At 41.4% G+C, this 141,794-nt stretch overlaps 3 protein-coding genes, 1 long non-coding RNA gene and 1 other non-coding gene across 6 annotated transcripts in view; 2 read left to right on the top strand and 3 right to left on the bottom strand.

Annotated features, from left to right (window-relative positions):
* Window positions 1-11,983: 11,983 nt before the first annotated feature.
* Window positions 11,984-55,455, bottom strand: LOC124249912 (zinc finger protein 234-like). The gene is made up of 6 exons (XM_046681467.1): window positions 55,307-55,455; window positions 51,568-51,662; window positions 48,259-48,385; window positions 40,251-42,035; window positions 13,624-13,767; window positions 11,984-13,539 (listed from the first exon to the last, which is right to left on the bottom strand). The coding sequence occupies exons 2-6, from the start codon at window positions 51,580-51,582 to the stop codon at window positions 12,173-12,175; spliced, it is 3,438 nt and encodes a 1,145-aa protein (XP_046537423.1). The 5' UTR covers window positions 51,583-51,662; window positions 55,307-55,455; the 3' UTR covers window positions 11,984-12,172.
* Window positions 18,597-24,338, bottom strand: LOC124249913 (uncharacterized). Of its 2 annotated transcripts, XR_006891492.1 has the most exons (5): window positions 24,202-24,338; window positions 23,620-23,695; window positions 23,049-23,227; window positions 20,573-20,618; window positions 18,597-18,844 (listed from the first exon to the last, which is right to left on the bottom strand). It is a non-coding gene; the product is annotated as an uncharacterized LOC124249913 (long non-coding RNA). The 2 variants fall into 2 exon arrangements; XR_006891491.1 differs by lacking the exon at window positions 23,049-23,227.
* LOC124251640 (U1 spliceosomal RNA) lies at window positions 33,812-33,975 on the top strand. Its single transcript, XR_006891832.1, has one exon. It is a non-coding gene; the product is annotated as a U1 spliceosomal RNA (small nuclear RNA).
* Window positions 55,456-71,030: 15,575 nt separating the features above from the next.
* On the bottom strand, window positions 71,031-119,814 carry LOC124250365 (zinc finger protein 45-like). Its single transcript, XM_046682167.1, has 16 exons — window positions 119,758-119,814; window positions 118,954-119,124; window positions 117,109-117,194; window positions 110,321-110,477; window positions 110,162-110,231; window positions 108,920-108,966; window positions 106,369-106,495; window positions 105,143-105,262; window positions 99,955-101,774; window positions 95,791-95,905; window positions 85,051-85,187; window positions 81,524-81,547; window positions 79,349-79,475; window positions 78,722-78,814; window positions 74,232-74,288; window positions 71,031-73,741 (listed from the first exon to the last, which is right to left on the bottom strand). Exons 6-16 carry the CDS (start codon window positions 108,932-108,934, stop codon window positions 72,351-72,353), a joined length of 4,026 nt encoding a protein of 1,341 aa, XP_046538123.1. The 5' UTR covers window positions 108,935-108,966; window positions 110,162-110,231; window positions 110,321-110,477; window positions 117,109-117,194; window positions 118,954-119,124; window positions 119,758-119,814; the 3' UTR covers window positions 71,031-72,350.
* A 21,758-nt stretch (window positions 119,815-141,572) lies between these two features.
* The window catches only part of ZNF404 (zinc finger protein 404), a 26,024-nt gene continuing 25,802 nt past the window's right edge, over window positions 141,573-141,794 (top strand). The window contains exon 1 of the mRNA XM_046681466.1: window positions 141,573-141,658. The gene's annotated coding sequence lies outside the window, so the exon portion shown is untranslated. The remainder of the gene's footprint in view (window positions 141,659-141,794) is intronic.

Below are 141,794 nucleotides of genomic sequence, written 5' to 3' on the forward strand. Positions count from 1 at the left end.
TCAAACCAGGCGACACGCGACCCAGGCCGCCCCCAACCCGGGGAAACATGAACAGTTCCAAACAGGAGGCTTAGCGGAGGGGACACAAACATCTCCCAACGCCATCCTCCGCAGCTGGCCGCTCTTCTCCTACTCCCCCGAGGACGAGGCCCCGGGCCCCGCTGGCTCCCCGCCCAGGCCGGCGCAGTCCCGGGCTTGGCGGAATCCCAGGATCGGGGACTCGCCCCTGGAAGGGAGGGTGGACAGCAGCCTCGCCCTCCTACAGCAAAAGCGCGTCCTTCCAACTAGAGGGAGCCCGTGGACCACTTCCCAGAATTCCCTAGCCCTGCCGTCCGGAAGCGGAAGTGCTGCGGGCTACACGGACCCCGGACTACACTTCCCACAATGCCCGAGAGAAACGACGGCCACAGTCCCGGCCCCCGAAGCGGAAATACTTCCGAGGACGCTGAGCGTCTGGGTATTAATTCCTAGAATGCCAGCGCGTATGTAGGCGGTGTTGCTGGTTTTGGGCTGCTGGTGTCTTTCCTGGCGGTTCCTACTGATTCTGTTATTGAAAACCGAGCAGCACGTTAGCCACGTTCAAAGGGCGCTGGGGGAGGTCGTGGTGGGGAGGAGGGGAGTCCTTGGTAAATCCTCAAAGAGCTGCCCTGTAGGAGTAAGAATAAAAGGGAAGCGGATGTCTTTGGTAGGGACTGAGGCCAAACTCCAGATCACTTCAGTGCTTGAAACTGGAGCGGAAACATGAAAATCCTCTCTAGAGAATGAGAACATCACCCTAGGCTCCGAGTTATTTCCATAATTTAAAAATATATTAATATTGGACAAAGTAGTCCTTGAAGGAGAAAGCACTATGAGGTATACAAAGAAACACTTCATAGTAAGCTTCAAGTTATTAAGAATAACAGCTTCGCATAATATAAAGCAGATTTTAAAAGGCAAAATGGGCAGAATCACAAGGAGAAAAATTGACAATCAGAAAGGGAAATTTTAATACATATGTAGGAAGAAATGTTGAGTCTTAATAGCATATACTAAGACAGAAAAGAAGCTGAAAATAAAAATGAAACTGTCCATCTCTGGAATTAATGAACAAATAACAAAAACTACAGTAAGTAGATGGAAGGAAATGAAGAGGATAAGAAATTCATTAAATAGAAAACAAACAAAATAGAGTGGATTTTTTTTTAAAGATTTTATTTTTTTCCTTTTTCTCCCCAAAGCCCCCCAGTACATAGTTGTATAATCTTCGTTGTGGGTCCTTCTAGTTGTAGCATGTGGGATGCTGCCTCAGCGTGGTCTGATGAGCAGTGCCATGTCCGCGCCCAGGATTGGAACCAACGAAACACTGGGCCGCCTGCAGCGGAGCGCGCGAACTTAACCACTCGGCCAAGGGGCCAGCCCCCTAGAGTGGATTTTTTAAAAGAGCCGAAAGACCATTCTGTGAATAAAACAATAAAATTGCAACATCTGGTAAGAGTGAAAAAAAGATAGAAATAACATTATTACCAATTTCAGAAATAAAAAAGGAAACATCGCTAAAGATATTAAAAGAACATTATGAAGAATGTTATAATGATAAATGTGAAAATATATGTGAAATGGTTATAAGTTCCTAGAAAAATCCCACTTAAAACTAAAATCAACTTACACAACAATTACACGTAGTTCTTACTATTAAAAAGTTGAGGGGCTGGCCCCGTGGCCGAGTGGTTAAGTTCGCGCGCTCCGCTGCAGGCGGCCGTGTTTCGTTGGTTCGAATCCTGGGCACGGACATGGCACTGCTCATCAAGCCACGCTGAGGCAGCGTCCCACATGCCACAACTAGAAGGACCCACAACGAAGAATATACAACTATGTACCGGGGGGCTTTGGGGAGAAAAAGGAAAAAATAAAAAAAAGAATAAAATCTTTCAAAAAAAAAAAGTTGAAAATTTTACCTCTGAGAGTGGGAATCAGAAGAGAATGCTGAATATCACCACTTCTAATCAAATTGTACTGGACTTTGTATCCAGAAACCTGGTCAAGTTTATTTGTCAATTCCAATAACTTATCTGTAAATTATTTTAGATTTCCTAAAAAAGTAATCATGTCATCAGTAAATGACAGTTTTGTTTCTTCTTTTTCAATCCTTATACCTTTTACTTATTTTTCTTTCTTTTGTGCATTGACAAAGATCTCTTGTTACTTTTAGCCCATTCACATTTTTTGAAAAAATTTTTGCTGGACTATTTTAAAGCAAATTGCAGAACTCGTTTTCAGTACAATTAAATTGAAATCCTGGATAAAATGTGATAAAATATGACGAAATAATTTTATATTTATTCCTTTCTTTTCCCTGTGGAACACTCTCATTGACTCCTCTACCCCATAGGATATTATTTTGTTTGATGTATTTCCTTTTGTAGCCACCAGGGCTGGTCTAGTGGTTAAGATTCCAGATCGCCACAGCCTGGGTTCATTTCACGGTCAGGGAACCACACCACCCATCTGTCAGTTGTCATACTGTGGCAGCTCCGTGTTGTTGTGATGCCGAAAGCTACGCCATTGGTATTTCAAATACCATCAGGGTCACCCATGGTGGACAGGTTTCAGCAGAGCTTCCAGACTAAGACAGACTAGGAAAAAGGACCTGGCCACTCACTTCCAGAAAAACTGGCCATGAAAACCCTATGAACAGCAGCAGAGCATTGTCTAATACAGCACAGGATGGTGCTAAAAAGACCCAGCAGGGTTCTGCTCTGCTGTGTTCTGGGTCGCCAGGAGTCAGAATCAACTCCACAGCACTGACAACAACAAATTTCTCTTTGTGTGTGTTCTTGTGAAAATATGTGTGGCGTGGCTTTGTGTGCGCATATTTTCAATTTATATAAGCGGTATCATATTGTAAAACTTCGTTACTGTCCTCATTCAGCAGTATGTTTTTAAGATTCATCCGTGTTTTTAGCGTACAGCTAATCTATTTTATAAAACTCATTGTGAACATCCACAGCATCATATCTGCTACTCTTCCATGAGAGACACCCAGTCTTCCATTGGCGATAACAATGCAAGGAACATCTGTATGAACCTCCATAATCCTATACAAATTCTGAGAATTTACTTAGGGCACATATCTTGGGGTGCATTTGTTGGTTCACAGCATACTTGTATACTTACATTTACAAAGAAAAGCTAGTTTACCCTTTTGAGAAAGTGCCAGGCTTTTTTCCAAAGCCTTTGCACCATTGTGCGTTCCCACCCACAGCATCTGCAGGTTCCGATTTCTCTGCCCCCAATCCTTTTATTATTTGGCTTTTTGATTATAACCAATCTGGTGGATGTGAAGTGATAGCTCATTATGGTTTTGATTTGAGTTTTCCTAACGACGAATGATGTTAACCATCTTTCCACGTGCTTTCTTTTTTTTAAAGATTTTATTTTTTTCCTTTTTCTCCCTATAGCCCCCTGGTACATAGTTGTGTATTCTTCGTTGTGGGTCTTTCTGGTTGTGGCATGTGGGACGCTGCCTCAGCGTGACTCGGTGAGCGGTGCTATGTCCACACCCAGGATTCGAACCGACGAAACACTGGGCCGCCTGCAGCGGAGCGGGCAAACTTAACCACTCGGCCACGGGGCCAGCCCCTTTTCACATGCTTATTGGCCATCTGTATATCTTCTTTAGAGCATGTCCATTTTGGCCCATTGTTTAATTGAGGTTTTTGTCTTCTTATTACTGAATTGTAGAAGTTGTTTACATATTTTAGTTACAAGTCCCTTGCCAGATATATGATTTTCAAATATATTCTCCCATTCTATGGACGTCTTTTCACTTTCTGGATTGTGTCCTTTGATATACAAAAGTTTCTAATTTTGATGAAGTCCAATCTATCTATTTTGTCTTGTTATTCCTTGTACTTTTGATGTCATATCTAAGAAACCATTGTTTAATCCAAGTCATGAAGATTTATGCGTATGCTTTCAGCTAAGAGTTTTACAGTTTTTAGCTCTTACGTTTAAGTCTCTGATCCATTTTGAGTTGGTTTTTGTATATCGTGTGAAGTGGGGGGGGGTCCAACTTCAGCTTTTGCATATGTGTATCCAGTCGTCTCAGTACCCACTGAAGAGACTATTCTTTTCCCACTAAATTGTCTTGGCACCTGAACTGGGTTTTTAAGTTCATTTATTATGTCCGTTGAATAAACATCCTTAATTAGGAGGAAGTTAATTTAATACAAATTTGCCTTAATTTCTGTGCTTTTGAAACTCCTAAGTTTCAAGAATATTCTCTTGCATTTTAAAAATTAACTTTCTAATTTTTCTTTCATAGTTAGGCCCTTTAATCCTTTTGGAGTCTACCTATGTATATGTTATTAGGTGAGGATCCACTTTATTTTTCTGCATGTACAAAAGAAATATTTAAAATAAATAGTGGTATTCATGGATATAAAATTCAATATTTTGTATGTCCACTATTGTAGTGATCTATAATTTCAATGAAAATCCAATAAAAATACTAGCTTGTCTTCTGGAAATTGATGCAATGTTTATAAAAATTTTGTGAAGAAGCAAAGGATTAAGAATAGTCAAGATAGGGGCTGGCCCCATGGCCGAGTGGTTAAGTTCACGCGCTCTGCTGCAGGCGGCCCAGTGTTTCGTTGGTTCAAATCCTGGGCACGGACATGGCACTGCTCATCAAACCACGCTGAGGCAGCGTCCCACATGCCACAACTAGAAGGATCCACAACGAAGAATATACAACTATGTACCAGGGAGCTTTGGGGAGAAAAAGGAAAAAATAAAATCTTAAAAAAAAAAGAATAGTCAAGATAATGTGAAAGAATAACAAAATGGAGGACTGACTTTATCAGATATTAAATCATATTATAAAGCTAGGATATCTCAGACAGTGTGGTGTTTGCTTAAAGACATACAGATAAATAAGGGAAGAGAATAGAGTCTAGATCAAAGCAGACACTGTCATTTGATTTGTGAAAAAGGAGACACTGCAGTAGAGGAAGAGAGAGCTCTTTTTAATATATGCTTCTCCATCAATTGGACATCCATATGGGAAAGAAGAGCTATGGGGATATGAGCCACTTGCTTGTGCAACTTACTTGTGACTTCTGTTTGAGCCCAGTCTCATATGTATCATGTCCACTTGACAATGAAGTGCTGCTAGGATGCGCAAATTTGTGACTTCATTGTGTTGTAACTTTCTGGCTCCTGGACAAGTATTTAGTTTTAACTTGGGACCAATAAAGCCAGAAGCTACTTTTTCAGAAGAAGTAATGCCATTTTCAGAGAAGGATATAACTTTGCTCCAAAATCCTAAATATCGGTTGTGAGCTCCATGCATCATCCCTGTCTGTCATAGACACTTCATACATCATCAGAGATATATCAGGGGTCCTAAAATTATTTCTGTAATGATCCAGGTAGTAAACTTTTTAGGCTTTGCAGACCACACGATCTTTGTCACAAACACTCAACTCTGCCATGTCAGCATGAAAGCATTCATAAGCAATATGTAAAGAGTGGTCATGGCTATGTTTCAATAAAACTGTATTTGCAAAAACAAGTGGCAGCCAGATTTGACCAAGGAGCGTAGTTTGCCAATCCCTGGACTGAACTCTGAAGGAAGATTGAAATGTTGATGTACCCCTGAGTTGGGGCCATAAAAGTGTATTGATGGCCCCACCAGATGAAACTAAACTTCTTGGGTAGGCATTTACTAATAGGTATAGAGAACAAAAGCACGTGTCAGCTCAAAGGCTGCATGTCAGGTGCCAGAAGATGTGTTGATTTGCTCCAGCAATAAAACCACATCTGGAGCTGCAACTGATGTCAACTCCTAATTAAATTTACAATAATCCTATGTCATTCTCCAAGATTCACCTGTCTTCTGCTCAGGTCAAAAGAGTGAATTGAATGGAGATATTTCAATTTTCCTGCAACTGTCAAGAGACTGCTGGTAGCACTCATCTCTGCGATCCCTCCAGGGACATGATTTTGTTTTTCGTTTTCTATTTTGGTACATACAATGCAGTTATGGCATTTACTTGTCCTTTCTTATCAAAATAGCCCTTGTTCCAGGTTCAGGGGACCAATGTGAGAATTCTGCCAGTTGATGGATATTTCTATTGCAACTCTTCATTCTGGGACTTGGGAAATAACCATAGGATGGGTTCCACCACATATGGACCTGAGCAAAAACATCCATGAATTATTCATCCTTTATAAGCCCTTCTACTAACTGGTGGACCATTTGAGGTTCCAGGAGTTAATGTCAGCTCTCGTGTCCAGTAATCCCTCCATATTCTGGTTGTTGCCACTTACCTAGTGACCAACCTCCATGAAATATGGTTGCAAGTCACTTTGAGAAGTCTAGGATGATACGTGGCATACAGCTTTGGCAGTATATCAGGGTCTTTTTTCGAGGGGACCCTCCCTGCCCTTCATTCAAGGTGCTCTGGAAATGGGAACTGACTTATGTTATGGAATTGGCTGAGGGGCCATAACTCTCATGTTGATTCAACTCAGACTTATGTTCACCAGACCTAAAGTGTTTCCACTTATTCAAATCAAGTAGGCTACTGGTAGGCTTCCCATCTATTTCAGCCCCAGGGACACCACAATCAATGAGCAAATGCAAAAATCTCTGTGTATCATTCTGATGATCCCATTGGCTTTGCTGTTCATTGTGACAAATATGCTCATTTTATCTCTTCCAGTGAAGTGCCTCCACTTGACCTCTGATGCCCCAGGATCCCATCATCCTGAATTCAGGGAGCCCATTTTTTTTAATAATAAATTTTAAAGATTTTGTTTTTCATTTTTCTCCCCAAAGCCCCCCGGTACACAGTTGTGTATTTTTAGTTGTGGGTCCTTATAGTTGTGGCACGTGGATGCCGCCCCAGCGTGGCTTGATGAGCGGTGCCATGTCTGTGCCCAGGATCCGAGCTGGCAAAACCCTGGGCTGTCGAAGTGGAGCACGAACTGAACCACTCGGCCACAGGGCCAGCCCCCAGGGAGCCCATTTTGATGCCATAATTTCTTTCTCATTCCTGACCTGCAGGGAAGAGTCATTACAGAGCTCTCCAAGATTGCCAATGCTCCCCTTGTCAAAGCGTCTCTTAAATCTTTGGCAAAGGGAGAGTCCTCCGAACCCTCCCAGGGCACAAAGGGAGCTGGGAGAGCAGGCCCTATGTGATAAATCCACTCCAGCAGCCTGGCATTCCTATGTCTTTTTATACTTCTTCTACAGCAGTGGTTCTCAGTTGGGACAATTCTGCCCCCCAGGGGACATTTGGCAGTGCCTTGAGACATTTTTGATTATTACAACTAGGGGGGAAGAGGATGTGCTGCTGGCCTTTAGTGGGTAGAGGCCAGGGATGCTTCTAAACATGTTACAATGCACAGGACAGCCCCCAAGAACAAAGAACTATTCAGTCCAAAATGTCACTTGTGCCAAGGTTAGGAAACTCTGTTTTACAACATACTTGGAAAGTTCTGGCATTTTGACTTTAGCATAAGTTAACTTTGGATCCAGGTTCCAATCATTCGACTGAGCAAGCTGTTGAAGGCATTCCCAGGTGCTCAAGCTAACACACACTTATCGACAAATCCAGCTTAATCCAACATGATATTACCTCCACCTGATTCAATACCCATAAGATCCACTACCATATATATTTCTCACATTTCTTTTCTTTGAGTAAGATTAGCCCTGAGCTAACATCTGCTGCCAATCCTCCTCTTTTCACTGAGGAAGACTGGCCCATCTTCCTCTACTTTATATGTGGGATGCCTGCCACGGCATGGCTTGACAAGTGGTGTGTAGGTCCGTACCCAGGATCTGAACTGGCGAACCCCAGGTCACCGTAGCAGAACCTGCTAACTTAACCACTGCACCACTGGACTGCCCCCCCCCCCACGTTTCTATTGATATAAATTATAAAAATCTGGGGCTGGCCCAGTGGTGTAGTGGTGCTCCACTCCACTTCAGTGGCCTGGGGTTCACGGGTACAGAGCCCAGGTGCGAACCTACACACTGCTCACCAGGCCATGCTGTGGTGGCGTCCTGCATACAAAATAGAGGAAGACTGGCACAGATGTTAGCTGAGCAACAATCTTCCTCAAGTAAAAATAAATAATGAAAACCCGTATTTTGGCAGGTATAGTATCTCCTCATGATTATACTTTACATATGATGGCTCTCCCCTCCACTCCTCTCCCCTGGCCTGTGAGGACTTAGAGTCTGATTCATAGGTCTAGGAAAATGAGAGGTGGTGGAGGCGGGTCTTGAGGATATACAGTCCTCTGCAGGGGAACTATCTCAGGGGAGATCATTACAGGTTCTTCAGGGAAGGGGGAATGAACTCAGAGAGGGGAGGAAGGCCTCCTCATGGTGAAAGAGGCTCAGCTAAACTTAGAGGTCAAAGGCCTCAGCTTTGTTGGAATCTGCCCACATGTTCCCACCTCAGCTTTTCAGGATTCTATTCCTCCCCATTGATGTCCTATGACGTAAGAGAATCTACAAGGTTGTGAATCAATGTATTGTCATTCAGCCATTGACTGAATTTGACTTTGGGTCTTTCTTTTTTCTTTAAGCAAAGAAATGCTGATTATATATGACGAGTCCCCCCACAAAGTGTTAATGTGTAGCCAAGCTCAAAGCTAAGACAGAAAAATCCTCCAGGGGCCAAAAATAAGAGTTTGAGCCTATGGTGTCAAGTGGGAGTTGAAACTGAATGGCTTACAAAGGCCAACGGAACTGGACACATGGCTGGGGTTTAATCTTTAGTGTAAATGGGAGTCAGGGTCAGAGGAGCTGACTCAGAGGAGGCATCAGGGAGTGAGCAGTCAACTACCCAACATTACAAATGAAAGATCAACTCTCTTTCCTTGACTTTGAAGAGAGAAACAGGTAGTCCCTAGGTGCTACCACCAACCTAGGACCAACCTTTGGACCAACCGAAAGAACAAGGTCAACCAGAAGGGCAGATATGAGAATCAAAAGGAAAGCATTCTGGAATCCTGACTGAACCAGGTCTAATTTCTGCTCTACCTGCGGTCTTTTCAGTTATGTGAGGCCAATCTTTTTCCTTTAACAGAGGGGTCAACAGACTTTTTCTGTAAAGGGCCAGAAAGTAAATATTTTAGATTTTGTGGGCCGAAGTGTTGTCACAACTACTAAATTCTCTCATTGCAATGAGAAACAGCCATAGATGATACTTAAATGAATGGGCATCGCTATATTCCAACGAAACTTTAAAGGCAGTGGGCCAGATTTGGCCCATGGGAAGTAGATTGCCAACCCTTGACTTAACCCACTAACCTACATATTACCTTTCGAGCTGGTGGGCCACACTGATATCTACTAAAATCAAAACATGGAAGGCACAGGATTTCTAAGGCAATTTGAAGTAGCATGGACTCTACATACTTAGCATGTACAAGTATGGCCTAAGAAATCAATTTTGGAAACCTGCCTCTCACATTATTTACATCCTTTACTGACTAAAGCCCCTTAACCAAAAAAGCATGAAATATCAGCAAAATGACTAAGTGGGAAACAGTATTCAAACCTGCTCCTTAACAGCTTGTTCCCGTCACACTAGGTACCTTCTCTCTGCACATCCTTTCCCCAGGGAAGCTTTGTTAAATTTTACCTCCAAAGCGTATGTGTTTCCACTCTATCTTCAGGATTTGCCCGTTCACTATTACTTTGTAAACAATTTTTTCATCATTCATTTTTTCCCACAGCTCAACATTCTCTGTACCACAGTGCCTGGAAGACCCAGCTGCTTCCTCAGACCAGGCCCTTGAAAGGGCAAGCCAGTACCTGGACTATCCATTCATCTGGTAGGGAAGACTGACAAGAACTACGATGTGTAAATTTCTACTGTTGGAATTACACTAGAATCTTCTAGGCCACGTGGATTTATGACTAAAATTCAAATGCATTAATTACAAATATATAGCTACACTCACTAACGTATCTGTATCTTTGAGCCATAGAACTTTTTTGTTTTTAAAATTGATTCCCAGAATTCTCTTCCTTAATGTTGGCCTTATACACCACATAATAGGATTTCTTACTGTAAGGGATTAGTATGTCCTTCCTAATTTTTTGAATTATATTTTACAGTCTTACTACCTGTGATACTACAAAGTAACAATACTGTAAAATTGATGCTTAATAAAAAATTAAAAATACAGAATTTAAATGCGGAAAAATCCCTGAAAATCTTGACACTGTTTACATAAAGGTGAATAGAATATCCTTTCACATATCATCCAATGCATTACTAACACACTCGGACCCACACAAGTTTAACGTATGTGACATCCCAGAACTACATTAAGCTGTTACATTCTTCTGCCATAAGGCTTAGGCATCATTTTAATGGATCTGTTGTTGCACATCAAGACATATTTAAATTCCTATTGATGAATATTTACCCCTTTACAAAATTTAGTAACATTGTTGCTATGCTACTCACCTTTTCTATTTGAATGTCCTAAATTCCTATTCTATGATTTCCAGATCAAAGGGATTCACATTCTATATTTTGATATATACTGACCAACTTCTCTTTCAAAAGCAGTTTTTCAACCCAACACTAAGAAAAAGTGTGAAAGTCAGTCATGCCCCAGTAATCAATCTGTTTTGTGAAATTGTATCAAATTCCAACAAATAGCTTTTTCCCTTTTTTCTCAGGCAGGGGAGAGGGAGTAATGGGGTAGAGAACTTGACAAAAGTAACCTACTTTACAGAGCTTCTCTACCCAAGACGTTTTGATGAAAGTAACGCTAAAACCCTTAGAAGGTAACCACATCAAAGCTTGGATGGAAATATTGGGGATCAGATTGGCCACCCCAAAATGCATCTCTTGGCTTATCTTCAAGAACAAAAGACTCTGAAAGAAAGCTTTGACCTTCCCCCTAACTGCCTAAAAGAATTGAAGGTAGATGGTCTGTCCCAGGAAGGAGCTATCACCATACACAAGGAAGGCATTTAGCAAAGGCCATTTTATCAAAAGACTTCTTTCGGTCTCATTGTCTAGATGGCCCAGCAAACACTTATCAAACATTTGCTTTTCCATCTTCACGTAAATTGCCTTCCTCCTCTTTGAAGACCCAAACCACGCCCCCCCCCCCCAAGTCCTCCGTTGTCTTTAGCTGGAGATGGTATTTAAGTTGGTGGCTCCCATTTTGGTGATTTACTGCGGTTTCCTGGGTCTCTCCCCCATGTACACGTTACTAAACTTTGACTTTCTCCTGTTATTCTGTCTCATGTCAATTTAATTCTGAGACCAGCCAGAAGGACCCAGAGGGCAGGGGAACTGTCTTCCTCCCCAACATAAATGTGGAGAGTAAGAAACCAACGATCAATTCAACATTTACTAAGAAATGTTTGTCATTAGTAACTCTTACTGACACTTAAACCCCTCCAGTGACATTGAGGAAAAAAATCAATAATGGATCTTATCACTGCAAGATTAACAATCCATTTTTCAGTCTATACTGTCACATAAGATAACTGAATTCATACTGTATAAAATCAATCAAAAAAAAACTTTAGTGATAAGATGCTAAGACTCAACTTGATGAAAGGCTGCAGGGAGGATACAAACTAATTACAACAGGGCAAAGCCAAATTAATGACAGATTGCAGTACTGACTGGTTTTCTAACATTTCAACTCTTGTCTCCCTGAATTAATTTTATTAAGGCCACATTTAGGTTATCTGTTCTGAATACAAATATGAAGCTTTGGAGGTGATCTCAACACAATTTTCAAATATACATTTGCCCCCATTTGTTAATTTAACAAATGTCGAACACCTACAAAGGACGTGGCAATGTTAAGACTATGCAGATTCAGAACAGAACTCTCTGCACTTATACGGAGCTCACATTTTAACAGGCATTAATTTTGGCACATCCATCATACTTTTGTACAAGGCCTGATACTTTCTAAGGCCTCTAACCTGAGCAATATTTAATAAACTTTGAAGTTCAAACTGAAGCCCTTATTACACCACTTACAAGAGTTCTCAGCTTTGTGACCTCCTGACTACTGGGATATGTTGAGCGATAACTGAAACAATGACTTTAATGACACAAATGAGCTTTTCTTTTGAACGTGATGATTGGAAGAATTCACATGACACAAGTTTTTTAAAAATTCATTTTATAGAACTTTTTTCCTGTGTGGACTCTCTGATGTTCTTACCACACCTATCACTTTTATAGGATTTATCACCAGCGTGGATTCTGTGATGAATCGTAAGATTTGATCTCCAGCTGAAGCTCTTACCACACATTTCACACTTGTACGGTTTCTCTCCTGTGTGAACTCTCTGATGAGACTGCAGTTGTGAAGACCGACTGAAGACTTTCCCACACACGTCACACTTGTATGGTTTCTCCCCAGTGTGGACACTCTGATGAAGCTGAAGACTTGAGGCCTGACTGAAGTGCTTCCCACACTCCCCACACTTATATGGCTTCTCCCCTGTGTGCACCCTCTGATGCATGTCAAGGTTCAAGATCCACTTGAAGCCCTTCCCACACTCCTCACATTTGTATGGCTTTTCTCCAGTGTGGACTTTCTGATGAGCTTGAAGGTGGGAACTCCGACCAAAACTCTTCCCGCACTCTTCACACTTGAATGGTTTCTCTCCACTGTGGACTCTCTGATGGGCCAGAAGATTTGAGGCCTGCCTGAACACCTTTCCACACTCCTCACAATTATATGGTTTCTCTCCTGTGTGGATTCGGCAATGAATTTTAAGATCTGCTCTCCGGCTGAACCCCTTCCCACACTCTTCACATTTGTAGGGCTTCTCTCCAGTGTGGATCAGCTGGTGAATCTGAAGTCGGGAACTCTGATTGAAGCCCTGCCCACACTCCTCACATTTATAAGGTTTCTCTACACTGTGGGCTTTCTGATGGATTTGAAGATATGAACTCTGACTGAAGCCCTTCCCACACACCTCACATTTATAGGGTTTCTCTCCTGTGTGGACCACCAGATGAACTTGATAATGAGAGTTCCTCCTGAAGCTTTTCCCACATTCCTCACATTTGTATGGTTTCTCTCCTGTGTGGACTCTCTGATGGGCCTGAAGATTTGAACTCAGAGTAAAGCCTTTACCACACACATTACATATGTACGATTTCTCACCAGTGTGGACTCCCTGATGGGCTTGAAGACTTGAAGGTCGACTAAAGCCTTTACCGCACTCCTCACACTTGTAGGGTTTTTCTCCTGTGTGGACTCTCTGATGAATGTATAGATTTGAGCTACAAATAAATCCCTTCCCACACTCCTCACATTTGTACGGTTTCTCCCCTGTATGGACTCTCTGATGGGACTGAAGATGTGAATTCCTACTGAAGCTCTTACCACATGCATCACATCTGAATGGTTTCTCTCCAGTGTGCACTCTCTGATGGTCCTGAAGATGAGAGGCCTGAGTGAAGGCCCTCCCACACTCCTCACAATTATAAGGTTTCTCTCCTGTGTGAACTTTGCAATGAACGGTAAGTGCTGATCTACGACTGAAGCCTTTCCCACAATGCTCACATGTGAAAGGTTTCGCTACAGTGTGGACTTTCTGATGAGTTTCCAGACGTGAGCTCTGAGTGAATTCCTTCCCACACTCATCACACTTATAGTGCTTCTCTCCCACGTGAATTCTCTGATGAATATGAAGAACTGAGCTATAACGAAAGCCTTTTCCACACTCATGACATGTATGAGACTTCTCTTTTGAGTGTAACTGCCTGTGAAGGTCAAAGATGGAGAGATCACTGAAGGTTTTTTCACATTCACTACACTGGTAAGAATTTGGTCCTGTGTGAATCATACTGTTCTGATCCAATGTTGAACTCTTCATGGTGTCTTTTCCAAAATCATTATGGCTATAAGATTTTTCATCTTTGTATACTCCATGATCATCAAGGCGATGTGAAATGCAACTGATGGTGTCAACATCCTGTTTAGACAGATGCAGTATATTTTTCATGGAAATTTGCTGATAATTCTGTGACTCGATCATGGAAGTTTTCTTCCAAGTTGGAAACTCTGGGTTTCCAGTACCACTGGGACCATCCACTTTATGATTTGGGATACAGTTCTCATCTTCGGCAATTTGAACAGATAGTCCTGCCCCAACCCTGCAGGGTGAATCACCCTGTCTGTGGAACTGAGAACTATTTATTGAGGAGTCTTGACGCCGAATTAAGTCATCTGCAATTTGTTGCCAAATGTGACAGCAGGAAAGCTCTTCATGTGGTCCTCTGTCATGAACAGTCCTCAACTCATTTTTATTGTTCTCTCCTATAAGGACAGAGAATTCAGAGATGTGGACAAGTGAAAGCTGTTCAAAGATTCAAGATTTCACACTTAGGGCACAGTAGGAGACTTTAAGGAACCACAGGATGGTCCAGCCTCTTTTCCACCACATATGAAGTTCTCTGGTTTATATACTAGTCTATTAAACTCACAACCACTTAGCATTAATAAAACCCAATTAAGACAAAATTACCGCCATCTGGCATTCTATTTCGATCATTATTCAGAAATTATGTCTTTCTGTCTACAACACAGTATCAATAAGGACAAGTATTTTGTAGTGCTCCCAGCTTTAACAGTGCCTGGCAGCTAGTAGATGCTAAAGAAATGCACACATAAACGAATCCCTGGCTTTTTTGGTGAGGAAGATTCACCCTAACATCTGTTGCCAATCCTCCTCTTTTTGCTTGAGGAGATTGTCCCTGAGCTAACATCTGTGCCAATCTTCCTCTATTTTTTGTATGTGGGGCGCCTCCACAGCACAGCCAACAAGCGGAGTAGGTGTGCCTGGGATCCAAACCCATGAAGCTGGGCCGCTGAAGCAGAGCATGCAGAACCTTAACCACTTGGCCACAGGGCCGGCCCCCCCAGTTTCATTTCTGGGATTCCCTATAATTCTAAATCCCAGTTTAAGTTTGACCAAGTCAGAAAAGCAAAAGAGCTTTCATAAGTAAGGTATCTGAAATAGGAAAAGGACTGGAAAGTACAGTTTGCTGAGAAATTGAAAGGCTGTACCAGAGGGAGCAGTACACCAAGGGGGTTAATAATAAGGACAAAATCTAAGGTGCTAAGAATCACTTGGGGTGAAAAAAAGCACGAAGATCTACACACTCGATCCTTCTGAGGCTTCCATACTGTCTTTGCAATATGTTTTTCCCCCAAGTAGGAGTCAAACTTCAGAGGCTAGGGAAGAAGGCTGTCTCTTTGAAAACAGTGTGGAAAATTTGGGGGATATAGAAACACTGGCCTTTAACAAGAATAATTTCCAAAGTGAAGAATGCAGTTTATTAGTGAGCTAGGAAGTAAATTCCATAGTTTGTGGTAGGTATTTAGAAGAAACCGACTAGAAACTATCAGAGAATCATCATAAGCAGTAAAGGCATCGTTACACGAAATGTGTTCTATAGTCATACATATAAATCTACAAACAATGCATTTTTAGAGTAATGATGTAAGAAGTATTTTTTATTGTGGATGTGGACTTTGGAAGAGGCAAATAGGATGCAGCTGGGCAAGTCTTTTGTGGGAAAGATTAACTCACAAGCTGGCTATTTTCTGAGATTTTTTTCTTCCTTGATGTAAGGGATAAGGAAATAGAATTTTTTTCCTTCTATCAGGGAGCTGCCTGAGAAGTGGACATAAGAATCTTCATTAAAAAATATTTCCTTCCCAGGGGCTGGCCCAGTGGCATGGTGCTTAAGTTCACATGCTCCACTTTGGTGGCCCAGGGTCTGCGGGTTCTGGAGACTACACTTCATCAAGGAGAGAGACGTGATAAACAAGTGAGTAAAAACAGACGTGAGATGATAATCAATGCTTAGATACAAAATAAGGCAGGGCACAGAGAGTAGAGAGAGAACTGTACTTTCAACAGGGTGGTCAGAGGAGAGCCTGCTCATGATAAACTGAGCGACCTGAAAGAAGCAAGGAAGGAGCCTGAAGGTTGTAGGTGGGAGAGTATTCCAGGCAGCCGGAAGAACCAGCACAGGGCTCCGAGGCAGAAGCATCCCCAGCAGGTCTGAGAAACAGCAGGGAGGACAACGTAGGTGGAGAAGACAGAGCAAGAGGGATGACAGGAGATGTACTCAGAGAGGCCATGTGGGAGAGTGATGTCAGCATGGTGGTGGAGTGAACTTCCCTGGGATTCTCTCCCCTCTAACATGCAACAAAAAGGGACACCCATACTTCAACAGAGGACATCCTAACACAACACAGAAATGTCACAGAGACACACTCAGCCATATGACGGAGGGAGGAGAGGCTGGAGGCCCCCTCAGAAGAGCTGGAACAGGGTAAGAGAAAACTTCACTCCCTCCCCTAACAGACTGAGATCCGCGACCACGGGAAGATCCGAGGGGAGGAATGGGGGAGGGGACATTTGTTTGCAGGAACATCAAGGACCCCCTGAGGGCCCATGTGGCGTAGAGGGAAGACCTCTACCAGGGCAAGAGCTTTCACAGGGGGTGACCTCATCAAGCCAACACCCCAGGAGAGCAGATATCGAGAGCAGAGTGAGAAGGTCCCCTGAGAACACAGGAGAAAGCACCCCTCCCGCTACCTGCCTGGTGCCACACCAGCTCCAGTGCCTGGGATCTCAGCTGAAGACAGAGGGCTCAGAATATGCGGCGCTTCACCCCCACCCAGTGGCAATAGGCAATAACTGCAAGCAAATATCAGGATGCGTACGACCAGAGCCACCCCCTCTAGCAATATCAAACATTAAATCAATATCCAGACCAGAGAGAAAACAACAAGTACCCAGAATTCAGTCCTGAGGACACAGAAATATATAATCTAAATGACGATGAATTCAAAATAGCTATCATCAAAAAATTCAACGAGGTAAAAGAGAATGTAGAGAAACAATTCAACAAGTTCAGGAGCTATTTCACAAAAGAGATTTAAACTATAAAGAAGAATCAATCAGACAGAGATGAAAGACACAATAGAAGACACAAAACAGAGAGGCCATGCGGGATGAAGAGCAGACCACAAAGGACTCTAGAAGCCACTTTAAGTGTTTTTTTTGTTTTGGTGAGGAAGATTGGCCCTGAGCTAACATCTCTTGCCAATCTTCCTCTATTTTGTATGTAGGACGCCACCACAGCATGGCTTGACGAGCACCGTGTAGGTCCGTGCCCAGGATCTGAACCAGTGAAACCCAGGCCGCCAAAACGGAGTACACAAACTTCAACCACTACACCACTAGACCAGCCCCTGTAACTGGCTTTTAACTGAAATAACCTATTAGAGAATTTTGAACAGAGGACTAATGTAATCTGACAAAGTTTCACTTCAACTGCCACTTAAGAGCAGTTGGCGGGAGAAGGGTGGGAACCAGTAGGAAGACTGTGGCGATAATCCAGGAAATTTGGCGATTTGGACCAGGTGACAGCACAGGAGTGGGGAGAAGCAAAACAGAGGGACAGTTAACTACGAGAACTCACAATTACTTGGTTCTTACCGAAATTTCTCTCTATCTGGCTTGCTGTCTTCATCATCCAAAGCTTTGCTTCTCTTTCTATATGCGATATATATGGTTTCAAGGGTTGATGTCCTGAGAACAGGTAAAGTCACAAGTTAAAATGAACACACTAGAGCTAAAATTTACTGGAAATTTGAGTTTCAACTGCTTATGCAAGATGTTGAAAGCAGTGTGTTTAAATCTTTTTTTTTCAATCATGACCCAGACACATATGTAGAAATACATATTACTAGAACAAACAATGAATGACCTATTTCTAATCAATGTCCATTTTCGTTAAATCTGCTCCCACTGGCTCTCATACCACTCACGCAATTGGCCAGAGTTTTTGCTGCTTCGTGTTCTGCTCTTCTGAAGGTGCTCTAAAATTTTCTACCCTACTTGGTTTCATTAAAAATTGTTTGTAGCACTCAATAAATTGGTTTTATAATTCACTAATGGGACAGGAGTGAAATTTGAAAAAGAATAGACAAGGTATAACAGTATACGGTCCATTAACAGTTTCTTTGTTTTTTTTTCAGATTTTATTTTTCCCTTCTCTTCATAGCCCCCAGTATATAGTTGTATATTCCAGTTGCAGGTCCTTCTGGTTGTGCTATGTGGGACACTGCCTCAGCATGGCCTGATGAGTGGTGCCATGTCTGCACCCAGGATCCAAACCGATGAAACCCTGGGCCACCGAAGCAGAGCGTGTGACCTTAACCACTCAGCCACGGGGCCCACCCCTACAGTTCTTTCACAAAACACAAATGTAAAAGACCTAAACAGCCTGCTTAGAAAGACCAGAAACATCCTCCTGTGTCCCACAGGCAATAGGAAAATCTGGTCCCCAAACTCAGGGAACTATTTCAAGAGCCCCAAAGCCTTAAATCACAAAGTCACAAAGACACTCCTGAGGGAGGCTGTCCTCACCCACTGAGAGCAGGTTCCGGAAGTTCTCCAGCATCACGTCCTGGTACAGCTGCCTCTGGGTGGAGTCCAGCAGCCCCAGCTCCTCCTCCGTGAAGGCCACAGCCACGTCCTTGAAAGTCACCGGCTCCTGCAACAAACACGTACAAACTCAACCTACGTTCAGTGTCCACTGGAGTGGAGTGAAGGGGGGTGGGGAGGAGGGCGGGAGGGTGCTTGGGCTCCTGAGCAATTTGGTGACTTCCCAGCCCTGCTTCCATCCCGCCAGGGCCAGACGCTGATGCTCCTCAGGCACCAAAGGGGCTGCTAGGAAAAGGCAAGCTTTGTACGTTCACCTGGTGAGCACCGTGATGAGTCAACTCCTAGAATTCGAACTGGTGCATCCTGAACGAAAAAGGTTCTGATTTTTACGTAATATTGCCAATTGCCCCTGCAATGTTCACCAATTTAGTCCCGTCAGTGTTGGATAGCACTGCCTTGCGACTGAGGTGCGAACCAGGGGAGGAGTAGCGTTGCATGTGGAAATATAGCAAAAGGGCAGGTAGGTCCCTGAAGGAAACACTGTCTTTCCCCATCTCCATCTTTCACTTGAATATGATACTCTGACTCCAGGTCCTTGGTTTTCTGTGTGACCGTGAGCAGTTTCTTCATTTTTTATAATGTTTTTTAAGCCTGGCACCTGAGCTAACATCTGTTGCCAATCTTCTTTTCTTCTTCTTCTTCTCCCCAAATCCCCCCATTACACAGTTGTCTATTTTAGCTGTAGTCCTTCTGGTTGTGCCATGTGGGATGCTGCCTAAGCATGCCCTGATGAGCGGCGCCATGTCCGCGTCCAGGATCCAAACCGGTGAAACCCTGGGCCACCGCAGCAGGGCACGTGAACTTAACCACTCGGCCACAGGGCGGGCCTCCTATAATGCTTTTTATTTATATTTAAGATGAAGATGGAACCAAGTACTTGCTCATACAATAGCTCTGAGGTGTAAACGCAGTGACAAGTCTTTAGTCCCACTGGATTTTTTAAACTAAGGTCATGCACACTTTGATTAAAAAAATAAATACATGAAGAAAATAACCCAGTAAATAAAATACACAAAGGGTGCGACTCAGTCAGAGGGAAGAGAGACTCTAGCTCCTGTGGCAAGAAAACTCCTAACAATACTTTTCCTGTGTGAAGCAGCAGTTTCATCCTGATGTGCTATGTCATATTTGAATATCCAAGAAACATCCAAAGCACCACACATAAATGAACACACCTTTTCAGTTTTGGACACCTAGCATGTTAAGGACAAAACAAGGCATTATTTTTCAGGATTGATTTTTTGAGAAAAAAGTTAAATCAGGAGAATGGTCAGCGGAGTGTTCCTCAAACAGTAGAAATCCTAAACTAAATGTCTGTAAATAGAGGATAGTTTTACAAAAAGGCATATACATTTGAGGGGAACATGATTAGCAATTAAAAGTGAATATTATATAGAATTAAACACAGAAAACAATTTAAAGTTGTATCTATGTTATGAATACAAATACATAGCTATGAATACGTTATGATGAAGAGACTACGGAAATATAAAAGCACTTAATCTGTAAACAAGGAAGTATTAAAGTGGGAGATGTTTTTTACTTCTAATTTTTCTACTTTTATTTTTGAAATGAAAAGCGAAAAAATAAAACAAAAACCAGGGGTGGGCCCCGTGGCCGAGTGGTTAAGCTCGCATGCTCTGCTTCGGCGGCCCAGGGTTTCGCCAGTTTTGGATCCTGGACGCAGACATGGCACCGCTCATCAGGCCACACTGAGGCAGCGTCCCACATGCCACAACTAGAAGGGCCCACAACTAAAATATACAACTATGTACTGGGGGCATTTGGGGAGAAAAAGCAGAAAGAGAAAAAAGAAGATTGGCAACAGTTGTTAGCTCAGGGCCAATCTTTAAAAAAAAAAAAACTAAATTAAAACCAAAACCAATTAAACTTAAAAATGATTAAAAGAAAAGCACCTGCCACACTCAACAGCTCCTCAAATGCCTTGACTTTCCTTGAAAGAAAAAATGGTGTCCATCTCTGAGTACTAAAATGGTGTTTTTAACAGCAACAAAGGGAACCCCTACTCACCTTGAACACACTCATTTTCTTTTTCTTTCTGGGGAAATGCAGAGTCCTAGGAAGACAGAATGGGAAAGGAGAAGGAAGTCAATGGAAACTGGTCAAGGATGTCACTAGCCCAGGCAGCTGCTCGCTGTGAATGAGCAAAGGTGCCCGTTCCTCAGGGTGGCTGCAGCTGCACGTGGCTTGAGGAGCAGAGCTTGGCAAGGATTCGAGACACCCTCCTTTACCCCTGTCGGTAGTTCTGGGACAACCTGTTGGACCACACTCAGCGGCCTCATCACCAGTATGCCCAAAGCTCGGACAGCAGCAATTCCTACTCTGGGTCTGGTGTAAAATGAGACAATGTACATAAGAGCGGGCACTGGAGTCAACAGGCATGGGTTGAAATCCTGGCTAGGCTCGTCACCTGCAGTGTCATCTTGGGGAAGCTATTAACACCTCTTTGCCTCGATTCTGTCATCTGCAAGTGGGGGACAATAATGGTATCACACTTACGGGATCGTTGTAAGGCTCTTAGAACACTGTCAGGGTTTCTCGTTTCTTTGCAACTGCAGTAAAGCAGATGATATTCTCTAGCTTGAAATTATCCTGATAAATATGATTTCTACCAACAGAATATTGTGAAATACGTGGAGTTGACAGGTTGCTGCTCTGTTGCGTGAGGGTCTTCTAACTTCTGAGAAATCTCTGGTTGTCTTCCTAATAAGCTGTTACCTCAACAATAATATCTAAACTAACACAGGGGCCCGCCCCATGGCCAAGTGGTTGAGTTCGTGTGCTCTGCTGCGGCGGCCCAGGGTTTCACCAGTTCGAATCCTGAGCTCGGACACGGCACTGCTCGTCAGGCCACGTTGAGGCGGCATCCCACGTGCCACAGCTAGAAGGACCTGCCACTAAGATATACAACTACATACCGGGGGGATTTGGGGAGATAAAGTAGGGGGGGAGAAAAAAAGACTGGCAATAGTTGTTAGCTCAGGTGCCAATCTTTAAAAAAAAAAAAAAATTGAACTAATATGGACAACTTCTTATAAAATGTATAAAAATGTGTAAAGTTTCTTTTAAAGCAGGAAGTACCCTTTGATGAGCATCATGGAAGTAAAGAAAAGTAGTAAAAGCCAAGATTCTGCAACAACAACAAAAAATAGGCTGATAGTCCACTCCTAAGTTAAAAAGACAGGAACGTGAGTTATAAATATATTGTTATAAAGGAATGGGTAAAAATAAACAGGTGAGAAGAGAAAGCTAGTCCTACAGTAGAACATAAACTAATAAATATAGAATGAAAAATACAAACTCATAGATGGATGCTAAAAATTAATGAAAGTTTGGTGAGGAATAAGATAGCCACATGGTCTCAAAGTATTAATTGCAGAAGGAAAAATAGTAACGTGGCAGAGAAATCAATGCATCAATGTAATTAATTTCATTTTGATCACTGTCTGTAGCTTGCTCTCAAATGGTTCAGCAAAAAAAGAAAAGTATGTAAGTATGATAAAGTCATGAAACAGAAAAAAAAAATAACTCTGACAGCTAATAGCTTCAATAGCTAGAACTTGGGGTTTTCAACTGAGCAAGGGGGCCACTCAGTGATCACGGGGAACAAGAAAAGGACGAGACACTCCATCACAGAGGCACAAAGACATTCTACAATGACAAAGAGAGCCAAGGAAGCGCCCCTCCCAGCTAACCTGAGTGACTGCTTTAACAGCGACAACTCCAGCCTCATTTTATCTCTCCAGTCTACCAGATAAAAGTTCTTACAATATTCAGTCATCAAATTGCTAGTGCTTCTGGACAGCATGCAATCCAGAACGAACCCTCACTGCCTAAAACTCTCCCAAATTCAGCGAAGACAAGCCAAAACCCTACAAGTGGCCCCCTTAACTACCTCTTACAGAGACGCGCCGTGATGCCCCATGTGTGTGGGCTTGCTTGCTGCAGCAAGCTAGAACAAACCTAACTCTCTGATTACAGGGATGTTCCTGGTGGCATCTGGCTGATGGTCATCGACAGAACAAACAGGCAAAACATAAACAATTGATGCATCCGGGTAAAGAATACACGAGAATTCCTTACATTATGTTTGCAACTTTTCTGTTAAGTATGAAATTACGTAATACTAAAAAGTGGAAGAAATTAGGAAACAGTCCTAGTAATAATAGTGATAATAATAATAGTTCTGATGATGATGAAAGCGGCAAAAACAGCTGTTATTAACTAACAGTGACTACTAGTTAATCTTCCCACGTCAGGTAGACATCCTCTAGTCCAAAAGCTGGCAATGAATCCCCTCCCCAAAGGCTGGGAGAAATAGATCTTCTCGACTTCTAATTCCCACCATTTTGACTCTACATTCGCCAGCTGCCTTCCGCTCATGTAAGGATTTTGCAAGGGGATCTGACAGTTGACAATAATTAGCAGGAAGAAAAAAAAAATCATTGGACTGAGTAGGGTTCTGGTGTACCCAGCTCAGTTTTACCCATGAAAGCCAGCAGGGTCAATTTTCTAGGCCTCCGTTTCCGGACCAGAACCTTTCCTGAGCTTCTCCAAGTTTCCTGTGCACAGGAATCGCCTCAGGGTCTTGTTGGAATTCAGATTCCTGTGTCCCACATGCAGAAATTCTAAATCAGAAGGTCTACCCAACTGATGCCGATGCCACTGCAACAGAGACCACAATTTGAGTAGCACAGCAGTGCACATCGGTCCCAAAGAAAAGAGCCTACACTAAAGAGAAATACACACAACGTGTCACCAGACAAAAAGGCACCAGAATGTTAACAATGCTTATCTTTACATCCTAAGGTTATGGGTAATTTAAGTTTTCCTTTATATACTCTGTACTTTCTGAATTCTCCATAACGATTATTTACTTCTATAAAATAAACATTATTTGAAATAAAGTGAAACAGTTGCAAAAACTATTCTAAAAACTCATAGAATACCCTAAACCTTGCTCTCAAGGTTCTCACGACAGAGTCCCAACCTTCTGTCATATAACTCTTACCCACGCCCACGGACCCGCCCCACACAGCTCCAACTGGTGCGAATACCTCGTAGAAAAATGCAGAAGAACCACGTGGGCGCTGCTGCCTCCTCATCCGTACCGTGCTTTCCGTGGAGTCAGGGCTAGGGAAGGAAAGGAGGCTGGGAAACGAACAGGATCGTGTTTCCATCCCCGATGGATCCCATGCCCCGGGGCCAGCTAGAAGCAACCCTCTCCTTCCAAAAACATGTCAGGAGCCCAGGGCAATTTATGGAAACGGGCGCTGCTCGGGGTCTCAAAGGAGTATTAACAGCAACAGACCATGTGCCAGGTAGTTTTAAAACCTTTCACTTGTACTATCTCCTTTTTTCTCAAAACACTGTACTAGGAAGGTTATTACTTTTATCTCCTTTACAGAACAGCAGACGAAAGCACAGCGCGGTTAAGTAACTCACCCAGTGTGACACCGTATGAGGTGGCAGGGCGGGCCCACGGGCAGGGGAGCTGGGTTCGGGGTGCAGAGGGTCCGAGAGACCCTCGAGCCAGGGAAAGCGCCACCCGAGCCCGCCCCATCCCGGGACGTCCCAAACGCAAGGAAGCTGCGCCCAGGGGAACGCAGATCACCACCCTCGGCCTTCCACCCTCAAACCTCCACTTTCAGCCGCTCGCTGTTGGCCCCAGGCGCGTCTGGAGGAAGTTCACAAGGCTCGTGAATAGCAGAGCCCAATCACCACCATCAGGGAAAAGATGGCTGCTACGTCGTCCTCCTGGGGCGGAAGTGCCTGCGACCACCCAAGGGCTCCTGGACTACATTTCCCAGAATTCCCCAGGACCGCCCTCCTTGAATGGCGTGCCAGAGATGCGAGGAGCTCTCGGACCTACACTTCCCAGAATTCCGCGGGGAAAAACTTCCGCAGCGCGGCCTTACCGTAGCTGGAGCTCTGGACTACATCTCCCAGAATGCTAGAGGTGGAAAATCGGCCGCCGGTACCGCCCTCCTGGACTACACTTCCCTGAATGTCCGAGCGGAAAACGGACAAAGTTATGCCCAGTGATGTGGAAGTGACCAGCTGCTCTGAGATCCTGGTTTTCACTTCGTGGAATCTCTGAGAAGGGCTTCGGCTAGGTCGTTGGCAAATGTCTTGCCACACCAGCATGTCAGCCTTAGAAGAGTATACATTCTGTTCATTGGAAGGCTAAGAAGCTGAGTAGCACTTTAGACATGTCTGGGGGGCTAAGCACATAAATCCATCGCCTACCACGGAGGTTTTCTGCTAAACCCCAAAGAGCTTTACCATAGGAATAAAAGCGAAGGGGAACTGGGCAGTCTTCGGGACTGAAGCCAAACGTCCAATCACCCAATCCCTGAAATTGCATAAAGGTGAACGTGTTTTGTTAGCATCGTTTTTCCCTTGCAGAAGCAAACGGAAGTTCTTTCCAGAGAAAGATATCATCATCCTAGGCTTCAAGTTATTTCTATAATTATAAAATTTGTTATATTACTGTTTGACCAAGTGAACTGTAAGAAAAAAAAAAAAGGCATTACTTGACATAGGGAGGGACCCTTCATAATGATAAAAGTTTCAAGTTACCAGAAACTAATAATTTCAGTCCATATTTTATAAAGCCAAAATATCCTTTATATGTTCTCTCCCCACCTGGCAACAGCCCAGCCAATGAGAAGCCATTACCGCCCTGAACTGTTACTTTCCTCCAATGGACTTTCCAATGGACTTTTGCTTTAGAACAGCCCCTCCCTTTGCTCTATAAAAGCAAGTTCCCCTCCTTTGTTGTCCAGATTTGCCTACTGTTTGCCATGACGTGCACGTCTTGAACTGCAATCCTTTTGGCCACTCCTGAATCAACTCATTTTGTGCATAAAATAACAGAGGAATTTGCTTTTTCTGTTGACGACTCATAATTGCAACTGAAGATATTAACATATACATAGAGGGAAATGTTGAGCCTTAAATGCATATATTAAAATAGAAAGGAAGCTGAAAATACATTCAGAAAGCAACTCAGGAAGATAATAAATAACAAAACCAAAGAAAGCAGATGGAAGAAAGTAGGAGCACGTTAATGAAATACAGGACAAACGCAAAAGGCCAAAAGATCACCATATGGATAAAACAATAAAATTGATAAAAGTCTGGTGAGAACGACCAAGAAAGAAGACAGATATGAAAATTGCCAAGGGTGGAACTGAAAAATGAGAATGTCACTAAACATTAGGAAGCTATTGTGAGCTTTATAAAAATATATTTGTAAATTTAAATGAAATTGGTATATTTCTAGAAAAAACAAATGAACAAAACTACAACAAGCTTACATAATAAACTCAATATTTGATGAAATGATGGAAACTTCACTTTTGAGATTGGGAATGAGAAGAGAATGCTGATTATAACCACTTCTAATGAAACTGTATTGGACCTTGTATCCAGTAAACTTGCGTAACTCACCTATCAATTTCAATGTTATCTCCACATTCATTTGGATTTCCCATACACTTAATCACGTTACTTGTAAATAATGACAATTTTATTTCTTCCTTTCCAATTTGGATACCTTCTATTTATTTTTTATTCCTTCTTGCGCTGGCTAGGATCATTTATTTCCTCTAACACATTCTCAATTTTTAGTTTTGCCTTGAATATTTTAAAGTAAATTCCAGATATGTCCTTTCACATGTAAGTATATTAGTATCTATCTTACAGATAATAACATCTTTAAAGCCTAAATATACCATGAAATTATCCATTTAAGCAAAGTAAAAATATTTGTTTGATAACAATTTATAGTCAAGCCCTGATAAAAATTCCTCACTTGTCTTAGATGTCTATTTAGACTAAATTTTTTTGACTCCAGATGAAAAAAACCCAAACATTTGATTTATTGGTTATCACTATTAAATGTTGTTAGTTCTACAACAGTGCTTTCTTCCTTTTTTTTTTTGTATGTGATTGAATTCATGGAAAATCACATTATTTTTCCTGCACTTGTGATTGTTTGAATTTGGCTGATTGCTCCTGCAACACTGAAAACTGTAAGTCAATGGAACAATAATTACAGGATTTTGGTGACTTTTTAATATTTTTATGTTCCAAATTCTTTTGGGAAATCATTCTCCAAGAAGTATTGCTTGGCTTAATGCAACAGGACACATAGAGCAGACACAGAATTTCTTCCCACTACAAGTAAATTGAAATCTTGGATATGGTATGAGAAAATATGACAACATCATTTAACATGTTATTTATTTAGTCACCTTCTTTTCCCCATAGCACCCTCCACTCCCTTCTCTACCCCATAAGCAATCATTCTAATTTGTTAAATGTGTTTCTTTTTGGGTGTGTTCTTGTGCGAAATGTGTGCAGTTTGTGTACATATATTTTTAATTTATATAAATTATATTGTATCATAAAATTCATTCTGATGTTTATTTTCTCCATTCAAGAGTATGTTTTTAAGATTTATCCAGTCACCTAGTTTATTTCATAGAACTTCATTTCTGCACCCACAATATGTTACCTGTTTACTCTTCCCATTCCCATTACCAATGGCAATGACATAAACATATTCATACATACCTTCCTTTAGATCTATGTGAGAATTTCTTTGGGATACATAACCAAGAGTGAAAATAAAATAACTATAATCACTCATTTTAACCACTAACTCCCAACACAAAACAGAATAAGTTGTGACAACAATAACTTAGACGGGGAAGAGGAAAGGGGTGGAAACTACTTACACTAAGAAGATAAGAGGCTATCAGAAAATGGACTATATCATCTACAAGATCTTTTATACAAACCTCACAGTAACCACTAAACAAAAAAGCAGAACAGAAACACAAACAACAAATAAAGAGAAAACTGAGAAAACCATCATAGAGAAATACCAAACTGAATTGTCAGTCAGAAATAAATGGGACAAGAAACAAAGGAAATACAGAACAGCTGGAAAACAAATGATAAAATGGTAGGATTACGGCTTTATATATCAATAATCACTCTAAATGTAAATGGTTTGAATTCTCCAATCAAAAGACACAGAGTGGCTGGATGGATTGAAAAACAAGACCCAACAATAGGCTGCCTCTAGGAAACACATCTCAGCTCTAAAGACAAACATAGACTCAGAGTGAAGGGATGGAAGATGATATGCCAAGCTAATGGCAAACAAAAGAAAGCAGATGTTGCCATACTTATATCAAACAAAGTAGACTTCAATATAAAAAAGGCAGTGAGAGACAAAGAGGGGCCATATATAATGATAAATGGGACACTCCACCAAGAAGACATAACACTTGTAAATATATATTCACCTAACACAGGAGCACCAAAGTACATAAAGCAACTATTAAGGGACCTAAAATGAGAAATTAACAGCAGCACAATAATAGTAGGGGACCTCAACACCCCGCTTACATCAATGGATAGATCATCCAAACAGAAAGTCAACAAGGAATTAGTGAAATTAAATGAAAAACTAGAGCAGATTGACTTAATAGATATGTATATCGACTATTCCATCCAAAAACAGCAGAATACACATTCTTCTCAAGTGCACATGGAACATTCTCAAGATAGACCATACAGTGGGAAAGAAGGCAAGCCTCAATAAATTTAAGAAGATTGAAATCATATCAAGCATCTTTTCTGATCACAATACTATGGAACTAGAAATCAAATAAAAGAAAAAAACTGGGAAAGTGACAAATAAGTGGAGACTAAACAACATGCTACTGAACAACCAATAGATCAGTGAAGAAATTAAAAGATAAATTTAAAAATATCTGGAGACAAACTAAAATGAAAATACATCATATCAACTCATATAGGATGCAGCAAAAGTGGTCCTAAGAGGGAAATTCATAAAAACACAGGCCCACCTTAAGAAAAAAGAAAAATTCAAATAAGTAATCTTAAGCTACACCTAACAGAACTAGAAAAAGAAGAACAAACCAAGCCCAAACTCAGCAGAAGGAGGGAAATAAGAAAAATTAGAGCAGAAATAAATGAAATTGAAACAAAAAAGACTATAGAAAGGATCAATGAAACCAAGAGCTGGTTTTTTGAGAAGATAAACAAAATTGACAAACCCTTAGCCAGACTCACTAAGAAAGACAGAGAGAAGGCTCAAATAAATAAACTTAGAAATGAAAGAGGAGAAATTACAATGGATACCACAGAAATAAAAAGAATTATAAGGTAATACTATGAAAAACAATATGCCAACAAATTGGACAATCTAGAAGAAATGGATAAATTCTTAGGACTCATACAACCTCCCAAAACTGAATCAAGAAGAAATAGAGAATCTGAATAGACCAATCACAAGTAAAGAGACTGAAACATTCATCAAAAACCTCCCCCAACATAAAAGTTCAGGACCAGATGGCTTCTCTGGAGAATTCTACCAAACAGTCAAAGAAGATTTAATACCTATCCATCTCAAACTATTCCAAAAAATTGAAGAAGATGGAGCACCTCCTAACTTATTCCACAAGGCTAACATGACCCTGATCCCAAAGCAGACAAGGACAACACAAAGAAGGAAAATTACAGGCCAATATCGCTGATGAACATAGATGCAAAACTCCTCAACAAAATATTGTCAAACCAAATACAGCAATACATTAAAAGGATCATACACCACGATCAAGTGGGATTTATACTAGGGATGCAGGGATAATTCGACATCCACAAATCAATCGACGTGATACACCACATTAACAAAATGGGGAATAAAAACCACATTATCATCTCAATAGATGCCAAGAAAGCATGTGACAAGATTCAACATCCATTTATGATAAAAAAAACTCTCAATAAGATTGATATAGAAGGAAAGTGCCTCAACATAATAAAGGCCATATATGACAAACCCACAGCCAACATCATACTTAACAGGGAAAAATTGAAAGCCATCCCTCTGAGAACAGGAACGAGACAAGGGTGTCCACTCCCACCACTCTTATTCAACACAGTACTGGAGGTTTTGGCCAGAGAAATTAGGCAAGAAAAAGAAGTAAAAGGGATCCCAATTGGAAAGGAAGAAGTGAAACTCTCACTATTTGCAGATGACATGATTCTGTATATAGAAAACCCTGAAGAATCCACCAGAAAACTATCAGAAATAATCAATAAGTACAGCAAAGTTGCAGGGTACAAAGTCAACTTACAAAAATCAGTTGCATTTCTATACTCTAATAAGGAACTAACAGAAAGAGAACTCAAGAATACAATTCCATTCACAATCACAACAAAAAGAATAAAATATCTAGGCATAAATTTAATCAAGGAGGTGAAAGACCTATGCAATGAAAATTATATGACGTTATTGAAAGAAATTGATGATGACATAAAGAAATGGAATGATATTCCATGCACATGGATTGGAAGAACAAACATGGTTAAAATGTCCATACTACCTAAAGCAATCTACAGATTCAACACAATCCCAATCAGAATCCCAATGACATTCTTCACAGAAATAGAGCAAAGAATCCTAAACTTCATGTGGGGCAACAAAAGATCCCAAATAGCTTAAGCAATCTTGAGAAAAAAGAACAAAGCTGGAGGCATCACAATCCCTGACTTAAAAATATACTACAGGGGCTGGCCCCATGGCCAAGTGGTTAAGTTCGCACGCTCCTCTGCAGGCGGCCCAGTGTTTCGTTGGTTCGAATCCTGGGCGCAGACATGGCACTGCTCGTCGGACCATGCTGGGGCGGCGTCCCACGTGCCACAACTAGAAGGACCCAAAACGAAGAATATACAACTATGTACCGGGGGGCTTTGGGGAGAAAAAGGAAAAAATAAAAAAAAATCTTTAAAAATAATATACTACAGTGTTACAGTAATCAAAATAGCATAGTACTAGTACCAAAACAGACACACGGATCAATGGAACCGCATTGAAAGCCCAGAAATAAAACCACACGTCTGTGGACAGTTAATCTTTGTCAAAGCCAAGAACATACAATGGAGAAAGGAAAGTCTCTTCAATAAACGGTGTTGGGAAAACTGGGCAGCCACATGCAAAAGAAAGTAGACCATTATCTTTTACCATATACAAAAATTAACTCAAAATGGATTAGACTTGAAGGTAAGACGTAAAACCATAAATCTCCTAGGAGAAAATATGGTCAGTACCCTGTTTGACACCAGTCTTAGAAGCATCTTTTTGAATACCACATCTACTCGGGCAAGGGAAGCAAGCAAACAAACAAAGCAAATGGGACTTTGTCACACTAAAGAGTTTCTGCGAGGCAAAGGAAAACGGGAACTAAACGAAAAGACAACCCACCAACTGGGAGAAAATATTTGGAATCATATATCCGACAAGGGGTTAATCTCCAAAATGTATAAAGAATTCATACAACTCAACAACAAAAAATGAACAACCCGATCAAAAAATGGGCAGAGGATATGAGCAGACATTTTTCCAGAGAAGATATACAGGTAGGCCAACAGGCACATGAAAAGATGTTCAACATCATGAATCATTAGGGAAATGCAAATCAAAACTACAATGAGAGATCACCTCACATCTGTTAGAATGGCTATAATCACCAAGACAAAAAAATAACAAATGGTGGAGAGCAGGTGGAGAAAAGGGAACCCTCATACACTGCCGCTGGGAACGCAAACTGGTGCAGCCACTATGGGAAACAGTATAGAGATTTCTCAAAACATTAAAAATGGAAATAACCTATGACCCAGATATCCTACCCTTGGGTATTTATCTAAAGAACTTGAAATCAACAATTCAAAGAGATTTATGCATCTCTATGTTCATTGCATAAGTGTTCACAATAGCCAAGATGTAGAAGCAACACAAGTGGCCAAAACCTGATGAATGGATAAAGAAGATGCAGTATATATATATACACAATGGAATACTACTCAGCCATAAAAAGGGCAAAATTGTCCCATTTGCAACAACATGGATAGACCTTGAATTATGTTAAGTGAAATAAGCCAGACAGAGAAAGAAAAACACCACATGATTTCACTCAGATGTGGAAGATAAACGAACACATGGACAAAGAGAACAGATTAGTGGTTCCCAGAGGGGAAAGGGGTTGGAGGAAGGGCATAAGGGGTAAAGGGGCACATATATATGGTGACTGACAAATAATAATGTATAACTGAAATTTCACAGTGTTATAAACTGTTATGACCTCAATTAAAAAAAAGACAGGCACCCCAAGACAAACATGGACAAAAGACTTAAGTAAACAATTCAGAAAAGGGGATGTCAAAGTACCCAATACTCATAAAAAGGTACTAAACTCCATCACTCATAAAAGGAATTCAAATTAAATTGTTATGAGATACCAGCACATTCCAATCAGAAAGGCTAAAATTTAAAAGATTGAAAAAAAAACAAAGGTTGGTAAAGACGCCAACACTTGCATATCACCAGTGGGAGTATAAATTGGTATAACCACTTCGGAATACTGTTTGGAAGTATCTACTAAAATTGAACATATACCCTATAACCCTTTGGTTCCACCCATAGAAATATTCCTCATAAATGTATCATACATACATTAATGTTTCAGATTGTTCATATCGGCACTAATTGTGATAGCCAAGAACTGAAAATTACCCAATACACATCAACAATAGAATGAACAAATAGATTGAGGTATGTTTATACACTGCAATAATGGAGGTGAATCAAAGTCATCCACTCCTAACAATATGGAGGAATGTCATGGACACAATGTTGAGGGAATGAAGCCAGACTAAATAGTACATAATTTATGACTCCATTTATACGAAGTACAAAACAGGCTAAATGAATCTATGCCATTATACGTAGCTACCATAGGGAAAGGGAGCTTACTAGAAGGAGCCAAGAGGGGTGTTTCTAGGGTGTTGGGTTTGTCCTGGTCCTCCAAGAAGTGGACACCAAGATGCTAAGACTTTAATGCACAAATATTTTATTAGGGGGAACATTTGAGAGAAAATGGCAGGGAGCTCTGGGGGGCTGGCAGAGCCATCGGATCATAGCACAAGTCCAACTCTGAGTACAGGAGATTTGGAACGAAGATTAGGTGAATCACCCTAGACTGCTTGTAATCTAAGTAAAATTCTCCAGAGCTGTCAGGGAGTCCTTTAAAAAATGTCATTGGACAGAGGCATCCTGGCCTCCAAGGACAGGCCTGCCTTGGGATGCCTGTTGTGTTGACTAGGAGCAATCGTGGCGAGATTGGCCTCCATGCGAACACGGTGATGGATTGTAGAGCCCAGCAGCTGGGGTCTTTGGTCAGTTATGCTCCCTGCAGTCAGATAATTGTGGAGCAGACAATTGCCTCTCAAGTTGGGTTTATCTGATGTTTCCTCATGACTAGATTTGGCTGTGTATTTCTGTAATGATACTTAAGCGACATTATGTCCTTCTCAGGACATCATATCAGGAGGCCTAAAATTTTGGTTTGTTCTCCTATCAATCATGTGAACCTCTTGGCTTAAGTGCTGTTCCCCAGATTTCTCCATGACACACCTACTATATTTCCTTTTGTCATTAATAATACTTTGTGAAGAGATATTTTGGGCTATGTAGCATCCATCCTTTTCCTCATTAACTTTCAACCAATATTTTTATAATTCATTTATATTCTTGACAGAATCAACTATTACTAAGATGCTTATAAATAGCGATTTTAAAATTACATCATTACTTCTATATTTATGGCTTGGCATTCTACTATAAGGGAGAGTCCCTTCCTTCCTCCCGCACTGCTTTGCACCCTCCCTCCTTCCTTCCTTCTCTCCTTCCCTCCCTCTCTCCCTTTCTCTTTTCTTTTCTATTCATATACCATTATGATAATTATTTACCTTTATGGCCAAATTGCTCAGATTTGCTGAGCGTGAGTCTCTTCAAGCTGGATCTTTTTACACGTCACCACTCTTTCCTACTTTCTGGCACAGCAGATTTTTTCTCGGATCAGTTTTTACTTTCCCTGCTCTAGCTCTGGAACCAGCCATTTCTTTAAGGAGCCATGATAACTTTGATTGTAGAATGGAATTTACAAACCAATATCTGGGTGCTAGGTGTGCTTACTGTTACTGGGGATCATTGGTTCTAGGCCCATTAAGAGGCCAGAGCTAGAAAGTAGATGATGAGGATATACATACTTATATACACCACATATGTGTGTCTGTGTGCATGTGTGTGTGTATCCATACACTTCTATATCTACTTCTGTAAATACCTGTCTATATGTATTTTTAAAATCCATGAGTTAGGAGAGGTACCATGTTAATGAAGGTGGTTTTCCTAGGGTGAGTCTCACCCTTGCCCCTCCTGATATGCTGACCCGTGCAATTTTCGCAAATCTGAGAAACTTGACTGCACAATTTGTGGTAATGGGGGACTGCATTCCCGCTATCCCCTGATTAAAAAAAAGAAAGAAAAATCATGGGGTCATCATGACATCTCCAATTCAAATCCACTTCCACAGGGTTTATTCCATCCTTCCTCATTTACATATTGGTAACTATTGCCTAGCAATGATAAATTTACTTATTTGCTCCATCTTAGAATATACAGAAGGTAGATTCAGAATTTATTTTTTTTTAAGATTTTATTTTTTTCCTTTTTCTTCCCAAAGCCCCCCAGTACTTAGTTGTATATTCTTCGTTGTGGGTCCTTCTAGTTGTGGCATGTGGGATGCTGTCTCAGCGTGGTTTGATGAGCAGTGCCATGTCTGCGCCCAGGATTCGAACCAATGAAACACTGGGCCACCTGCAGCAGAGCGCACGAACTTCACCCCTCGGCCATGGGGCCAGCCCCTCAGAATTTCTAACTTATACCTCCGGGAAAAAGGAAATCTACTCACTAATAGTTCATATTTATTTAGAGTTCTTTCTGTCTTTAACCTGAGAACATATAGTCCAAATGCCATGATCCAAAGTTTGTTAAGTAGTTCTTTTTGTTTCTCTGTCTTGTGTAATTATGCTATTCACTTGTTTGGCTTATTTGTTTCTGTTTTCAAGTTTTTTTCTTATGTTTTTTATTTATTCCTTTTTTGAGTTTGTGAAACATGAACATGATTCTAAAAGAACCATATAAAGGCAGGATCAGAGAAATATATCGGGGGCCATTTTAATCCCTGCAGATGGAGGAGGCAGCGCAGTCTGGCGATGGATCTTGTAGGATCTGACGTCCGTTGGGCACACCTGAGTTTAAGTCAAGCTCCGCCATTTGTTAGCTTTCTGATCTCAGGCAACTTACTTCATCTCTTGAAGCCTCCATTTAAAAAAGTCAAAATAGGGAGAAAAGTAGCATGACTTTAGAGAGATGAAGATTAATTGCATGTTGGAAACACAGCCCAATGCCTCTACATAATTATTACTTGATAAAATGTTCATAATATTAGCATCTAAAACATATTTTTAATCAAACTACAATAGGGAAGATGAAGGCTCAAGATGGAGCACACTACAAATGTACGAAGCAGAAACGTTAATAAAAACACTTTGATTTAAAGTGTGTTACCAAATTCACAGGCCCAAAGGTGGGGTGAGTAGATTGACTCTTTACCTTGTGTCCTATGTGAGTGTAAATCACCCACCATAAATGAGGCAGCACCATTCCGGCAGCCCAATATAATGTGATCCTGCCAAAGAAATATTGTGCCAGCACCAGGACATATCTGCTCACCAGGCTTCCCTCTTGGAGCTGACACTGGCCACAGGGCCTTGGGAAAACATGGGCATCATCCTGGAGTTTCTTGGGGCATTGGGTCAACCGAACACATTGGGTAGAAGTCAAAGACATCCCTAGATAAACAGGAATGGGGCACACAAGGGTCCAGGCACACTTGGGTGGGGCACACACCTGGACAGCATTGCTGATTGCAACCAGCCACAGGTACTGCAGGGGGATTTCAAAAACTTTGAGGAAGAAACTGCAAATTGTGGGGACCCTTGAGGCACAGGACCTGGAGCAGGGGCCCCACTTGCCTCGACCTAAGGGTAGTACTCCTCTCTCCTCCTCCCATTGCCAACTTCACCCCATCATCTTGCAAAGTGCCTGCAATGACCACCTTTGTTCATTTGTTATTGAGCCCTAGTCTTAGTGTTTCCATTCCCCGGATGGAGACTGCTAATATCAGGGCATGAACACCTCAGTGAGACTGACACCAGCAAAACTGCACTCCAAAAGCAGTGGGCATACGTCACAGCAATTCTACTGTTAAGAATATTCCCAAGAGAACTGGAAACACACGTCTACACAAAAACTTATACAAAAGAGTTCACAGCAGCACTATTCAAATAGTCAAAAGTGGAAACAACATGATGTTGATCAACTGATAAACATAATGTGGAATATCCATACACTGCCATATTTTTCAGTAATATGAAGGAATGAAGTCCTGATTCATGCTACAACACAGATGAATCCTGAAGACACTATGCCAAGTGAAAGAAGCCAGACATGAGATTACATGTGGGACAATTCCATTTATATGAGATGTGCAGAATACAATCCATAGGCAAATCCATAGGAGATAGAAAGTAGATTAATGGTTCCCAGGGGTTGGGGGTGGGAGGGTGGAGTTGGGAATGAGGAGTGACTGCTAATGTGTAGGGGGATTCTTTTCAGGCAAATGAAAGAGCTCTAGGGCTAAATAGTGATGATCATTGCACAACATTGTGAATCTTTTTCAAACATGAAGAAATGGTAATACGTGATACTCCCCCTATAAGTGTTAAAATGTAGCTGTATTAGATTAGTCAAGGTTCTTCTGAGACACAAAATCAGCAGAATACACAAACACACACAAAAAACCAGGAACTGGCTCATGCAATTACAGATGCTGAGATGTCCCATCATCTACTGTCTGCAAACTGGAGACCCAGGAAAGCTGGTGGCATAATTCAGACCAAGTCCCAAGTGAAAACTAGGGGAGCTGATGGTTTAAATTCCAGTATAAGGGCCAGAGAAGAAGAGATGGCCCCACTGAAGCAGGCTGGCAGGAAAAGAAAAGGGGCAAATGCCTCTTTCCTCTGTCTTTTTGTTCTATTCAGGTCCTCAACGGATCAGATGATGCCCACCCACATTAGGGAGGACAATCTACTCTAGAGTTCATTGATTCAAATGCTAACCTGATCTGGAAACACCCTCACAGGCACACCTAGAAATAAGGTTTAATATGGGCACCCCTTGGCAAGTCGACAGGTAAAATTAACCATCACATCAGCCAAGCTTAGGGCTAACAAAGGGAAATGGCCAGGGGCCAGGATGAACAGGAAAGTCAAGTCCATGGTGAAAAGTGCAAGCTGAAACAGAATGGCCCCACAAAGGCTTGGGGAACTAGATAGAGAGCTGGGGAATTAATCTTCACTATGGAGGAGATCCAAGCTTAGAGGCCCCAGGCACTTCGGGACAAGAACTACATACTACAAATAAGACAGCTCTTTTCTCTTGACTGTGAACAAAGAACAACAAACAAAAAACCACATAGCTCACAGGCGCCTTGGTTCTCCTGTGACCAACATGGAGCTCGGGTCCCCCAGGAGGGTGGATGTAAGCCACACCTGTCTTCTTATCAGGTTGTGAGGACAACAAATCATTTTGGTTTCACTTACTGAGTTTTCTGTTGCAAATTTCCTTGCTTTGAGGAAAGAGGACCTAATATGGTAAATTATGACAGCAAAATAAAAAGAAATAAAACGAAAATGGAGGCACTGGACTTCTGATGTCATGTGTAGAGGACTTTCACACAGACCTGAGACCACTCTCCTTAGAAAGGCCTGCTTGCAAGGCTGGCTCTTGATTGGCATCCAGGTACTTGGGTTGCAGGATTCCTAGCATTCCCTGGTAAGAGCAGCTCACGGTGACTAAGCTATGTGTACAACGTGGCTTATGCTCAATACCTATTTTCCTTCTGAGTTTCTAATTTTGGTACACACTAGGCAGAGAGTGCCTACGTGATGAGCCTCCAATAAAAACTTAGAGCACTGCGGCTGCAACAGGCCTTTCTGGTAGACTTTTCACATGTGTTATTACAGTTCAATGCCGAAGGAGTTTCATACATTGTGATTCCATAGGAAGAGGGCTCTTGGAAGCTTACACTGCATCTCCTCCAGACCTCATCCTAGGTTCATTTCCTCTTTGCTCATTTTACTTGCTATCCTTTCACTGTTAACAGATCAGTCATATGACTAGTGTCTTGTGAGTACTCCTAGCAAAGGACAGAATGTAGAGGTAGTTTTAGGGAATAATACACCACACAAATTGAGACAGCATGCACTTTAATAAGTACTTAGCACCCTGTGAAGATACGGCCCAGACAATCAGTTGTGGAACCCTGTCTTCCCAATTAGATATAATTTGCTGGGTAAAGTCCTTTAATGAACGACACTGAAAACATCACCATCATGTCTGATATGGAATGGCATCCAAACCTGCTCTTTATCCTACTGGTTCCACATCCAGAGGGCGCACTGCTATTACGCTGTTCTTTCCTCATGCATGCCTTTTCAACCTTTTTTGATACCTCCACAATGTATGGAGACCCATTTTGTTCCCAGCTCCAGGATTTGCCCTCCACGTGTTGTGGATTTATACTCAAAGCACAGCATGCATAAATTACAAAGATACAACCGTCCAAACTCATCGGTTTATGTGGGTATGCAAAACCATCAGAGAATTTTTTGTTTGTGAAATTGGCTTCCAGAGTTCATTCCTTCATTTGGAGCTTATATGTCATGTCACCATATAGAACACTCATTCATGAGGTCTTACCTGCAAGGGATAATTATTTAGTACTTTTTCAAATTCTATTGTAATAATTTACTGCTTTGGTAATATTCAATGTCCAATGACAAACTGAACATAACTTATGAAATTATAAAACGGAAAAATACCAAGAAATACTTCTTGCCAAGGAAAATCACTACGGAAGAGCATCCCTTCACATGTTGAGTGTACACATTCACACGAGTGCACACATACACACACACACAAAGATTTGTTTGTTTGTTTTTTGAGGAAGACTAGCCCTGATAAACATCTGCTGCCAATCCTCTTTTTGCTGAGGAAGACTGGCCCTGAGCTAACATCCATGCCCATCTTCCTCTACTTTATATGTGGGACGCCTACCACAGAACTGCTTTTGCCAAGTGGTGCCATGTCCGCACCCGGGATCCAAACCAGCAAACCCTGGGCTACTGAGAAGCGGAACGTGTATACTTAACTGCTCCACCACTGGGCCGGCCCCAGATTTATGTTTGATTACACTATGGAGACTACTACCTATGATCTCTCAAAGTCTGTATTATGTATTTCTCCTGTCATCACAGATATCTGCCATAATTTTAACGGCTTCAGGTTAATATAAGAACATATCAAAACTCACATTCCCACAGATATACACTTATGTCCACTTAAAAAAATTCAGTGACAACATCAATGTGGTCCTCATCTTTTTGGTATTTTAATCTAATAATCGCAACTTGCAATTATACGATTTCCACATCAAAGACATGTACAACCCATATTCTGATATATACTCCTTCCCCAAATCCATGCTTTACTGCTCCCAATAGGGAAAAGCATATAAATGTCAGAGTTGCCTCAATAATACATTTGACAAAATTATCAAATTCCCACAAGTTTTTTGAGTATTTGTTTTATGAGTGTGGGGGAAGAATACGGCATAGCCCCTACTGGAGAAGTTTTGTTAAAAGAAATGCTAAAAGTAATTAGGAGGCAAACATTTCAAAAGTCAGGATGGAAATGCAGAGAATTAGAAATCAATAATAAATTCAAAGTCCACTAAGAAAATTTTTGGCATTGGTACCTACTAGTGACACTTTCAAAGTGTTACAGTAAACTCAGCCTTAACAGTGATAAACAAAAAGTCAAATGTGTAATGTGCAAGGCATCTGTTGTTGTAAAGTTAATAAATTCTTTTCAGTCTGTACTGTCAGAAAAATCTTAAGATAGCTCAACTGATACTGTACACAACCCTAGGGGGACTAGACAGGGCCCCAAATAATAAGAACCCATCTTGAGAAGACAGGCTGTGGGGAGGACAGGAGCCAAGTGAAATAGGGTAATACCACATTAATATTGCACACCATAATATCGAGTGGTTTTCTGCATTTCAACAAATGTTCATTTCCCTGAATTAATTTTATTTTGCAAACTTCCTCCTCTGGATACAATTTACATATACTGTACCTTTGTCATTTTGGTTTATTGAACAAATGAGCAGAGCACACCAACAAGTGCTGGTCAACGTTGAGGGTGTGTAGATTCAGCAGCAAAGTCCTGCCCTCATGGAGCTTACATTCTAGTGGACGTCAATTCTGGCACACTCATCATTACACACTTGTTAAAGCCAGACCAAACTCTTTTCCTTCCTAAGTACTATCTCCTATGTGACCTGTGACAAATGCCAAAGTTCCAAATGAAACCTTCATGGCACCACTTACTAGGGATTTCCCGTGTGGTCTGGTGAAAACTGAGACATGCTCATTTACTGCTTAAACACCAACTACACCAGAACAAATCTTTTCTCTCCTATGAGACTTCATGATTGTAAGAATTCAGGCTGCACACTTTTTAAAACATATCATTTTGTAGAACTTCTTTCCTCTGACAATTCTTTAATGTTCTTACCACTCTTGTCACTTCCATAAAATCTATCTCCAGCATGAGTTTTGTGATGACTTACGAGATTTGATCTCCAACTGAAGCTCTTACCACACATTTCACACTTGTACGGTTTCTCCCCTGTGTGAACTCGCCTATGATACTGCAGTTGTGAAGACCGACTGAAGACTTTCCCACACACATCACACTTGTACGGTTTCTCTCCAGTGTGGACACTCTGGTGCAGCTGAAGACTTGAGGCCTGGCTGAAGTGCTTCCCACACTCCCCACACTTATATGGCTTCTCCCCTGTGTGCACCCTCTGATGCATGTCAAGGTTCAAGATCCACTTGAAGCCCTTCCCACACTCCTCACATTTGTACGGCTTTTCTCCAGTGTGGACTTTCTGATGAGCTTGAAGGTGGGAACTCCGACTGAAGCTCTTTCCACACTCTTCACACTTGAATGGTTTCTCTCCACTGTGGACTCTCTGATGGGTCAGAAGATGTGAGGCCTGACTGAACACCTTCCCACACTCCTCACAATTATATGGTTTCTCTCCTGTGTGGATTCGGCAATGAATTTTAAGATCTGCTCTCCGGCTGAACCCCTTCCCACACTCTTCACATTTGTAGGGCTTCTCTCCAGTGTGGATCAGCTGGTGAATCTGAAGTCGGGAACTCTGATTGAAGCCCTGTCCACACTCCTCACATTTATAAGGTTTCTCTACACTGTGGGCCTTCAGATGGATTTTAAGATACGAACTCTGACGGAAGCCCTTCCCACATACCTCACATTTATAGGGCTTCTCTCCTGTGTGGACCACCAGATGAACTTGATAATGGATTTTCATCCTGAAGCTTTTCCCACATTCCTCACATTTGTACGGTTTCTCTCCTGTGTGGACTCCCTGATGGGCTTGAAAACTTGAACTGTAAATGAAGCCCTTATCACACACTTTACATACATATGGTTTCTCTCCGGTGTGGATTCTCCGATGGGCCTGAAATTGTGAAGGCTGAATAAAGCACTTACCACATTCCTCGCATTTATAAGGTTTCTCTCCTGTGTGGACCCTCTGATGGATATGAAGATTTGAGCTACAAGTGAAACACTTCCCACAGTCTTCACATTTGTACGGTTTTTCTCCTGTGTGGACCATGCAATGACTATTAAGTGCTGATCTGCGACGGAAATTCTTACCACATATATCGCATTTGAATGGTTTCTCCCCAGTGTGGATTCTCTGATGTTCCTGAAGATGTGAAGCGTGAATGAAGGCCTTCCCACACTCCTCACAACTATAAGGTTTCTCTCCTGAGTGTAATTTGCAATGAACAGTAAGTGTTGGTCTGCGACTGAAGCCTTTCCCACATTGCTCACATTTGAATGGTTTCTCTATGGTGTGGACTTTCTGATGAGTTTGCAGACGTGAGCTCTGACTGAATTCCTTGCCACACTCACCACACTTATAGCGTTTCTCTCCCATGTGAACTCTCTGATGAATACGAAGCGCTGAGCTATAGCAGAAGCTTTTTCCACACTCACTACATGTATGAGACTTCTCTCCTGAGTGTATCTGTTGATGAAGATCAAAGTTGGAGACATCACTGAAGGTTTCTGCACATTCATTACACTGGTGAGGTTTCTGGCCTGTCTGAGTCATACATAGTCCTGCCCCAAGCTGGCCAGGTGAATAACCTTGTTTGGGGAACTGAGGACTCTTTACCATGGAGTCTTGACACTCAGTTAAGTCACTTGCAATTTGTTGCCCAATCTGCCAGCAGGAAAGCTCTTCATGTGGTCCTGCTTCTGAGACAGTCTCCACCTTACTTTGGATCTTGCCTCCTGTAAGGACAGAAAATGCAGAGATGTGAACAACTGAAGGTTTTGTTCAGTGTTTTCAAGATTTCACATTTAGGAGAGAGCATGGGACCTAAATGAAGCCAGTTTGCCTTTTCCATTGTGTACCACATTCTCTGGTTTGCATGCCCATGGAAACCAAGAGGTGGTCCAGTTGGCTCCTGTCCACTAAGCATGAGACCCATTAGTCCACTAAGCTCCTATGTGAGGTACAAGTTAGAAGTCAAAGACTTAATTTTAAAAATTGACAATATGATTCAAACTGTTAACATATGGACATGTCTACTCAATTTCAAAGTCAGTAGAGAATCCTGGATAGTAAGTTATGTAGATAATAAACGATACAGCTACAAAAATCATGTACGTAATAAAACATGAGTCAACTAGAATTTTAAGAAATAACATGATCGAAACTTTTTATTTTGGGTTCGTGTTACATATTCTAATAACAAATACCTTGAACTATTTATATCCATATATTTAAAGTCCTCCTGCACAATGGAAATTCCACACAACATGTACACCTAATCTTATTTTCTGTGTGGACAGACATTAAATGAGTTGGCAACTATTACAAACTTTTGATCACAATATAATTGAAGTTTAGAAATGTGTTTTCTAAAAGATTTACCATTAGGGATATTCCAAAATTTCTACATTTATATAAAGATAACTAAACATTTGGAGATTACTTTTTCAATAAAGTTTTCAACTAAAGTTTAAAAAATTCTTCTCTTAAAACTCATCAAGAAAACAAATAACCCAATTTAAAAATGGGCCAAAGACCTTAACAGATACCTCATCAAAGATATATAGATGGCAAATAAGCATATAAAAAGATGTTCCACATCATATATCATCAGGGAAATGCAAATTAAAACAACAATGAAATACCACAACACATCTATTAGAATGGCCAAAATCCAGAACACTGACAACAGCAAATGCTGGTGAGGATGTGGAGCAAGCGGAACTCTCATTTACTACTGGTGGGAATGCAAAATGGTACAGCCATTTTGGAAGACAGTTTGGTGGTTCTTACGAAACTGAACATATTCTTACCATTTGATCCATCAGTCACACTCTTTGGTGTTTCCTCAAATGAACTGAAAACTTCTGTTCACACAAAAATCTGCACACCGAAGTCTATAACAGTTTTATTCATACTTGCCAAAATTTGGAAGCATCCAAGAAGTCCTTCAGTGGGTGAACAGATAAGTAAACTGTGCACATCCAGAAAACAGAGTATTACTTGGTGCTAAAAAACAATGAGCTACCAGGCCATGAAAGACATGGAGGAACCTTAAATGCATGTTACTAAGTGAAAAAAGCCAATCTGAAAAGGCTACATACTATATGATTTCAACCATATGACATTTTGGAAAAGGCAAAACTACAGAGATGGCTAAAAGATCAGTGGTTGCCATGGGTTACGGGAGAGGGAGGAATAAATAGGTGGAACACAGAGGATTTTTAGGGCAGTGAAAATACTCTGTATGATACTGTAATGGGGGACACATGGCATTGTCCATTTGTTCAAACCCGTAGAATGTATACCACCAAGAGTGAACCCTAATGTGAACCACAGACTCCAGGTGACACCCACGTGTTAACACAGGTTCATCAACTGAATCAAATGGCACCAGTCTGGGGGGATGTTGATAATGTGAGAGGATGTGGGTGCGAGGTGGGGCAGGGGGTCTATGGGCTATCTCTGTACCTTCCTCTCAATTTTGCTGGAATCTAAAACTGCTCTAAAAAAACAGTCTCTTTTAAAAGAAGAAAACACTTCTGAAAAAGTTTTCCAAAGGAGAAATTCACTCCCCTCCCTGTAGGAACAGTCAATGAAAAGCTGCCTCCTCTTTTGATACAGTAGACATTATGATAACCCAAGTGTAATTCAGATCTCCAGAAGAAAAGGTGAAAAAGTGGAGGGTAATCTTTTACAATGGAGACAGAGTCTAGGAGAAGGAAAAGAGGAGGTCACGGTGTAAACTCTGAAAGCCTGCCCTAGAATGGGAGTCAGATTCTCCTGGAAGTCTTCCCAGACAGACACATGGGGGGCTCCCCATGTTTTTCAAGTCCCTGCTCAATGTCAGCCCACAGCAAGGCCTCTTTACCACCCAATGTAAAATAATAAATCTTGTCTCCACTCAATCTGCCTCTGGCAACGTCCACACTCCTTGTTTAGGTTCTTAGGTTTTTCCCATGCGACACACTAAATCTTCTGGTCTTTTGTTTGTTCGTTTTAAGTATGCTTTTTGGTGAGGAAGACTGGCCCTGAGCGAGCATCTGTTGCCAATCTTGCTCTTTTTTTTCTTTTCTTTTCTCCCCAAAACCCCAGTCCACAGTTGTATATCCTAGTTGTAGGTCATTCTAGTTCTATGTGGGACGCTGCCCCAGTGTGGCTTGATGAGCCATGTGTAGGGCCGTGCCCGGGACCCGAACTGGCCAACCCTGGGCCGCCGCAGCAGGGTGCGAGAACTTGACCACTCGGCTACTGGGCTGGCCCCTCATTTGTTGTTTAACGTCTGTCTTTCCCAGCACAATGCAGCATCAAAGAGGGAGGCATTTTACACTTAGTACGTCAAACACCTTTTCCGCTTTCCTGCTTTCTAACACCGTTCAGAACTGTGCCTGGAGCGTGGTGAGTACCCAACCCATGCACACTGAGTGAACAGATGAATCCCAGTTTGACTTTTTTGGAGAGAGTTTAAGCCAAGTCCTAGAAGGAAAATCTCTTTTCCGAGTAAGTTATGTGAAACAGGGAAGGGAGAGGAAACTGTCGTTTCACTGGGAAGCTGAGAAGCTGGACCAGGGAAAGGGGGACAGCCCGCATAACAGTAATGAGAAAACCAGAGATGGCGAGCATCCCAGCACTGGTTCCCTGGAGCTTCTGGACCGACTCTTTGACAAGACTGTGGGAAAACTGTGGATGGAGATGAAATAGCCCATCACGACAGTTTTTCAAATTGAAAACTCCAGCCCTCTAGTAAGCTGTGATATGAATTGAAAAGCTTGTAATAAGCATTCAGGAGAACAGGTTCTCCCAAATATGGTTATATCTACAAACCGGCCCTTAAAAATAGCTGTGTGAGGGGGAGAAGGTCTCTCTGAGGGTGAGACAATCTTGAGTGGGAAGTTTCCTAATTCTTTGCAGGTTACAATGTTCACTAGTTGAGAAACACCAAATCTTTATAGAAATCAAGAGAAAAATTGTATGAAATCTATATTCTTTAACACTTGCTCAAGGGCTAAATTTGGAGAAAACAAAAGCACAACCGATTTTTGAGACAGAGATACAGACAAACTTCGGGTGCGTGTCTCATGTCAGTCTCATCTTAAATCTTCCCCCTCAAGGACGGGGAAGGGGAAGTCTGGGGGCAGTGACATCGACGGGCCCTTTGAAAGAGGTGAGGGGGCTGCAGATGGCAAACCCTCCAGGGAAAGGTGGCTTGTCAACCTGGGTACTGGCTGACGCTGTAGGAAACAGAACTTTTCCCTTGTGTGGAGATCCTATCTGAGAGTTAGATATCAGAATCCTCATTCCAAAAGTTTTCTCCCCAGAAATGAACACGCTCCCCTAGAGAAGTCTCCAGAAGAGCCACAGGGAAGGCATGTTCCTCAGTGTGGTCTCAGCCACAATGCTTACGAGCTTCCCTGGGATTCAGGTCAAGTGCGCGCGCGCGCACGCACACACACACACACACACACACACACACACTCATGCCAAGGGCACCTAAGAAAGTAACTGAAATAGATGATAACCGGATAGACATTCATCAGAAGACAAAAAAGGTCTGCAGCATCCTTCATTCGCTCTGGTTTGCACATGACCTGTGGGTATCCCCATGACCAAGGAGACACTGAGGTCTCCCATCCATTAACACATCCACTAAGTCAACAAATAGTTACAGACACCTCCACAGGGCACATTATTCTGGGCACTGGGGACGAAGCAATAAGAGACAAAATTCCTCACTCCTGAGGATCCCACTCCAGTGCCGAGAGAGAGGCACTAAGCCAAACAAAAATATAGGAGAGGCCGGCCCCGTGGCCGAGTGGTTAAGTTCACGCGCTCCACTTCGGCAGCCCAGGGTTTTGCTGGTTCAGATCCTGGGCGCAGACATGGCACTGCTCATCAGGCCTCGTTGAGGCGGCGTCCCACATGCCACAACTAGAAGCACCCACAACTAAAATATATAACTATGTGCCAGGGGGCTTTGGGGAGAAAAAGGAAAAATAAAATCTAAGAAAAAAAAAAGAGACACAATAAAAGGCAGAATGAGGAGAGTAAAGAGTGGATGGTATTCTACAGAGGGTGGGCAAAGAAGGCCTTTCTCGGGAAAGTGAAACTGAGCAGAGACCTGAATGAAGTAGGGGAGGGAGCAGGAGGATTTCAGGTGAAAAAGTATGTCTGGCAGAGAGAGCAAGTAAGGGCTCCGAGGCAGAAGCATCTGTAGGAGGCAGAATAATGGTCCCCCAAGGAATGAACCTGTGGAGCCTAGACTGTGTTGGGTTACATGGCAAAGGGAATTAAGGTCGCATACGGAATTAGGGCCACTTATCAGCTGACCTTAAAACGGAAGACCAACCTCTACCATCCGGTGGGCTCAATGCAGTCACAAGGGTCCTTTGAAGGGGAAGCGGGGTGCAGGGGAAGAGGGGTGCAGACGACGAGCAGAAGAGGGAAAGGCGACCGTGGAAGGGGCAGACAGAAGGGATGTGGCTGGCTGTGAAGACGGAGGAAGGGGGCCACCAGCTAAGAAATCTGGGTAATCTCTAGAAGCTGAAAGGGCAAAGACAAAGATTGGAGCCCCCAAGAAGAAATGCAACTGGGCCGACACCTTGATGTTAGCCCAGTCAGAACCACGTCACACTCCTGACCTACAGACTGCAAGGGAATCAATGTGTTTTTTGTTTTTTTGAGGAAGATTAGCCCTGAGCTAACATCTGCCGCCAATCCTCCTCTTTTTGCTGAGGAAGACTGGCCCTGAGCTAACATCCGTGCCCTCTTCCTCTACTTTATGTGTGAGACGCCTGCCACGGCATGGCTTGACAAGTGGTGCATAGGTCCGTGCCCAGGATCCAAACCGGCGAACCCCAGGCTGCTGGGCTGGCCCCAATGTGTGTTGTTCTAAGCCATGAAGTCTGAGGTGATTTGTTATGGCAACAACAGGCAATACAGCGTCCCTGCGGGTGTGAGAAACAGTGGGGAGGACAACGTGAGCAGATGAGACAAAGCGAGAGGGAGGACAGGAGACGTGTTCAGAGAGGCTGCGGATGCAGAGCAGACCATGAAGGATCTAGGAGCCACTGGAAGAAGTTTTAAGAAAAGTAGGAAGGGGCCAGCCCAGTGGCGCAGCGGTTAAGTTCACACGTTCCACTTCTCGGTGGCCCCGGTTCGCCGGTTTGGATCCCAGGTGCGCACATGGCACCGCTTGGCAAGCCATGCTGTGGTAGGCGTCCCACATATAAAGTAGAGGAAGATGGGCACGGATGTTAGCTCAGGGCCAGTCTTACTCAGCAAAAAGAGGAGGATTGGCAGCATATGTCAGCTCAGGACTAACCTTCCTCAAAACAAAAAAAAAGAAAAAGAAGAAGCCTAAAAGGGTTTTGAGCAGAGGAATGGCGATCTGACTTATCTTCCTAAGGATCGCTCTGGTTGCTACGTGGAGAAGAGACCATAGGAGAGGAAGAGTGGGAGCAGCGCGACCAGTATGGGGGTGGAACATGTCATGTTTGAAGGGGTGATGCCCCGTGAAGATGCAAAGTCATATATTTAAAATAAACACACTAACAGTACAATTTACCAGAAATTTGGATTCCTCCTGCTCAAGGATCCATTAATCAAAAGGAGTGTTTTCCAAACATTGGTACACACATGACCTATCTGAAGAAATACCAATATTTCAAGACCCAGACACACATGCATAAATACGTAGTACAAAAACCTATTTCTAACCAATGTCTGTTTTCATTAAATCTCCTCCCGCTGGTTCTTACATCACGCACACAACTGGCCAGAGTTTTTGCTGCCACGTGTTCCATTCTTCCTAACAAACTGATATCTTCTATCTTATTTTATTTCATTAAAAGCTGTCAGGACAAAAGTCAGGTCCACAAACGCAGGTGACCATTCAAAGCCTTGAAACCCCACGGACAATCCAGGGAGCTGACACTGAGCACAGAGGGCGCCTGTCCTCACCCACAGACAGCAGGTTCTGGAAGTTCTCCAGCATCACGTCCCGGTACAGCTGCCTCTGGGTGTGGTCCAGCAGCCCCAGCTCCTCCTCCGAGAAGGTCACAGCCACATCCTTGAATGTCACCGGCTCCTGCAACACCAAGCACATCTTACAATCAATGGCCACTTGAAAAGGGCCAGCCCTGAGAGGGTGGAGAGGATGGGTGGGAAGTGGTTTCAGATTTTGAGGGACTTAATTTGTAGACTTCTCAGCCTTTCTCCTTCTATCCTGGCAAAACCACACACTCATGTTGCTCAGGCAATGACATCAGTCCTTGTATGTTTATTTTGGGCCCTCATTGAGTCTACTACAAGCAACCCCCAAGAACCCTACATATGCATCCTGGGCTACACCTGTTTTACTTTTCCATGAATACTGCCAATTGCTGTCAGAAGCATTTATCAGTTTAGCTGAGGGGCTGGCCCGGTGGTGTAGTGGTTAAGTTTGTGTGCTCTGCTTTAGTGGCCTGGGGTTCGCAAGATTGGATCCCAGGCATGGACCTACCTACCGCTCATCAAACCATGCTGTGGTGGCTTCCCACATACAAAATAGAGGAGCGGAAGACTGACACAGACGTTAGCTCAGGGCCAATCTTCCTCACCAAAAAAATTAGCAATTTAGTCGAAATGTATCTGATAGCACCCGCCTTCTCCTCACACACATGAACCCTGATGCTATCACCATTCTTTAATGTCTTCCAAACTAAGAAGCTTTGGATAAGCTGTGTGGGACAGCTGTGTCGTTCATCCTATGTAACCTCAAGGCACACACCACATCTCTTAGTTGCAGCATTAGGCGCCATGCTCTGGACCCCACCTGCCTCAGTGCCATTCCCGAGGGTCTGTCCCTTACTAGCCGTGTGACCTCAGACAAGTTCGCCTATGTGCCCGAGTCTCTCCTCTGTATAACGGTCCTTACATGACAGGGTTTTTTCAAGGATTAAACAAGGAAATATCTATAGCATCTGGAACAGTGTGTGGCACAGAATAAGCACCTAATAAACATCAGCTATTATTATTTCTTCACATTATTGTTATCAATATCTATTTCATCTCATTTCGCGGCTGCGTATTATTCCAGGGAACTGATTATCTATATTCATCTGTTCTAAAAAACACGTAATTTGACATATTTTCCTCATTATAATCCACTGTGCAAATGACATCATTTAATGTAGATCTTATTCCCTGATTATTTAAAAATAACCGCAAGTAAAAATTAAAATGTCAAAAATAAGCAGGCTTGAAATTATGATCATATAGCGGCAGCTTTTCTTTCTAATCTTCTCCCTACTTCCCCAATCTTTCAAGAGAAGCACATACCCCGATTCTCCATACGATGGCCAAGAGCAGGTCAGAAATTTTCCCATGGCTTTGGGACTCTGATTTGGAAGAATATTTCAGTCCTCCCACTTATTTGATTAAAAATTAACACAATTACCTTTTCTGATGTTTATTAACCACCTATATTTCTCCCTTTAGCATGCCTGTCCATGTCCTTATTCACACTCCGTTGAATTTTTTTCTTTCTCCTGTGCATAAGATTCCTCTTATGGATTGTCTTTTTGGCGGGCTGCTGTGTGGTAAATATTTTTGCCCCAGCTTGTTATTCTTTCTGCTGACACCGTGTGAGGTGTCTTTGGCCACAGAGAAATGTAAAGGTTTTATGCAACGACTGTGCTACCTGCTGTCTTGTGCGCCCAGAATGCTGGGCATCTCAGGGCACCCGAGGAGGCGCCATGACAGGAAGAGAAGAGATGCACCCTGGGAAGCGGGTCGGGGAGGAGGAGCACCATCTATGGCAATCATCCCTCAAAAGGGCTCTCCAGACACCACACCACAGGGCACAGTCTCAAAATGAACTCTTTTTGTCTTTCTTCCCGTCTCTCTCTCTCACTTGAGCAGAACGCCCAACAGTCCTGACCCTTGGCCTCCTGTGTGAACCGGAGCAGGTTTCTCATGGTTCATGTGTTTAAGATAAGATGAGACCAAAATTTCCTCATTCAGGGGCCAGCCCAGTGGCGTAGTGGTTAAGTTTGTGTGCTTTGCTTTGGCGGCCCACGGTTTGCAGGTTCAGATCCCTACACACTGCTTATCAAGCCATGCTGTGTTGGCGTCCCACATACCAAATGCAGGAAGACTTGCACAGATGTTAGCACAGTAATAATCTTCTTCAAGCAAAAAGAGGAAGGTTGGCAACAGGTGTTAGTTCAGGGCCAATCTTCGTCACCAAAAAAAAACCCCCAAAACTCCTCATTCAGCTGCTCTGAGGGGTAAATGCAGCAAGGAAAGGCAAGTTACTAGCAAATCGTCTAGTACCGCTGGACGTTTTAAACTAAGGCTACCTATTACGTCGGTCAAATTAGTTAAAACATAAAAGAACCAAAAAAGACCAATAAATAAAATACACACAAGCTGCGACTCTTTAGGTAGAGCCTACTTCCCTCTCTGATTATTTAAAAATAATAGCAAATGAAAATAAAAATGTCAAAAATAAGTAGGTTTAAAATTATGATTATATAACGGCAGACTTTCTTTCCATTATTTGGGAAGAAAGAATCTAGCTCTTTTTGTGTGGAAACCTCCAACAGTTCTTGTGAGCAGCAGCAGCGAGTGCCCACTGCGCTGTGCTTGGATTCGGGTTTCCTACCTAGGGCACAGCCAGCTTGACACATATCAAACGTTCTCTTTCACTACTGAGCTCACGGTCTGTTGAGGAAAACATATCAGCAGATTGTTTTCAGAACTGATTTTAGGGAAAAAGGTTTTATGTGGGAAAGCTGTCACTGTGGTGTGGCTTCAAACAGTAAAATTCCTAAACCACCTCAATGTCCGTGAGTGGGAAGTAGTTAAAAATAACAAGGCAGATCAATTCAATGGGAATGTTATGTAAACATAAAAAGCGAATGTTATATATGCACACACAAAAAAGGCACAAGTTAAAATTAGATGCATATCATGAGTAGAAACACAGTTATGCACGTGAGGAAAAGAGTATGAGGGGAAAAATGCAGCTAATTTGTCAGCAGGGAGGTAGTAAAGTGGGAGAATTGTTCGTTTCTAGTAATTTTTCTACTCCATAAAATAAATAATAACAAAATAAAACAAAAACTACAATCAAGGGCAAAGTAAACTCATATGGAACAAAGGAAGACCCTGGAGCCAAACAGGTCCTCGACTGCCTGTTGCTCTGCTGGAGTCGTCCCAAGAAGAACGTGTGACAATCTGAGGAGTGAGATGGGATTTTCAGAGAGAAAGGCGAGCCCTACTCACCGTGAATGTGCTCATTGTTCCTCCTGCTTCTGGGGACAGGCAGAGTCCTGAGTTATGCAGACCCCAGGAGGGCAGAACTGCGCCTGGCGGAGCGCCTAGAGGGCAGAAAAAAGACAGGCAAGTGTGGCCTGGGATGCTGCTCCCCTACACGGATGCTTACGGTAAATGCGTACGCGGATGTTCACAGCAGCATTACCCATAATAAACTGGAACCGGAAACAGATAAAGTGTCAACCTATGCAGGAACGAACAGACAAAACTGTGGCACATCCATACAATGGAATATTATTCAACAATTAAAAGGAATGAAGTACTGATTATGCCACAACATGGATGAACCTTGTAAACGTGTGGAAAGCAAAAAGACCAGTCACAAAAGACTACAGAGGGGAAGATTCCATTTACATGAACTGTCCAGAATGGGCAAATCTACGGAGACAGAACGTAGGTTAGTGGTTGCCTGGGTATCTGGGAGAGAATGGGGTTAACTGTAAATGGGCATGAGGAACCCAACCAGGGAAACGAAAATGTTCGAAAGTGAATTAAGGTAACACTTGCACCACTCAGTGAAGTTACTAAAAATCACTAATTTGTACACCTGGAACAGGTGAATTCTGTGATATGTTCAATATACCTCAAGATGGTAAAAATAAATGTTTGTTAATCTATGTGTCATTTAAATTAGCAAAACTAATTTATGGATTCTGAGTCCATGCTGATATAATATTTATATTTGAATGAATGAATAAGGGGAGAGAAGAGGAAGCTTGTCTTTACGGTAGAATGTCCCCTAGTAAATCTATCTCCCCATAAAAAACCTTATTAGTTAAAAAAAAAATACTAACTTTACAACAGAGAAATCTGACAGGCATCACCTTAGCCCAATGAATGAAACTGAGTTCAGCAATAGAGGGACAAACTGACAGCCCTGGACTCCTATTATGTTGCCATGACAAAGACACCTCACCACTTCTGTGGAATCTCTGCCAACAATGCTTAAGAAGGATTTAGGAGAGGCTGACTATAGAATTTTAGCACTACATACTTGCTAATATTAAACATTATGCTAATTAATAATTTTATCTATTAGATATTAGATATCTATTAAATTAATCCTAATTTTATTACTAATACATTAAGTTATTACTTATACGTATAACAGATTATATACTAATGTATTAAGTTATTATTAATATTATTACTAATTACTAAACATGGAGTGTATCAGATAAACCCAAAATGAAGGATTTTCTCCAAAATAACTTGCCTCTGTACTTTTCAAAAACATCAAGAACAGGGGCTGGCCCCGTGGCCGAGTGGTTAAGTTCGCGTGCTCCGCTGCAGGCAGCCCAGTGTTTCGTTGGTTCGAATCCTGGGCGCGGACATGGCACTGCTCATCAAGCCACGCTGAGGCAGCATCCCACATGCCACAACTAGAAGGACCCACAACGAAGAATATACAACTATGTACTGGAGGGCTTTGGGGACAAAAAGGAAAAAAATAAAACCTTTCAAAAAAGAAAAAATCAAGAACAAAAATGACAAAGGCTGTGGAATCATTTTGCATTAGAGAAGAACATTAAGACAAGTATGCTAAAAATTCCATAAAATGGTTATAAACAAGTATACAACTTAAGACAATGCATAAAATTGCACTTTGAACTGCGGGGGAAACCAATTGTAAGGACTTTAAATGAAAAACAGAACAAAATAAATACAGGATTATGGATTATATAATAGTATGTTACCTAATGATGTGTTACCTAGCATTATGTAAAAGGTAACACTATTAACTACTATTAGTAATAACTTAGTAGGTATCTACTACCTAATAGATAACATTATTATCTAGTATAACATCTAACATTAGCAAGTATGTAATGCTAAAATTCTATAATCAGCCTCTCCAAAATGCCTCCTAGCAAGACATCTCCTTATTATCCAGGGTACGTGGCTTCCTTCCTGCAGAAAGCTATAAAATAAGCTGCCACTGAACACAGTATATTCCTGGTCTTATTCGGCTGACGAATCCACAAAGCAGACAGCCAAAACATAAACCATTGGTGAATCTGGGTAAAGAGTATATGAGAATTCTTTATACTATTTTTGCAACTCTCCTGTACATCTAAAATTATATAAAATAAAAAGTTGTTAAAAATCAGGCAACAGTCATAGAAATGACAAGAAGAAAAATAAGGGGGCCGGGCCCATGGTCCAGTGGTTAAGTTTGTGTGCTCCGCTGCGGGAGCCCAGGGTTTCACCGGCTCGGATCCTGGGCGCGGACCTAGCACTGCTCATCAGGCCACACTGAGGTGGCGTCCCATATGCCACAACTAAAAGGACCTACAACTAAAATATACAACCATGTACTGGGGAGCTTTGGGGAGAAGAAGGAAAAAAAGAAAGAAAAGAAAAGAAAGGAGGGAGAGCAGTGTTTGCAAAGTTCCATAGTTAACACGCATCAGGGGAAAACCATTAAGAAAAGCATGATAAAAATTCTGTAAAATGTTCATAAGCAAATATACAGAAACAACCACTAAACAAAAATGCACGAGAAGCTTAACAGTTGCTATCCTTACATTTTGGATAAATGGGTAGAATTTTAAAAAGATTTTCTCTCATATTTCTGTAATTTCTGAATGCTCTGCAATGATATGCTTCTATAAGAATAAGAAATATTATTTGTAATAAGAGAAACAAAATAGTTGGCAACGTTTTAAAAAACTCATGGAAAAGTCCAAGCCCACGAGCCTTGCTTCTAAGGGTCCCCCGGCCAAGTCCTAACCGCCCGGCCCATTGCAAGCTGGCTCCCGCGCCTTAAGGAGGGAACACCGAGATGCTGAACTCCAGCTCTGCACTCAGACTGCCTAACTCCCACCGCCGATCAGCTCTTACTACGTGGGTGACAACGGGCAAATAACGTGCCCTCCTCGGGTCTTAATCTCAATTTACAGAAAAGAAAAAAATCAATACTTCTTCACAGAGCCACGGTGTGGCATGATGTATTTATTTGTTTAAAGCCCTCCCCCTTGAAGGTAGCAGTTAAGGACTAATTATTACCAAGACCCACGCTCGACTTCACATCCCACACATCTCTCTCACACCTGATGTGAACATCGCTGTAAAAGAAACACGCTGAGTCCCGCTCACACGGAGCTCTGGGAGAAGTCAGGCTGGGGAAGGAAAGGATGCTGTGAAAGGCCAGGACTGCGTCACGGTCCTCGACAAAAGTTAAGGCCTGGCCTCCCTCCGTGCAAGCTCACCCTCCTAAACACGAGGCGAGACGGGGTCCGGGATTTTCCAGCGTCCCGCAGGGATCAGAGAAAAGGGCAAGGGTCACCGCAGCTGGATCAGTGACCCTAACCCGGGGACGGACCGCCCCTCGGGAAATGAATCCCAACAAGGAGGGAACACCATTCACCACGTGCCAGGAACTGTATTAAAAACTTCTATTTGTATCACCTCTTCCAATTCCCAAAACAACTCTGTTAGGAAGGTCCTAATACCCTCACTTTAAAGAAAAGCAACGGGGGACACAGAGAAAGTGACTCCCCAATGCGAGGGGGGAGAGCCGCGTGCGGAATGCGCAGGGAAGCGGACGGGGCGAGCCGAGAGCCCCCGAAACGCTCAACCCAGGCGACACACTACCCGAGCCGGTCCCCGCCCGGGCATGCGAGCACCGCCCCGAACTCAGAGGCTCCGCCGAAGGAACGCGCCCCGCCGCCCGCGCCCTCCACACCTCGCTCTCCGCCCAGGATCGTTCTCCCCTAACTCGACGGCCGGGCGTTGCGGGTCCAAGCGCAGACCCAGGAAACTCGGAGTGGCCCGCGAGACGCGAAAACAACGCACAACCCTGCCGCAAACACAGCCGCGACCTCACACTCCGGGGCCGACACGCCGGCGAGCCCACGGAGCTTCCGGACTACACTTCCCAGAATTCACTAGAGCCGCCTTCCTGAGCGGAAGTGCAAGGGACCACACAGAGCGTCTGGACTACGCTTCCCAGAATGCCGAAGGAGAAGGCGGCCATGGTCTCACGCTCCGGGAAGAAGTGTGGCGGCTAAAGGAAGCTCTTTGACTACACTTCCCAAAATGCCTGAGCGGGAAGAATCCCACGGTCCCCACTTCCTGGGTGGGAACGTGGATTCCCACACTGGGGGTCTTGTTACTTTTCCCTGAGTCCTCCAGGAAGGTGATCTATAGACAGGACTCCCTGAAGTCGAGCTGCCTTCAATGATGACGGGAGTATTGTTGGAAAGGGACCAAGCGAGGAGACACAATCGTCAAGATATTAACAGGGAATGACTGCTTGGGGGACACTAGATGATTGAAAGGGGATAATGTTTACTATAATCCGACGATGTGAGGCTAAAACCGAGAGTTTAAAGAATGGACGAGGTAGAATGACTGGGAGGGACAATGAGGACCGAAAGGACCAGCCCCTGCCCCGGACCCTGTGGGACCAATGGTTTGACAGCTTGCGAGAGACAAAGGGGAAGCTTGTCCTCATGGAAAAGCGCTCGTCTCTCATTTAAACTTTTCACTGAAGTTATTATCATCCCTACTTTGGAAGTGAAAACACCAGGGTTCAGAGAAGTTGAATTTTCCACTATCTCAAAGCGAGCACAAGGGCCGAAGAGTTCGGCACCTGAGTCATTCCGACTCCCAGAGCCTAAGATTTAACGCCAGCACTGAGGAGGATTCGACAGGTGAGGAGGCATGTTTTAGTGTTAAGAGTTTTTTCTTTTATGTTTTCTGGTTAAAATATATTATAGTTAGCAATTTTTAAACATATGTTTCTGGAAACTAAGTAAAAATAGTATAAAGGAAAATAAGAGAAAAAAAGTGCACCTAGAATCCTTCCCCTTGAAGATAACCAGATTTTTTTCTCCCCATAAACAGACGTATACCTATCAACATACATATTTGTTTTTTAAAATGAGGGCTTATGTTCTGTGTCCATTTTTCCAAACTCAGTGTAAGCTAGACGTTTTCTAATATCAGCCACTGAAACTCTTGACTCTTTCCAAATAATGGCCGTATAATGTCGCATTGAATGGATTGAGAACTAAAAACAAAACAGCCCCTGACATCTGGGAGCTGGGTGGCACTCACAGGTGGGCCACGTTATTCTTTGGAACATAAACGAATCACAGAATGCTATCTTCAAAGGAGGTTTCTCTGGGACCATGGTAAAGTGAGACAAAACAAGGCCTTTCCTAATTTTGTTTAGACACAGATAAAAACAACAGGTCACTGTGCCTCCCACACAATGCCAAACATGCCCCTCTTGGCTTAATGAGTGCCTGCTCCTTCTTTACCCCTTGGAGTTTATCCTTGGTCTAGTTTGTCCTCCCAAAAGATAAAATTTATTGAGATGCTCAATCTTAGAATTGCTTCTGCTTTCTGACAGCATCCAATCTAGAGTGAACCCGGCTTCATTAGGCCCTCCCCCAAACCACCCATCCAAAGCCCAGATCCCATAATAGATTCTGACACCCCCTTACCCTTGTGACACCTCATGGTTCCCCATGGTGGGTGTACCCTCTCCCTGCAACAAACATAAAGCCAACTTGTCCACCCACTGGTGTGTTCCTGGCTGAATTAAATAAGCATATTGGCACATCTCATGATGAGTAGTAGGTTTGCTATCGTATACGAAGCTGCAATGAACGTTGCTTTATGTTCTTCTGGGACAGACACTGTTGGCTTGTGAACCAAGTGCCAACCACAAATCCCTCCTTTTTTACTTACCTCCACTGTAGAGAATAGAAAAGCGAAATGCTCACTTTCCCATCTTCCTTGCAGCCACACGTATCCATGTCAGCCCCATTGCCCGGGGTGGTGCCAGCACTCCAGGGAGAGAGATGCTGACTGAGGTGCTGGCTACCCTCTGGCCACATGGGGACAAATGGGATGTAGATAATCTCCCTGTTAACAGGGATGAGTTGGTGCAATGGATGAGGACAGCATGATGAGAGGCGGGTCCTAAGAAGAGCAGGGACGCTATAGCCAGTCTTTTGGCCACCCTTGCACTCCCGCGCCACCCATCAGCTCCCATGGTGTTCCAGGGGTTGCAGACAGTGACTGGGGGAAGTAGAAGGGCCGTGTGCAGGAAGCTCCACCTGGCCAGGTCACTTGCTAACCTCAAATAAGACCCATTTGCATGCAGCGCCAAACAACTGATGACATTGCTGAAAACAAAACTGTTGAAGTGAGGTCTTCTCTGAGGGAGAAATTAAAAAGTTGAAGCACGGACACGGACAGAAGCCTGGAAAATCCCATGCTACCTGGATGGGGCGTCTGTTTGATAAGGGCACATTGCAGATCCAAATGTCTCTGGCAAATGGCACAGTTAGGGATGTGGCCAAGGTTTCCGTGTCCCCTTTGGAGACCACTGGCTCTATTCTGTCGAGATAAAAGGGAAAAGGAAGGGAGTCCAGACTTTTCCAGGGCTCTTAGATACTAGGGCCCACATGACAGTTTTTCCAGGCCTTTGTAGGGCTAAAGATTAAACTGACGACATTGGGGGATTTGGGGGTGAGGATGATGATTCGTGGTGCTTATCTACTTGTGTTGTTTATGTGCCTGATGTGCCTGGGGTCCTTTGGGACATTTCAGGTGCTGGTCACCATGGTTGCCATAGCTGAGTGCATATGGGCATTGACTTTTGGCTGCTTGTGGCACAGAATGTCACCACCTCCTCAGGGGGTATGCCCCTCACAGCAAAGAATTTGAGCCATAAGTGTAGGAGTGTGACTCGTGCCTGCCACCTAAGTTACCCAAGCCCCAGTGGGTTTTTCAGCAATAGCAGTGCTGCATACCAGCTGGGAAAAAAGGACATTGCTTTGTTAATTCCGAACTTAGTGCAAGTCGGAGTGCTTCACACCACTTTGTCACAATTTAACAGCCTGCTTCGGTCAGTCAAAAAGGACTCTGGGGCATGGAGACGGACAGTGGACTATTGCAGGCTGAATGCTGAGGTTCCGCCCTTGGACCCCGTGGTGCCAGTTATCATCACCATCCCCGAGATAGATAGTGGCACCCCATACTTGAGGGTGGCATGCTGTTCTTGACTTGGCTAATGCCTTTTTCTCAATCCTCTTGCGGGATGAAGATCAAGACCAATTTGCACTCAAAGGGAATGGCCTACAGTATACTTGTACTGTACTTCCACAGGGATACCTCAGTTTCCCTGCCATATGCCACCAGTGGGTGGGGCTTGACCTTCAACCATCCCAAGGCCCCACAGAAATTTTGGTCATCCATTACATCGATGACATCCTGATGGTGGGGTCGACTGAAAAGCAGGTGGAAATGGCGCTGTGCCTAGTCATTGACACAATGACTAGTGCCAGCTGGGCTATAAACCCAGTAAGGTCCAAGGCCCAGCACAGCAGGTGCCATTCCTAGGGGCCACTTGGGCAGGAGCCAAAGAAGTATCCCAGATATAGTCATGCGAAAGTGGTTGGCCCTAGCAGCACCCACTAATAAAAAGGAGGCCCAAGAGCTGATAGGCTTTGTTGGGTACTGGAGACAGTATGTACCCCATCTGGGTGTTCTCTTGGCCCCCTTACTCGAGGTGACCTGCAGGGCCACCAGTTTTGAATGCGGCCCTTTGAGCAGCAGGCCTTGGAAGCTTTGGCTCAGGCATTGCCTTTGGGATCTTTGGAGCCTGCTAGCCTGGTGGTGTCCACAACCCCTATGCATGCTGATTGGAGTTTGTGGAAACAGGAAACTGCTACTGGGGTGCACCGGCCTCTCAGATTTTGGAGCAATATGGACACTAAACACTGCACTCCAGCACAAGGGAAACATGGCCCTACAATGCATGTTGGGAAATACAACTCAATAGCAAGAAATCAAACAGTCTGATTGAAAAATGGGCAGAGGACCTGAATAGACATTTTTCCAAAAGACATACAAATGCTCAATAGATACATGAGCAATCATCATCAGGGAAATCCAATCAAAACGCCAATGAGATATCACCTCACTCCTGTTAGAATGGCTATTATCAAAAAGACAAGAGGTAAGTGTTAGCTAGGACGTGGGGAAAAGGGAACCCTTGTGCAATGTTGGTGGGAATGTAATCATTCAGCCACTATGGAGAACAGTATAAAGTTTCCTTAAAAAATTAAAAATAGAACTACCGTATGATCCAGCAACTCTGCTTCTGGGCGTATATTTGAAGGAAATAAAATCATTATTTTGAAGATATATCTACAATCCCACGTTTACTGCAGCATTATTTACAACAGCCAAGGCATGGAAACAACCTAAGTGTCTATCTATGGATGATGGATAAAGAAAACATAGTATATGTATACAGTGGAATATTATTCAGCCATAAAGAAAGAAATTTTGCCATTTGTGACAACATGAATGGACAGATATGGAAAGACAAATACTGTAAGATATCACTTATATGTGGAATCCAAATAAAACCCAAACTTATAGAAAGAAGAGTAGAATGGTGGTTGCCACTGGCTGGAGGGTGGGGGAAATGGAGAACGTTGGTCAAAGTATACAGACTTCCCAGTTATGAGATGAATAAGCTCTGGGGATCTAATGCACAGCATGGTGACTATAGTTACCAATACTGTATTATATACTTGAAAGTTGTTTAAAGAGTATATCTTAAACGTTCTCACCACTCACATGTAAGGGTAATTATGTGAGGTGGTAGATGTCTCAACTAACCTTAATGTGGTAATCATTTCACAGTATATATGTTTATCAAATCATCATGTTGTACACCTTAAACTTATCCAATGTTATGTGTCAATTATATCTCAATAAAGCTGGAAAAAATTAAAATTTCATTTTTATATACTAGCAATGAACACAGGGAAACAAAAATAAGTGAATTGCCTAGGAATATTTCTAAGAAAACATGTGGGACTTATAAGCTGAAAACTACAACATGCTGATGAAAGAAATCAAAGAAAACTTAAACAAATGGAGAGAGACACTGTGTTCATGGATTCCATGATTCAGCTTAGTAAAGATGTCAGTTCTTCCCAAATTGATATGCACGTTTAATATAATTGCCGTCAAAATTTAAGCAATATTTTTTTGTAGATATAGATATAAGATTGTTCTAAAATTCCTGTGTAAGAACAAAGGAACAAGAGTAGCTAAAACAATTTTTAAAAAGTAGAATAAGGTGGGAGGAATCAGTCTATCAATGTCAAGAGTTATTATATATCTACAATAAGCAAGCTTACATGGAATGTGTGAGGGATAGATGCATAGATCAATGGAACAGGATAGATAACTGAGACAACTTGTATTACAAGCACGGCCAACTGATATTTAAAGAGATGCAAAGGTGATTTGGTTGAGATAGGATAGTCTTTTTGACAAACAGAAATTTTGAACTGATTGCAATTAAGTCTTATACCCAAATTTCTGTCACTGTGATTGTAATATTGTGCAGTTTTTCATATTCAAATTACGTTTGTGTCCTTGAATTAATTTTGTTAAAGCTACACTTACAGGATTCTTTACCTGAGTGCAACTTAACATAATTTTTGGTGAACTGAGTAAATGTTTCTCATAGTTTTTCCATTCCATAGGGATCTTTTCAACATCCCTGAGGTAATAATGGGGCTGTATTTTGCCCCTTGTAGTCCTCAGCACTGTTGTCTTCATGGAGCCCTTCACTCATAAAAAATTAATAATTATATTTTGTAATTGTATTGGTATAAAGATGAATATACTACAAGATGGAGTCCTTAAAGCACAGAATTACATACAGCCTCTCCCCTGTATTGTTTCTCTTGTTAAAATGAAGATTCTGAATTTGAAGATGACTCTAAACATACTCATTACTTGTGTAAGACTTACCACCAGCACGGATCCTTAATGAACTTGAAGACCTAAATCCAGCTGAGGTGCATCGCATCTGAGAGGCTGCTCTCCAAGGTTGACAACATTGATGGCCTTGAGGTTGGGAACTCTTCTGAATGGGAAGAATTGAGCTATTACTGAACACCGGTATATTTTATTACATTTTTGGGGATTCTCCCCAAAATCCAACTGCAAGTGAATGTCAAGTTTAGAGCCATCACTGAATCCTTGTCCACACTCATTTCAGTTACAGATTTTCTGAGAAGACTGCCTGGTGGTGAAGTGATGTCTTTTCCATTGCCATTGTGGCTTCACGAGCTTTCTCTCTTTTGTGTGCTCCTTGATTATCACGGTGATGGGAAATCCAAGCAGAGCAGAAAAGATGCTGATCACATCTATCAAAGTCATTTAAAAAATTATTTATTGAGGTCATATTGGCTTATAACACTATGTAAACTTCAGGTGTGCATTATTATACTTCCATTTCTGTATAGACTGCCTCGTGTTCACCATCAATAATCTAGATTTTATCTGTCACCATACACATGTGCCCTTTACCCCTTTCACTCTCCCCTCCCCTTCCCTGCTGGTAACCACCAGTCTATTCTCTTTATCCATGTGTTTGTTTCTCGAGATAATTTTTCATGGAAATTTGCTGACCTCTAATAACTTTATGACCCGCTTATATAGGTTTCTTACAAGCATCTTGCACTGTCCATGTTAGAAGCTCTTGATTTTCATTATTATTGGAACTCCCTCCTTGAAGATTTATGACATAGTCTTCAAATTCAGAAATGAACAACTACCTGCACCAGTATGACAGCAGAACCCCTTGTTTTAAGGACCACGCACTAATCCCTCCAAGGTTTACTGCAGAGTGTTACTCCTTGTTAACATACTCACACCTTGTTCCTAGATTGGCCAGCAATGGCCATGTGTAAAATAATGTTAAACTCTCGGCAAAATAAAAGAGTAACTGTGAAAACACTGGCAAGAAACCAAAATCAGACCCAAACTGGAGGATCATGTATTCTTGAGAGAAGGATTTAATATAAGATGAGATTCTCATGTTAGCTCTAATGAAAGATAGAGATTGTCAGGATAAATTTAAAAAATTAAGACCCGGGGCTGGCCCTGTGGCCGAGTGGTTAAGTTCGCGCGCTCCGCTGCAGGCGGCCCAGTGTCTCGTTGGTTCGAATCCTGGGCGCAGACATGGCACTGCTCATCAAGCCACGCTGGGGCAGCGTCCCACATGCCACAACGAGAAGGACCCACAACGAAGAATATACAACTATGTACCGGGGGGCTTTGGGGAGAAAAAGGAAAAAATAAAATCTTAAAAAAAAAATTAAGACCCAACTACATGCTGTGAACAAAAGACGCAATTTTAAAATAATCACGAGTACATTGAAAGTTAGTGAATGAAAAAATATATACCATGCAAACTTTAGCAAATGAAGGCTGGAGTGGCTATATTAATACAAAAAAAAAAAGCAGATTTCAAGACAAAGAGTATTAATGGAACTTAAGAGAGACATTTCATGATGACAAAAGTGTAACTCACCAAAAAGACATTACAGTGAAAAATGTGTCTGCACCAAATAACAGCGCTTCAAACTATGTGAAGCCAAAGTGACATAGATTTAGATGAGATTTTGGACTGTGAGCCGATGCTGTAATTGGCTTAGTCTTTTGGGGAATTTGAGATAAGGTGCATGTGGGATGGATGTGAATTTCAAGTGGCCACAGGCTGAGTAACTAGGTACTGTGGTCTAGCCAAGTGGACACATAATGCTGATCATCATAGTCCATTCTGTCCGACTGCTGCCTATATACATCTCCTTAAACCATACTTCATCTCCAAACAGATACAATAACAAAATTGTACTTCAATCTACCATGATACAAGTATCCTGCATACAATCAAAACACACTATATCTTTTTCTGGAAGAAGATACAAAGATTCTGGGTGACGGTCACTCTTCCCCTTTGCTATCCTGTATCTTCAATACTGTGATATAATGTTAACTAATATCATTACACCTTATGTTAGATGATGAAAGAATAAGAGAGGAAAGAACACAAAAGTACTTGAGTAATGGATATACAAACATATTTATAAAAAAATAAAGAAGAAACACTGATAATTATACAGTCCTCATTTCTGCATCTGGTCACATTGTCCTAACAGGTATTTATAACAGTTCTTCCACTACTCATTCCACGTTCCCTTTGTGCTCATCAAGCCCCTCAGCTGTTTGTGACTGTTTGCCTGTGAATGGCTCAGACCTTCACTCTTGAAGGCTCTGGAACATTAGCTGGCTGCCTGTATTGGGTTGTTATACTTTTCCATTTTTTCCACGAGGCATGGTGGTTGTAAGTGATATCCTAAGGGATTTCTCATATTCCAGATGTACACTTCCTTACCTCCATTGGATAGTAGCAACCTAGTTTTCCCGTGGTTAAGATAAGCACCAGAGTCAGTATAGTAAACCCCTTCTTTGCCTGTTGTTTCAAAGGCATGAGGATCCCAAAGTGGTCGGTGATAATCTCAATTTCCAATTCAATGGAAACATTGTTTTAACTCCTGATGGAAGCATTCTTCCCTTTGGAACTAACAACTCCACATCAACAGAGGTCATGTGGACAATACGCAAAAATTTTGCTAGTAGACTACTAGGGGTAATACAGTGAATGGAGCCACTCCCATTTCTGCCCCAATTCCTGGACCTGTGTGTATCCCAACGACAGGTGAAACAGTATCATACACTGGACACTTATTTAGAGCATGTACAGCATCTGGGAGGACAGTGTCCAGCTCCACAGGTTATTGCCACCTAGTTGGCATTATAACTGAGGCTTCAAATGGCATTTCACCATTCCATCTAGCTAACGGCTTCAGGGTGATGAGGAAAACGGAAAGGCTGGTGGATTCCATGGGCACGGGTCTTCTGCTGCACTTATTTGCAGTGAAGTGTTTTCTTTGGTCATGGCGAATTATGACAGTGGAACAGGCATTCTGTCAGTTACTTTTAGCAGAAGCATTGCATGCAGAGAAGGCAAATCCATATCCAGAACAAGTGTCTGTTCCAGTAGGGATAAGCACCTCCCCTTCCACAGTGGAAGCAGTCCAATATAACCAACAGCCACCAGATAGCTGAATGACCACCCCAGGGAATGGTGCCTCACAGGGGACTCAGTGCTGGTTACAGCCAGGTCATCCTTGATGAGTGGAAGTCCATGTTGATGAGCTCAGCCATAACCTCCATCTCTGCCACCACGGCCCCTTCCCACAAGCCCACTGGGAAGTGATATGACTGGCTGGGGAGACAGGTTGACTGGTATTCACAAAAAGAGTCATCCTATCCATTTCAATATTAAAATCCTTCTCGGTTCAAGTCACTGTCTGGTGAGCATTCACGAGGGATACAAATATCTTCCCATTCTTTGTCCATTCAGAGAGATGCCCCCCACCCCCCAGGCCTTTCCCAGGCATCATCTGACTGGGAAATTGTAACCAATTTTCCAACTATGTTCTAAGTCCTGACCATCCAGCCAAACCATTACCCACAGCCAATGAAACATTATAGACTCTAGCCTCTGGCCCTTTCCCCATCATGATAAAAAGAAACACGAGGTGCTCTGCTAGACTCTCTGCCCAAATAGAGGATTTCCCTTCATTAATGTTCTTCAGGGATGTCTCAGAAAGGCCTGTAGTGCTGCAGCTGTCTACTTTCAGGTGTTATCTGTGCATCATGCAGAACCATCTGTAAACCGGCATCAAGTTTCCCCTTCCTGAGTCAACTGGTGGTGGGGAACTCTCCAGGAACCATAGGTGCAGACGAGGAGAGTGAAGGTAACGTAGCAGGAGAAGGGGCCATGGGCATTTGGGCCACTTATCTGTAGCATCAGGGTCTGTTCAAACCCAACCTCCTATCTACCACATCCCAATGGAATGCTGATGTGCACACCCAACTAAAAATACGGAGGGGCTGACAATACCCAGTCCATGATAGGAAGCTCAGGTCACGTGGTAATTTGATGATCCATGACAAGTGCTCTGTCTCTACTAAGTCCACTAGCAAACCCAAAAGCTGTTTCTCCAAAGGATGGTAGGTATCTGCAGAGGATGGCAGGCAAGGCTTTGCTCCAAATCCTAGGATTCTTTGCTTGGATTCACCTATCAGGGCCAGCCAAAGGCTCCACATACCATCTCCATCTGCCACTGACATTTCAAGCACTTAGGGATCTGCTGAATCATATGGCCCAAGTGGCAGAGCAGCGTACACAGCAGCCAGGGTCAATGCAGAGCCTTCTCTTGTTCTGGGTCAGGTCAGAGAGTTTTCAGGTCACTCAAAGAAGGCAGAGTAGCACACCCCAATGAGGAATACATTACCTCCCAAATCCAAGGAGGCCAATAGGTATTGTGACTCGTTTTTGTAAGAAAGGCCAGATGCAACGTGCCCTTCACCTGGAAGAGATATCTCAACACACCCACACCACTGAATGCCTGGAAACTCTACTGAGGTCAAGGTCACTGGGTGTTTCTGGGACTTATTCCCGCCCTCTGACTTGCGTGTGTCTTACCAACATATCTAAAGTAGTTCCCACCTCCTGCTCACCAGGTCCAATCAGCACAGTGTCATCAATGTGCCAATTCAGACCAAGGATGCAGCCGCTGCAAAAGAAGTCTGATTATTTCCCTTCTTGGTGCACAGGCACACTGGTACAGAGCCATAGGCCCCTTTGGGGAACTCTGGGGAGAAGATTAACAGCACACATTTTCACAGTATAGAAGGTTCCATCCTCAAGAGGACCTGGCCTCACCTTTATCCAAGGGATTCTGGGTTTGTAAACTGGCCACATCTGGGAATTGATTTAGGAGCTGTGACCCTGTTTTGGTGATTCAAGTTAGACTTCTGTTCACTTGAACTATAACTCTGCTGCCTATTTAGATCAAATAATAATTTCGTAGACTTCCCGTCTACTTATTTACTAGGGACACCAAGGTCAACAAGAAAAGGTCAAAAAGCCACTTGAGGCTTTCAGGTTATTATGCTTGAGCTGGAAGTTGAGGCCATGAGCTCATCTTTTTCTTTCCCATTTTCTCCTGCCCTTAGTTTGACCAATATATTCTAAGGTAACAATTCATGGTAATCCAGAACCTTACCTCAACATTTATTTCATTAGGAGCATCAAATGTGATATTTGGCATATTTTGCCACATCCTACCACTGACTATCAATGCCCTATTTTCCATGGGAAGTAGAGTCATTAGTGACTTTAAATCTGCTAAGACTAGAGAACCAATTCCAGAAAACACAGAATCAATTCAGAAAACTCATCCTTAACATTCTGCTCCTCTAGGATGCTCAGAAGAAAAATCTTTTTTGGTAAAAGTTCAACCAAAGAAATGATGATAAGGAGATAATACAAGAGATTTATTGCAAGAAACTAGCTTACTCGATTGTGGGGCTGGCTTGGCAAGTCGTAATCCTGGGGCCGGTCATCAGGAAGGCCAAAGTGGACCTCTCAGCCATCAACTCAAGATGCTACCAACAGGTGGAATGTTTTCTTTCAGGGAAGAGTTAGCTCTGCTCTTAAGGACTTTCAATTGATTGAAGCAGGGCAACCCAGGTGATCCAGGATAATACCCTCACACCAAGTCAATTGACTACGGACTTTAATCACATCTACAAAATACCTCCACAGCGCCTAGGTTCCTGTATGACTGAATAACTGGGGATGGTAGTCTAGGGAAGTTGGCCACATAAAGTTGACCATCACACCCATCTTCATCAATAGGAAACTGGTGAAGGAAATGATACTGACTACACCAGAATACCGTGCAGGCATTAGAAATGAGGCTGTAGCTCACTTTCTTGAAATGACCTTCAACAACTGTTTCAATGAGCCAAACGCTCCAGTTAGAAAATAGTATGCATTGCGTTCCTAGTTTTGCACAATTCTAAACAACGGTTACTTATATGCATAAATACACTGAAGCATGCTCACCAAAATATGAATAGTGGTGAGCTCCTACTATCTTCCACCTTCTCCTTTGGATTTTCCTGTACTAATGTTTCCAATGTCCAGGCATTATTCTTCTAAGTAAAAGAATACCAAATTTATACTTTGAAAATTTTTAAAAACTCTCAAGAATTAAATATTTGTACTAAGACACGACATATGTAACAAAATGTCAAATCTCTAGATGAGTAAGACAGAGTTTCTGAGACTGATTACTTTAGAATCAGTGTGTCAAAAAAAGGAGACAATGTGGTATTGAACTCAAATCTTTACACAGATATCCTATCAACATGGTTAGACTTTAATAACTTGGGAAGACTCTCTCCTTTTGCAGAGAAAGGACGATGGTCTTTAACAGTCCCCACCATATGTAGCCAAGTTCAAAACTAAGATAGGGAAATCCCCAGGGTCCACAAAAGAAAAGGAAGTGAAGTTGATGGCGACAAGCGGGAGCTGAACCTGAAAGGCCCCACAAAGGCTTAGGGAACTGGATCCAGAGCTCGAGCTTTAATATTGAGGGTGGTTGGGAGTCTAGGCCTTGTGCACACTGGGAGACATAATCGTGAACACAAGCCAGCTCATCCCAAGTGTTACCATTATCTTGGGACCACCTTGAGGACCCACGCCATGCACGTTAGGTGTAAGCCACACTTGTGGTCTTTTCAATGTTAGGAGACAAGTACTTTTGGTTTAATCTGCTGAGGTTTGTTACAGTTACCTTGGAGATGACTTAATCCAGTCTTTGGTGACAGTTTAAAAGAAAAAAAAAAAAAAAACGACAAGTCCTAGATTTCTGATACTAAGTGTGCAGAAAAGTTAATATAGCAGTCCTGAGACCACGATCCTCAGAATGGTCTGCTTGCAAGGCTGGACTTTGGTGGGTGTCAAGCAACATGAATTTGGGAAGAGTTTCCACCATTCCCTGTTTAAGAGCTGTTCACTGTGCCTAAACTGCACAACGTGACTTATTCTGAACACCTGCTCTCCTTATTGAAGACTGGAATTTCCTTACGTGCTAAGCAGGTGGTACCTACATGACCAGCCCCCAGCAAGAACCTTAGGTACTGGTCTCTAACAAGGTTCTATCATAGACACTTTGCACGTGTGGTCATAATCCAATGCTTGTGGAGTTTAATGGGTCCTATGGAACACCACGGGGAGAGGACTCTCGGAAGCTCGTGCCTGGTTTCCCCTTCACTGGTTTTGCTTTGTTTCCTTTCCCTGTAATACAGTCCTCAATCCAATTATATTCTGAGTCCTCCAAGCAAATCACAGAGCGTGAAGGTGGTCTTAGGGACCCCCAAACCACTATGCAAACTGAGACGGCATGGATCTTAGTAAGCACCCAGTATCGTGTGAAGATATAGCCCAGAAAGCAATTATGAAAATGAATCTATTAGATATACTTTGCTAAGTCCTTTAACCAAATACACTTAAGATATCACCTTGTGGCTTTTTAATTTGATGCAGTCTGATTTATTTTTTCTTTTGTTCCCCTTGCCTGAGTAGAAAAGGTATTCCAAAAGATGCTGCTAAGACTGATGTCAAAGAGGGTACTGCCAATATTTTCCTCTAAGAGTTTTATGGTTTCAAGTCTTACATTCAAGTCTTTAATTCATTTTGAGTTAATTTTTGTATATGGTGTAAGATATGGTCTACTTTCATTCTTTTGCACATGGCAGTCCAGTCTCCCCAGCAGAACTTATTAAAGAGAATTTCCTTTCTCCATTCTAGGTTCCTGGCTCCTTTGTCAGAGATTAGCTGTCCAGAATGTGTGGTTTTACTTCTTGGCTTTCAATTCTGACCATTGATCTATGTGTCTGTTTTTGTGCTAGTACCATGCTCTTTTGATTATTATAGCTTTGTAGTGTATTTTGAAGTCATGGATTGTGATACCTCCAGCTTTGTTCTTTTTTTCTCAGGACTGCTTTGGCTATTTGGAGTCTTTTGTTTTTCCATATAAATTTTAGGATATTTTGTTCTATTTCTGTGAAGAATGTCATTGGGATTCTGATTGGGATTGCAATGAATCTGTTGATTGTTTTAGGTAACACGGACAAAATGAAAAGACAACCCATCACCTGGGGAGAAAATATTTGCAAATCATATATCCGAAAAGGGGTTCATTTACAAAATAAAGAACTCATACAACTCAACAACAAAAAACAAACAACCCAATCAAAAAATGGGCAGAGGACATGAACAGACATTTTTCCAAAGATACACAGATGGCCAACAGGCACATGAAAAAATGTTCAGCATCACTCATTATTAGGGAAATACAAATCAAAACTATGAGATATCACCTTACACCTGTCAGAATGGCTATAATTAACAAGATAAAAAAAACACAAATGTTGAAAAGGGAACCCCAGACTCTCATGCTGGCGGGAATGCAAATTAGTGCAGCCACTATGGAAAATAGTACAGAGATTTCTCAAAAAATTAAAAATAGACATACCATATGATTCAGCTAAGCCACTATTGGGTATTTATCCAAACAACTTGAAATCAACAATTCAAAGAGACTTATGCACCCCTATGTTCACTGCAGCATTATTCACAATAGTCAAGATGTGGAAGCAACCCAAGTGCCCATCAATGGATGAATAGATAAAGAAGATTTGGTATATATACACAATGGAATACTACTCAGCCATAAAAAAGACAAAAATCATGTCATTTGCAACAACGTGGATAAACCTTGAGGGTATTATGCTAAGAGAAATAAACCAAAGACAAACACAGTATGATTTCACTCATATGTGGAAGATAAACAAACACATGGATAAGCAGATCAGTGGTTACCAGAGGGTAAGAGGGATGGGGGAGGGCAAAAGGGGTAAAGGGGCACATATGTATGCCGACGGATAAAAACTAAACTATTGGTAGCAAACGTGACGCAGTCTATACAGAAACTGATACATAACAATGTACACCTGAAATTACAGTGTTATAATCCAATATGACCTCAATAAAACAAAAACTTTTTTAAAATAAATAATTTTTTTAAAAAGATACCACCACAGTGTCCAAGAAGTGTGGAATGGCATCCAAAGCTGCTTTCTCCTTAGAGGCACTGCTGCTACCATGCTATGTTCCCTACCCACACACACGTTTTCTTCAGTCTTTTTGATAACTCCATGACATATGTATACCCACTTTATTTCTATCTCCAGTATTTGCCTCTCCTCGGCTGACGCCTAAAGATGCATCAGAGGCACTAACAGCAAAGATAGCTGATCACACTCATTAATTTATCTGTGATTCAAACAGAGAATTTTTTGTTTTTGAATATTGTTGAGTCCTATTTCTTGACTTTGATCTTATATGTCATACGATAATGTAGTGCAACCTTACTAGGAGCCCTTAACTGTAAAGGATTCATATTAATTAACAATTTTTCAAGTTCTATTGTATATAATTTACCAGTTTGATCAAATTGATGCTCACTGGGAAATTAAAACACATAATTAATGGAATTACAAAATGGAAAATGCCACCAAATACTCCTTGCCAGAGATCCTTAATAAGACTATCTCCTTCCACACTATGTATGTGTACACACAAAACATACACACACACGGAGATGTATGAATTTGATTATACTACGAAGGCCACAGTCTGATTTCACAAACCCCAAATTATGTTCTTCTGTTATTACATATCCTTGTCATCACTTTAATGGTCCCACGTTACTATGGGAATATATAAAATTTAAACAAATTCCTATTGATGAACACTTGTTATTTCCATTTTAAAAGTTACGTGGCGTTATTGAGGTAGTATTCACCTTTTCTTTGTCTGAATCTCAAAATCCTACATTCCTATACCATGATTTCCAGACCAGAGTTGCACCTTACATATTCTGCTATATATTGCTTTTCAAAAGATGTTTTTACCAAAAAAGAAAAGCATGTAAATGTCATTCCCACACCAGTATAATGAATACATTTGATGAAATTATCAAATCCCAACAAGTATTCCTGGTATTTATTTCATGGGGATAAGGGACGAATATAGAAGTTGACAAACTAAATGCCCTTCAAATTTGGCATAGCCTCTACCAGAGACGTTAGATAAAAAGAAACACTACAACAATTAGAAGGCAGTCATATCAAAGCCTACATGGAAACTTAAAAATCAATAATGAATTCAAGATTAACTAAGAAAATTTTCATCACTGGTAACAAAACCTGACACCTTGAATGTGTTACTCTGAACCCTTGCCTTAAGTGTTGAAAAATTCCAATTTTGATATGTGCAGACCCGGTTAGTGCAAAGTCAAAACTGTTTCGGTCTGTACTGTGAGAAAAATGACAAAAGAGAGTTGAAATTATACTGTATACATCAATGGAACCTTGATAGAGACCCAAATAATAAGAACCCAACCTCAGAACAGATGCTGGGGTAGGCCAGGAGCCAACGGCAGTACAATACTACCAAAATAATGCTGTAGAATGCAGTGCCCAGTGTCTTTTTGCATTTCAACTCATGTTTATTTCTCTGAATTAAGTTTATTTTTTGCAGGTTTCCTCTTCCAGATACAATTTTTAAATATTGTACATTTTCTCCCTTTGGTTCACTTAACAAACAAGTACTAAGCACACACATAAAGTGCTGATCAATGTTAATGTGTAACAATGTGTAAATTCAGCAGCAAATTCCTTGCCCTCATGGAGCTTACATTCTAGTGGACATCAAATTTAATGCCCATCATTAGTTTTCTAAGTACCTGCACAAATTATTCTTTCTAAAGCCTGCGTCTTGAGTGATGACTATAATTGTGAAGGTTCTGATGAAACCCTTACTGCTCCACTTGCGTCGTCTTGGGATCACCAGGATATGCTGAGCTACAGTCCAAACACTCACTTTAATGAAACCAACATTTTCCCTCCTATGAGGCTGGATGAAATTTATCACCAACATGGATTCTGTGATGAATTTTAAGATATGAACTTGAACTGAAGTGCTTACCACATATCTCACACTTGTACGGTTTCTCTCCTGTGTGAACTCTCTGATGAGACTGTAGATGTGCACACTGACTGAAGACCTTGCCACACACCTCACATTTGTATGGTTTCTCTCCGGTGTGGACTCTCTGATGCAGTTTAAGATTTGAGGCCTTACTGAGGTGCTTACCACACTCCCTACATGTATATGGTTTCTCTCCTGTGTGGACAGTCTGGTGTATGTCAAGATCCAAGCTCGTCTTGTAGCCCATCCCACACTCCTCACATTTGTATGGTTTTTCTCCAATATGGACTTTTTGATGAGCTTGCAGGTGTGCTTTCTGACCAAATTTCTTCCCACACTCCTCACATTTGAATGGCTTTTCTCCACTGTGGACTCGCTCATGTGTCAAAAGATGTGAAACCCATCTGAAGCTCTTGCCACATTCCTTACAATTATAGGGTTTCTCTTCTGTGTGAATCCTCTGATGGCAATAAAGATTTGCCCTAGAAAAGAAGCTCTTTCCACACTCCTCACATTTGTATAGCTTCTGTCCCATGTGGACCTTCTTATGGATATGAAGACGTGAGCTCCAAGTGAAGCACTTCCCACACTCGTCACATTTGTATGGTTTTTCGCCTGTGTGGACCACGCAATGACTATTAAGTGCTGATCTACGACGGAAGTTCTTACCACATATATCGCATTTGAATGGTTTCTCCCCAGTGTGGACTCTCTGATGGTCCTGAAGATGGTAAGCGTGAATGAAGGCCTTCCCACATTCCTCACACTTATAAGGTTTCTCTCCTGAGTGTAACTTGCAATGAACAGTAAGTGTTGGTCTGCGACTGAAGCCTTTCCCACATTGCTCACATTTGAATGGCTTCTCTATGGTGTGGACTTTCTGATGAGTTTGCAGACGTGAGCTCTGACTGAATTCCTTACCACACTCACCACACTTATAGCGTTTCTCTCCCATATGAACTCTCTGATGAATACGAAGTGCTGAGTTATGAAAGAAGCTTTTTCCACACTCACTACATGTATGAGACTTCTCTCCTGAGGTTAACAGTTGATGAAAATCAAAGTTGGAGACATCACTGAAGAATTTTTTAGACTCATTTCCCTGGTAAGTTTTCTGGCCTGTGTGAGTTATAGATAGTCCTGCCCCAAGCTGGCCGGGTGAATCTTTTTTGGGGCACCGAGAACTCTTTATCATGGAATCTTGACACCTGGTTAAGTCACTTGCAATTTGTTGCCAGATTTTCCAGCAGGAAAGTTCTTCGTGTGGTCCTGCTTCTGGAACAGTCTCCACCTCATGTTGGATCTTGCCTACAAGAACAGAGAATGCAGAGACGTGGACAAGTAAAGATTTTGTTCAGTGTCTTCAAGATTTCACATTTAGGAAAGGGCATGACACTTTAATGAATCCAGGGAATGGCCACTATGTCCTTTAGGTACATCATGACCTCTGGTTTACACGCCTACAGAAACCAAGAGGTAGTCCAGTAGGCTCCTATCCACTAAGCATCAATGAAACCAATTTAGAACCACACCAAGTCTCATATGTGAGGCACATGTTAGAAATCAAAGACTTAAGAATAAAAATGATAATATGATACATAATGTTAATCTGTTGCTATTTCTACTGAAGTTCATAATCAGTGTAAACTCTTGGGTGGTAAATTATGCACCAAAAAAATTATATACACAATGAAGTATGAATCAACACAAACTTTAAGAAAAAGCAGTAACACAATCAATACTTTGTATATTTGGGTTTATGCTAGATATCCTTAGGGAGTAAAGAGTTTAATCTTACCAAACAAGGGGGCTGGCTTGGCCTTTGCTCTTGACATCTGAGAGATAAGTTCCAAGCCTGTAGAATGTCATGTGTGAACAGAGCACATGAGGGTCTTGGGTCACACTGGATATGTAATAACAATATGGTTTAGGGAGGAGACTGACCACATTCGAAAGACCGAGACTATGATTCCAAGTGGGGTTTTCAGTTACCCAATGGTGTAGACCAGAAGACTGAGAATAACCATATGAAACTATTCAATCTACACTGGCCATGTGATGGAGCTCCGGTAATTACTCTGGACACAGAGGCTCAGGTGAGCTTCCCTGACTGGCAATACCCTGTGTACAATTTTACATCTTCACGTTGTAAAGTAACACAGTAACACGTCCTTGATTCCATGGAGAGAAGACAATGGAAGCTCTGCGTCTGGTTCTTCCCTAGACTCCCTCTTGTGTGCTTTTTCTCTTGGTGATGTGAGGTGTATCCTTCCCTGTAATAAACACTAACCCTGAGTATAACAGCACTCAGTGAGTTCCATCAGTCCTTCCAGAGAATTATTCAAACCAAAGGTAGTTTTGGGAAGTCCCCAAACTTGCAGTTGGTGCCAAGTGCGGGAGGTCTGTATAAACTGTCCATCTAAACTTTGTAGTTGGCTAATCTCCTTGTAATCTTATATATCAAGCACCTAGAATTGTTTATATCTATATATTCAAAGTATTCCTGCAAATTCTACACGATACATGTAGTTCATCTTATTTTTCTATGTTGATACACACAGTAACTTAGAAGATATCTGAAACAGAAAAGGGACTGGAAACTGCAGTTTTGCTGTGAAGCTGAAAGTCTGTACCCCACAGGAGTACACAAAGGGTGATACTCCTGACGAGAAAATTAAAGAAGGAAAGACTCACTAGGGGTGGAAAAAACATACAAGGGCCTCGGTAATGGTTTCTTCTGAGGGTTCTGGACTGTCTCTGTTAAAACAGAGTGTGGGAAAACTTTGGATGGAAATAAATTGGGCTTTCACATCAGTTTTTCAGATTGAAAACCGCAGCCTTTTAGTTAGCTATAAAATAAATTTAAAATCATGCAATAAGCATTCGGAAAAAAGAGTCTAGATAGAAACTCTCAGAGCATCATCACTAACAGGAATGAGGTCATTGCATGAATTGTCCTGCAAAGTCATACATATAAATCTACACACGTGAAATATTTCTTTTGGTTACACTGAAAGATGCATCTCTTAGTATGGCTTGTGCTCTAAAACGTTTGAAAACTCAGTTCAGGAACTTAGCAAGTCCTTAATTAAATAAATTGCTCAAATGAAAAATAAGTTCCAAGGCTGGAACCTTGAAAAAATACTACTAGGTGAGTATGCATTTCTTGGTAGGTACTGTAGTTTATGGTTATATTTAATAAATTATCACCTTTTTTTTAAAGGTTGGCACCTGAGCTAACATCTGTTGCCAATCTTCTTTTTTCTTCTTCTTCTTCTCCCCAAAGACCCCCAGTACACAGTTGTATATCCTAGTTGTGGGTCCTTCTGGTTGTGCTATGTGGGACGCCGCCTCAGCATGGCCTGATGAGTGGTGCTAGGTCAGCACCCAGGATCCAAAACAGTGAAACCCTGGGCCGCCAAAGTGGAGCACGCAAACTTAACCACTTGGCCGGCCCCAAAGTGTCACTTTTTAAAATGTTTTTTTTTCTGGGAGGACAGAGAAGTCTCTCTGAGGATGTGACAATCTTGAGTTGGCAGTTTTCCAGGTTATAATTTTCACCAATTGAAAATGGAACAATAAGTCTCTATAAAAATAAAAGGAAATTATGTGAATCATTATTCTTTAACATTTGTTTAATGGCCAAATCTGTAGAAAATAAAGGCACAGAAATATACACCATATTTTCGACCAAAGATGATCAGGAAGAGACAACATTCAGCTGTGGGACTGGTGTTACTTTCATCCTCATTCTCCCACTTCTAGCACGTGAAGGGGAAACCTGGCAACAATGATGTGGGTGTAGACTCTGTAAGGAGCAAATGGGCTGCAAAACGAAAGGCAACTTGCAAAGTGATTACTGTCTGAGAGCTCAGGAAATACAGATTTTTTTTCCATTTGTAGGGGAGCTGTTTAGGAGTAGACATCAGAATCCCCATTAAAAGAAGGTATTTCTTTAGAAATACCAGATGATCCAGCTATTCTACTTCTGGGTATTCATCCAAAGAACATGAAATCAATAATTCAAAAAGATTTATGCACCCCTATGTTTACTGAGCATTATTCACAATAACCATGACGTGGAAGCAACCCAAGTGCCCATTAACAGAACAGATAAAGAGAAGATGAGGTATATATACACATACAACATAATACTACTCAGCCATAAGAAAACCCACAAAATTGTGCCATTTACAACAACGTGGATGGACCTGGACGGTATTATGCTAAGTGAAATGAGTCAGAGGGAGAAAGACAAATACCATATGATTTCACTCATATGTGGAAGATAAACAAACAAGCATGGAGATAAGGAGAACAGATTGGTGGTTACCAGAGGGAAAGGGAGTCGGGGGGAAGGTGAAAGGGGTAAAGGGCACATATGTATGGTGATGGGTTAAAATTAGGTGGTGAACACGATGCAGTCTATACAGAAATATATTAAGGTACATCTGAAATTTACACGACGTTCTAAGCCAATATGACCTCAATAAAATAATTTTTAAAAAACCAAGTACTTCTCCCCAAAAACGAATATGCTGCCAATGGACAGCTCCAGGAGAACCACAGGGAAGGCATGTTCCTTAGTGTGGTCACAGCCACAATACTTAGAAGTTTCCCTGGGATATGGGTCAAGTGCACACAAACACACAATCACACTAAGAGCATCTAAGCAAGTAGAAACTGGATAGGCAGCCATTTGAAGACAAAAAGATTGTGCACTATCTTTAATTCACTCTGGTTTATGTATCACTTACTAGCCGTCTCCATGAGTCATGGAGTGACCTGGGGTAAAAAGAAGCTTGAAGGCCTATGCACTGGTTTCTTAAGAGAGTTCTGGATCATCTCTTTGAAGACTTTCTTTTTGAAAAGTGTGGAAAAGCTGTGGATTTAGACAAATTGATCTTTCACATCAGTTTTTCAAATTGAAAACTACACGCCTTTTGTGAGCCGTGAAATAAATTTAAAAGCTTGTAATAAACACTTAGAAAAATAAACAAGATAGAAACTATCAAAGCATCACCACCAGCAGGAAAGACAGTAAGATCTGCCTAGCCATTAACTCAGTAAATATTTACAGATATCTGCCATGTCCCAGGCCTATTCTGGGCACTGAGGATACAGCAATAAACAAAACAATTAAAATTCTTCTGCAGATTATATTTCACTGGGGGGAGAGAAGTGATGGACAAACAAAAATAAATGAGATACGATATAAGGAAAGTAGAGTAAAAATAGAATGGTATTTTAAATAGGGTGATCAGAAGGCCTGTCATGATGTTAAAAGTGAGCAGAGAAGGAATGAAGGGTAGGGCCAGTAGGATCTTAGGTGAAAGAGTATTCCAGGCAGAGAGGAGAAGTAAAGGACCCTGAGGGAGCAGCTTCCCTAGTAAACTTGATCGTGGTTCCCGAAAGATGCCCAGGTCCAATCCCCAGCACCTGTGAACATGTATATTACACAGCAAAGGAACTGGGTTGCCAGTGCAATTAAGGTTGCTAATCAGCTGATTCTAAAAACAGGAAGATCGTCCTGTATGGTCTGAGAGGGACAAATGGCATCAGAAGGGTCCTGAAAATTGGCAGACAGAGGCAGAAGAGCAGTACAGGAAGAGTGTGGAAGAATGGTCAGAGAGCGCACCACTGCTGGCTTCGAAGATGGAAGAGGGGGAACAAGCGCCAAGGAACTGGACAGGCCCTAGACACTGGGAACCCCAGGAAAAGGATGCTCCCCTAGAGCATCAGAAGGAACACAGCCCTGCAGACACCTTGATTTAGCCCAGTGAGATATGTCCAACTTCACGCCTAAAGAACTGAAATCTAATAACATTTTGTTGTTGAACCTGCTATGTTTACAGTAATTTGCTACAGCAGCAATAGGCAGTATACAGTATCGTTGGCAGGTCTGAGGGAGAGCAGGGAGGACAATGTGGCTGGAAAAATGGACCGAGAGGGAGAGGAAAGGAGATGTACTCAGAGAGAGGGGGGATGCCGAGCAGACCACAGGGGACTCCAGGAGCCACTTTAAGTGGTTTTAACTTTAGGGGAAAAAGAAGCCATAAAAGATTCTGAGCGGAGGAGTGGCAATCACACTCCCTAAGGATCGCTTTGGCTGCTGTGCGGTGAACAGAGGTAGGATGGGAAGGGTGGAAGCAGGGCAACCAGCATGAGGTAGCTGTAACAATAGAGGAAAGAGGTCTGGCAAGCTAGAACGAGGCGATGGGACTAAGCACGGAGAGAAGTAAAGCAGGTGGGGGAGCGGCTCCAGGACTCGCAGCTGCCTGTTCTTACCTGAAGTCTCTTTTCTTTGCATTGCTATCTTCATCACACACAGCCTTTCTTCCATGACTAAGTGGACCACATCGTGTTTGAATGGTTGATGCCCTGTGAACAGGCAAAGTCACATACTTAAAACCAAGACATTCTAGGTAAAACTTACCGGAAGATTAGGTTCCCACTGCATACTTTTCAAGTAATCAGAAGCAGCATTTTTCAGACTTTTTTTTCATGACCCATTTAAAGAAATAGCCTTCATCAAGACCCATACGTATATGTAAAATCAGGTAGGCAATATTTTCTCCTCAGTTTTTTGGAGTGTGAGAAGGACTGATGTTATCTAATACATTTTATTTCATTAAAAATTGATAGTAAGGTTCAATAAATTGGTTTTATAACTCATGACTGGGTCAAAAAGAGCTAAGTTATAACAGCATACTCTCCATTTACAGTTCTTTAACAAAACACAAACTTGCCTGTTGAAAAAACCCAAAATAACTCCCACTCTGTGTCCCCCATCTATTGGGAAAGTCAGATCCCCAAAGTCAGGGAACCATTTCAAGGGCCCCAAAGCCTTGAAAACCCCAAGATACAAAGCCACTCCTGGGGGCTGATGTTCACGCACAGAGCGGCTGTCCTCACCCACAGACAGCAGGTTCCTGAAGTTCTCCAGCATCACGTCCCGGTACAGCTGCCTCTGGGTGGAGTCCAGCAGCCCCAGCTCCTCCTCATTGAAGGTCACAGCCACATCCCTGAATGTCACCGCCTCCTACAACACCAAACACATGTAACCTCAATCTTACAACCAGCCTCCTCTGGGAGAGCCACAGCGCTGAGCAGGCTCTACCTTCTCGTCTGTCACTTTCACTCAAACAGAATGGCTAACGTTCCTGAGCCTTGCTTGATTTCCTGTGTGAACCTGAGCAGGCTTCTTCTACTTTACATATTTACGTGGAAAATGAAATCAAGAACATCCTTTTCTAGCAGCTCTAAGGAGTAAAGGCAGAGACAGAACTGACTGCTGGCAAATCCAGAAAGATTGGACATTTTAAACTAACGTTAGACCTCAGTGAATAACTGGAGGCAACCAAGGGGTCCTTCAGGTGGTGAATGGATAGACTGCGGCCCATCCAGATTGGAGCATAATGTGGTGCTAGAAAGAAATGAGCTATCAAGTCATGAAAAGGCATGGAGGTATTCTAAATGCAGATTAGTAAGTAGAAGCCAGTCTGAAAAGCTACACATGGTACGATTCCAACTGTAGGACGCTCTGGAAAAGGTAAAATGACGGAGACTGTAAAAACCTCAGTAGTTGCCAGGGGCTGGGGGAAGGGAGGGATACACAGGTGGAGCACAGAGGATGTCTGGAGCAGTGAAACTACTGTGTATGATACTATAATGCCGGGGACATGTCACTATACATTTGTCCAAACCCACAAAATGTACATCATCAAGAGTGAACCTAATGTAAACTATGGACGCTGGGTGATAATGTGATGAGAGAGGTTCCTTGATTTTAACAAATGTCCCACTCTGGTGGGGATGTTGATAATGGGGGCGGCAATGCATGTGTGGGGGCAGAGGGGATATGAGAACTCTCTGTACCTTCTGCTGAATGCAAAACTGCCCTAAAAAAGACAGTCTACTATTAAAATAGACACACAAACCTAAGGTTATATATTACTCTAAAAAAACCTAGTTAATGCACGAAGGAATAAAAGCAGATCAGTAAAAGACATGTAGGGTATGACTCAGACACAGGAAAGACAGAATCTAGCTCTTCCTGTGTGAAAATCTCCAATAATATTTGTGTAAAGCAGCATTTAACAGTCAACTGTGCTGTGCTGTATTTAAATATTCTACCCACAAAACTCCAGTGTGCCACGTATCAAATCTACTTTTCCAGTATTGAGCCTCTAGTACATTGAGGACAAAAACTAGGCAGATTGTTTGGAGAAGCGATTTTTTGGGAGAAAAAGGCCGCAGGTAAGAAAACTGTCACTGCATTATTGATTAAAACAACAGAACTCCTAAACCACCTTCAAGTCTGTGAGTGGCAAGTAGTTAAAAATAAAAAAGCATATCAATTTAATAAGAGTATGATGTAACTATAAACAAAAACTGTTACATAATATTAAATGAAAAAACCCAATTTAATATTAGATGTATATCATAAATATTAATAAAGCTATACATGCACAAGAGAAAAAGAGTATGAGAAAATAAAAACAGTTAATGTAGGCGCTGGCCCAGTGGTGTAGTGGTTAAGTTCACACACTCTGCTTCAGTGGCCCAGGGTTTGCCGGTTCGGATCCTGGGTGCAGATCTATGCACCGCTTATCAAGCCATGCTGTGGCAGGCGTCCCACATATAAAATAGAGGAAGATGGGCACAGATGTTAGCCCAGGGCCAATCTTCCTCAGCAAAAAAGAGGAATGGCAGCAGATGTTAGCTCAGGGCCAATCTTCCTCAAAAAAAAAAGAAAGAAAGAAAGAAAAAAAGAGAAAGGGTTCCCATTGACCTGAGTTGGGTAATTGGAGCATCAAACAAATAAATTAATTAATTAAATAATTAATGTGTCAGCAATGAAGTAATAAAGTGGGGGATTGGTCATGGTCATTCCTATTAATTTGTCCACACTTATTTTTGAAATAAAATAAATAATGACAATAAAACAAACACTAAAAACAAATACAAGGTAAACAGGTCTTTAAATGCCTCGTGTTCTCTTTGAGTCACCCCAAGAAAGAAAAAAAACACATGGCATTCTGAGCAGTGAGATGGATTTTATCAGCAAGAAAGGCAAGCCGTATGCACCTTGAATGTGGTCATTTTTTCTTCCTACTTCTGGAGACGTACAGGCTCCTGAGACACGGAGTCCTGCAGGGCAGAACTGTGCCTGGTAGTATCTGGAAAGGCAGAAAAAGGACATGAAAGGGCGACCACGGATGCTGCTTACCTACATGAACGCTTACGTGAATTAGCCAAGGAGCCCTTCCTTGCGGTGGCTGCTGCTGTACCAGCCTGAACAGCAGATCGTGACATGGGTCCTGGACTCCTGCACAACACACGCTGGCACCATCTCCAGGGCTGCCCTGTGGCTCCCAAGGTGGCAATTCAGATTCGGAGGTGATGGAAATTGAGACAACAGAACGTGCCCAGCATCTCTGGGGCACCGATGTCTGGGTTCAAATCCTAGCTTGGCTTCTCACTGGCTTGTCATCTTGGGGCAAATTAATGTCTTCTCCTCAATGTCATCTCCACATGAGATATAATACTTTCAACTCATGGCACTGCTGAGGGCTGGACAGCACTCTGACTACCATCTGGGTCTCTCATTTTTGTACTGTAGTAACAAAGATGACACTCTCTAACATGAAACTGCTCTTAGAAATGTGATTTCTACCAAGACATTGCATGACAGCGGGACTTCTGATGTGACTGCTCTGTTGTGTGAAGGCCCCTCATAATCTCTGAAAAATCTGTTAACTCTGTCTCATTGTCTTCCCTAATAATGTGTTACCTTAGCAAGGACTTTCAAATCACTGTGGACAACTGTTTCCTTTTAAAAAATATCAGTTTCTAGGTTTTTTAGGAAACACAAGATTCTGGAAAAAGAAATTTGGAAAACGGTTTGGGCAGTTTCTCAGAAAGTTAAACCTAAAGTGACCAATCAACAAAGCAATTCCACTCCCGGGTATGTATGCAAGGGAACAAAAAGCGCTCCACACCAAAAACTGCACCTAAGTGTCCATGAAACTGTTACTCATTAGAACCTCAAACGGGAAACCACTGACATGGCCACCTCTGGGTGAATGGATAGAGAAAGTGTGGTATGGCCACAATGAAATATTAACAGGCAACAGGAATGAAATTATAATATATACTACAACACGGATGAAGCTTGAAAACAATTGTAAGTGAAAGAAGTGAGTCAAAAAAGACCACATCTTGTATGATCCCATATAAATAAAAGATTCACAACATAGAGACAGAAAGTAAGTCAGTGGTTACCTGGGTAGGGGGTGAGAACAGGGATTAACTATAAATGGGAAGGAGGGGCGGGGTCTCATTGTAGGGATAAAAATGTTCTCAACTGAGTTACGGTGATAGCTGCAACACTCAATAATGTTACAAAAATCATTGAACTGTGCACATGCAAAGAGAAAATTCTGATCTGTAAAATATATGCCAATTACGTTGTTTATAAGAATCGTTTGATAAGATCTATCTCATTTAAACTTACCAGACTGGATTCTGAGTCCCTGTTGCATGTATATTTGAGTGCATGAATAAACAAGTGGGAGAAAAGGGAAGCTCATCTTTAGAGTAGAAAGCCCACTAATAAGTCTGTCTCCCCGTAGGAAGCTTTAATTACAAAAAGAAAACTAGTACCTTCATTAGAGAAATGGACAGACAGCTCCTTCGGCAAGTGAACAAAGCCGTCATCACCAATACAAAGCCAAAACATCCTTTGGCTCCTTTATGGTGAGTGACAGGGCAGCTCACCACTCCTGTGGATCCCTGCCAAGGATGCACAATCGGGATCCAATCGTGAAATGTATCAGTAAACTCAAATGATGGACTTTCTCCAAATTAACTTGCCTACACTCTTCAAAAACATCATGTGTGAACAAATAATGAAGGCTGAGAAATCATTCTGGGTTGAAGGAGACTATGGATTAAAGGAGAAACATGACAGCAGAAGGCAATCCACAAAATTGGCCTTAATTGGGGGGAAAAACAGTTACAAGGATTTTAAATGAAAAACAGAACAAATTTATTATGGTCTGTGGACTAGGAACAATGTATTAACGATACGATTAATTTTCCTGTTTTGATCATGAAATTGTGATTATGGAAAAGAATGCCCTTGTTCTTAAAAAACATACACAAATATTTAGGGGCAAAGAGGTACCGTGTCTACAGCACAATTCAAATTCTTCAGGAAAAAAGAGAGATGATAAAAGTGTGAAGAAAAAAATGACAGCTGATAGCTGACCAACAGCTAGGAACTGGTGTTTTCGACTCATCATAATAATTTTGAGAATATCAACAGATCTCAGATACAACCACTCAGTGACAAGGATGCAACGAGAAATGCAGTTCTTTTTGAGAAGACCAGAGAAGGAAAAGAGGCTCTGAAATACCAAATTATGTCTCTGCTAAAAAACCAAATTCAACTGAGTAAATTTTAAAGATCTCATGCTTTATTCAACAATTCATGAATCGGGAACCACCCAATCCAGCAGGTAGAAAGGAGTTCCCAGCAGCTGTACAAAATGAAAGATTTCTATAGACAAAGGGGAGCAGGAACAAGGAAGCTGTACCGGCCAAAAAAGCAGCCTGGTCACCGCAAGGTCATTTTCCCTTATGGGATGGCAGCGTCCATCGGACAGATTACTGAACTAGTGCTGTTCAGACCATTCCTGACTGACGGGTGTAAGATTCCATTTCTGGCGGAGCCAAAGTTGTCTTTGTGGTAAACCCCAGTTTGGTGACGTGGGGCTTAGGATAAGTGCCCCCACTATGAGCCTGTAGTCTTGGTTTTAACATCTCTGTCCCTGAGAAATCAGAAATATTCAGTTCTCCCCCGCCCCCGTCCCTTCCAGCCAGAAATGGTTTGGGAGCAAGCCTAGCTTCCTACAGAGATCAAAGAGAAGTGCGGGCAGCGCGGCTGGAGCTCTTCCCCCATCCGGATTCCCGGCTTTCAGGGAACCGAGCACTTCCCCAAACTAAACAGAACTCGTAACGAGAGGCACCCTTCGCCACGTGGCAGCAGCTGTCTTGAGACTTTTCTTTACGCTATCTCATCTATTCTCAAACCACCGTGCTAGAACGGTAGCAATGCCACCTCGATTCTACAGAAAAACACCGGAGGGAGAGAAATGCAGCGAGCTTGTCCGGCGTCCCACTGCGGGAAACGGCAGAGCCGGCGGGAGGCGCGCGGCGCGGGGAGCGCGGGAGACTCCAGCCAGGCGATAAGGGACCCACCGCCCTAACGCCAAGAGGCTCCGCCCAGGGGAACGCCGCCCGCCGCCCCCGCCCTCAAACCGCCGACTCGGACGCAGCTTCTGTCCCCTATGTCGATGTCCGGGTCCTCCGGGACCTAGGGACGTTCGGGAAGGGCAGCGAAACGCAGTACCTACTCACCTCAGCGAGGGGAAAGATGCCGGCGACCTGGCCACCGAGAGCGGAAGTGCATGAAACCCCAGGCTACTCTGGGACTGCATTTCCCAGAATTCCCCTGTCCCAGCTGCCTGTGCGGAAGTGTGCGCAGCTCTAGGGGGCTAGTGGACTACACTTCCCAGAAAGCCAGAGGAGAGCACCGTCCAAGTTCTCACCCACCTCAGGCGGAAGTGGTGGACTCCTCGGAGATGCTGGACCACAGTTCCCACAATACCCGTGGGGGCAAAGTTCACGCTGTTGGCTTCATGGCCGTAATATGGATATCTACACGGAGGGCTAGCGTTACTCTCTCCTGAATCCGTGAGCGGAAAATTTTCGGTAGACACAGACTTCCTGAAATCTAAGTGTCTGCAGTTATTACAGTATTGTTGGAAGAGTAAACAATGAGCCACGAGATAGAAAGTTAAAGCAAGGAACTGGGAAATAATTTAGGGGCAATAGGGGAGCTGAAAGACGGAGGGTAATGTTTAGTATAAGCAGACTGTATGAGAATTAAAGCTGGGAATTTTAAGAAAGAGCGAGGTAGAATGGTTTTGGACAGGCAATGATGTGCAAAGAAGGTGTTAACCTCTACTCTTGACGTACTGGTCTCCAGAAATGGACCAGCTTAGGATCCCTATTGCATTAGCTGGGAGCATCCAATGGGAGATTGGCCTCTGAACAATGTTGTTTTAGAGCAAAGCGGCTGGGACTTTTGGTCGATGGTGCTGCCTGTAATTGGATATTTGTCAAGCAGAAGCCTCTCTCTCGACTTGAGTTTACCTGATGTTTCCTTATGAGTACAGTTAGGTTGTGTATTTTGGGCAGGAATAATACAGAAGTGACATTGTGTCATTCTCAGTGATCATATCTGGAGGCCTGTAATGTTGGTTGTTCTATTGCTTGTAATGTTAACTTTGATCTCTTAGCTAATGTGATGATCATCAAATTTCTCCACTGTAAAATTACTATACTCTGCTTTGTAATTAATAGAGAGATATTTTGGACTGTGTACTATTCTGTTCCTCCTCAAACTTTCACCTAATATATTCAGCAACCCTTATGATCCTTGCTTGGACTAGTTATTGCCATGATGATTGCCAGAAGTTGATTTCCAATTCCATCGTTCCTTCTACATTTATGAATTAGAATTCTACCATGAATTTATACTTTTCTTATCTTCCTTAACATCTTTCTTCATATTGCATTATAAACATTATTTATTTTGATGTTCAAATTTGAGAAATTTGAACATTGTGTAAATTTACCATAATCCATTTTTTTATAGATGATCACTGAGTAGTTTCCAGTGTTGGCTCTTAAAAGTAATACTGGTATAAGCATACTGGAAAACATCTTTGGCTGAATGTATGGATATATTAATTTTAGGAATGTGTGTATGGGTTGAACCAAAGGGCTCTGGGGTATGAATATCTTTAGTTTTAGTAGATACTTCCAAAAAATGTTCCAAAGTGGTTGTACTATTTTATACTACCAGGAGCAGTATGATAGTTGGCATTTTGCCAAGTTTCCCTTGTCTTTTAATTTCAGCTTTTGTGGTCAGAATGTAGTGATACCTCATACTAATTTAATTTGCACTTTCATTACAACTAATGGTATTTAGTAATTTTACATATTATCTTGATTGTATCCTCATATCCTACCAAACCAGGTACCAGGTACCATGGAGGCTCTCAGCACCAAGCTTGTCTTTGCAAGATTAAGAAAGGGCATAAAATTTATAAATTTTGCCTAAAGAGAACAAAAAGTGTGGCGTGGGTGCATCCATATAACAGTTTTGAGAAGGCCTCAGAACCCCTAGCCAGCTGATTAGTAAAGGTATTTCTCTCCCAAAGTCGGTCTGCAAAGACTGGAGTAGGTGACTTCTTCAGATGTGAAGACAGCAATGCAAGACTTCAAGGAACATGAAAAATCAAGGAAACATGATACCACCATAGGAACACATAATTTTCCAGTAACCAACCTCAAAGAAATGGAGATCTAAGTATTGTCTGACAAAGAATTCAAAATAGTTGTTTTAAGGAAGTTCAGCAAGCTACAGGAGAACACTGATAGACAACCCAAGAAAATCAGGAAAAGAATACATGAACAACACAAGAAGTTCAACAAAGAGATAGAAATTCTAATAAAGAAACAAATTCTGGAGCTGAAAAATACAATGAATGAAAAGAAAAATTCAATAGAGAGCATGAGTAGCAGACTTCATCAAGGAGAATAAAGAATCTGTTAATGCAAAGATAGGTGTTTAGAAATTATTCACAGGAGAAAGAAGAATGAAAAAGAGTGAAGAAAGTTTATGTGAATTATGGGACATAATCTAGGAAACAATATGCACTTTATGGGAGTCCCAGGAAGGTAAGAGAGAGAGCAAGGAGAGGAAATCCTAGTTTAAAAAAATAATGGCTGAAAATTTCCCAAATCTGGGGAGAGATATCCACACCGAGGTATATAAAGCTCTTAGGTCCTGAAACTTTATCAGTCCAAAGAGGACATCATTGATACACACATTATAACAAAGTAAAAAGTAAAAGACTAAAAGAGAATTTTGAAAGGGAAAAAAACTCATCATATAAAAGGGAACTACCCCTTAAGACATCAGCAGATTTCTCAGCAGAAACCTTTTCACCCCCACTTTTAAAAAAGTGTGTAATGATAATGCCACATATCATTTTTTCCCAAAGATTGGCACCTGAGCTAACAACTGTTGCCAATCTTTCTTTCTTTTTCTTCTTCTTCTCCACAAAGCCCACCTAATACATAGTTGTATATTCTAGTTGTGAGTGCCTCTGGTTGTGCTATATGGGATGCTGCCTCAGCATGGCCTGGCAAGCAGTGCCATGTCCACACCCAGGATCCAAACCAGCAAAACCCTGGGCTGCCGAAGTGGAGCATGCGAACTTAACCACTCCGTCATGGGGCCAGCCCCTCAGCAGAAACCTTGTAAGCCAGGAGAGAGTGGGATGATATATTCAAAGTGCTGAAAAAAGAACACCTGCTTACCAAGAATTCTTCTGAATGAAGTTCCTTTCATTCAGAAACGAAGAGGAGATAAAAACTTTCCCAGACAAACAAAAGCTGAGGGAGTTCATTACCACTGGACCTGCCTTACAAAAAAATGCTAAAGGGAGTTCTCTTCAAGCTGAAATAAAAAATGATAATTAGTAAAAATGAAAATATGGAAGTATAAAACTAACTGGCAAAGAAAGGTAAGTATATAGTCAAGTTCAGAATATTCTAATACAGTAATGGTGATGTATCAATCCCTTAACTCTAGTATTAAGATTAAAATGCTAAAGTATTAAAAATAACTATAGTACAATAATTTGTTAACAGATACAAAATATAAAAAGATGTAAACTGTGAAATCAAAAACATTAAAAATAAATGAATTAAAAAGGTAAAGTTTTACATGTGAACAAAGTTATAATGGTTATAACTATACGATGTTTTATATAAACCTCATGGTAGCCACAAAGCAAAAACCTAGAGTAGATACACAAAAAATAGAAAGGAATCAAAGCATACCACTATGTAAAACCATCAATTCACAAAGGTAGACAGCAAGAGAGGAAGAATAAAGGAACTACAAAACAGCCAGAAAATAATTAACAAGATGGCATTAGTAAGTCATTACCTATCAATATTACTTTAAATGTAAATGGATTGAATTCTCCAACCAAAAGACAGAGAGTGGTGGAATGGATAAAAAAGACCCAACTATATGTTTTCTACAAGAGACTCACTTAGGCTTTAAGGACCCATATAAACTGAAAATGAAGAGATGGAAAAAAATAATCCATGCAAATAGAAACAAAAAGAGAGCAGAGGCAGATATACTTACATCAGACAAAATATACTTTAAATCAAAAACTGTAACAAGAGACAGAGAAGGTCATTATATAGTGATAAAGGAGTCAATTCATCAAAAAAAAATAACAATTGTAAATATATGTGCACCCAACATTGAAGCACCTAAATATGTAAAGCAAATATTAACAGATCTGACGAGAGACATAGAGAGCTAAGCAATATTAATAGGGGACTTCAATAATGCACTTTCAACAATGGATAGATCATCCAGATAGAAAATCAACAAGGAAACATTGAGCTTGAACTATACTTTAGACCAAATGCACCTAAAAGACACAAACGGAACACTCCAACCAACAGCAGTAGAATATACCTTCTTCTCAAGCATGCACAGAACATTCTTAAGGATAGATCATATGCTCTGTCACAAAACAAATCTAAAATAATTTTAAGAAGATTGAAATCACATCCAGTATTTTTTCTGATCACAATGGGATGAAACTAGAAATTGATAATAAGATGACAACTAAATAATTCATAAACGTGTGGAAATTAAACAACACATTCCAGAACCAATGGGTCAAAGAAGAAATAAAAAAATAACTTGAGACAAATGAAAATGGAAACACAACAAACCAAAACTTATGAGGTGCAGTATAGCAGTTCTAAGAGGGATGTTTATAATGATAAATGACTCCATTAAGAAAAAGAAAGATCTAAAATAACCTAGCTTTACCCCTCAAGGAATTAGAAAAAGGAGAAATAAATCCAAGTTAGCAGAAAGAAGGAAATAACAAAGATCAGAGATGAAATAAATGAAATAGAGACTTTAAAAACCAACAGAAAAGATCAACAAAACTAAGAGCTGGCTTTTCTGAAAACATAAACTTGACAAAACTAACTTGACTAAAAAGGAGAATTCTCAAAATCAGAAATGAAAGAGGAGACATTACAACTGATACTACAGAAATACAAAGGATCATAAGAGTCTACTATGAACAACTATATGCCAAAAATTTAGATAACCTAGAAGAAATGGATCAATTCTTAGAAACATACAACATATAATGACGGAATCAGGAAGAAATAGAAAATATAAACTGGTCAATAGCGAGTAAGGAGATTGAATCAGTAAGCAAAAATCTCCAACAGGGGCTGGCCCGGTGGTGCAGTGGTTAAGTGCGCAGTTTGCACTTTGGTGGCTTGGGGTTCCCCGGTTCGGATCCAGGTGCAGACATGGCATTGCTTGGCAAGCTGTGCTGTGGCAGGCGTCCCACATATAAAGTAGAGGAAGATGGGCATGGATGTTAGCTCGGCGCCAGTCTTCCTCAGCAAAAAGAGGAGTGGCAGCAGATGTTAGCTCAGGGCTAATCTTCCTCAAAAAAAAAAAAAATCTCCAACAAAGAGACACCCAGAACGAGATCATTTTACTGATGAATTCTACCAAACATTTAAAGAATTCATACAAACTCTTCAAAAAAGATGAAGAAGAGAGAACGTAGAGAACGTTTCCAAATTCATTTTACAAGGCCAGAATTATCCTCATACCAAAGCCGGATAGGGATACTACAAGAAAATAAAAATATAGGTCAATATCTCTGATGAATATAGTTGCAAAAATAATCAACAAAATTCCAGCAAACAGAATTCAACAGCACATTCAAAGGATCGTATACCATGATCAGGTTGAATTTATTCCTGGGATGCAAGATGGTTCAACATATGAAAATCAATAAATGTGATACACCACATTAACACAATGAAGGATAAAAATCATAGGATCATCTTAATAGACAAGAAGAAAGCATTTGACAAAATCCAATACCCTTTTATGATGAAAATTCACAACAAACTAGTTGTAGAAGGGATGTACCTCAAGATCATAAAGGCCATATATGGCAATACCACAGCTAACATCATACTTAGTGGTTAAAAGCTGTATGTTTTTTCTTTATGATCAGGAATAAAACAAGGATTCCCACTCTTACCACTTCAATTCAACATAGTACTGGAAGTCCTAACCTGAGCAATGAGGCAAGAAAAAGAAATACAATCCAAATCAGAACAGAAGTAAACTTGTCCTCTGTTTACAGATTACATGATCTTATATATAGAAAAACCTAATGATTCCACCAAAAACTGTTAGAACAGTTAATAGACGAATTCAGTAAAGTTAGGATACAAAATCAACATACAAAACTCAGTTGCATTTCCATACACTAATGACAAACTATCAGAAAGAGAAATTAAGAAAACAATCCCATGCAGAGTAGCATCAAAAACAATAAAATATTTAGTAATAAATTTAAACAAGGAGGTGAAAGGCCTATACACTGAAAGCTATAAGACATTGATGAAAGAAATTTAAAAAGACAAAGAAATGGAAAGATATCCCATGTTCATGTATCAGAAGAGCTAGCATTGCTAAAATGTCCATACTACCCAAAGCCATCCATAAATTCAATGCAATTCCTATCAAAATTTCAATGGCATTTTCACAGAAATAGAAAAAATAATGCTAAAATTTGTATGGAACCAAAAAAGACCCCAAATAGCCAAAGCAATCTTGAGAAATAAGAAGAAAGCTGGAGACATCACACTTCTTGATTTCAAACTATTTTACAAAGCTATAGTAATCAAAACAGCATGGTACTGGCATAAAAACAGACACATAGACCAACAGAATAGAACAGAGAGCCCAGATATAATCCCACACATATATGGTCAACTACTCTTTAACAAGGGCACCAAGGTCACATAATAGGGAAAGGATAGTCTCTTCAACAAACGGTGGGAGGAAAACTGAATATCTACATTAAATTGGACTCTTATTTTATGCTATACACAAAAATCAACTCAAAATGGGTTAAAGACTTAAATCTAAAGCCTGAAACTGTAAAATTCCTAGAAGAAAACAGAAGAAAAGCTCCTTGATGTTGTTCTTGGCAATGATTTCATGGATATAACACCAAAAGCACAGGCAACAAAAACAAAAATAAGCAAGTGGGATTATATCAAACTAAAAAGCTTCTGTACAGCAAAGGAAGCAATCAACAGAGTGAAAAGACAACCTATGGAGTGGAAGAAAACATCCGCAAACCATATATCTGATAAAGGTTTAATCTCCACAATATATAAGGAACTCCTACAACTAAATAGTTAAAAAAAAAAAAAGTAAAAACAATTTACAGATGGGCTAAGTACTTCAATAGACACTTCTCCAAAGAAGAAAAATGGCCAAAAGATATATTTAAAAATGTTCAGTGTCACTAATTACCAGGGAAATGCTAATTAAAACCACAATGAAATATCACCTCACACTTGTCAGGATAGCAATTATCAAAAAAAGAAGACAAGAGTGTTGGGGGAGGATATGGAGAAATTGGAACCTTTGCACATTGTTGGTGAGAATACAAAATGGTGCAGCCACTATGGAAAACAGCATGGAGCTTCCTCAAAAAATTGAAAGTAAAACTACCATATGATCATAGCAATCCCACTTCTGGGTATATATCCAAAGGAATTTAAAGGAGGGTCTTAAGGAGAGATTTGCATACCCATGTTCATGGCAGCACTATCTGCAATAGCCAAGAGGTAGAAGGAACCCAAATGTCCATTGACAGAGAATGGATAAACAGAATGTGGCATATACATACCATTATTCCACCTTAAAAAAGAAGGAAATCCTGCTACATGCTACAACATAAGTGAGCCTTGAGGACATTATGCTAAGTGAAATAAGCCAGTCACAAAAAGCAAATACTATATGAGTCCATTTATATGAGGTGTCTACAGTAGTCAAATTCATAGAAACACAAAGTAGAAAGGTGGTTGCTAGGGGCTGGGGAGAGGGGAAAATGGGAAGTTAATAATCTACGGGCATAAAGTTTCAGTTAGGAAAGATGAATAAGCTCTGGAGATCTGCTGTACAACATTGTAGCTATAGTCAACTATGTATTGTCTACTTAAAATTTTGTTAAGAGGGTAGATCTCAAGTTACACGTTCTTATAATAACAAAATAAAATTTTTTTAAATTAGTAACATGGAACTTAACTTTATCATTGTATTTGCTGAGTAATTTTAATGTAATTTATAGATCTATAGGAATGTATGAAATCACATATGAAAATCAGCAATGTGTATAAATACAAAGTAATAATAATGTAATAAACTTGTAAAAGTCATTCAAAATTATTTTCTCAAGCAAAATTAAAACAACTTAAAATTTTTTTCAAAGAAAGCAGAAAGAGAAAACAGAGGACCAAAAATTAGAGGAGATAAACAAAATAGAGGAGAAAAACAAAATGATAAAACAAAAGAAGTAAATTTAACCATATCAATAATTACATTAAATGTAAATGGTTAAAATACACCAAAAAAGATACATAGTTAGAGTGGATGAAAAAAATCCTAACTATTGGTTGTCCACAAGAAATCTACTTTAAATATTAAGATCAAGATAAGTTAACATTTAAAAAAAATGATATGCCATGTAAACACTAATCATAAAATAGGAATGACTATATAAAGGTCAATATCAGACAGTATAGACTTCAAAAGAAGGAATAGTACCAGGAACATTATAAAATGATAAAGAGGTCATTTCATCAAGAATTTAATAATCTTAAAAATTCATAGATTTAAAAACAGAGCTTCCAAAGTACTCAAAGCAAAAATTGAAAGAATTGAAAAGAAGAATAGACAAATCCACAATTATATCTGGTAACTTAAACACTCCTCTGTCAGCAATGGCTAGAGCAAGTAGACCAAAAATTAATAAGGTTATAGAAGACCTGAATAACATTATCAATAAAGTTGACCTAATTGATCTAACTGACATTTACAGGCTACTCTACACAACAATAGCAGAATACACATTCTTTTCAAGTGTACATGGAATATTTGCTAAAAGAGACAATATTTCTGAGCCATATGACAAAACTTAACAAATTGAAAAGAACTGACTCATACAAAATATGTGCTCTGAAGTTAAAAATAGAAATCAGGAACAGATATCTAGATAACCCCCAAATATATGGTAATTTAAAAATTCAATTATAAATAATCCATGGGTCAAAGAGGAAGCCACAAGGAAAACTAGCAAATACTTTGAATTGAATCGAAATGAAAGCACAACATAAAATTTGTGTCATACAGCTAACGCAGTACTTAGAGAGAAATAAATACAATTAAATGATTATATTACAAAAGGTCTCAAATCGATGATCTAAGCTTCCACCTTAAAGTAGAAGAACAAAGTAAAAGGCAAGCAGAAGAACGTAATAAAGAAAAATTTATAAGATAAGAAAAAATTAATAAAATTTAAACAGAAAAGTCGAGAAAATCAATAAAACCAAGAACTGGTTCTTTGAAAAGATCAATAAATTGATAAACCTCAGGGCACAATAACCAGTAAAAAAAAAAAAAGAGAGAGAGAGAAAGAGAGAAGCACCCTGGCTGAGGCTCTATTAAATGCCATAGCTGTCCACCTTGTTCCCATTTTTCAAATAAACTTAAGTATTACCCTCATCATGGGCCCCAGGCCTCCATACTGTGGGCCAAAATGTATGATAACATGCCACTGGCCCTAACACCAACCCTACCCTCTCAATGTGGCAACTGATGTCATGGCCAATGAAGGTCTGTACCAAGAGGTAAATGACCCTTCTCTGTCAAATTAATTTTACTGGGTCATTGTGCCAATGTGCTGACACAAATAATTTTGCCTTCACAATGACTGATATTTATACCTGTCTACTCTTGGCTTATCCACAGAAAGGACAGAAGACAAAATGTGGACTTGCATGGGCAGAGCTCTTAAGGCTACTTATATCCAACATATCATGCATATGTGGCCACCCAAAATATAGCCAAATGTGCCCCAGGGCATCCATCAGTCTTCAGTCACTCTCAAAATAATCCTCCAATGTAGAACTTTGCCTTGAGGTCTTGGAGTTAGCTCATGACTCAAATTAGGAGTCTCCATCCTCCACTATACAAAGGCCCTTACAGGTATCGTCCACGGGCTACCATAGATGACAGAACAATCATCAGCTCAGGAATAAGGATCTCAGCCCAGGAGAACAAAGGACCCCCCCCAAAAGATGACTTCAGCAGAGCCAACAGTTCCAACCTTGATCCTGACACCCTAAGATGTCCTCTCACCACACTTTCATGCCAGAGCCCATCGAATAAAGATTCTGACACCCCCTCTGCTCCAAGCCCAACACCTGGTTCTTCCACTCAACTCATATCCCCTCCTACATCCCTTATGACTTCTCCAACTGCCCTTTCTTCTCACTCATCTTCTGGCTTATCCCCAAAGTTTCAATCTATGCAGCTTTGTTTACACTTTGCTCCCAACCTAGCCAATATCAACATGACTGTAGACTGCTTAACTGAAGCTCCAACCCTCCCTGCTTATGTAAGTCTCTGCAACCTCCATATTCCCTGCTCCTACACAATGTAAACACACTCTGCAAGAAGCTAGAGCTTGTTTGCAGACCTTTACTTACCTAAACTTAACCAAGCCCTGGTGAATGACAGCACACAGGAACCTACCGTTGCCTGTTACCCATTCCACTGCATCAAAGAACACCCAGCAGGTTTAGATTTCTGCTTGACCCTTTCCATTCCCTCCTCTTGTGTTGTCCTTTTGGTGCAAGCTAATACCCTGCAAATTAGCCAACTTATACCCTAACCACCACTTAATTTCACCCAAAGGTGAAATTATACCTGAACAAAGGTCTAAAACCCCAACTCCTTCCATGACTAACAGTTGGGACCTGGACATAATTGCCTCTTTAGCTGCCTCCACACCAATTTTCACCATGACCCCCACAACCACATCAGCTCCAATCCCCTTGTCCAACAATCTCTGCTTCACTCTCCACCATTCCCTCATCACTACACCACTTCCTCCTTTCCTCAACTTGCCAGATAAGAACTATAAAACAGTAACAGAAACGTCACCCAAAAGATAAACCAATGCTGGGCCTGAGACCAGGAACCCCAGCCTGGGAACCACTTATCCAATTAATCCCCACATCCTTGGAGGTCTTTGCTATCCATATTAACTACTTACCATCCTCTCTGGTCACCTTCCAGCTCCTTAACTTCCCCTGGCACTTCCTCAACCTCACCAGGTTCTTCCTCATTAACTTTCCCTTCACAATTTCCATGCCCTTCCTGGCTTCTACCTACAATTGACATTATATAGAACTATTGAAACTAAATGGCCCCAACATATATGCACTGATGTATGCCTTTCCCATAAAAGGGTACACACAGGCTATCTTTTTATTTATTATAAATTGGGCCTCATCACAATCTTTGGTATAACAGGTACAATTCTAAGTCTTTTCAATTCTACAACACATACTTGGCACTTAGAAGCCAGCCAAACAATGTCACAACTCCTGGAAGACCACATATACCAAACACCCCAAGATTTAGAAGCCCTTAATGAGAGAAAACTCTGTAGATGCTATGGTAGCTGATAACATATGCATTAGACTACCTACTGGCATCCCAAGGTGGACCTTAAAGGGAACCTCTGGCTGTATGTAGGTCACTAATAGAGGAAAGGTCTCCAGAATAGTTCAACAGATAAAACAAACCAAAGTAGTCAATGATTTTACTAATTACTAAAATACTCCAAGAGATTTCCTGAACCCCCATTGATGTCTTCTGGCTCCTTCTGCCCAGATTAACGTTATCTGGCCCCACATTATATTTCAGGGAGCTAGCACAATAATTGCTGACCTAATTATTTTGGGTCAACTTTGCAAGTGTGGCCTCTCTCAAATACATGTTTATTTACAGGAAAACCTGGGAGGTGGCCAAACTAGCCCAAATGTCATGGGTGAATTGTGAAGACCACAGGAAAGAAACGTGGACACTTAGTGCCAGCAGCCTGAGCCTCATCTCCTGCTCCTGTCTACCACCGTCTTCACAATCCTGATGGGTCTACACACCATCTCTTTTAAACTTTGTGCAGGCAAGACTTCCCCTCTAGAAAGTGCCTGAACACTATTCTCTCTCTCTGTTCTGGACCTTCTCCTAGAAAGTCTCCCCCCCACCTCTGATGATACCAAAGGACTACTGTCTTGACTTTTTGTCATCGAAACCTAACGTTAGGGGTGGCTTCCTTGTGTCACACTGGAGTTGCTGTACCATGCACATCAATTGGCAGGGAGAAATAAAACTTTTTCTAGATGACATGACTGTCTACACAGAAAACTCCAAGAAATCTACAGAACAATGTGAACTAATAGGCAAGTTTGGCAATGTTGTAGGATACAAGGTCAATGTAAAACAATATGTTGTATATACTACCAATGAACAATTGGAAATTGAAATTTGAAAAATAGTACGATTTAAGTTAGCACCAAAAAGCACAGATTACTTAGGTATAAGTCTAATAAAATATGTGCAGGACCTATATGCTGAAAATTACAAATAACTGATGAAAGAAATAAAAGGAGTCCTAATAAGCAGATATACCATTGTCAATGGTTGAGAATAGTCAACAATGGTAAGCTGTCAATTCTCCCCAAACTCGTCCACATATATTCAATGCAATCCCAACAAAAGTCTGAGCAAGTGTTTATTTTTAAAAACCACAAAGTTGATTTGAAAAATTATGGAAAAGCAAACAAATTAGAATAGCCAAAATAATTTTGAAAAAGAAGAATGGAGTCAGAAGACTCATACTATCTGATTTCAAGACTTATTATATAAAGCTACATACCGGAAAGATGATAAAACACACAGACCAATGGAAACAAACAGAGGCCATAAAAAGACCCACACAGATATTTGCAAAGAGCTTTTCACAAAGGGGCAACAGAAATTCAACGTTGAACAGAGTTAATTGGATATTCATATGCAAAAAAATGGACCTTAACCTCACACTTTATAAAGATTAACTCACGTGGATCATAGACCTAAATATAAAACCGGAAACCATAAAATTTTTACATTAAAAAAGAGGAGGAAAATCTTTGTGACCTTGGTTTAGGCAGAGTTCTTACATCTGAAACCAAAAACACAATCCATGGAAGACCCAAAGTGAACTTCATCAAAAATAAAAAAAGCCCCATCTGTGAAAAACACCGTTAATGGAATAAAAACACAAACCACACACAGGGATAAAATATTTGCAAAACACATGACTGACAAAGGACATGTATCCAGAACACATAAAGAACTCTAAAAACTCAAGAACAAGGAAACACTTTACCCAAAAACAATAGGTACATGGATAGCAAACATTTATAAAGACGCTCAACACAGTCATTATAGAAATATAAATTAAAGCCAAAATGAGACACCACTATAAACCTATTGAAATGCTAAAAACAAAACAAAACCCTGATAAGCATTGATGGTGGGAATGCAAAATGGCATATCCATTTTAGAGAAGTTTTTGTTTTTCATGAAGCATAGTCTTACCATACAAGCCAGCAATCCCAGTCCTAAATATTTACTAAAACATGTTGACATACAAACCTGTATGTGAATGTTCATAGCTGCTTTCTTCATAATTGCTAAAAACTGGAAACCCAAATATCCCTCAAATCATAAATGGATAAATGAAGTTTGGTACATCCATCCAACAGAATGCCACTCAGCAATAAAAGGAATGACTGCTGATACATACATCAAGATGGATGAAGTCTCAAAAGCATTAAGTGCAAGAAGTCAGACTCCAAAGATTACATACTCTATGATTCCATATACATGACATTCTGGAAAAGGTAAACTATACAGAGAGGAAACAGGTCGGTGGTGGCCAAGGCAGGGGGGAGGAGGTGCGATGGGTTCGCTACAAAAGGGTAGAGGACTTTCAGGGCAAGGGTGCTGGAACCATTAAGTTTCTTGATTGTGGTGGTGGTAATAACGACAGCATTTGCCAAAACACAGAATGGTACCAAAAAGTAGATTTTACTGTATATAAATTATTCCCAAATAACTTTTTTTTTTAGGAAGATTAGCCCTGAGCTAACATCTGCTGCCAATCCTCCTCTTGTTGCTGAGGAAGACTGGCCCTGAGCTAACATTCATGCCCATCTTCCTCTACTTTATACATGGGATGCCTACCACAGCATGGCTTGCCAAGCGGTGCCATGTCCATGCCTGGGATCCGAACCAGCAAACCCCGGGTCACCGAAGCAGAATGTGCAAACTTAATCACTGCACCACCGGGCCAGCCCCTATTCCCTAAGCATTTAAAAAGAAAGGTTAGCTTGTTGGCTTTTCACAGATGCCTTTTATCTCACTGAAGAATTTTTATCATGAATGGATGTTGAATCCTGTCCTGTGTTTTCTTTGCATCTATTGAGATGATGATATATTTGATCAAAAGAATCCAGACACAAGAGTATACACTGAACCCGTATGAAACTCCAGAAGACACCTAACTATCTGTGGTGTAGAAATCATGGTACTTATTGCCACTAGAGGTGGACTGACTAGAAACAGGCACAAGGAAACATTCTGCTTTAATAGAAATATTGTACACATTGATCTTGGTGATGACTACACAGGTGTGTGCATTTGTCAAAATTCATGAAGCTGTAAACTTGAGATTTATGCATGTTACTGCATGCAAATTATACCTCAATTTTTAGCATAGAAAAGTCCTGGTCACAACTTGCTGAATTATTTCTGGACCCAGTAATGGGCTACAAATTTGAGTTTGATAATCACTAGTTCACAGAAACTGCATGGTTGGGAAAATGAGCCCATGTGGTCTAACAGAAATGCCTTCCAAGGCTGGTAGAATTCCTCTTCTAAGTACAATTTTATACAATTTTCAGAGATGAACTGAATAAAAATTCCTATGATGACTGTTCTCCCTTGTATTCATTTGACAATTACTGAAGACCTACACTGTGTTAGGCACTGAAAAGGCAGAGTAGATTTGACAGTCAAGAAAGTCCCCATGCTCTTGGAGCTGAGACGCTGGTGGAATCAATTTGGGCATTCCCATCTTAGTACTTTTGGTTAACTCCAGATCAGATGCATCCTTCTTCTGTGTAACATCTGCTAAATGTCAAGGCTCTCAATGAACTCCTCAGCTCCACTCTCATGAGGCTTCTCTGCTGTGTGGTCAACCAACCACCATGACATGTCAAGCTCTGGGTGACTCTTATGGAACAGATATTTTGTTTGCTATGATAGCTCTGATAATTGGACTATTTCAGCACCCATTGAGGTATGAAAACACACAGTTTTATAGAGCTTCTTTCCTGTATGAATTCTCTGATGAGGCTAAGTCCTTGTCACCCTCATCATCAACATGGACTCTCTGATGAATTATAAGACTTGAGCTCCAACTGAAGCCCTTCCCACACTCCTCACATTTGTAGGGTTTTTCTCCAGTGTGGACTCTCTGATGGGCTTGCAGGTATGAGCTCCAACTGAAGACCTTCCCACACTCTTCACATTTATATGGCTTCTCTCCAGTGTGGACCCTCTGGTGGGCTTGAAGGTATGATCTCTGCCTGAAGCGCTTACCACACACATCACATCGGTATGGCTTCTCTCCTGTGTGGACTCCACGATGCGCCAGAAAATTTGAGGCCCGACAGAAGCCCTTCCCACATTCCTCACACTGGTACGGCTTCTCTCCAGTATGGCACCTCTGATGGGCCTGAAGCTGTGAACCCACGCTGAAGCCTTTCCCACACTCTGCACACTGATATGGTTTCTCTCCAGTGTGGACTCTCTGATGCACCTGAAGACTTGAGAACTGGCTGAAGGCCTTCCCACACTTCTCACATTTATAGGGTTTCTCTCCTGTGTGGATCCTACAATGAACGTTAAGGTCTGAACTCCGACTGAAGCCCTTCCCACAGGTACCGCATTTATATGGTTTTTCTCCAGTGTGACCTCTTTGATGGGCCAGGAGATTGGAGGCCTGACTGAAGCCCTTCCCACACTCCTCACATTTATAGGGTTTCTCTCCCGTGTGGACTCGAAAATGGATGTTAAAATCTGAGCTACGACTGAAGCCCTTCCCACATGCATCACACTGATATGGTTTCTCACCAGTGTGGCCTCTCTGATGGTCCAGAAGATTTGAGGCTCGACAGAAGCCCTTCCCACACTCCTCACATTTGTACGGTTTCTCTCCAGTGTGGCTTATCTGATGGGCTTGAAGGTGGGAACCCACACTGAAGCCTTTCCCACACTCCTCACATTTATAAGGTTTCTCTCCTGTGTGGATTCTACAGTGAATGTTAAGATGTGAGCTGTAACTGAAACCCTTGCCGCATGCATCGCACTTGTAGGGTTTCTCTCCGGTGTGGATCCGCTGATGAGCCTGAAGTCGTGAACGCCAACTGAAGCCCTTCCCACACTCTTCACACTGATAAGGTTTCTTTCCTGTGTGGACTCTCTGATGGACTTGAAGATACGAGCGCTGACTGAAGCCCAGCCCACACTCCCCACATTTATAGGGTTTCTCTAATGAGTGGACTATCACAGGAGCCTGACAATGAGAGTTTTTCCAGACATTCCTCCCACACTCCTCAAATTCGTGTGGATCCTCTCCAGTGGGGACTCTCTGATGACGACGAAGAAATGACTTCTGACTGAAACCCTTCCATGACATATCACATGTGGACGATCTCTCTCTACTGTGGACTCTCTGATGGGCTTGAAGACTCGAAAACCGACGGAAGGCGTTTTCACATTTGTCACATTTATAGGGTTTTTCTCCTGCATGGGCTGTCGGGTTAATTTGAAGAGGAGAGCCCCAAATGAAACCTTTCTCGCACTCCTCTTGTTTGTAGGGTTTTTCTCCAGTTTGGACTCTGCAGTGAACTTGAAGATGTGAACTCCGATTGAAGCCTTTACCAAATTTCTCATATTTAGAGGGTGCACCATGTTGTTTTTCCAAGTGAGACCCAGTTCCTTGAATATTTACTATGGAGTCTCGACATCTGGTTAACTCTTTCATAACCTGGTGCCAGATCTGTGAGTGGAAAAGCTCTTCATGGGGCAGGCTCCTCGATCCAACTTCTTGAAGGGTCTCCATGTCATTCAGATTCTTGTCTCCTAAAAGAATAAGAGAATTTGGAGATAGGGCACGTGAATGCTTTGTTCAGAAATGTCAAGGTTATAAACTTAGGTGCAGAGGCTTTATTTAACCAGGAAGAGGTTCCATTATTCTTTATCATCATGTATCATGTTCTCTGGTTGACTTGCCTCCAGAAACCAAGAAGCAGACCACCGGGCTCTCATTTACTACACATTACCGAGATCCATTCAGAACCACACTAAACTTCATAAGTGAGCTGCCAGTTAGAAATTTGGTGGCTGCAGAGCAAGAAAAATACTTCCTAGGGAAGCTTTACAAAGACAAAGCTGTACTTTACCAAAAGCCCTTCTTCTTTGGCTGCAGCAGGCGTCTCACAAATAGTTCTACATCCTTCTGCCCGCTGCACGCACATCTCACCAAAATGCTCAAAACGTCTAGTAAAACCCTTACAGAGAGATTATCAGAAGACATCCCCAGGCAATGCTGCAAATCTTCACTTTGAATTATTTCACTGGAGGTTTACTCCAATGTCAGGAGCCCTTGTGGCATTAGACTGGTTGGAAAGACACATGTTTGGGAGAAAACACCTTATCACCTAAATTCCTAAAGCTCACAGTGTGAGCAGAGTGGTCCTTCACACCCTGCTGGAAAATATCCTTCAGGAGGACAACTGGGGGAAGAGGTTTAGGGTAAGAACACACATTACTCTAAAACCCCACAGCAAGTAAAGTCCCTATAACCTCCAGGGGAAACAAGTAAAAAATCAGAAGCTCACCTTTTATAACAGAGCGAGAACTTGTGAGGAGGAAACGAATAGGGCATAGCATTGATTCTCAAAGTCAACGCTGGACAGGAAGAATTATGTTCTCCTTGGAACTCTGTCCCACCAATTAGCCACAGAACTTGTGACTTAGTTCTTTTCAGGGCTCTCTTCAACTAACACCTTATCAGTGAGGCCTTTTATCACCCAATATCACACAGCAAATTCTCCCTATCCACTCTACAGCTCTGGCCATCTCCACTCACCTTACCCTGTGTTGTTTTCACCTAGCACATACTACCGTCTGACATACTGTATATGTCCTTCATCTTTTTTATGTCTCTTCCCACATGAAAGCAGTATCTACAAGGACAGGCATTTTATATTGTTCACTGCTTTATCACCACTCCCAGAATGCCTGCCACATCAGTGTTCAATAAATATATGTTGACTGGGGGCCGGCCCTGTGGCCGAGTGGTTAAGTTTGCAGGCTCTGCTTCGGTAGTCTGGGGTTCACTGGTTCAGATCCTGGGTGCAGACCTACACACTATCAAGCCACGCTGTGGTGGCATCCCACCTGGAGGAACTAGAATGACTTGCAACAAGGATATACAACTATGTCCTGGGGTTTCAGGGAGAGAAAAAAAAAAAAAAGAGGAAGATTGGCAACAGATGTTGGCTCAGTGCCAATCTTCCTCAACACCCTCCCCCCACCCCCCCAAAAAAACCAAATAAACATATGTTGAATGGATATATGAATCCTAGTTTCACTTCTTTGTGAGAGTTTGAGCCATGTCACACAAGTAAGAGAGCTTTTGCAAGTAAGTTACCCCTAATAGGAAAGGGAGTGGAAACAGCAACTTTGCTAGGAAGTTGAAAGGCTACACCAGACACAGGGCTAAACTAAGCAGATGCTGCTGATGCGAAAATCACGCTGATCATAAAATGATGGCAAAAATCATTTGCGGGGGGGGGGGAAGATAAGGCCTAAAAGTGGCCATAGGGTCTAGGCATCAACTGCTTCTTCAATTTTTGTACTTCCTTTCTGTGTGTGTCAACTTTTGCTTTTTCAAGTAGGACTCAATATTTAAAACCTCAGGAATAACGCTGTCTGGGAGAACAGACTCAAATTGCTGGATTTTCCTATGTGGACCACACCACTGTCTTTCAAGCCGAAGACAGGGATTCAGTGAGTTTGAAATACATTTAGTAGCTTGTGACAGGCATTAACAGGAACAAAAAATTTTACAGGTGCTTTTAAGCAGTAAAGGTATATGCGTACAACATGACTATTAGAATCTTCATTCTAAAAAGTAGCTCTTTACCAAAACACTATGATTCACTATTAAAGGCTGCAGGAAAGCCATGGGGAAAATGATAATCAATTTGGTTGCAAGTGCAAAGCTAAGCTGTCATTAGATGAGGTTTAATGGACAAATATCTACATACATTCACAAGCATCTGATAAATTAAAATTGGACACTTGTTGGGGGGAAAACACTATTCTAGACTATGCCTCCATCAAACTCTTTTTTTTCAAGGTATACTTTTGTGGTGAGGAAGACTGGCCCTGAGCTAACATCTCTTGCCAATCTTCCTCTTTCTTTTGTTCTCCCCAAAGCCCCAGTCCATACGTGTATATCCTAGTTGTAGGTCATTCTAGTTCCTCTATGTGGGAGACCACCACAGCACGGTTTCATAAGCGGGGTATAGGTCTGTACCCAGGATCCGAACCTGCGAACCCTGGGCCACTGAAGAAGAACATGCAAACTTAACCACTCAGCCATGGGGCCAGCCCTAACATCACACATTTTTGATTACCACCCTTTAAGTATGTCCACGACTGATGGAAAAAAGTCCACAGAACCATTATTAACTCATTCATTCATTCATTCAACAAATGTTTATAGCACACCTGCCCTCTGCCAAGTCTTTTCTATACACTGAGGATACACCAATAAAGAGAACAGAATTTCTCCTCTGTAGAGATTATATTCCAAGGGGAATACAGTGAGATAAACAAAAATATACGTTAATCTGGTAAGTGGGGGTCACTGCTTAGACACCACGTAAGACAAGGAAGGGAAAGAAAGTGGAGGAAGAAGGCGGCATTAGGAACAGAGTGGTCATGGGAGGCCCTCTTACGGTGCTACGTTTGAGAAGAGGCCTACATTAAGTAAGGGAGGGCCAAGAGGATGACAGAGCAAAGAGCACTGACAGAAAGAACCGGCAGACGGTGACGAGCGGGAGCACGCTTGGCACAGCAAAGAGGCAAAATTGGGTGGAACAGACTGACGGGGGGGAGAGTGGAAGGTCGCGTTCACAGACGGATGGGGGACAAAGGAGCAGCAGCCATGTGGACATTAGAAGCTACTTTAAGTACTTGCATTTTACTCTGAATGAGAAAAGAAGCGACTAGAGGTTTTGAGCAGAGGAGCGACAAGACCTGACAAACACTCCAAAGAACCATTTCGAGTGGAGAAGGGACTGGAAAAGAGCAAAGGCGAAGACGGGGAGGAGCCAGGGGCTGCTGCGGCATCCGCAGACGAGGCCCCGAGGTGGACCAGAGTCACCACTGTGGAGGGGACAGGAGGCTGGACAGACTCGGAGTCACACGGCTCTCACCTGAGGAGCTCCGGCTCTGGGCTGCTGTCTTTACCAGCCAAAGCTTTTCTTCTCTCTCTAACCGGGGTATTCCATCTGGTGTGACGGACTGATGCCCTGTGAAAAGCCGGGGACCAACATCTAAAATGAATACATAAGGGGAAAAATGACTAACGACTGTAGCTCTCTGCATCATCCTCAGGACATCAAAATGGGTGTTTTCCAAACTGTTAATTATGAGCCATCAGAGGAAACACATTGTATGCAAAAATCCAGGATATGCAGGCATAAGCATAAATTACTGGGAAAAAAACGTTTATTTTCATCCCATCCTCTCCACCACTTCTCACACTATCCTTTGGCAACAGGCCATAGTCTTGCTGCAATGTGCCATTACTGCCAAGGCCTCTGAAATTTTCTACCCTATTTTATTTTTTTATTTATTTCTTTTTTAAAGATTGGCACCTGAGCTGACACTAGTTGTTAATCTCTCTTTTCTTCTCCCCAAAGCCCCCAGTACATAGTCATATATTCTAGTTGTAGGTCCTTCGGGTTCTGCTACGTGGGACGCCGCCTCAGCATGGCTTGATGAGCAGTGTCACGTCCACGCCCAGGATCCGAACCTGCAAAATCCTGGGCCACCAAAGTGGAGCAGGTGAACTCAGCCACTCGGCCATGGGGCTGGCCCCTCTACACTATCTTATTTCATTAAAAAATGCTGGCACGGAGCTGACCTGGTGGCACACTGGTTAAGTTCATGCACTCCACTTTGGTTGCCTGGGGTTTGCAGGTTCAGATCTCGGGCGTGGACCTAGCACCGCTCATTAAGCCATTCTTTGGCGGTGTCCCACATAAAATAGAGGAAGATTGGCACAGATGCTAGCTCAGTGACAATCTTCCTCAAGCTAAAAGGGGAACATCTGCAACAAATGTTAGCTCAGGGCCAATCTTCCTTGCCAAAAAAAAAAAAGTGCTGGCACAATTCCCTAAATGTAGGTCATGACCCACTAATTGGAGACAACAACAATTTGAGAAAGGCCAAAAACATATAGCAGCCATGCAGTCAATCAACAGCTCATTTACAAAACACACTTCAGGTTGGGAGGCAAAGACCAGAAAAATGCCATCTGTGTTCCATGCTGATTAGAAAACTGGAAACCAGGTCAAGAGCTCCAAAGCCCCGCGCACCCAAGGACACACACACCCCGCAGGGGGCCGACGTCCAGTCACACGGCGCCTGTCCTCACCCACTGAGAGCAGGTTCCTGAAGTTCTCCAGCATCACGTCCCGGTACAGCTGCCTCTGGGCGGCGTCCAGCAGCTCCAGCTCCTCCTCCGTGAAGACCACAGCCACGTCCTCGAAGGTCACCGGCTCCTGCAACACCAAGCACACATAACCTCAATCTTCCAACAAAGGTCCCCTGGAAGAAGGGAAGCACTGAGAAACGGGGACAGGAGGTGTACCAAGTGGCTCCAGATTCTAAGAGACTGGAGCCAATTTTACTACAACACAGTTAAACATCCCAAATAATGTATATTATGTTTTAGATTTCTTTCATAATAAATGCTGAAAAAAACGACTTTTTTACATAGATATTAGCTCCCTAACTGTTTTCTTAGGATAAGTCGTAAGATGTGAAGATTACAATGTCAAAGAATGCGCAACTGCAAAATTATTAGGTACAGTGGCAGATCTTCTTCTCAAGTTTTTCACCAGTTTAGCCCTCCCCCAGGAGAATATAAGCATTCTCGACTCTCCATACCACACACAACACTGAATATAACCAATGTTTTTAAATCTCAGGTCATCTGATCAGTAAAAAAACAACTTATTTTGATCATTTCTACTTATTTGATAATAAGCTCATCATATTTGCAAATATTTACTGGCCATCTTTATTTTTTCTTCAGTACCTTCTCCGTTAATGTTCTTTGCTCATACTCTAACCAGGGTTTTATATAAGGACTGGAAAATTTCTATTAGAGATTTTTAGCTTTTGTTTTTTAGCATATACATGATAAATATTTTCACCCATATTTTGCTTTTGCTCTCGTATAGCTTCATGTACAGCATGGTTTCTCATCCTTGGCACTACTGACACTTTGGGCGAGATCCTTATCTGCTGCGGGGGCTGTCCTGTGCACTGCAGGATGCTGAGCAGCAGCCCTGGCTTCCACACGCTAGATATCAGTAGCATCCCTCAAGGTGTGACACCAAAGAAGTTTCCAGACATTACCTGGGGCCAAAATCGCCCATGACTAAGGATCAGTGGTGTAGAGTATTGTCTCAACTTCCCATATGAAGACTGTGTTCATCACTGGAGCCCTGCACCTCCCAGGGCCCTAAATGAGCAACCGAGTCCACAGAGAGGAAGGGGCCACTGAAGACTCACCAGGCAGAGGTGGTATCATCTGTGGTGTCTACTACCGAGCAGGACAACTAGGCACCACAGACGATGGACGAGGTCCCCGACAGGAGAACTCTGTTCCCTTCCCTCGCTCTCTTTATCTAAGCCAACATCCTAGGAGTCTTTTTGGATCAGCTGAATCTTTCATTTCCTGCATGAACTTAGACAGTTTTCTGAAATTCTAGAATCTCTTACTCTGTAATTAAAACGCAGAGAAGACTAAAGACTGCCTCATAAGGTTGGTCTGAGACTAAAAGCAGTAAGAAAAGAAAAGTATCTGGCAAGTCCTCTTGTACTGCTGGACTTTTTAAATTAAGTACATGATTACTCTGATAAAATAAATTAACACATGAGTGACAAATATAAATCAGTAAATAAAACACAGACATGATACGACGCACATACGGGTAAGAAACAGTCTAGCTTTCTAATGTGAAAATATCTAATAATATTTCATCCATGTGAAGCAGCCGCTAGACCCGGGCACCATGCCATATCTGAATATTCTATATATAAAACACCCAGGGGGCCGCAGAGCAAATGGACTTTGTCAATTTCAAGTTCCGAAAACGTTAACAACAAAGAATGGCGAACTCTTCCAATTCCCTTTTGAAGAAAACGGTTACATTAGGAAAACTGTTATTACAATGTTCTTTCAGACAGTAAAAATTCTGCACTACCTAAATATCCAGGAATGGGGAAAAGTTTGAGACACATACACAAGCGTGATGTTGCCATTAAAAATATAGGGGATATACATTCGCAGCAACGTGGATGGACCTCGAGGGTATTATGTTAAGCGAAATAAGCCAGTCAGAGAAAGACGAACTCTATATGACTCCACTCATAGGTGGAAGTTAACATATTGACAAGGAGATCTGATCGGTGGTTACCAGGGAAAAGGGGGGGTGGGGGGAGGGCACAGAGGGGGAAGAGGTGTACCCACAACATGACTAACAATAATGTACAACTGAAATCTCACAAGGTTGTAATCTATCATAACATTAATAAAAAAATAAATAAAAAAATATAGGGGATATATTAATTAGAAAAGACACAATTTGAGAATTTTAACTAAACAATGATTACAAACATACAGTTACGAATGCATATGAGGAAAAGAACGTAGGAAAATGAAAAGCTGTTTTGCAAGGAAAATAGTGGTAAAGTGGGAGTTGTTTTTTTCACCGCTATTGACTTTTTCTAATTTGTGGAATTATAAAAGGTGATAAAATAACAAAAATGAAACTACACTAAAATGAAAAGTAGAGATCATCTGGCGCCTAAAAGGTTTCTGAATGCCTACTGTTCTCTATAATCCGAGAAACAGGACGTCTAATCATTGAAAATGAGAGGACAATTTAAAATGCAGAAAGGCAAGCCCCACTCACCTTGAACTTGGTCATTTTGTCCTCCTCCTTCTGGGGAAGGGCTGAGCCTAGGGAAGGCACAACAGGGGACGAAGAAAAGAGCCGTCAGAGTCTGGCCAAGGGTGTTGCTAACCTATATGGCTGCTTTACGTGAAACAGCATCCGTGCCCCTTCCTCGGGGTGGCCTGACGAGCACGGCAGGGGCTGGATTCCAGAGAGCACTGGCCCCTCCAGCCGACAGGCCCCGCGCAACCACACACAGTGGCCTGAAACAAGTTCACGTAGCGCTTGGTATGATTCTGATTCTAGGGAGGGCAGAAATTGAGAGCAAAGGAGCCGGCTTGAGAGAGTAATCTCTGGGGCCAAATGCCTAGGCCCATGGCACTGCTACTCACTGGCTGTGAAATCCTGGACAAATGATTAATATCTCTGTGCCTCGATTCTCTCATGTGTAAAATGGAGGGATTAACAATGCCCATCTCACAGGCCTGTTGTGAGGATTAAAGGAATATGCAGAAAGACCAAAGAACACTTTCAGAGTGTGTTACATCTCAGCAGCAGTAGAAAAGCAGGTAATATTCAGCACCATAAAACACGTCCTCATAAATGGTTTCTATCAATGGAAACTTCAGACGCTGTTGCTCTGTCATATGAAAATCACCCTTAACCTCTGAAATATCTCTTATTCTCTCTTGGTTTGTCATTCTTAATTTGATGCCTTTACATTTAAGATTACAAGGATAACTGGTTTTTTTCTGTGTAAAATATACATAACAGAATTTACCATTTTAACCCTTTTTAGGTGTATAGTTCATTCAGTGCATTCATATTGTTGTGCAGCCATCACCACTACCCCTCTCCAGAACTTTTTCACCATCCCAAACTGAAACCCTGTCTCCATTAAACACCTCTCCAGTGCCCCTCCCCTCAGCTCCTCATAACTATTATTCCTTCCCTCTCTATGAATTTGACTATATGGATGACTGTTTCTTAAAAGATATAAAATCTTTCCAAATTTACTTGTTCACAGTAGGGCCTCAAAAAGACTCTATCATGGAGACGAAGAGAAATTAATAAAAACCTGTGACTCTGCAAGATTTATTTAACCATAAGCTAGGTAATCGGTATGTCATTTAAATTAACAAGTATAGTCATCATAGTAATGATAAAAACAACAAAAATGGCAATGTTTAACATTAAATAAGCACTTAGAACATTCTAGGGACCTTGTGAAGCACTTGGTATTCATTAACTCCTACGTACCTTTAAAGACGCTACTGTTGCACCAGTCGTGTGACCCTGGTCCGGTCTACACCTCTGTGCCTATCCTCAGCTATAACAAGGAGACAAAAACAGAATGCTAGTCAGAGGATGATTGTGGGGAAGGAATGCGCTAATTTATGCGATGCCCTTGGCACGTACCTGGCATTTTAGGAACTTCTCAATAACTCATGATGATGACGATGCTGTTCCCATTTAACAGATGAGCAAGCTGAAGCTTGGTGAGCTCAAGAGGCAGGAACCTGAAGGCAGCCCTCAAGTCAGAGCCAGTATTCTAGATCTTGTCTCTCTACTGCTTCTAAAGACAAAAACAAGCAGATGGGAGTCAGGTCTCATGGACAGAGAAATGGGAGCTTAGGAGCTGAGATTAAAGACACAGAGAAACCGGGAGAAGACGCCGAAGGATCTGCTTGAGGGAGAAGAGAACAGAATTATGAGGGTACACGCTCTGAAATCAGACCACCGGTATTCAAATGCTGGCGTCTCCAACTTGGTGGTACTTTGTGCCTCAATGTCCAATCTATAAATTGGGGATAATAAGAACAACAACAATAATAGTAACCTCATAAAAGCTCACTGGAAGGTGAGTCACTCTAGGTGACTAAAAACATCCAGAACAGTGCTGGGCCGCTTAAGCATTCAATACAAGTTACGCATCCGGCCGCCATACCTGAGATAGTCAAGGAGCCCCTTCCTTGGGGTGGCCTGATAAGCAGAGCACAGGCTGGATTCCAGAAACCACTGACCCCTCCAGCCAAGAGCCCCTGCGCAGTGAAGGACCTGCCCCCCACCACACAGTGGCCTACTACAAGTTCCCCTGTGGCTCTCAGGGTATGATTCTGATCGTGGGGAGGGTGAAATCGAGAGTAAAACACCCAAGTTAAGAGATTATAATGAGCTGGTTAATTATTGTTTCACTGATTTACTAGTTCATTATTATTAGTCATCTGATTTCAGACAGAAGAACCCTAGGATGGAAAAGGGCAATGCAGAAGGTCCCAATCTTAGAAGAAATGCCCCTGGAATTTGTCATTCGCTTTGTTCTGACTCTGTATTTGCCCAGCGACGTCCGCTCAGTAAGAGAGCTTTGCAGGGAGATCTTTCCATCACCTCCGGGAACCGGACGATTAGTAAGTTGGCTGTCTTGTGATTGATACCCCTACACCTTTATATGCCAAGCACCTAAAGCAGTGCCTGTAAGCCAGTAACTACTCTGCAGACTCCCGGCAGCCAGTGTCAGCAGCCGGAGGAACGAGGCCACCCTCCGGCAGAAGCACGCGGGCAGCCGAGATGTGTGGGTCTAAGGTCTCTCTGGGTTGTAAAATTCTGAGGCGGACCCCAGTTGGGAGGATTTGGGAGGAGAGCAAGGGTTTTATTTCCAAGTTTTCCCTCTAGGTCTTTCACAATATTTGCTGTCCTTGGGCAAAATGAAGGTCATCTTTGGAAGGAAAAGAGCCTCTGGATTTTTCAAAGTACTCTCTTAGGAAGATGCTCTCTGCTCTTCAAAGTCTGTGCCTACATGGACTCCTGTCGCCAAAGCCACAGAATGTGTCCATCGAAATGTTGAGAGTGATGACTATTTCACTGCTGGCACAGTTAGTACCAGACAGGCTCATTTATTAATTCTTCATTAAATACATGAGTTTCTTCACTCAATGAACACTTAGGGGAATCTTACTAAAAGAGATACAATTGCCCCATCTCTGGTTGCTCACAGCCTAGTGATTAGGAAATTGACAATCAGGCCACACATTACTAAGTAGCAGAGAGGCGATGGGCTTTTCTGGAAGCACAAGGTACGGGCTCCGAGGCCCACGCTTGGTTGGAGCAGCTCCTACATCAACACAGCTTGATCCCAGCCCTGGAGGGCGGCCGAGTTCTATCAGCCAAAGAGAGGCAATCACTGGAAAGCCGCAGGAGAGCGAGAGTTCTCACCTGAGTGAAGACAAATGAGCGGCAGAAAAAGAGGGGCAGGACGGCAGGATTCAAACCATGATGATGGGCAAGGCCCAGCTCTACCTGTAAGTCAGCGGGAGGGCAGCCAAGGACTGCAGGAAGGGAGAGGAAGGAGGGAAAGAGATTACTCTCCCAGCAGACGGGAGACTTGAGGGGGAAGAGGCTGGGGCCAGAGAGCCTGTTAGGAGGGCCACACCAAGCATCATTTCCCTCTTTATTCAAATGTCACCTCCTCAGACAGCTCCTCCCTGGCCACCCTATAGAAAATTCCACTCTCCTAACCACATTCCAACACTTCCTATGCCCCATCCGTGCTTAATTCTTTCCTCTTTAGCACACATCCCTCTGGAACATCCCGCTAGGTATTTTGCTTATTTATACGCATCACATCTGGCCCACAGGGAGTCCTGTTTCCTGCCGTGTTCCCGACCCCTGGGATGCTGTGGCAAGCCCTTGGGAGGAACTCAACCAAGATCTGCAGAATGGCCGCTGTAATGAAGGCTGACGGACACACCACGTGGATCAGGGCCTCGTATTCACCACCTTGATCATTCAGTCGACAGAGAAGTATTGACAGCCTACTCTGTGCCGCAAAGGATCCTCAACGTGAAAGAGACAACAGCGAGCAAAGCAGGCAAAGACCTGGATCTCACGGAGCTGATGCTACGACGAGTACAAGGGCAATACCAAGCCAGTAACGTAATGAGGGATGCTTCTGAGAACAAGAAGGCAGGGTAAAGGAGGAGAAGAGACGGAAGGAAGGCTGTTACAGACTAAGTTTTTGTCCCGGAAGGATTCTCTTAGATTTGAGCAAGACCTGCACCAGGGGAGAGGGAGCCATGCACATCTCTGATACCTGAATGATGTGTAACTTAGCCAGCGAGGAACAGAAAATATTTTTTGTTAAAAAGCCACGACTCCATTCTCTCTCCAAGTGCCTCTCAAATTTTAATGTTCCATGAATCGACTGGGGACTCTGTGAAGATGCAGGTGCCTATATTTCACCCCCCAAAAATTCTAAATCAGAAGACCAAGGATGCAGACGGAGAATCTACATTTCTAACAACATTCCAGGCAATGTTGATGCTGTTGGTCACCTGGTCCCTGGGTCACCATTTGAGGAGCATCAGTCAAAAACAGCCCTCTGGATGTTTTCAGACGGACTAAGGACTCCAGGTTTTCACCTCTAACTTTTCCACTTACTCCAACAGGCTAACCTCTGCCTAAGGGCAAAAAAAATTAAAGAAAGTAAACATGAATTGCAAGCTTCTCTTTCTCTCTGATCCTAACAAATGGGATGAGAACCAAGGTTTGTTAAGATCAGAGGGAGTACCAAGATCAACTCTCAGTACCTAATTTTACCCACAAGGCAGCCTGAGCCATAAAATACTCCCAATAATAATTATAGCAGCTGATATTGATGGCAGCTCACTTACTAGCTACCAAGGCATGAAAGCTTTGCATGTACCATCTCAAGTCATCTTCCTAACAACTCCAGAGATGGAGACGATGACTATCCCCATTTTACAGGTAAGAAAATTGAGGCACAGAGAAGTTAAGTAACCTGGTTCACAATTAACCAGAGGCCAACAGAAGAGGCAAGATTTTGACCCAGAGCCTTACCTACAAGGACAGTGGTTCTCAACTCTGGCAGCACAGGGAAACTTAAAAAGAATGCTCTTCCTCGATCCACAACTAATTAATCAGAATCTGTGGATGTGGGTTGCTGACATCTGTGTTTTTACACTCCTCCCACCGCCATGATTTCACTGTCCAGTCGGCACACTGCACTAGGCAATGAACCCAGGCCATCTGACTCCTGGGCCCATAACTTGACCAGCATGCAGTGGTTCTCAAACTGTGTGCATCTGTATGGGAAGGCCTGAAATTCCACATGCTGCCTTGACATCTTCCAGCCTCACCAGGCCTCAAAGGCCTAGACATGAGTTCATGAGATCCTCTGCTCTCTCCAGATACAGCCCTGCCCCTGGGGGAAGGACTCCCCACCGAGCTAGTTCCCTATGTATTAACCACGTTTTCAGATGCCGTATCGGCTATTGGACACGTTATTCCTAATTTCTCCATAGGTCTGTTGAATCGCGGGGCCAGACGATTGAGCAAAGTTAATTACAACTTCCCTGCAAGCCTGCTTTCGAGGGCACATGAGAGTCATAATATAACTCCCCCTCTACTGACCCCGACCTGCCTGTTCTCAGGAGTCAATACGGGATGCCACCATCCAGCTACTTCCTGCCACTGTGGTCATAAAGACATAGTCCCCATTCCTCTCTCTCTGCTTCCTGACCCCTGCATGTGACAGGCTTCGTGTGACCGGCTTCGTGTGACCCTGCGCGGCATGCTGTGCCTCTTATTTCTGGGTAACCGTTAAGTATTAAAAGTCTTCTTTCTCAAAGGCATTAGCCTCTCTATGTTGTCACTAGGTCACCTTTATAAATTAAGATCCGCCACAACTCACCCTATCAGCTGGTCCAGCCGCACCCAACTCGGTCCTTAACCCAAGAGGGTCCAGCTCCCTCCAGCCTGCGAAATTATTCATGCAAACCAATCACGTCCTCCTGCGGGAACCAAGGGTCACCCTACCCTCTTGTCACTCCGAAGCCCGCCTACCATGGCCCCTGCTGGTTCCTCTATTCCTGAATGCATCCCCAGATGGCCCTCCACGGTGTACAGTGTCCTCCTCCCACAGGCTGTGAGTATGTGTGAGACTGAGGGATCACTGCCACTCTTGTCTGTCCAGTGTTGGGTGTCATGTGTTCAGCCATCTCATACTATTTAGGACAGGGGCTCCTCCTTCCTAAATAGGGTGAATAAGATGTGATCAGAACAGAAACAGAATCGCCCAGAGAGCTGATAAAGAACACAGAAGCCCAGGGTCTGGCCCGGTGGCAAAGTGGTTAAGTTCATGTGCTCTGCTTCAGTGCCAGGGGTTCTTGGAATCGGATCCCAGGTGTGGACTTACATACCATTCATCAAGCCACACTGTGGCGGTGTCCCACATACAAAATAGAGGAAAAGTGGCATAGATGTTAGCTCAGGGACAGTTTTCCACAAGCAAAAAGAGGAAGACTGGCAACAGATGTTAGCTCACAGCCAATCTTCCTCATCAAACAAACAAACAAAAAAACAAACCCCAAACAAACAAACAAAAAAACACACACAGAAGCCCAGACTCACCGATATAATAAAATGCCTGGGTCTTTTTTTTTTTTTCACCAAGTTCCCTAGGCAATTCTGATATGACCAAAGTTTGAGAACCACTACGTTATTCCATTCTGCCTCTCAAGGAGTTAACTGAACTACCCAAGGACACCCGGGAAGCCAGGGGCAGGGCTGGTCAGGCCTCTTGATACCAACTCCACGCGTCTCTCCATCCTGAGAAGCTGTTGGAGGTCTAAGAGGGAAGAACACTTGTAAACGCCCGGAGGCAAATTCTTAGAGTAAAAAGGGAGGCTTCTGTTTAGACCAGGGCTGCCCCACAGGAGGACACATGGGCAATTTACATGTTTCTAGTAGCCACATTAAACAATGTAAAAAGAAGCAAGTGAGTTTAATTATAACAACATTTCATTTAACCCAATGTATCCAAATTATTATCACTCCTACTTCAATCAATGTAAATATTACTGCGATATTTTACATTCTTTTTTTCATACTAAGTCTTTGAAATCTGTTGTGTCGCTCACACTTACAGCACATCTCAATTAGCACTGGCCACATTTCAAGCGTTTAGGAGTCACACGTGGCTAATGGCTACCATATTGGATAGTGCATAGAGACCATCTAATTATCCCCCAGGGACTCTCTAGGTTCAAAAGACAGCAAATTAGTGTTAGCTGTAAGTTTAAACAATGGTTATTACAGAAACTATTCTTTTCTTTTCTTTTTTTTTTTTTTTTTGAGGAAGATTAGCCCTGAGCTAACATCCACCACCAATCCTCTTCTTTTCGCCGAGGAAGACTGCCCTGCGCTAACATCTGTGCCCATCTTCCTCTACTTTATACGTGGGACGCCTGCCACAGCATGGCTTGCTAAGCGGTGCCATGTCCACATGGGTGATCTGAACCGGCGAACCCCAGACCAACGAAGCAGCACATGCAAATTTAACCACCGCGCCACAGGGCTGGCCCCAGAAACTATTCATTTTGGTTCAAGTGTATATTAGAAGTGAAGTATCAAAAGCTGAAGGGGGCGGGGAACACCTTAAAATATCCTTTTGTTCTTTCAACAACTTGGTGCATTTCCCATGTTGCATACTCACCTGTAACAGATAAAGGACAACTCTGGTCTGCATCACAGAGAAGACTGACTATGTGTCAGGCACAGTTTCAAGCACTTGACGTATCATACCTCTTTTAATCTTCACAAAAACTTCAGGAGGTAGGATTGACATTATTATCCCTACTTGACAGGCAAAAAAATTGAGGCACAGAGAAGTCAAGTAACTTGCCCAAGGTTATCCAGCCAGAGTGCTAGAGCTACGTTTCAAATCTAACTGCTGAGGTTTGATCCCGGCTCTGCCCCTGGCTGACGGTGCCACCAGGTCGTTTATTCAATTGTCTGCGCCTGTTTCTTCACTTTAAAAATGAGAATAATAGCATTGTTATGAAAAAATAAATGAGTTAGCAGACAGAAAGCATCGGAAATTCTGAGTCATGAGAGGTGCCCAACAAATGTCAGCTATTCTCACATCCCCATTATGATCCCCAACCAAGAAACAAAAAATTGAGCACTAACGCTGAATTGTTTCTAAGGGGATTTGTTTTAGATCATGACAATATGAGGCATAATGATACCTCAACTTTGGAATACTCTGAAAAAGCTGCTGGATTCTACAGCCCACCGAAAGCAAGCGAGATAAAAGACAAGGAAGACGGACACGGACAGTATTTCTATTTTGTTCTCTACTCCCAGGCTGTCACACCCTTTTGAACAGCTACACGAATCACACTTACTCACTGAGTAACTTCCCTCGGCCGACCTCGTGCTGGGCGCTCCGAGGAGAAGACGACAAGGTCCATGAAGCAGCGGGCCCCAAAGCCTAAGAGGAGAGAGAGAAGAACCCAGAGTTTCATGCCAGTGGCAAGGGTGACTCCAAAGGAGCCAAAAAAAGTCAGCATCCTCCTTCTCTAACAGCAGCTCTTTCTAACCTTCTCACGCAAGCTACATTCTCCTGGTCGCCAAGAGTGAAACCAGAGTTGCTGTTAATCTCTCTGTTAATAACCGCCCCCCCCCAAACCCATATGTTCAGATCCTAACTCCCCAGTACCTCAGAATGTGACTGTATAAGGAGATGGGGCCTTTAAAGAGGTGATTAAGTTAAAACGAGGCTGTTAGTGTGGACCCTACATCGATCGAACTGGTGTGCCGGTAAGAGGAAATGTGGACACAGAGAGGGACGGCAGGGGCACGTACACACACAGCAGAAAGACCAGGTGAGACCACAGGAAGGAAGCCGTCTAGAAACCAAGGAGGGAGACTTCGAAGAAACCAAACCTGCCAACACCTTGATCTCGGATTTCTGGCTCCAGAACTGTGAGAAAACATATTCCCATTGTTGAAGACCCTCGGTCTGTGGTTTTTGTTACAATGGCCCTAGGGAACTAACACAATCTCGCCTCTCCTGGTCCTCATGGATAAACTACGGATGACAGCTAATTTTTAAGTCTGCTGGGTCAACATCAGAGTTTGCTTTAAAAAACTCTGGGGGAAGAATGTGTCTGCGGTGAGAGAAAAAAAGCAACACGATTAGCAAAGATTGTAGTGGAGTGATTGTTACGTAGGAGTTCATGACACTATACTTTGGATGTGTTTGGAAATTTCCAAAGTAAAGAGTTAGGAAGTAACTACGAATAGTCTGATAACAATTTCATAAAACATAGATAAAGATTTAGCAATTGCTAAACAAAAAGGCATTAAAATGTTAATAATTATCTATATCCTATCCTAGTATTATGGTTAATTCATGTTTTTATTTTATGTATTTCTATATTTTCTGAACTCTCTACAATGAACTTGCATTTCTTCTATAATCAGAATATGAACTATAAATATTGTTTGAAATAAAATTAAGTGAGAATGTTTTCAAAAAAAAATTTTTTTTAGGAGGATTAGCCCTGAGCTAACACCTGCCACCGATCCTCTTTTTGCTGAGGAAGACTGGTCCCAAGCTAACATCCGTGCCCATCTTCCTCTATTTTATGTGGGACGCCTGCCACAGCACGGCTTGCCAAGCACTGTGTAGGTCCGCACCCAGGATCCAAACCAGCGAACCCCAGGCCACCAAAGCGGAGCGTGCGAACTTAACTGCTGCACCACCGGGCGGCCCCTCAAAATTTTATAAAGAAGTCCAAACTCACGAACCCTGCTTTCAAAATCCTCTACCACAATATTCCAGCCTACCTCCATAACTTGATCCCAAATGATCCTCCGCAGCCAGCTTCCTATGGCTGAATATTGTTTTCCTATTTTGTCTCCTAACTCCAATTTGGGGATGTTTAAACTGTGACACCAAAGACCTAAGGAACACAAGCCCTAGACTCGAGTCCGCCTGCTCTTCCTAGCACGGTGACTGCAGGATAAGTACCTTACGCTCCCTGGCTCCCTGTCTCCATGTTGTCGCCTGTAAAATAGAGGTGATAACAGTATTCACTTCACAGGGCCTTGTAAAGGTGAACGCGCTAATTTTTATAAAGCCCTTAAACTGATACTCAGCACTCAAGGTTTAACTATTATGACTATTACTCCTGCCCTGTACAGGTTCTACGTATCTTCCCAATTACTGAACAGTAACTGGACACCTTTGTAGCAGAAACATTTGCTAGTGTTTCTTCCACCACTCGGAGCCGACACGGAAGACGAACGCGGAGTCCTGGGCGGCGGGGCTCCCCCCTCCTCTCTGCAGCCCTCTTTCCGAAGACAGGGCAGGGGGAGGAGAAGAGGCTGCAGAGACCACGATCGTGTCCGTGGTCCTGGAAAAACCACAGAGGCTATCTGTGAGTGACGCACTCTCTTTCAAGAGAGGTCAGAGGTAGCCCAGCACAGCCTCCTTTCCCGCAGGGATGGGAAGGAAGAGCCAGTGGCACTGCGAGGAGCTTCCAGAGAAACGGAAGCTTTTCTGATTACTATAATAGTATCAATATTAACAGCTAACATCTTTGCCACACGCCTGAGCTGTTCTAAACATTTCACTTGTCCTATACCATTATTTCCCCAACCAATGTATAAGGTAGGTACTCCTAACAGACCCTTTTACAGAAAGGGAAACTGAGGCACAGCACGCTTAAGCTCTCACTCAACGTTATACCGCTAGGAAGTGACAGAGCGAGTGGAAAGTGTCGGGGAAGGCGGGCCGGGCAGCGGAGAAGCCGGGAGACCCTCCGACGCTGACCGATCCCAGTCCGCCTCCAACCCCGGGACTCGCGAACCGCCCCTAACGCGGAGGCTCCAGGGAGGGGAAGGCAAGCGGCTGCCCCCGCCCCTCAACCCCGCCCGCTGCCGCTGGCCGCCGCTTTCCTTCCCCGAGACCGAGCGCCGGGCCCGACCGATGCCACGACCAGGGCAGAAAAGTTAAAAAAGGCGGCGGGGTGCCCGGGCTCACTCACCTCCCCGGGAGAAAGGAAGGCCGCAACCTCAACCTCCTGCAGCGGAAGCGCCTCCGACTTCGCGGGGCTCCGGGACTACACTTCCCAGCATGCCCGAGAGGAACAAGCCCCGCGGCCCCGCCCCCTTGGGCGGAAGTGCCTGTCCCATCCCGCGGCCTGAATAGAATTTCCCAGAATCCACCAGAGAAGCGGGCTTTGTATTCTTCCCGAAATGCGTCGAAACGTACGGAGCGCACGGTTATCGTCTCCTGTTTCCTTAGCTGAACATCTAACGCGTTCGCGCTTTCCCGGAGCGGAAGTGCCCCAATCACGAGAAGCGTCTGGACTACACGTTCCAGAATTCTCTGTAGGGTTGAGTTTCCCGCCAGCCTGCAATTTTCATTTTGAAATGAAAGAAACCATGGGTTGCTTGTAAAAGTGGGCTTGCGTTTTCTTTGTTTCATTGTTCCCTTTTACACGTGACGGAAGTTGGAAATAGGGAAAAAATTGGAAAATAATTGTAAAGGAGTGGCGTATGTGAGCCAGAAGTAGAGATCATAAAAAGACGGGCTGCACCAGGCAAGCCTTCTTTATTACTTGGCCCTGGATTCACGTGTGTCCAAGAACCATGAAACAAAAGCAGCAAAATTCTCCGCTTTGCCTTCACCCTAGTTTTCTTGCATTGGCAAGGAATTGGAGAAAATAGTGTAGTATGGACAGGATCCACCCCATATACTATCTTGAAAACTTTTCTTCTTTGAGTTCAAATCAAGGAACGACATCACTTGCTCTTATCAGGAATCTGTGAAAGTGTCTTAAAATTCAGCAAAGCAGTTAAAACTAAGAAATCCTTGATTATTCAGTAAGGAGAAGAGAGTGAAGTGAGGGCTCAAGTCATAAAGCTAACAAAAAAATACAGAAAGCGAAGCTATCCACTTTTATCCTAGACAGAAACGAAATGTGTTTCTAATTTCATTATGAAATTTTTTTTAAACAGGAGCAGAAGTAGACTACAAAGGAGGAGCTATAAATATTTGAACAATTGCCGGGAGCCGTGGCTACATCATTTGATTGGCTGTTTGACAGGCTGTCCAACCGATTAACGCCGAGGGGTGCAGGGTCGCCCCTTGGTGAAGAATAACCAGCCGGCCCCTCACATAGTTCTGAAACCTGTGCTGCTTCTAATTGCCTTTCATTCCTTTTCCTTTCTTAACTGCCAGTTTTCACTCCTTTGGGTGGCTGCTTGGGAGGCACTACCTCCCGGGAGAATTAAATATAGTAAAAGAATGTGACCACCTGCAGGTAACTTTCAAGATAATTTTCTGAGAGCTAATTTCGTTTGATGCAGTTAATTAATGGAGGAGCACACAGTCCCTTTTGAGACAAGCAGAAAGGAATCCTGCCCAGATAAGATGTCGAATTAGGTTCGTAGCCTCCATCTGGTTAATATTTCCTTCTTCCTCCAGTTCTTTGTCTAAATATATATATGCATCGTCCTTCCAAGTTTGCTGGTTAATTGGATGATCAAGAAGTACCTATATATTATTCTTGACTTGCTTTCTGTTAAAATGTTATAGAAGTTTTCTCCAAAAAGCAATAAATAATAAATAATTGCTGAGGTTATTTTTCTAAGAGAAGCTAGTCGTTAACTTCTGTACTTCAAAAAGATAATACGTGCAAAAACTGTTACGCATCTGTTCTGTGCCTCTTTATCTCACGAGAACACCTGTAAGAACTGTCTTTTCACTCTCTTTGAAAAATATATAAGCGATCCTGAAAACTCAGTAAAGCGGACTTGATTGCACTAACTCAAGTCTCACATCCCCTCCTTTCACTTCGCTGACTCCGTCTCTCTCTCAGGAACCTGGACTCTGCTGGGGCTGGACCCCGGCAAACAATGTCCAATTGAGGCCATCTCAAATCCAGGATAAGTAGTCTCTCTGTGTAGGGAAACAAAGAGAGATGACCACAAATATTTTTCTTAAGTCAGTGGCTTAAATGATAGGAACCATTGATCATGTGATTTCCTGCCCCATATTGCCCCACCCCCCCAAACAAAAACAAGTCAAAAGGTCTACATCTGAAAATTACTTCTAATACTGAAATAGACCCTCAAATTGTCCCTGAAATTGTATTATGGTGATCCTCTGTTGCTAATTCCCTCAGGAATCTGGCAGAAGAAAATTAAAATCTTAGTGGACAAAGTTAATATCATCTCAAGCATCAATTTACTTCTATACTTTTTGAATAACAGTAGAAATATTGGACAAATTTGGCTTTAGAAAAAAAGCAATACTTGAGCTATTAAGGGACACAAAAATGACTTACAAAAATTTGTTTCTTGAAGAATGTAACACAAATCTAATTTGTGTGCACCTAATAAATATCCTCAAATATTTAAAGCAAGGACAGATAGAAGTACAAAGAAAAATACGTAATCACAAAATGCGAAATTTTAACATTCGTCAGAACAAAGCAGACCAAAAATATCAGTAAGTATTTGGAAGACTTGACACACCTATCAGAAACTAAAACTAATGAACATATACAGAATGCTGTACCCAGCAACTGTTGAATACACATCTTTTCAAGAACACATAGAATGTTTACAAAAATTGAACATATCCTGGACCAAAAAAGCAATACCAACACCTTTCAAGGAACTAAAACAATTCACAGTCCATTCTCAGGGTATAATATAATTAAGCTTGAAATCAGTAATAAAAAGATAACGATTACTCCATTATGTTTAACTGTGAAGGAATTTACTTTTAAAAATCCATTAAAAAAAAGATTCCAATATAAACTAAATGTATTTTAAACTGAGTGATAATAAATATGCTATATACCAAAACTTTTGGGATGCAACTAAAGCCAAACTTTAAGGGCTAAAAATCATACGTGAATAATCTAATTTGAGGTTAGACAAAGAACAGGAAATAAAATCAAAGAAAAGTATTTTTAAAACTACAAATGAGTGAAATAAACATAAAGAAAGGATTGAAATGTTGTTCTTTGAAAAAATAAATAGAACAAAAAGAATTTTGAAAAAGAAAGAATAAAAAATAAAAATAATGCAATTGTGAAAGCCCAGTTGAGGCTGACCAAGAAAGTAGAGCATCATCTCAAATTACAAATGAAAGGATGAAAAATTGGCCATCACTACAAATGTTTCAGACATTAAACATATCATACATCAGCAAATTATACCATTGAAATTGAAGATTTCTGTGAAATGGACAAATTTGTAGAGAATTTGACACAAGAATAGAAAATCTGAGTAGATCTAGAACTACTTAAACATTGAATTTGTAGATAAAAACCCTCATAAAAAGTGATCTGTAAGTCCATGTAACATCACAGTGAATTCTAGCATATAGTTAACAATTCTATCAGAGAATAGAAAAATAGGAAACACTAATTTATTTGATGAGGCTAATAAAAACTCAATACCAAAATCTGACTAAAAAAAAACCCTTACAATAAAAGAAAATACCAGGCCTTTCTCATCATTAATGTATGTGCATAATTCTGGAATAAAATTTTAACAAATCAAATCCAGCAAAATATAAAAAGGGTAATACATTATGACCAAGTTGAGTTTAATCCAAGAAAGCAATCAATTTAATACATTCTGTTACCAAAATATATCTACAGAGATGCAGAAAGTTTCTTTCATAAAACAACATATGTTCCTGATAAAAATACAAAAATAGTAATAGAAGGAATCTAAAAAACACATAATATCATTCTTATTGGTGCAATGTTGAAAGCTTTTCCTCTGAGATTAGAAATGATTAAGAAAGCACACTTGCACACCTTCTCTTCAGCCATGTACTGACCCTCATATCCATCACTTGTTCATTCTAATAATTTGTTAATAGACTTTTTGAATTTCCCTGTTGCTGGTAAATTTCCAGCAAAAGGGACACTGCACAGTTGCAAGGACTTTTCCTTTTTTTTTTTTTTCTTCAAAGACTGGCACCTGAGCTAACAACTGTTGCCAATCTTTTTTTTTCCTTCTGCTTTTTTCTCCCCAAATGCCCCCCGGTACATAGTTGTATATTCTTTGTTGTGGGTCCTTCTAGTTGTGGCATGTGGGATGCTGCGTCAGCGTGGTTTGATGAGCAGTGACATGTCTGCGCCCAGGATTCGAACTAACGAAACACTGGGCTGCCTTCAACGGAGCGCGCGAACTTAACCACTCGGCCACGGGGCCAGCCCCAGAAAAGATTTCTTAAACAGGACCTGCAAACCACTAATCAAAAGAAAACAACTGATAAATTAGAACATATCACAATACACTAATGGAATAGAAAAGAAAATCCACAGATCCACACACATTTGTTCACTTAATCATACTAAAGATGACACTAGATGCAATGGAGAAAAGTTAGCCTGTTAAATAAATGGTACAAGGTCTGTCTGAAAGAGCCTGGGTACCTGGAACCTCCATAACATCCCTGGGTTGCCTACATCTAGGCTTCTTTTATGTGAAATAGAAATGAACTATTTTATCTAAGCCACTATTAGGAGAGTCTTTGTCCATTTCAGCTAAGCCTACTCCAACTGAAAGACAAGGAGAGTAGTTTTTACCTTCCAATCTGCACTTCTTGCAAAAAAGGAATAAGAGATATGAATAGATGCTGAATTTTACTTTCTTTGTCTCCACCCGCCTAACCAGGATTCTCATACAATGAAAACCAGCAATAATACCTGTGACGCAGGCCTGTTGGGCTCCTCCAACCAAGGGGAGCTATTGGCTATGCCAACATTGGGATGCATAGTGAGCGTGACAGATGAAATAAATTGAGTTCAAGCCTCGCAACTCCCTGTAGTCCACGGAATCTCACATCTGGAGATCCACATGATATCCATCTATGGGCAGGCTCCTCATCCGTCACTTGAGGGTATTCTTGCTTTAACAAAGAAAATAACGAGATTCTGTACCTTTTGAGCCTGCTGTTTTAAGATATCATTTGCCTCTATTATTTTCACTCCCAGTTCCTGAAATCCTGCATTATCTCTATTGAATTTAGATGCCTATGAAATGAGCTCTGTGGAGCATCTTCGATTATCATCATTTAGAAAGATAACGATGGTAAGAGATCTTCCCGACACATTTCGTGGTTAGCAAACAATACCCACACTTCATTCCCCAAAGCAAACCCCAGATGCCACTGTAGTATTAGAACTGCCGAAGAGCCAGTGGCTTCTGCTATAATCTTAGCAGGCCCATGACCACCTAGGTTTGTCGGTCTGAGATATATGCCTTCTTGTGAGCAATGGATGCTTCTCTCTCCTAAAGAATGCAAATCTAAGGGCCACTACCCAATAGTATTTCTTCTATAAGTACGTCTATATGAGAGCTGAGAAATTTTATTGCCTTTCATTCAGATTTGAAAAATAGCCTTGCTTATCCTAGAATTAGCACTGAGGATGTCATCAAGCGTTATCAATACAAATTCCTTTGATATTAGGGCTGTTAGTAGCAGTGGTATTGGTAATTTTTTTAAACCAACTTTACTGAAGTATCATTTACATAAAATGAAAAACACCCATTTTAAGTATAAACTTAGTGAGTTTGACAAATGTGTACACTTGTGTAAGCACCCCTACACTCAAGATATAGATATTTCCACCATACCACAGAGTTCCCTTCAGCCCTTTTATAGCACTTTGCCCTACTCCAAGCCCCAAACACTAATCTTCTTTCTGTCATTAAAGATTAATTTTTCCCACTAGAATTTTATACAAATGGAATTATATAATCTGTATGTACTCTGATGTGTTGGCTTTTTTGACACAGCATAATGTTTTTGAGATTGATTCGTGTTGCATGTATCATTCCTTCTTATTTTTGAGTACTCTTCAATAGTATGGATATATCACAACGTGTTAATCTACTCATTTGTTGACGACCATCAGGAGATTTTTCCAAATTTGGCTATGGTGAATAAAGCTGATGGGACCAGTCCTCCACAAGGATTTATTTGTTCATCTGTTTTCATTTATCTAGGGTAAATAACTAGAAGTGAGCCTGCTGGGTCATATTATAATTGTATTTTATAGCATTATTAAAGCGTAATTGATGTACAATACACTGCCCATAAAGCATATAATTTGATGAGTCTTAATATATGGATACAACTGTGAAACCATACCACAGTCAAGATAACGAACATCTCTAGCATCCCCAAAAGTTTCCTCATACCCCTTTTTTAAGAACAGGGAACCCCTTCCTCTTCTTAACGTTATAAGAAACTTATGCTTAACTTTCTAAGAAATTCTCAAACTATTTTCCGAAGGGGCTGTCATTTTAGATTTCCACCAAAATGTATGAGAGTTCCAGTGGCTTCACATCCTCGCCGAAACTTGGTATTGTCAGTCTTTTTAATTTTAGTCATTCTAGTAGGTGTGTAGTGGTAACTTATTATGATTTTAGTTTGTATGTTGCGGATGACAAAAGATGTTGATCATCTTTTCATGTGCTTATGGACCATTTATGTATATTTTCAGATACTACTCAAATCTTTAGCCAAATTTCTCCCAGCTTTATTGAGATACGATTGACATATAACAGTGTGTAAGTTTAAGCTGTATGATGTGTTGATTTGATACACTTATATATTGTAAAGTGATCACCAGAGTAGCATTAGCTAATACCTCCATCACATCACATAATAACCACTTCTGTTTTGTGGTGAGAACATTTGAGATCTACTCTCTTAACAACTTTCAAGTATATAACACATTATTCTTAACTATAATCACAATGCTGTGCATTAGACCCGCAGAACTTATTCATCTTCTAACTGGAAGTTTGTACCCTTTGACCAACATCGCTCCCATTTTCCCCACCCCTCAACCCCTGGTAACTGTCATTCTACTCTCTGCTTATACAAGTTTGCCTTTTTTAAGATTCCACATATAAGTGATATCACACAGTATTAGACTTTCTCCGTGTGAGTTATTTCACTTACCATAATGCCTTCAAGCTCCATCCATGTTGTCGCAAATGGCAGGATTTCCTTCTTTATCATGGCTGAATAATATTCCAGTGTGTGTGTGTGTGTGTGTGTGTGTGTACACATCAATCACATCTTCTTTATCCATTCATCCATTGATGGACACTTAGGTTGTTTCCATATCTTAGTTACTGTGAACAATGCTGCAATAAACAGGGAGTGCAGATATGTCTTCGATATCCTGTTTTTATTTCCTTTGCATGTATAACCAGAAGTGGGATTGCTGGATCACATGATAGTTCTAGTTTTAATTAAATTTTTTTTTGGTGAAAAAGATTGGCCCTAAGCTAACATCTGTGTCAATCTTCCTCTATTTTGTATGTGGGATGTGACCACAGTGTGGCTTAATGAGAAGTGTGTAGGTCGGCACCCAGGGTATGAACCCATGAACCCTGGGTCACTGAAGTGGAGTGCATGAACTTAACCACTATGCCACCAGGCCGGCCCCGTATTTTTAATTTTTTGAGGAACCTCCATAGTGTTTTCCATAGTAGCTACCAATTTACTCTCCCATCAACAGTGTACAGGGTTCCCCTTTTTCCACATCCTCACCAAAGCATATTATCTCTCATCTTTTTGATATAGCCATTCTAACAGGTGTGAGGTGATATCTCACTGTGGTTTTGATTTGTAGTTCCTTGATGATTAGTGATGTTGAGTATCTTTTCACATACCTTTAGCCATTTCTATGTCTTCTTTGGAAATATGTCTATACAATTACTCTGCCCATTTTTTAACCAGATTTTTTTTTTTTTTTGCTATTGAGTTGTGTGAACTTCCTTATATATTTTAGATATTAACCCCTTATCAGATATATGTTTTGCAAATATTTTCTCCTATTCTGTAGCTTGTCTTTTCATTTTGTCGAATGTTTTCTTTTGCTGTGCAGAAGCTTCTTAGTTTGATGTAGCCCCACTTATTGATTTTTGGTTTTGTTCCTTGTGCTTTTGGTATCATGTCCAAAACACTGTTGCCAAGGCCAACGTCAAGGAGCTTTTCCTCTGTTTTCTACTAGGAGTTTTACCATTTCGGGTCTTATGCTTAAGTCTTTAATTCATTTCAAGCTAATTTTTGTGAGTGGTGTAGGATAGGCATCCAATTTCATTTTCATTCATATGATTATCCAGTTTTCCCAACACTATTTATTGAAGAGACTATCCTTTCCCCATTGTCTATTCTTGGCTCTTTTGTCATAAATTAATTGACCATATATGCGTGAATTTCTGGGTTCCCTACTCAGTTCCATTCATCTGTGTCTGTTTTTATGATGTTATCACACCGCTTTGATTACTATCGATTTGTAACCTAGATTGGAATCAGGAAGTATGATCCCTCCAGCTTGTCTTTCTCAAGATTGCTTTGGCTACACAGGGTCTTTTGTGGTTCTACACAAATGTTAGGATTGTTTTTCCTATTTCTGTGAAAAATGCATTTGGAATTTTGATAGGGATTGCATTGAATTTAGAGATGGCTTTGGGTAATGTGGACATTTTCACATTATTAATTCTGTTGATTTATGAACATGAGATATCGTTCCATTTGTTTCTGTTTTCCTTAATTTCTTTCACCAAAATCTTGTAGTTTTCAGCATACAGATCTTTCACTTCCTTGGTTAAATTATCCCAAAGTATTTTATTGGTTTTTTTTTTTTTTTTTTGGCTATTGTGAATGGGATGATTTTCTTTATTTCTTTTCAGGTATATAATTTTTACAACTGATTTCTCTATGGTAATTTTGTATCCTGCAACTTTACTGAATTTGTTAATTAGCTCTAACAGGTTTTGTTAGAAACTGGAGTAGAATCTTTAGGATTTTCTATATATAAGATCATATCATCTGCAAACACAGAGCATTTTACTTCTTCTCTGACTTGGATGCCTTTTATTTCTTTTTCTCACGTGATTGTTCTGGCTAGGACTTCCAGTACCATGTTAAATAGGAGTGGTGAGAGTGGGCACCCTTGGCTTCTTCCTGATCTTAGAGGAAAAGGTTTCAACCTTTCACCATTGAGTATCATGCTAGCTGTGGGTTTGCCATATGTGGCCTTTATTTTGTTGAATTATTTATCTCCTATACCTGATTTGTTGAGAGTTTTTAATCATGAAAGGATGTTGGATTTTGTCAAATGCTTTTTCTGCCTCTGTTGAAATGATCATGTGATTTTTATTTTTCACTCTATTAGTGTGGTTTATCAGTTTTATTGATTTACATATGTTGAACCATCCTTGCATCCCAGGGATAAATCCCTCTTGGTGATGGTGTATTTTTAAAGTGAGGTTGTTGGGGCTGGTCCCGTGGCCGAGTGATTAAGTTTGCGCACTGCGCTTTGGCGGCACAGGGTTTTGCTTGTTCGGATCCTAGGTGCAGACATGGCACCACTCATCAAGCCATGCTGAGGTGGCATCCCATATGCCACAACTAGAAGGACCCACAACTAAAAAACACACACACACACAACTATGTACCTGGGGGCTTGGGGAGAAAAAGGAAAAATTAAAAAAAAAATAATAAAGTGCTATTGAAGTCAGTTTGCTAATATTTTCTTGAGAATTTTTGCATCAATACTCATCAGGGATATTGGTCTGTAGTTTTCTTTTCTTCTAGTATCCTTACCTGGTTTTGGTATCAGGGCAATGCTGGTCTCATAAAATGAGCTTGGGAGTGTTCCCTCCTCTTCAATTTTTGGGAGAGTTTGAGACGGGTTGACGTAAACTCTTTAAATGTTTCATAGACTTCACCAGTGAAACTGTCTGGAAATTGATCCATTCCTTCTACGTTATCCAATTTGTTGGCATATAATTGTTCTTAGTAGTCAATTATGATCATACGTATTTCTGTGGTAACAATTATAATGTTTCCTCTTTCATTTCTGATTTTATTTGAGTCTTTGCTTTTTTTCTTAAACTAGCTAAAGTTTTTTCAGTTTTATCTTTTTGAAATAATAGCTCTTAGTTTCATTGATCTTTTCTATTGTTTTTCTACTCTCTATCTCATTTATTTCTGCTCTGATCTTTGTTATTTCCTTCCTCCTGATAACTTTGGCTTAGTTTCTTCTTCTTTTCCTAGCTCCTTGAGGTGTGAAGTTAGGTTGCTTATTTGAGATCTTTCTTTTTTCTTAATGTAGGCATATATCACAATAAACTTCTTAGAACTGCTTTGGCAGCATCCCATAGGTTTTGGTATGTTGTGTTTCCATTTTCATTTGTTTCAAGATATTTTTTAATTTATTCTTTGACCCATTGGTTGTTCAAGAGTATGTTGTTTAATTTCCACATATTTCAAAATTTTCCAGCCTTCCTCCTGCTATTTATTTCTAGTTTCATATCACTGTGTTAAAAAAAAAGATATGATTTTATTGATGATATGACTGGTATGATTTTAGTCTTCTTAAATTTGATAAAACTTGTTTTGTGGCCTATCATATGATCTATCCTGGAGAATGTTCCAGGTGCTTTTGATTAGAATGTGTATCCTCTTGCTGTTGCACGGGTTGTTCTTTGTATGTCTGTCAGATCCGTTTGGTCTGGAGTATGGTTCCAGTCTAACATTTTCTTGTTGATTTTCTGTCTGGATGATCTATTCATTGTTGAAAGCAGGGTATTGAAGTCCATTACTATTATTATATTAGCTATTGCCATATTGTTGTCTATTTCTCCTTTCAGATCTGTTAGGATTTACTTAATATATTTAGGTGTTCCAATATTGGGTGCACACATATTTATTGTTGCTAAATCTTCTTGATGACTTGACCCTTTTTCATTATATAGTGACCTTCTTTGCCTCTCATCACCATTCTGGCTTAAAATCTATTTGGTCTGATGTAAGTACAGCTACCCCTGCTCTCTTGGTTTCCACTTGCAAGGAATATCTTTTTGCATCCCTTCACTTTGAGCCTATGTGCATCCTTAAAGCTGAAGTGAGTCTCTTGTAGGCAGCATAGAGTTGGGTCTTACTTTTTAAATCTATCTTGCCACTCTATGCCTTCTAATTGGAGAATCCACCCATTTACATTTAGAGTAATTATTGATAGGTAAGGACTTCCCAAAGCTATATTATTGGTTTCCGGCTGTTTTATAGTTCCCTTCTCCCTTTCTTCTTCTCTTGCTGCCTTCCTTTGTGGATTGGTGATTTTCTGTAGTGGTGTGCTCTGATTTCCTTCTATTTATCTTTTGTGAATATACGATAGGTTTTTTTCCTTGTGGTTACCCTGAGGCTTACCTAAAGCACTTATAGATATAACAGCCTATTTTATGCCAATAATGACCTAACTTGGATCACATACAAAAACTCCCCCTGCTTTTATGCTTTTGGTCACAATTTACCTCTTTTTATATTGTTATCTGTTAACAAATTATAGTAGCTGTAGTTATTTTTAATACTCTTGTCCTTTAACCTGTATACCATACCTAAGTGGTTAACACACCACCATATTACAGTATTAGAATATTCTAAATTTGGCTGTATATTTACCTTAACCAATGTGTTGTATATTTTCATGTTACTAACTAGCATCTTTTCACTTTAGCTTGAAGACCTCCTTTCAGCATTTCTTGTAAGTCAGGTCTAGCGTTGATGAATTCCCTCAGCTTTTGTTTGTCTGGCAAAGTCTTTATTTCTCCTTTATTTTTGAAGGATAACATTTCCAGAAAGAGTATTCTTAGTTGGCAGTTTTTTTCTTTCAGCACTTTGACTCTATCATCCCATTCTTTTCTTGCTTGTAAGGTTTCTACTGAGAAGTCCACTGAAGCCAATGGAGGTTCCTTTGTAGGCTACAATTTTCTTTTCTCTTGCTGCTTTTAGGACTCTTTCTTTTTACTTGACAGTTTTATTATAATGTGTCTTGGAGAAGATCATTTTGGGTTGAAATTATAGGGTGAAATTCAATTGAAATTCATGGTGCTGTGATGCTGAAAGCCATGTCATTGGTATTTCAAAAACCAGCAGAGTTACCTGTGGTGGACAGGTTTAAGTGGAGCTTCTGGACTAAGACAGACTAGGAAGAAGGACTTGGCCACCTACCTCCAAAAAAGCTGGCCATGAAAACATATTAAAAGCAGCAAAGCATTGTCTGATATAGCACCAGAAGATGAAAGGATGGCACAAAAAGACTGAGCAGGGCTCCACTCTGCTGTACACAGGGTTGCTAGGGGTTTGAACTGACTCAACAACACTAACAACAACAAAAATTCATGAACTTGGATATCTAAATCTCTCCCCAGATTTGGGAAGTTCTCAGCCATTATTTCTTTAAATGATTTCTGCCCCTTTCTCCTTCGCTTCTCCTTCTGAAACTCCAATAAGTCTCACACTGGTTCTTTGGATAGTGTCTCATAGTTCGCATAGGCTTTCTTCAGTCTTTTTTATTCTTTTTTCTTTGTTCTCCTCTAATTCGGTAATTTGAAAGTTCCTATCTTCTATTTCACATATTCTTTCATCTGTTTGGTTGATTCTGCTGTTGATACTCTTTATTGCATTTTTCACTTCATTCATTGAAATTTCCAGCTCCAGAATGTTTCTCTTTTATGATTTCCATCTTTTTGTTAAATTTCCCACTTTGTTTTCTTGTAGCTCATTGAGTTTTCTTAAAATAGATTTTTTGAATTATTTATCAGATAAATCATAGATCTCTATGTTTTGGGGTTTAGTTACTGGAAAATTGTGATTCCTTTGGTGATGTTATGTTTCCTTGATTTTTCATGCTTCTTGGAGTTTTGTGTTGTTGTCTTTGCATCTGAAGTAGCAGTCACTTCCTCCAATCTTTACTACCTGCCTTCAGGGGAGAAATACCTTCTGTCACTTATGCAAGAGATTCTAGAACTTTCTCTCACCTAGAATGAATACACCTGCTCCACACTTCTTGCGCTCTTATTGTAGAATTCTTAAGCTTGTATGTCTTCTCTTGATCATATAACACATAAGATGGCTGCTGATAGCCTCTGTTTTGTTTTTCCAAAGGTGGCACTACCACTTAAGTTTGTGGTTTCTCCCTGGCCTGCTTTCTGTGCATGCTTCCTACTCATCTACCAGAGCTCACTCTCACCACTGCCCTCAGAAGCCCGCAGAGAGGGCTGGCAGCAGGTGGGGAGAAGGGGGTCCAGCATACTGGGCACTGTTGTTAGGCCCACATGTGGCCTGTCTCCCTGCCACCATTGTGCCACAATTAAGAAAGGGATGACAAAGACCAGATGATATTAACTGACCTTATCATTTTCTTTACCTAATTGTTTAGTGTCTCTTTCACAGTGGAGGTTCTCTGGTGGGTATTAATATGAAATACAAAGTTCTTTAAGTTCATACCTACTACCATGTGTCTCCCCACATGCTTCTACTCCAGAATTTCTTTTCCTTGATCTTCCAATCTTGTTCTTCTCAGTTATCTTACCAATTGTCACACCATGCACCATGGCACATGAATCTACATATATTCTAACTTCGAGGTCACTCTGAATGGGGCTGTAGCATACTGGCCATCTATTTCTGGCTTGCATACTGAACAGACTCATATGTGAATCCACCTGCTGATTTTTCCTGTTTCCTTTATCAGCTGGTCATAAACGATCCCCCATGCCATATATATGTTCATAAACTGAGGGGAGGCACTGGTGCAACAGTGGTGGATGAAATGGAGCCTGGGTTACATACTCATGTAGCTTGCTTGTGCACTCTGGTCCTGATCATGCTTAATTCCAGATGTACCACTTCCATCTTACAATGGGTTGTTATGACTTAGTGAGTCTGAGAAAATTCAGCTCATGATGGAAAGCTATGGCCACACAGTCATTTGATGTCCCATGATCAGAAGCTACATCTCTACCAGGTTCCACTAGCAGACCAGGAATTATTTATCGAAAGATATATGATTCTCTGCTGTGGAGGGCTTCTCCAGCACCCTAGGGGTCTGTGTTATGACTCTCCCAGTGGGGTTTGCCACAAACTCCACATGGCTTCCTTTCCCACCACTGCTAGGTCTTATGCCCTAAGAAGCAGTTATGCTTGCCCCACATCATAAAATTCCTGAAGAGTCCTTTCCTGTTCTATGCCTCTCTCAAGTCGGGTAACCTTTTTTATTCATCTGATATGTGTGTTGGAGCAGTGTTCCTAGGTGTGCAAAAGGCAGCTGCCAGAACACAAGCCTGAAAGGCATTGTGTTTTCTGCTTCAAAGAGAGAGTTGCAATATGCAATAATTTGTCTTTTATTTTGTGAATATATCAGAATGTCCCTTATCACTGGACCCCTAAGTATTTTACTGATTTGGTAGACTGCTGAATCACTCCCACCCTTTTGAATATATGGGTCTTACCCAGGTTTCCAAAGTGCTAAACAATTCTTGCTTCTCTGGTCTAATTAGAATGATGTAATCAACTTAGTACATTATTGTGATAATTTTCAGGATATTGAGATTATGATGACCAAAGGCAGGATAATTAACCTAGTCCTGAAGGAAAACTTTAAACGTATAGAGTTGCGCATTCCATGTGAATGTGAATTGTTTATGATCCTTTCTTTATGGAATGGAAAAGTACGCTTTCTTCAAATCAATCGTTGCATTCCATGTACCAAATAACACGTTAATCAGCTCTAGAAAGATACCACATCTGGTAGGGCAGCTGCATTTGGGGGTACAACTTGATTGAGTTTGGAGTAGGTTACTGTCCTTCAAAACCTGTTCTATTTTTTTCCAGAGGCCAGGCTGGTAAATTAAATGGAGGTAAGATGGGGAAAACAGACATAGCTTTTTTTTTTTCTTTTTAAAGCTCTTTAAAAGTGACAGTAACTTCTGCCTTTACCCCTGGGAAATTATATTGTTTCACATCTACTATGTTTTCTAGGGTGGGGAGAAGTTTCAAAAGTTTCCATTTGGCTTTCTCGACTATAATAGCCAAACACCCAACGTTGGCTTCACAATACCTTCCAACTTGTTTATTTTGATTTCAGGTTTCGGACCAGAAAAATGACCACCAAGTGGGTTTGTGGACCCAATAAACTCAATGTAAACCAGACTTCTGGTAGGACTCCATCTGTGACCTGGCTTCCACATGCCCCCACTGTAATAGGAGGAGTTCTAAGTATCAAGGTCAACTCAGACCTGTGTCCAAGGTTTGTATAATTCCTTTCTTCAGTAGGCAGTTACCAGAGGAAATGTCCATAGATCCCTTTGGGGAAGGATTTGGAAATACTTACCATCCCCATACCATCTTTTGCTGTAATGTTGTTGAGTTCCTCCCCCTTGGAAACTGGTATCTTCTTCACTCTCCAGATTTCATGTCTGAAAATTGCCTTATGTCTGGAAATTGGGCAAGGAATAATGACTTTTCAGTGGGGAGACTACCCTTAGTCTCCTTGTATTCCATTCTTAGTTTTTTTTCTTACATTTCATTATGAACATTTTCAAACATGCAAAAAAGTTGAATTTTATAATGAACACTCATATACCTGAGGCCTCGAAACTATCATTAAAATTTTACTACACTAGTTTTTTCACACATCTATCCACCTCTCTATCCATCCATCAATATATCTTATTGTTGAAGCATTTCAAAGTAATTGCAGATAGTAATTTTCCCCTAAATACTTCTACATTCATTAACTAGAGTTCAATATTTGCTTACAATAATTTTCTTTTGAGGTAAAATTTACATACAATGAAATGCACAAATCAAAAGTAGACATTTACTAAGTTTTGATGAATGCTTTCACGGGTATAAGCTAAATCTCTATCAGGATATAGAATATTGTTATCAGCCCAGAAAGTTCCCTCATGCTCTTCTTATCAATCCTCACTCCAACTCTAAAAGAAATAACCACTGTTCTCTTTATTTTCTACCGTAGATTACTTCTGCCTGTTCTAGAACTTCACAGAAATGGAATGATAGAGCATGTACTCTTTTTATTAGTGTATCTTTCACTTAATATAATAAAGTTTCATCCATGTTGTTGTCTAGATAGTCCAAGTTCATTCCTTTTTTCTAATGAATAGCAGTCCATTGAATGAATAAACCACAATTTGTTTATCCATTCTCCTATTAATGGACACCTGTGCTGTTTCCAGGTTTGGGCTATTATAAATAAAGGAGCTATGAGCAGCCTTGTACAGGTCTTGGAGGAACATATGGTTACTTTTCACTTAAGCAAATATTTCAGTTGAATTGCTTGGTAAGGGTATGTTAGCATAGTAAGTGTTAACAGGGTTAGTTTTATAAGATATGCCAGACCTTTTTCCAAAACGATTGTAACATTTTATACTCCACCAAAAATACATGAGATTTATAAGTGCTCCAGACATTTGGTGTTGTCAGTGTTTATAATTTTAGCCATTCTGGTGGGTATGTAGGGAAATTTCATTGTGGTTTTAATTTGGATTTCCATGATGATTAATGAACACCTTTTAATGTACCTATTGACCATTTGCATAACTTTTTGGTGAACTCATAATAACTCTATTTTTATTAGGTCATCTCTTTATTGAGTTGTAAGAGTTCTTTGTGTATTCTGATTACAAGACCTTTATCAGACATAAGGTTTGCTAATGTTAACTACAAGTCGGTGGCTCGCCTTTCCATCTTATAAAAACAGGTTCTTTTGAAGAGTAAACGTTTATAATTTGATGAAGTCCAGTTTTTAATGGACTAATTTCTGGAGTTAAGTTACTGGGCTACTTTCTGGAGGCTGTTCTGTTCCATTGATCTATATGTCTATTTTTACACAAATACCACACTGTCTTATTTAATGTCTCTTTACATTAATTCTTGAAAGAAATGTGAATACACCAAATGTTTTCTTCTTTTTCAAAAGTATTTTGCCTTTCAACATTCTTTGCATTTCCAAGTATTTTAAAAATCACTTTATTAATCTATTTTAAAAGCCTTATGAGAGTTTGATAGGGAATGTGTTGAAACTAGATAATTGGGGGGGGGAGGGGAATGGCATCTTAACAATACATAGCCTTCTAATAAATGAACATAATCTTTCTCTTTTTATTTGTCTTTAATTTTCTGAGATGTTAAATATTTTTCAGAGTACAGGTCTTGCACCTATTTTGTTATATTTATTCCTATGTATTTTGTATATTTGTTCCTATTATAAATGGTATTTTTTATCCAATTTCCAACTGAACAAATACTACCGGTAATGACAATACCATGTGTATATTAACCTGCTATCTTGTATATAGCCTTGCTAAACTAATTTATAAATTATCATAGTATTTTGTAGATTTCATTAAATCTTAGTAATAGTAATTACTATTAGCATCAGCATTTGTAATTAGTAAGTTATATGTATTTTGTAGATGATCTTTATCAAATAGTGAAGTCATTTGGGCCTAGAGGTTTTGCGGGGGGGGGGGAGGTGAAGGGGGTTGGGATTTTAATTACAAATTCAATTCCTTTCATACATATTTGGATACTTGGTTTAGCTATTTCTTCTTGAATACTCTGGCAGTTTGTGTCATTTAAGGAATCAGTCCATTTTATCTGAGTTGTCAGATTATATATAACCATGAAGTTTTATGTAATATTTCCTTATTATTCTTTTAATATCTGTTCAATCTGTAATGATGTCACCTCTGTCATTCTTGGTCTTGGTAATTGTATCTGCTCCTTTCTTTTTCCTTTTTAGTCTGATTATACATTTGTTAACTTTATGGAGCTTATCAAAGAACAAGGTTTGGGTTTCATTGATTCTATTGTTTTTCTTCTTTCTATTTAATAAATTTCTTTTATAAAACAGCTTAATTGCAATATTATTAACATACCATACAATTCACCCGTTTAAAATGTACAATAGTTTTAGTATATTCACAGAGCTGTGCATCCATCACCGCAATCTAAAGTCCCAAACTCATTAACTCTTCTCATCCTCCCACCCATTCCCAGACCTAAGTAACCACTAATCTATTTACTGTCCCTATAGATTTACATATTCTAGATGTTTCACATAAATGGAATCATACAACGTGATATTTTGTGACTAGCTTCTTTCACTTAGCACAAGGTTTTGAAGGTTCATCATGCCGTAGCGTGTATCAGTACCTCATTTTTTTTAGTATCAGATAATATTCGGTTGTATGCATATACTACATCAGTTGCTGTGTATTTGGGTTGTCTCTACTTTTTGGCTACAATGAATATTGCTGTTCTGAACGTTTGAGTTCGGAAGCCTGAACATCACATCTAACAGCAGGTGGTGCACGTACCTTATAATAGAGTATACTCAATGCCTCTCTCTCTCTCTTATAACACTGCTATCATTCACCCATTCATATGCTATAATCACATTGTTGTTATTTGAACAGTTATATATTAGATCAATAAGAGGAAAAATAAGAGATTTCATCTTCATTTATTCCTTCTCTAGTGATTTTGTTTTCTTCATGTAGATCTGAGTTTCTGACCTGTATCATTTTACTTCTCTGACGAATTTGTTTCAACCTGTCTTGAAAGGCAGGTTTCCAGGTGACAAATTCCCTCAGTTTTTGCTTGTCTGAGAAAGTCTTTATTTCTCCTTTGCTTTTGAAGAATAATTTCACTGGATATAGGATTCTAGCTTGGCGGTTTTTTTCCTTTAACACTTTAAATTTTCACTTCCTGTTTGCATGTTTTCTAAAGTCTGATTTAATTTTTATCTTTGTTTCTCTATAGGTCAGGTGCAACTCCCACCTCTGGCTTCTTTCTATGACTTTCTCTTGTCATTGGCTTTATGAAGTTTGAATATGATATGCCTAACTGTAGTTTTTGGTATTTATCTTAAGTTTTCTGGATCTGTGGTTTAGTGTCTGTCATTAATTGTCGAAAATCTCAGCCATTATTAATATTTCTTTCTGCTCCTCTATTTCTCTTCTCCTTCCTGTATATATATATATGGGGGGGGGGGAGAGAGATCTCTTACACCTTTTGTATTTGTTCCCAAGTTTTTGAATATTCTGTTCTACTTTTCTTTTTTTTTTTCCATTTTTCTTCTCTTTGCATTTCAATTTAGAAAGTTACTATTGACACATCTTCAAGCTCATTGATTCTTTCTTTGGCCATGTCCAGTCTACTGGTGATTCCATCAAAAGGAGTCTACATTTCTGTCAGTGTTTTTCATTTCTAGCATTTCTGTTTTTATTATTTTTCTAAATTTTGGTAAATTACACACAACATAAAATTTTATTTAACCATTTTTAAGTGTAACCATTTTTAAGTTCAATGGTACTAAGTACATTCACATTGTTGCACAACCATTACCACCATCCATCTCCAGAACTCTTTTCATCTTGCAAAACTGAAACAAAACCCATCAAATCGTAACTTCCCATTCCTCCTTCCCACGCCCCCTAGCAACCACCATTCTACTTTCTGTCTCTATGAATTTGACCAATCTAGGTACCTTGCATAAGTGGAATCACATGGTACTTATCTTTTTGTGACTTGCTTATTTATCTTATCATGATGTTCTCTAGGTTCATCCATGTTATAGTACGTGTCAGAATTTCCTTCTTTCTTAAGGCTAAATATTAGTCCATTGTAGGTATATACACATTTTGTTTTTCCATTCATGCATCGGTGGATACTTGGATTGCTTCCACTTTTTGGCTGTTGTGGATAATGCCACTATGAACATGCATAGCTAGTATTTCCTTTGGGATCGTTCTTACGATTTGCATCTCTCTGCTTACATTACTCATCTGTCTGGCAAAGTTTTCTTGTAGAAAGTGTCTTAAATACGTATATAACCTCTGTCCCAGTAATTTCATTAGGAATTAATTCTTGAAGAAATCTTTATTTTTAGGAGATGCATACTGAAGTATTTTAGTATGTTATTAAAAATAAAAGGAAATATAATTTAAAAAGTCAATGTGGAGAATGGGAACACCATAGATAGAACTATTATCACTGATAATGACCACTCTGCCATTCAAAGTTGCCATATTTTAACAGTGACAAGGCCTTCCACAGGAAATAGAACTATTTTTGCATTTCATTGGAATACATATAACAATGTATTAATTACCTATACTTTGAAATACGGCAAGTAGTTCTCTGATGGACAAATCGAATGGTCTGAAACATGTTATCTTCTCTGAGTCACAGTTCCCCCTTCAGAAAATAGAAGTAACAAAGCTGCTTGACATAGAATTCAGGACATGGCTGCCTAGTCCTAGTTCTCTGCTCTGAGCCAAACTGCCTCTCCAAGCTTAAATTGTGCTTTTAGTCCAGGGTTTTCCAAACATATCCACTAAAAATTCCTTCACACTTAGGAGAATGGAAGCCTTCCTCTGGGAGACTAAGATGGACACAAAAGCGACAAACTTTTGCATACAGGGTATGCGACTCCGAATTCTTTCTTATTTGACAAGGTATGATTTGTATTCTTCTCCTTAAAAAAAAATCTATTGAATATAAAATATCCAAATGATTTGCCACATAAATCGCAAATCCTCTTTTACCCAAATCTTGACGTAAGTTATTGCTCCAAAAAGATACAACATTCCTCTCTTTATTTCATTGTTGACAAGAGTTTTAAAAAGGCTTATGGTCACTCACAAATACACAGTCATAGTGTCACAGGGTTTTATGTTCATATAATCAAAATCACACATACTTAGCTCAGAGTCACGCAGTTACTCAACAGTCTTGTTCACACAGTGAATCACATTCACAATCTCCACAAAACACACACAAGAAAAGCACATCTTTCAAAACATCCCATAAATTTTAAGTCATACTCACAGATAAAAACATACAATCTCATAACTAAAGTCACAATTTCATTAGCCCCCGCAAGTGGATCCTATTATATAATTTCACACAGTCACAAAAGCATTCAAACTTTTTACTGCCTATTCCAAAATAGACTTGGAAATAAATTTTCATTAGGAGACTAAAACACGTGTTCAAATTTCATTCTCAAGGTTCTCATTCAGCTGGGGAAGGAAATATTCCACTCCATATTGGAGCCACAGAGGGGCTCACATGAGGGAAGCTCGATTTAAACATTTTCTTTGACTTAAAATTCTAATTTTAGTTTAATCTTTTAATTCTAATTTTAAAAGAATTTTTTGTGGCCCCCTACAAGTATTGTGGGCCCTAGGCACTTCCCCTATTGTGCCTAGTGGATGAGTAGGCCCTGCAGGATGCATCTTGGGCAAAAGTCGGCCAAACTCGGGTTTTAGTGGAGAGAAAAAGGTTAAGTCACAGGGCATGAGGAATTTTGGGGTGGGGGTGGAGGGGTGGGGAGGCAGAGGGCTTAATAAATTTAATATGATCTCAAAATCTAAAACACAAATCATTTTCACACCCAAAACAAAATCCGAAACAAACCACGTAAGAAACACAACCCCACACTCGGCTACAGACACACCACGGGTCCCACGATGTCACAGAGAACGAAAACACAAACACACCTACAGAGGCCCAAGCAGGCTTTCTTCAAAATGAAAGCATCCTTAACGCCTGCTGTGCTCCCTTGGGGGGGCGAGGACAAAAGTACCCATCCTCACAAAGCTCACACCCAGGGAACCACCCACGGACCCTACCCAGGTAGGTGGCACGCAGGTTTGAGGCGCTGGAGTCCGCCCGCCCCTGCTCTGCCTTCTACAGCCTGGTCTCTAATCCCACCCGCCTCCTCCACGCACGCAGGACCACGTGGACCCACCACCACCCTCCACCGGTCAGGGCCCGCGCCTGCGCGCTCCGAGCACGGGCTCCAGCCCTCGGGCTGCCCGCCGGCATGACTCCTCCGGCTGGACTACATTTCCCAGAAGCCATCGGGCTCGCATCACCCTCGACCCCTGGGTCCTCTTCCGGTGTCTGAGCTGCTGTGGTCCCTACGTGTTGAGCAGGTTGTGTGCAGAGAACAGCAGCGGAGGCTTCCACAGTCCCTGACTACGGCCGGACGGGACCCTGCGGAGGGGGTGAGAGGCGCTCCAGGCGGGGGCGCTCCGGCCGCGGACAGGGCGGCGGGCCCGGAGCCTCAGGCCTGTCCTGCGTGAGCAGCGGGGGAGACGGGTGTGCCTGTGAGCGACTGCGTGTGTGTGTGTGTGTGTGTGT

This window comes from Equus quagga, chromosome 13 (genome assembly GCF_021613505.1).
Source record: "Equus quagga isolate Etosha38 chromosome 13, UCLA_HA_Equagga_1.0, whole genome shotgun sequence".
NCBI lineage: Eukaryota > Metazoa > Chordata > Mammalia > Perissodactyla > Equidae > Equus > Equus quagga.

What these genes read in the sequence shown, in the direction of transcription:
- LOC124249912 (XM_046681467.1), bottom strand. An exon ending in CGTAAGTCATCACAAAACTC is followed by an intron (nt 13,768 to 40,250) that starts ATGCTGGAGATA and finishes ACAGGCAGTTAC; the next exon opens with ACTCAAAAGAGAAGTCTCAT. An exon ending in GGAATTCACTCAGAGCTCAC is followed by an intron (nt 13,540 to 13,623) that starts GTCTGGAAACTC and finishes GTCGTAGATCAG; the next exon opens with CACTTACCGTTCATTGCAAA.
- LOC124250365 (XM_046682167.1), bottom strand. An exon ending in GAAGGTGACCAGAGAGGATG is followed by an intron (nt 85,188 to 95,790) that starts GTAAGTAGTTAA and finishes TCACGGATTCAG; the next exon opens with GAGAGAGTAACGCTAGCCCT. An exon ending in CAAGCCAGCCCCCTTGTTTG is followed by an intron (nt 73,742 to 74,231) that starts GTAAGATTAAAC and finishes CTGTTCTTGTAG; the next exon opens with GCAAGATCCAACATGAGGTG.